The sequence below is a fragment of the Stigmatopora nigra genome, chromosome 5 (genome assembly GCF_051989575.1).
Source record: "Stigmatopora nigra isolate UIUO_SnigA chromosome 5, RoL_Snig_1.1, whole genome shotgun sequence".
NCBI lineage: Eukaryota > Metazoa > Chordata > Actinopteri > Syngnathiformes > Syngnathidae > Stigmatopora > Stigmatopora nigra.
Genome location: NC_135512.1, coordinates 13,242,508 through 13,367,733, shown reverse-complemented (window position 1 = coordinate 13,367,733; position 125,226 = coordinate 13,242,508). Strand labels below are relative to the sequence as shown.

Genomic DNA, 125,226 nt, shown 5'->3' with positions numbered 1-125,226 from the left:
AAAAACATCAAGTTCTAATACTCGTATTTTAGTAACCAGAATTTTCTATTGGAATGTGTTCATTCAGTCATTGTCAACACTGTAACCTTGACAGGGTTCCTAGAGATGGAAGAGGTGAAGTACATCAGGGGTACCCAACTCCAGTCCTCCAGGGCCCCTATCTAATCTGTTTTTCATACCTCCCAACTCCACCCCACCAGATTTAGATGGATTGTGTTTTGGTCTTTTGTTGTTGTCAGAAGACTTTAGCATCCCTCTCGTACAAAATGATCCCTTCTACAATACATAATAAAAAAAGAAAATTCCATAATTGTGTCTTAAATGGCATGTTTTAAGGTTTCACTTTCAATGAATTTAAAAAAAAAAATGCCATATTTATTCTCTTGGAAAACTAACTTCGTTGCAGCAATGTATGTAAATCTAAATGATTGAAATAATGTTACAATTTTTTGTGTTCATTCGATGAATCATTTTTTTCAGTGCAGTAATATCTGTGCACAGTGTTAGGTGGTAATTGTGAGGTGTGCTAAAAATGTGACCGAAAGATGTTTCTGCCCGTAAATGCTCTTGCAAAGACACGATTGTGTAGAAGTGTTGTGTGTGCTAAACAAAGAAGGCATACTTTTAAAATAATCCATCTTATTATACTCAACAACTGAGTAAACTAATACAAAAAATATTTTTATATATTTTTTATCTTATGTTTTTGTGTTTTACGTTTTGGTTTGTTATTTTTAACGTATCAGCAGATTAAATTGACTTCCTAAATAGTAAAAGTTAAAAAAAAAAAAAAAACTTTTTTGGATTGTAGGAAATAAATTGTGCCATAGAGATGACAGAAACACCAGTTAACCATCAATTTAGCTCCAGGAAGTTTATTTAAGACATTTCGAAACAAAGACTCACTCTCACTAGGCTGCCAATTTTGATGAAATAAACATCCTGATTTACTGCCATGGGAAAATCGTAGGTTATTTAATCCATCAATCGCCAGAAGAGTTGGCTGTGTTCCTCATCAACCGAAATTCAATATGAGCCAGATTAGATGAAAATCTCACAGGAAAGAATTTCAACTAGTACCTCTTAGTAAATATTCGTGTAATAATCTGAAAAAGTACCATTTATTGTGAAGTTTCTTCCGTTAGCAACCAGCTCGTAGTTGCCACAAGCTATAAAAGTCAATAAATTATAAATGAATCCAACGTAAATGTCTCAAAATCTATTCCTAATACATCCTACCTGACACCTCTTCTTCTCACACATAATTATCATGCAGACATAATGGGCAGTCTTCTTCCATGTACATGCCTGTGAGGCACCAAAGCATGAAGATGTCTGAAAGAGAAAGATAATTAGAGTCAAGGCTGTAAAGCCTGCTGAAACCTGCATGCATGCTTCCAGTGGTAAGTAGTTAGTCTTGTATAATGCTTGAGAGTCAAAACGACAAATATTTCTTCGTAATCACTCATTTATGTCAGCATCTGCCACAGGTAAAGAGGTTAATAAACATCAGTGATATACACTTAACAATGACTGCAGTGACAGCAGGAATAATGATTATCTAATATAAGAGCACCCACACACACACATGAATAATAAATCATATAATTCATGAGGACATGTCTCTTTTAATAGCTTACCTGTCACTCACACTGCAAATTATTTGACACTCAAGATAATGTCACTATGTTACAACCAGTAGACATTGACATAATGGCATTGACATGAATGAATTCTTCTTAGTTTTGGTTAAAAAATACTTTTTGTTATGTTATTGTGGCTGGAATGGGTTTACATACTGATGATTTCTATGAGCTCACTGACAATGGGAATAAATGTTTGGTTTGGTTTGATTTAGCATTGAAATCTGATTCTGCTCTGCTGATTGTTTAGTATCTCACAATATTGGGGTCTCATAGTATATGTAATTGATCGAATTTTACACTTATCCATGTGTGTGTGTGTGTGTGTGTGTGTGTGTGTGTGTGTGTGTGTGTGTGGGTGAGGGGGGGGGGATCTCGATATATGCATGAAAAAGCAGCTGGCCATTGATTAAATAAACAAAAATGAATTCCATCATTTTTTTTTGTCTTAAGACACTGATGGATTTGCAGCAAATTTCTTCTTTGTATTACATGCATTCCTAACTGGCCTGAATTAACACTGGATGTAATATCTGTGACAGAAATGTACAAATAATAAGAAACAGCAAACATGTTGGGCTCAACGAGAGGCCGTTTATACTTCGGAAATACATGTTTCCTAATATTTCATTGATCAAGGCGGCTCGGCGGATTGATCTTTGCAATAACTAAACTGAGATAATCTGAATTTCATCCTGAATTCACCTTAGTTACTAAAGTGGGGGACAGTTTACTTTCTCAAGGTTACTGTCATAAAATTTCCTGAATACTGGATGAATAAAGTTATCCAATCCAATCCAATTTAGGGCTGCCACTTGGTTATTTCTGTAATACGCACTTCAAAAATTCCCCTTTTTTCACTCTGTAGGCACATGTTCAATCCTGTCAACAGATTACAATACTTTATTGTTGAAATAAAGTATCTGTATCAGCCGATGATGCCACACTGGGTGTCGAAATGGGTATTCGGTGCCAAAAAAAAATATTGCTGCAAACATTGATAATTTCCCACTTTCTAGGTAAAATCATAAGGGAACAAAAGTTTCCTCTCTCACCAAGGCTCCATCGATGTCACCTTGTTTTTGTCTTTTTGCCATCAAGCATTCTAATCTGTGACATGTTGTCTTTTCTTTATTCCTTTGCATGGAAGGTATATAGTACATGTTCAAAGTACACACTTAAAACATTCATTTTGAGCGCAGAATTTGAACACAATTATCAATATACCATCTGACCTACTCTGCTCTGAGATATCCCAAAAATACCTAAATCAATGACAAAAGTGAAAGTGTGATATTTATTAAAAGTATTTCTATATGCCAGCAATCACCATTACACGTCTTTGACATATGTTAAAGACTGAATTGGCATAAATACTGTTTACTCACCTCTACTTATCTGAGTTTATTTTTTTTGGAGTAAATGACACAAGGCTCCAATGTTATCTGTAGATTGTTTGCGATTCATCCATTTCAAATGTGTCTGTCAGACTTCAGAGTTGCCAACAGTGACCTTTCCGGGTTCTGCCACAGAAAGGATGTTGGATGTGGCAAACTGCCGGGTATCAGACACCTCATCCATCAAGTTCACCAGTGCTCAGAGAGAGAGAGCATGAGAACATACTACCCCCTCTCCCCATCAATGACAAATTCCTTCACTGAGATGCATTCTGGGCTAGAAGTGAAGATCATTTTGTGATACATACATAACAAAAAAAATCTAAGTCAGAAGGATTTGATATTTTCACCACTTACTGATTTGTGCAAAGATTACTGTTGCCAATTGTTGATGGAAGTTCTCCAATTAATTGGTGCCACAATGAAGATGGACCTTATGTTGGAGATTAGGAAAACTGTATGGACATTTGTTCAATCTCATGGTTATCGATTTTTTGGTTGTATGACTTTGACAGATGTAGCAGTAGCAGGGGGAAAAATGTTAGTAAAACATGTGTAGTTTACTAATGCAATCCATAGACATTCTATTGTAATCATTCATTCATTCATTCATCTTCCATACCGCCCATCTTCAAAAGGGTTGCGGGGGTTGCTGGAGCCCAAACCAGCTGTTTTCGGGCGAACGGCGGACTACACCCTATACTGTTCGACAGTCTGTCAAAAGGAAATCAGTGACACATGGCCGTTTTGCCCTCCCAATCATACCGCCACCAGCAGGAATTGAGGCCGCACCTGCCCACACCGAAGTCAGGTGAGTGAATCTCTACAGGAACCTCTCTTGTTAAGGAGCTTTTAATTTGACATTCTGCTGGTGGCCAATGGGAAAGCAACTGTACCAAGAAAATAAAGTAAAAAATGGTCACAGAAGTTGGATTTCTTTTGTATCTTTTTCTCAACTATATATATATATATATATATATATATATATATATATATATATATATATATATATATATATATATATATATATATATATATATATATATATATATATATATATATATATATATATATATATATATATATATATATATATATATATATATATATATATATATATATATATATATATATATATATATATATATATATATATATATATATATATATATATATATATATATATATATATATATATATATATATATATATATATATATATATATATATATATATATATATATATATATATATATATATATATATATATATATATATATATAGGGTGTATATACCCTAATGAAGATAAAGCTTTACAGAAAATGAGATGAGATATATAACCTGCAGGTAGCGCTGTTCGACCGTGTGAGTGAGCGATGAGAGAATCCTTTGGAGGTACACACTTATATTCTAAAAACGTACCTGTAGTACTACTATCCCCTATTAGTCGATGTTGTCTGCACAAGTAACGCATTACATTTCATCCAGAAACCAGCAGTTTTCATATTACTCCTACTTTACCAGAACACCTGCGCTCTCTCTGTCGCTCTCTCCCTCCCATCCCGTCTCTTTCTTTCTCTCTCTCTCTTTGTCTCCGGCATCCCTCGAGCAGAGGAGGGGAAAGAGGTAAGGGGTGGAACCGACACCTACAGTTTCCCGTTCCCTTTCTACCATTCTTATCCTTCCAATATTCCCACTATGGGAGGACAACCCGGCTGAACGACCGCCCCGCTCCCGTGACAAGGACTCGTTGTAGAACTCCGATTTTTTATTGATTTATTTTCCCAGACATATTTTCTTTGGAATACACTTGAGAAGATGCGACTTTTTCTCATTTCTCTGCTGCTGGGTCTGACCGGAGCAGCGGGGCAGGCACCGGACAGGAGCTGCGCCGACCTGCGCCAGTTCTACACCGGGAAAGGCTTCACGCTGGTCGGTGTACCTCAAACAGAGACTTCTGGTGAGTTGATATCCCAAAACACCGTGCGGGTTAATTGTTAATTGTTTATTCACGTTTTTTTTTTTTTTTTTTTTTTTAAAGAATTTGTCCCTACTTACTGAATTTGTGTGATACAAATTGATTCATGGCAGCCAATTCCTGCCAATAAGAAAAAAGTATATACTATACCTATGTTCATTAATGTTTTTTACGTACCTTAATTCAACACCAGTAATAAATAAAAAATCGTTAATTTCTGAAACTCTCACCAGGCTCGCGAGGGGTGCTGGTGCCTAACCCAGCTGACTTCAGGCCAGAGGCAGGGGCACCCTGAATCGGTGGCCAGCCAATCGCACGGCACAAGGAGACAGACAGCCATTAACGCCCATACTCATACCTAGGGGCAATTTAGAGTGCTCAACCAGCCTACCCTAAGATGTAAACTCCACACAGTTCGGACCCACCTGGGATCTTACCCTACACCTCACAGTGGGGCACCCGAGTTCAAATCCAGGTCGATCCACCTGTGTAGAGTTTGCATGTTCTCCCCGGGCCTGCGTAGGTTTTCTCTGGGTACTGTGGTTTTCTCCCACATTCCCAAAACATGCATGCTAGGCTAATTGGACACGCTAAATTGCCCCTAGGTATGAATATATATGTAAATGGTTGTTTGTCTCCTAATGCCCTGCGATTGGCTAGCAACCAATTCAAGGTGTCCCCCGACTCTGGCCCGAAGTCAGCTGGGTTAGGCTCCAACATCCCCCCACAACCATCGAGAAGATAAAGCTATTCAGAAAACTAGATGAGACATGAAACTAGAGTATGTAATTTAACTCACTAACAAAGGAATGAAGATAAGTATAAAACTTTCTAATGATTATAATTGGATTTAGAGGAACCAAGAGATTAGGGGTTTCCTTATTTGTCAAACTAATGACAAAACAGACTTAGGAAATGCTCCAAAAATTGCAGTGAAGCAGTATATCAACTACGCAGCAGCTAAATCCGTTATTTTCATATTAATAGTGCAACTTCCCACCTAGTACTAATAGTACAACATCTATTTTCTTTTCCTTTGGCCCGATAATTGTTTTCTTTTTTTTTCTTGCTGCTGCTTGTACATAATGTTTGTAAGTTACTTGTAGGCTACAATAGATCTTGAGATCTTGCTACTCACAGCCGGAATCTAATTTGTGTTTATGGTATGATATTTTATGGTATTTAAGGTAGGATGTCAATTCCTATCCTTTCCCCAACTTGTGGCTTTGGTGCTGATAGCCACGATTCAATAATTTCACTTAGCATCAATGCCAGAGTTGTAAAAGGGGTAAAAGGACATCATATCTTTATATGGCCATGCTTTATTCGACCCTTTCACCCAACCTTTTCCATTACAAACAACTGACTTGATGGTCTTGATGGTAGTGACACATAGTCCTCAACTCCATCAATATATTAGGTACATCTCTAAGTTTTAACTTCTAAGCACCACATTTATTACTTACTGATTGTTTGTGTCTCCTTTATTAGCTTATGCTGGTGCATAAAAGTAACCTGAAAAATTTTGTAAATGTTGCTTGGCTTGTGTGCGTAAAAGTGGACTGAGTTTTATTTTTATTTGCCCTGGCGGAAATGGGCAGCGCCAGTGGCTAGTAAAAAGCCTAGTCTGCTTTTTAGCAGAAACAGGCTGTGCAATTAAAACAAAATATTTTTTCCTCAGGCAGAAATAGGCTTCATGCTCTGGTTAAAAAATAATTTTTATTGTGGCAGGAATGGGTTTTCAAACTAATTTCTCCAATGGGAAAAATGTTTGGTTGGGTTTGATTTAGCATTACAACTGTGATTCTGCTTTGTTGATCATTAATTGGCTGTCCATTGATTCAGAATATCACCTGCTTGCTGCCTGTAGTTCGCTGGGATTGGCTCCGGCACACCCTGTGACCCTTGTGAGAATCAGAACATGAGGGAATGAAAGGTCGGAATGAATTCGTTAATCAACCAGTCAATTATTACTGAATGTCAGCTAATCATACCGATACCTGGTCAGTCCATCTATCTGTCAAACAGACATCACAGTTGAGCCATATTTGGATTTTACTAGTTTAACTGTGAAGGCTGAACAGCAAGGTCTTTGGCTATTTCCTTGAATGCGTCTCTTCAATCATTTAGGGGTGGACAGTGGCAGGAGCCCGGAAAGATGGAGACAAAAGAATACAATGTGTCTGTGTGCAAGCTGTGTATCATGCAGAAGGTCATGCACATATGTCTTGTGTGGTGGGATATGAAGCAGTTTTGTGTGGGTGGTTGATGCCAAATGTGATACCAACACAGAGACAACAGAAAGACAGATAAATGCAACTTGAATGAGTAAGTCGTGGACAGACGCAGGAAGGAGGCAAAGACACCAGAGGATCAGCAGAGGGATGGAGAGAGGGGGAGGGGTGTTCAGATACATTTTCAGGAGAGAGAAAGAAGTGAGTCACTCAAGGTCTCAGTGGGTGCTTCAGGGATAGCCAAGGAGGAGTCCAACATAGCTCACTCCTCCCTCTCCATTAAAAACTCATATTTTATTGACTGATGAAAAAAAATAATGCCTTTGTCACTTGGACCAAAATCTGCTGTAGTTATTTGAGCAAGAGTTTTGCTTCCTTCTGAAATAATTGAAACTGGCAAGTAGATATGCACAGAAAGATTGGGACAGGGAGTAGAATTCCCATAGAGAGCAACTATTCATTATTGTAAGGGTACAGTAGCTGTTGTCCTCAGGGAAAAATACTCATCTCGCTTGCCGACTGTACTTGAAACGATTTGTTACCCACGGGCTCCTGAAAAAAAACATTAATTGGAAACAACTGCCTACAAAGGGTTAGCAAATTTGCCTTGTAGTTCGGAGGTTCAGGATTCCCCCAATGGCTTTCCTTCATGAGTTTTGTCTAGATAATTCAGCTTCTTCATACATGTGACTGGACGGTGACCTATTATGCGTGTAGCCTGTCATTCGCCCAGTCCACTGTGATTGGCTCCATGCACATTTCCTAGCCCAGCAAAGATGTGCGGTACAGAGAATGGATGGCAGTCATGGCTGTGGGAAATGTAAGGTTTGGCCTCTCTCTCAAAGGAGCTCAAGGGTTTTCAACCATCCTACCTATCGTGTTTTTGGGAACATGAAAACTCCACACAGTGAGGACCGACCTGGAAACGAATCCACAACTCCAGAAATGTAAGGTTGATATGCTAACTACTCAGCCCCCGGGACTTTGCATGTTCCCCTGGCTTGTGTGGGTTTTTTCCAGGTATTCCAGTTTCCTCCCACATCCCAAAAACATACTATTTACATTGCACCTAGGTATGAGTGTGAGTGTGGATGGTTGTCCGTATTCTTGTGACCTGTGATGGGCTGTCCACCAATTCAGGGTGTCCCCCGCCTGTAGCCCATAGTGGGCTCGGATAGGCTCCAGCAACCCCCACGACCCTTGTGAGGATTAACAGTTCAGAAAATGAATGAAATAATGAAATTAAAGAAGAGGATGAATTTTAAGTCAATGGATTAAAGTGCTTCTCAAGTCAGACTCAGGTAATTTCAACCAGCTTTTGTCTTTTCGTCTCACTGCATAATTCTGTGAAAATGGTCCAATAAAGTTTAAGAAATGTACAGTTTGTATTATTTATAATAATTCACTGAACTGTAGTCCACTGTAGTATGCATGCCCTACATTCTTGCCTTATGAGTTAGTCACTCTTATTCTGTTTTCTCCCTACTCACATATCTTATTGTGCCACAAGTTCAATGCTATGTGAATAGAAGTCATCCTTTTTCTTGCTATCTGCCAGTTGTCTTTTTGCCCGTAAGCCCTTTCTACTCTCACACATGGCCAGAGGTTAAGATGTATTCAATTTTAGTGTTCGGGTGTGGTGCATGTCTTAAAGTCAGTGAAAACCAACACCTCCAAAGAGGTGTCCATCACAAATGCATTATTTTGCAAAGAAGCACACACCCATGTGATCAAATGACCTGCAGGGACAGAACAAGACCATTTTGTTCGACATTTGGTCTGAGGTTTCCACCAAATAGTGTTTATTTGTTGAATATTGCTTTTGTAAAGAAACCCTAAATAGGACATCATGAAATACTGTATGTTCAAGCTGCACTGAACACAAGCCCTGCCCCCTTTATGTCCCTCCGATTGGACGTTTGTAGCATAGATTTCCATTTGAAGACCAGGGGGCCAGCAGTCACATCATTTTGTGTGGCATGCAACAGAAAAATATGTTAATGGGATTCATTTTTCTTGTTTGAATACCAAAATTCCAGTTTGAGTAATCAGATCTACAGGAAGCAGTAGAAAATTCAGTCATAACAAAAAAACAAACAAGTAGAATGCATGACTCTCTCTCTCTCTCTCTCTCTCTCTCTCTCTCTCTCTCTCTCTCTCTCTCTCTCCACCCATTTCATTTTTGGAGTAAAAATGTTCAATTATTGCTGAACCTTTGTCTTGGGAGACATTTCAATTAATAATGCCAGAATTAAACAAGCTTAAACAGTTATCAAAGAAACAAACTTCAGTTTAGGGAAATGCACTGTTATGATCTGTCTGGGATTTGTATTTTAAATTACTCTCTTCTATTTTTTTTATGTCCCCAGAGACCTTTTTATTTAATCATTAAAATTGCATATCAAGCGATCCTCACATACATGTAAACTGAATAATGCATTAGGACTCCACACTGTGCTCGACTGTCAGTGATTTTAAAGCTTAAATCATTGTAATAATACAAAATATTTTCCTAGATGTCTTTATTTGTTTTTATCCATCAACTATTTAAAATAAATAACATGTTTTTGTCATGTCCATATAGAATCTTGAGATTTGTAGTTTTAATTATTTCAAGGCATACTATAAAAAATATTTTTCAGCTCATAATAATTTTTAGGCACAGTGGAATGTGTATTATAACCTGTTAATGTATAACAAGGTTGCCAAATACTGTAAATCATCACTTTGTCATACTCAGTCTATTTCATCAATTGATAATTTAAAGGCAAAGACCTAAAAATAAATGTGAAAATTCCATTTTATTCATCCATTCATTTGTCTGAACCACTTTTCCTTGAATTCCATTGTATCACAGAAAAATGTACCATTTCAAAAAATGTACGTATGCGACCCAGTAGAAAAGTGGTCAGTATGTCTGACTGCCTTGATTGCAAACCATTCAGTGCACAAGTGTAACGAGGAAGTTGTTATACATCGAAGCAAAATGTTCTTTTCGACCTGAATATGTTTGCCCTCACCCTTTGAACTAATGTTCCTTTCATCCAGGGCATTTGATACATCACAACTTTGAAAGTACAACAATGACTAATCTGCCCCTAATATGCGCCCATTAATGGCTTTACTACATCTCATGAGAATTATCAGCAACCAAATATCAAACTATTGAAATAATAACCATATAAATATTTTGAACAGTTCAGTGATATACATATACACCTCTATTCTCATGCTGTATGCCACCTTCCCATCACAAGGACCATCATTACTGTTGGATTAAAGGCTGATGTCTAATCTCCTGCTAAACCCGATCACTTAATCTCTTTTAGCAGTTTCTAGTTCAAAACATGGCATCAAAACATGCTGGCATTGCCATATAATATACATGCCTACTTTTGTTTTTCTTGCGTTTGTGTTCTGAAGTTTGTTTCCACACAGTATTTCTTTGTATCGGAGTACTATTATCCATGCAGGAACACAAATCGCTGGTTCCACCCCACTGATAATACTTAATACTGAATCTAGTTGTCCAAGAGAGTCGCTTGAGCTTTGTCAAAGTGTGACTCATTCACCCTTGAATGCAGAAATTTGCACAGTCAAGACAGTTTCTCAGTGATGCAAAGAGTTGTATCTCTAAAACAGTTTTGGAAAATGCATTTGGCTACTAACAATATTTGATTTTGGTTGCTGCACATACACATGTGCCAACAAATGCTCATGCTGGGAAACAGGAATGGCTGGTCTGTGGTAGAGTGGGGTATTTTTAGTTTGGTAATTCATTCATTCATTCATGCTCATAAGGTTTGCGGGAGTTGCCCATGCCTCTCCCTGATTTAAGGCCAAAGGCAGATTACAACCTAGACTGGTCGTCAGTCAGCCGTTGGGCACACAGAGCGACAGACAACCACTAATGCTCACAATCATACTGCCACCATCTGGAATCGAGCCCACGCCTACCCACACAGAAGCAAGCGAACCTTTTCATCATCAGGTGGAAATTATATTAGTGTCTTAAAGGATACTCTGCAATAATTTCCAAATCCTCTACAAATAAAAAAACATATTGGATAGTGAAGACACTGTCATAATCCTTGAATATTAATGAAGTGAGGTTTTGCAGACTGAAGTCCTCCATACTGTTGTTGAGCTGTCTAGTACTGACATTTTAATTTTATTCTCATTTCCCTTAATGTCTCATCATTACACTTTCATGCCCCTTTTTGCTCTGTTCCATTTTAATTCAGTGTTAAAGCAAAGTTAGCAGTAAGGTTACATAGGATAATGGATACACACAGGTTCTTATAAAGGGTGCAGAACGGAACATGCCAAAGTCGTCAGTCTCTCCATTAGGTGATACATTGCCAGGTTAGTAATTAGGTTTTTGTAAAATGCTCATTAGGAAAGGGAAGCCACAAATAAAATAAGGGGAATAATTCAAACCAGTGCTCCCCTTTTAACTTTACTGCAAGATAATGAGTCACCTTGATCTTTGTTGATTGAACCAATGCAGACCATGTCAGAGTAACTGTTAGAATGTGGAGGTGCTTCTTATTCTTTGTGGCTTATTCTTTTTATGGATTTTTTCCCACAATTTGTCATACTTCAGGTCTTTATTTTTTCATTGCTCTTGCTGATTTATTACTTGTTGGGAATTGGGTGTGAGGCACAAGGCTTATTTAAGAGAGACATTAGTTCATAATGAAACTGATTTTTAATAGTGCAGAGGTCACTTCCTTTCTGAGATGGGTTTTATCGCAGCAGGCGATTAAAAGTTGAAACTGTTTGAATCATTCATTCATCTTCGGTACCAGTCCCAGGGGGTGTCGGAGCCTTTCAGCCAATTGCAGGTTACAATGAAACATACAACCACTCAGGCTCACAATCTCACCACCAATTAAGGAGAATCAAACCCATACTGCCTGACCCCTACACCATCAAGTGGCCATTTTTAATCATAAAAATATTTTCAGCAGGATGCAAAATTATATAGTAGTGAAACAGAATTAACTGTCAATAATATTTAGTTCTTGGTTAAACTATTGATATCATTAAAGCTATTGAATGAATGAATGATGTCCTGCAATTGTTAGTTTAAACATTTCTTCAAAATTCGGTTCTGAATGACCTTATACTTTTGAGATAGACTGACAAATATGGACTATGCGATACACTAATTTACAATTCGATTGAACAGGTAGTTACAATGTGTATATATATATATATATATATATATATATATATATATATATATATATATATATATATATATATATATATATATATATATATATATATATATATATATATATATATATATATATATATATATATATATATATATATATATATATATATATATATATATATATATATATATATATATGTAAAGTGTTGTTATCAAAACAGTTTAATAAAAAGCTTCACCAATTTATTTTGTGATTTTTTACTCTGGTTATGATACAGTTGGTTCAGTTTCCTTGTTCTGATTTACCAAGAAATGTAAACAGGGTGGATTCTTTTCCAACAAATTAGAACAATTGGTTTTAGTAGCAGTGGTCACAATATTTTTACCAATTTTGAGGCCATTTGGTGACCATTTACTTTAAAAATACAAAGTTCTTCTGCCCTAACATGCACCACTACAGCAAGTATGATTCATACTTTTGGAATGAAGCCAGCCAAACCAATTCCAGTGAATTCTAGTTTAAAATAAATAATGAATCATGAAATTCTCTGTAAGGGTGACTAAACTGAATAATATATAACTGTGTCAACAATATTCAGCTCTTCAGGTGGTTCATTGTGATTATTATTACAATTGTATGAAAAACTTCGATTTAGAGTTACAACACGCACTGTAGCAATAGTTGCAAAATGCCTGAGCACACCACCATGTGCCTTTGTTCATTTATGTGTATAGTACATTCTATTCGGATTAAAAGACACATTTTTAAGCCTTTTTGGTGTTATAATTGAACGGGAATAAAGCTTCCATATACATTTTGGTGAAATTGCATCACAATTACAGGGACCTGAGATCCTAAATTACATGTCTACTGATTGACCTTGATCCAGTCAAATAAGGTCACAAATGGAAGCATGCAGGATTAATTGTAAATCTGTTTTTAGTTTCGTAGCGGTGTGCCCCAGTTTGATCAAATATATGAGCCGCTGTAACTGTGATTGGCTCCAGCACCTCCTGCGACCTTTAGAGGATAAGCGGTATGGAAAAGAGTATTATGGAATAATATGCTTCATATCTTTCAGAGAAAAAAATCTGCCAGTGGTGGCATACACAACATTCTGTCCATTTTTTTTGATTTGGCAATCTCTAAATGTGTTGTACGTATGTATTGTTAAACTTATGGAAAAGAGTATTATGGAATAATATGCTTCATATCTTGCAGAGAAAAAAAATCTGCCAGTGGTGGCATACACAACATTCTGTAAATTTTTTTGATTTGGCAATCTCTAAATGTGTTGTTCGTATGTATTGTTAAACTTAACTAGACATGGTTCAACATGAAAAAGAATGTAGCATGCTTCTCTAGAGATTTTGCTAATCAGTTTTGGTTTTCTCCCTTCACTGCCATTCATATTCTCGAGTTCACAGCCGAGGTAGACACCTGAATATTAATATGAATATTGATATGCTATAGTATGTACATCTTTAACCAATTTAAACATACAATTTTAAGCATACATGAATTTCCAAGCTTTTTTAAACACTGGCTATTTTAGATGGTTTGACGTACACAGCATAGCATTATCTCATCTCACTTTCTGAACCGCTTTATCCCCATCAGGGTCGCGGGGGGTGATGGAGCCTATCCCAGCTGACTCTGGGCCAGTAGTGGGGGGACATGGTGTAGACTGTAGAGGGTCAATCGCCTGACTTCGTTGCGGGCAGACATGGGCTCGAATCCTGCTGGTGGCAGTCTGATTGTGGGTGTGTATTGTTGTTTGTCGCTCAGTTTGTCTTACGACTAAATGGCAACCAGTCGAGACTGTAGTCACAAACTAAGACAATGTGCCAGAAATCAGCTGTGAAAGGCTCCAGCACCCTCCGCAGCCCTTGTGACGATAAGCGGTTCAAAAATCTGTATATTTTTACTGAATTATTGGATATATTCTTACTGACATTTTATACAGTACCACTTATATTCAATCACCAAACATGATACATTATAAGCATTTTGACAACCGAATAACTCATTCTCCCGATGTACTGCCAATCCTCAGAAAGTATGCTGGAGCCTATCCCGGGTATCCCTGGGCAAGAGGCAGGTTACACCCATAATTTGTCGCCAGCCTATCAGAGGTGACAAGCTATGATGAGTGCAAATACCGTTGAAACAATACAGAAACTAAATTTTAATTTCCCAGTATATCAAACGATGCACATGCTTTGAACGTATTCTCTAAAAATTCTTGTGTAAGTGGCAGGGTTTGAAAAAGACAATTATATAATCAATGTTTTTAACCATTACCTGTAAACAAAAGATTAGGCATAACACTTTTGAACAGCATGGTGGAATTTATGGAAAAGTTGGTAAATAAGTTGCCTTCGGATCATGTGTTGTTTATGACCTTCATTCTGTTATAGAACGGCTTTAAGAAAGTTAGCAATATACATCTTCCTTTCTTGTGTACTGTCCGTAACTGAGCTATTATGGTATTGAGTGGATCTACATTTGATGACTCAATAATGCCCCCTGAATCATGTGATGAATATAAATAGATGGGCTTGTTTGAGCTGCTGCCAGATGAATTTGTGTCAGTGTTTTGTGGAGTTGAGATTACAAATGTACTTTGAGAAACGGCCATGTAGATATGACTAGCCAATGTTGTGTGCTTGATGTTGCATTCTACAATGTGCAGTATTTAAATACAATCAGTTTTATTGACATTTCAGTTTTACTAACATTAAGCAAAAGAGATCACTGTGAGGCTGCAATCTGATTGTTTAGTTGACTTTATATTGTGCAAGTATACCATTTATACAGAAAAAATGTACATATAATTTGGTTCAGCGTCAACTATACATTTTTATAATTTAAAATTCTTATTATAAGGCAAAAAAATAAAAGAAATAGTTTAGAACCTACAAAAATTATAATTAAAGGTTATTATTTTGAACATTGAAGTGCTCACAAATTGTTGCTTATAATGAAATCAATTGGGTACTCACCCAAAAATAAAGTACCTAATCAAGATTGCATCATGTGCTTCTTGCTTTTAAGAGAGTTTAGTATATCGTAGAACTGCAAAACTAATTAATACAAGAAAAATATGAGGATTACATGAAGTCATCAGAGCACCAAGTGAAGCCTTTGTGGAAATGTTTCTTTTGTCATTGGTTCAGTTGACTGCTCGTCTTTTAAACCTTTTTTTTTAACCATACTAGACAAGGCAGAGAAGATTACACTGGTAAAATCATCATGCATTATACAATAGCAACAACCCAAATGTATTACAGTATGAAATACTACATTCCTAAATTATGAAAACCACTAGTCTCCTTGACAAAAACAGCCATGTTAAATTTTCAGGCCATTCAGGGACCATTAATGTACGTATTAACTATATTGTGTAAGCATATATTTGGTTGTGTCATCTCTGTTCTCAGTTCTTTCCTTTTAGGGAATCGATATATCATTCCATTTCACTATTTCTTTCTATTACATGGTAAACCAAAAATCCAATCTCGGTTTCGGGGAAACGCCCTTTCTTCAGGGGATTCATTCAAATCAAACTAAAGAAATAAAATAAAAATGCTGACCTTTGACTCATAAAAGCAACCAACAACAAAATCTGATAGAGAGACACACGTCAACACTGTTGGTGTCTTGGTGACATTTTAAACCTCTTCCCTCTGCCAAAACCAAATTGAAAAAATGAACCCAATATAGTTGACAGTGATGACGATTGGTAAGAGATACCTAAGATATGTTACAAAACATCTTCCACTTACAAATGGTTTAACTTAGAATTCCTGTCAAATTCTATGAGATTAGGAGGAGATTATAGTTGCAGTCCTTATTTGAGTTTTTGATCTGAACTACATTTCACAATCTACAAAATAATAGTGACAAGGGTGGCTACTGCTTTGATGTAGGCAATGTAGTATGTATGTCATGGTTGCTTTGTTCATTGGTAGTATTCATTTCACCTCTGAGCACAAAATACATTCCTAAGTGTTGCTGTATTTTAAAGAAACATAAAACACCCTGACCAAATAAAATCCAATAAGATACTCTATGCACTATGTAATGATTCACATTCCAAGTGATTCTTGGCATTCAGTGACAAAGATTCTATGAAAGATTTATGGAGCCACAATGATGATGACATCTTCTCTTCTGCTCTACTTCTCTTCTTGGACAATTACTCCCTGCCCCCTTCAAAGCCCCAGGCTCCTGTAGCCCCTTAACATTCACTTAAATGTCTAAAGAAATTTGGACTTTGTGAACCTTGAGCATCATGACCAGGACGAAAGACCTGATAAACAAAGTATTGGGTGCCTGTCTCAGCCTCCAGTTTAGCGTGTTAAACTTATTTTGGTTCTTGGGCCACATTGCCAGCAATTTGATCTCAAGTGGGCTGGACTAGTATTTTTTTTGGCTAACTGATGGGTTACAAATAACAACTCACATCTCCCTCCTAGTTTGAGGGAAAAAAAACACAATCATTAAAAAAGATACTTTACTTCATTCATTCATTTTCAACACTGCAAATCCTGGTCAGGGTTGGAGTTGCTGGAGCCTATGCTAGGTGACATTGGGGCGAAAGATGGAGTACACCTGAAACTGGTCACCAATCAGTCATACGGCAGACACAGACACAGACAACCATTGGCACTCACAATCACACCACCACTGAGCAGGAATCCATCCGATGTCAACACTGCATGCACCAAAGTCAGACTGAGTAGACCAGGGGCCACATTGACTTTAAAAATTTGACAGATGGGCCGGGTCAGCACAAGATACGATACATATAAAAAACTGCATCCGTTAACAGTACATATGAAACGTAAACAGAAAAAAAGGACTAAAGTATTAACATACTCATCACTCATCAATAAAGTAAAAAGTCTAAAGTACAAAGTAAAGTAAAAAGGAATGTATTAAGAAATATTAAAAGGTAATTTAAAAAAAGATAGAGAAACACGAAAAACAAATAAGAGTGGACATAGCTACTGCCACTGGCTTCCACACGACGGCGCCATCTTGGGAAAAAAAAACATTATTTGGACAATGTTGGCGTGCCGGATTAAAAAGCCTAATGGGCCGAATGTGGCTCGCGGGCCATAGTTTGCCCATGTCTGGAGTAGACCATCAGGTGGCAATACATCATTCACTATTTATAATCTTCGTTGGTCATGTTGCAAATATTTTTTTAAATCACCAAGACAAACCACAAAATGAATAAGAATGTCTAGAGATGTATCGATAGGTACCTTTTCCGATACCATGCAGAAGTCCATGTTTTTAGGTCAATGATAATAATGCAAAATATAATGTACTTACCAGTAAATAATAAATCACATTGTTGTATTGTATACAAGTCAATAACTGCTTTGATTACAAATATTACATGATGCTCAGTTACATACATTCGTTACTAAATAGAAGTAAACACAGACAGATATATTTGACTTACAGCCGATACTGAGTATCAGATCGGGACATCACAAAAAAAAATACTGGAAGTATAATTTAAATTTATTTTCCATGGACGCATTCTTTCCACCCTGCAAGCCATGTATGTTTTTGTTATATGCTATAATGCAAATTATGATTACAAAAACAACAACAAAAATGGAATTAGGCAACATGACCTGCGGTGTTGGACATAATTCTAAATTAATGCCCATGTGGAAGTCTTTTTCTCTCTCCAAGTGCACATATCAATGAGTTGTTCTTTTGGTTATTAACTTATTTATTACCTATTTATTTACATCAAAAATGCATTTTTCTGTCTGTATTCTTACCCTCTAGCTACTGTGATTCCCCGAATACGGGAAAAATAAAGTTATCTAATCTAATACAGGATAAAATATGCTTAAAATAAAGCTTCCTTGACTGTATGTCATTGATTTTTTTCCTCTTATTTTTTATTCTAATTTAGCAAATCAGTTTCAATCACCAAACCTACTGTTGAACACAAAATGATAAACATGACATCTGCTCAATTGTTGTGCCAAGAACAAAAAAAGAAAAAGAAACAGCTAGACAAATAGAACCACCGGATGTGAGTCAGTATACTACAATTAATGCAAGTAAAGTATGAAAAAGTCAATAAATGAAAAATATTCCCAGGCATGATCCACCTCGTAGTGTCGAGGTTCACTCGCCTAGCTTCAGTGCGGGCTGGCGTGGGATGGATTCCCGCGGGTGGCAGTATGATTGCGAGTACATATGCTCATTTGTCTTTCTGTGTGCCCTAAAGCTAACTAGCAACCAGTCTAGGTTGTAGTCTGCCTTTTGCCCAAAGTCAGCTGGGGTAGTCTCTAGCAAACCCTTTAAACCTTTTGAGGGTATGCGCTATGGAAGATGAATGAATGACTGAAATAATTCTAGGCATATTTAGGATGTTTTAGCTTAAATTAAAAATAAATGTAACATAGTAAGCATAATCGACCGGAGGCGGTCGATCAGGTATTTTATTTTATTGTTGTGACTATTTTCATCGAATGCTTTTTTTTGTGTGGAATTACGTAGACTAATATATTTGTAACTATTTTTTGTAAATCTGCTATACTAGCAATATATGTTTGTACTCCCGTGATTGAGTAAGATTCCAAATTCCAAATTCTTAAAAAGAACCATAAACCACTAAAAATGAACCAATTGAAAGAACCATTCATGAATTTTACGACACAGACGGGGAGCAGACACATACAGAATCCTAGCAATGTAAACGTACTGTTGATCGTCGATGCGATACCGTAGTGACGCAGCAGGGGATGCGTACAATCTCGCGACATTCGTCATCCAGTGTCCAGCCTATCATAAATTTTAACATGCGCAGACGGGGCACAGCCACTTACAGAATCCTGCCTATCAACGACCTCCGGTCAAAAAATTTTGCCAAATAAATGTAAATGAATGTATTATTTATAAGGCCCCTGGTGTAGTTGTTCACTCAATCTGCGTTTGGTGAGTGCAGGCACGGGCTCGGCGACCAGCCTAGGATATAGGATGGAGGGTCCAGCTACCCCCACAACTCTTAAGAGGATGTGCGGCATGAATGAATGAATGTATTATTTATTCTTCCATTCCAGGTGAACATCTGACGACCTGTCCCCAGGGCCCAACCTGTTGTACGAACAGCATGGAAGAAAACCTTGAGGTTCTAAGCGGAAAAGAGACGGAAGGCTTGATCAGGGAGGCCGGCAGATCACTACAAGCCGCTTTCAACGCTCTCTATAGAAGTTTTGACAGTAAGTTGGATGTGGTTTTATGTGAGTGTGTGTTTTCACAATAAAATTATTATTGGGTGAGCTTTGTGTGTGTAACAAGCTCTGGATGTGTGCTGCACCCAACCATGGCTTCAGACATAATTGTGTATGCGCGCGGGGGTTGTGTATGTCAAGTTCGTCATGGGGACCCCTGACTGGCTGTTATAATGAGGCAGAGTGAGGTAGACACGAAGAAAGATCATAAGCCGATCCACTGATCTTAAAGGGTGCATACACACAAACACCCACACAGCAACGATCGGTCCCCTCAGGCAGGGGCTGGTTCAGCTAATGAGCAGTTGACCCACTGAGGAGACTGCTTTGCCGAGTTGAGAAATAAAGGATTAAAGAGAGAAAAGTGAAATGATGAGAAACATAGACAAATGTCTACAGCTAGACAAATGCTTACAGGTATGATTTGTGTCATAATGACAGTCAAGATTATTCATTCATTAAATTTCCATACGGCTTTTCCTCACAAAGGGTGCTAGAGCAAAACCAGGCAACTATGGGCACCAGGCAGGGGACATCCTGAATTGGTTTCCAGCCAAATCGCAGGGCAAAAGGAGAAGAAAAATCATTCACACTCACGCCTAGGGCCAAATTAGAGTGTTCAACCCAGCTGACTTCAGGCACTAGGCGCACCCAATCGCGGCGCACAAGGAAACAGACAGACATTCATGCTGACACTCATACCTAAGGGCAATTTAGAGTGTTCAACAAGCCTTCCATGCATGTTTTGGGGATGTGTTAGTAAACTGGAGTACCCAGAAAAATATCACACAAGCCCAGGAAGAATATGCACACTGCACATAGAAAGGTCAAACCTGGGATTGCACTATCGAGCTTAGAACGGTCCACCAGGCCACCTAGTAAAAATAATAATAATAATAATTTTGAGCGGCCCAGTCGATGAGTGGTTAGCACGTTGGCCTCACATTTCTGGGGTTGAGGGTGTGATCCCAGGTGGGTCCTCACGGTGTCACGTTTACATGCTCTCCCTAGGCTTGTGTGGGTTTTCTCCAGTGCCCTAACATTTCATAAACATGCAGAGTAGGCTGAATGGACACTCAGATTCGCCCCTTGGTATGAGTGTAGGTGTGAATGGCTGTCCGTTTCCTGGTGCCTTACGATTGGATGTCCCCCGCCTGGTGCCTGTAGTCAGCTTGGATAGGCTCCAGCACCCCCATGACCCTTGTGAGGAAGTAATTTAGAAAATGAATGAATGAATAAATGGAAAAAAGCTGTTTTCATCAATTTTGTCTTTAAATGTGCTTCTTCCTCTTTTTTTCCTCTTACCAGACTATTTCACTGAACTTCACAGTCGCTCTGAACGTTCCCTCCATGAGGTGCTTTCTCCGCTTGGTGCCTCATACTCCCAGAATACAAGACTTTATGGTGATTTGTACTCCGACCTGAAACAGTACTACAGAGGCTCTGCCCTCAACTTGGATGAGACGTTAACTGAATTCTGGTCACACCTACTGGAGCGCACCTTTAAAAGCTCCACCCCCAGAGATGTGCGTAATGACTCCATCATCAATATGATTTAATGTGGACAAATTAATCTATATGAAATATAAATGCAAACACCAATGCCAGTGATGTTTGAGCATTGTTTATAAAAGAGTAAAATAGAGTGCGAATTATTTTACCCCTAAATTCAATATGAGAAATTTAACAGATTCTATCAATTGGAGTCATCCAATTCTTTAAACATAGTAAATTTGTAAAGATAAGTAATAAGATAAATAGAATATCATTAGTGCCCAAAAAATCAACATGATGAAATCCTAATGAGTTTCAAAGAAGCAAATTTAATTATTTATTTATCAACTTATTTATTACCTATTTATTTATGACTCAAATGTCTTTTTCTGTGTCTGTATTCTCACCCTCTTGCTACCGTGACAGTGAAATTTTGCAAATACGAGTTGAATAAAGTTTTCGAATATAATCTAATCTAAACAAAAGGATGAAACGGCCTATTTTTTATCTTGGATTCTCTTGATAACGATAATTCCATTATGTGCATTACTATTGGATAAAGTGAACCTTAAGCATAGTGAATGTGTTTTCACAACCTCCAAACTTCTTCAATTTCATGCCAAACTAAGTAAAATGAATTAAAAATAATTATTGAATTCTAATTTTGTGCCTTGTCATCACCCTTGCAGATCATTCTTTCTGAAGACTACTTAGAGTGTGTTGCTAAGCAACAGCAGACCTTGCGACCATTCGGAGATGTCCCACGGGATATGAAAGCAAAGGTTATACGAGCTTTTGTCACAGCCAGGTCATTTGTCCAAGGCCTGATCATCAGTGGGGAGGTTGTCAGAAAGGTCTCCCAGGTGAGTAAGATAGTTTTCTATTGTCGAAACACCAGCTTAGAACAGTTCACAGTTTGGGAAAAATGCAGAATGAATGTTTTTCTTTACTACTTATTTGAGAGTTATAGCGATATTAGTAAATATTTATATTATTATTAATTTATATATGATGGGGAAACTACATTTTAAGTGTTATCCTAATTTTAAAGGTTCATTTTGAATAATTAGTTACTCTCTTATGCCCTGAGGAAAGATTGTGGCTATCACAAAATCGGAAATGTATAATCCCAATTGATTGAATAATTTCTTACTTACTTTCCTTACCAAGTGATGCAATTTTGCCATTTTATTCAGATTGTTATAGTCTATACCGTTTTTTCACGACTATAAGGTGCACCGCATTATAAAGCGCACCCTCAATGAATGACATTTTTTCCATATATAAAGCGCACTGTATTATAAGGGGCACTGTATTATAAGGCGCACTGTATTATAAGGCGCACTGTCTATTTTGGAGAAAATTTAAGACTTTTAAGTGCGCCTTATAGTCGTGAAAATACGGTAATTGCTATTGACTTCCAGGTATGAAGCACTCACTACACAGTCACCTCTAGAGCCAGCCATTGTTGATGTTTTGGATTTTTTTGTATAAAATCTTGCAGTGGGGGGGGGGGGGGGGGAATATGATGTAAGATTTTGAAAACTAAGATGGAATCTGCATTTTTAACAGTATTGTTTCAGTTCAGGCGTTTGTGTTTTTCTAATATCCGACAGTGGTGGTTTTTCGTTTTTGGTTTTCTGTTTTTTTCCATGTACAAGGCGCACTGGATTATAAGGCACACTGACCATTTTGGAGAAAATTTAAGACTTTTAAGTGTGCCTTATAGTTGTGAAAATGCGGTACTTGTTTTTGTAAAGAGTGTAACAGTCAGCACGTATTGTATGTGAATATATCCCTCCTCACCAGGTTCCTCTGAGTCCAGAATGTATTAAGGCCTTGCTGAAGCTGGTTTACTGCCCACACTGTCATGGTCTGGCCTCTGTCAAACCCTGTGCCAACTACTGTGCCAATGTTATGAAGGGCTGCCTCGCCAACCAAGCTGATTTAAACCCGGAGTGGCAAAATCTTATAGGTAAAAAACATACAAACACATATGGAGAGAAAAAAAAGACATACTCTTAATGAATTAAAATCATATCTTCAGATACTATGATCCAGGTGGCATCTAGTTTTAGCACAGAGCCCAACCTCGATTTGGTTCTGTCATCCATCCCCTCTCAGATCTTTGAAGCTGTCTACCTGCTCAAGGAAAACATTGACACCTTCTCAGCCAAGGTAACATAGTCTTATTATATACCACTATAAAAGTAAAACATACTACTTACACCCCACTTGAAGGTGTAGTGGTTCACTGTTCTGACTTCAGTGGGGGCAGGTGTGGGATTGATTCCCGCTCGGAGGCAGTATGATTGTGAGTCTGAATGTTTTTTTTCTCTTTATGCCTTACTGATGACTAACATCCAGTTTAGGGTATCGTCTGCCTTTTGCCCAAAGTCAGCTTGGATAGGCTCTGGCAAACACTGCAATATGTGGTACGGATCATGAATAAATGAATAGTTATAGCACCTAGAACACCATGCCTGTAAATAATCCATCAGAGTTAGTTTTCATTTCAATATTTTTTATATTGATGGAAAATTTTAATCCAACAAAGTCTTAATCAGTGTTTTTTTCTTATTATTTTTCAAACCTTTTTAATTCTTAATATTAGCAAAGATAATTAGCATTGTGATTATACACATGCAGGAAAAAAAATGTTGGTAACTCTCTTTTCTGAACATCATCTTTGGCTTTTCCCCTCAAAAATCACCACTGTGAACAGTTGATTCACCTAACAGATTGGTACCGGTTAGTTCTAAACCTCCAAAAGTAATAACAAATACCAAATTCTTGAATCTGTCAAAATCATCAATTATTTTTGAATTATTGTTTAACAGAAATCATTACAATCAAAATCTAACATAATGAAACAGGCCTAGATAAAACTAATGAGCCCTGATAATTTCATTGCCGTAATATTTTTTAGGCAGTCACTAAAATTAATTATTGTGGCAAGAAGTCTTCTGCCACCAGCTACAGCTATTTTGGCTATTCCTCATGAGCAAACAAATCCCATTGCCTCAGGCTTGAAGGGTGCAGAACTCCAGGCAGAATGTCAATGCTCCACACTGAGATGGGATTCAGTGGGATTTAGAGCTGGGCTTGTAGATGTCACAACAAGGAGGTTAACACACAGCGGGACTCAAAAGCACGAGGCTGGGCAAGAGGCAGTTTGAGGTTCAAGATTTATTGACCTGGAGAAGAACTCAGGTCAGCTCAAAGAAGCAATCCAAAATTACGGAAACATAAAGCCAGAAGTTTATCATGGTTCAGCGTCATGACAAAGTGACATACTGGCAACGAACACTAACAGAGGGGGATATATAAGGGTCAGGCTAACCACACATGTGTTTAAGACACTTAGAATGACTACAAGAAAAGCCTGCCATGGTGAGCACTGCAGACAGGAACCCAACTAAATAAAACAGGAAATTACATTAATTAACCCTGCCGACTGCAATGTGTAACAGTAGGCCACTTCAGACTAGTCCAATCTTTTTCTTTTAGTCATTTTTGTCTTTTTTGTTACCATTTTTTTGTATCTATTTGGAAAACCCATGAACTATGACTGTGACCAAGATTTCTGACACTAGGCAGCACATTTTCCTTCAAGATGTCGTGATTGTTTTTATCTCCCACGAAAAGGCTGGTGTTCAAGTGTTTAGCATGTCTGCCCTACAGTTCTGAGATCGGGGGTTCGACCCAAGTCCTGACCTTACTTTGTGATGTTTGCACATAATCTCTAGACTTGCATGGATTTATCCTCCATCCCAAAAATATGCATGCCAGGCTTACTGAACACTCTAAATTCTCCCTCAGTGTGAGTCTGAAGGTTTTTCCGTCTCTTTGTGCTTTGTGATTGGCTGCCCACCAAGGTGTGCTCTGCCTGGTGCCATTAGTTAGCTGGGATAGGCTCCAGCACCCCCAGTGAGCCTTTTGAGGATAAGCGGTACAGAATGAATGAATAAAACGTCAAGAAACTCTGTTCCAAAGCAGTGCTGCAGACCATAATCAAGCCTCCTCCATGTTCCACAGTAGGGAAAGTGTTCGCCATATGGTAAAGACACCTTTTGTTGACAAATGGAGTAGTTTACTCATGAAGAGTGAGCCAAAATAATTGTTGACAGTTGTTGAAGCCTCAGTGACAGCAACAGTTTGTGATTGCCTCAAAAGAGTAATCAATTAATGAGTGATGTGAGACAGCCCGGGTGATCGAGTGGTTTGCGCATCAGCCTCACAGTTCTGAGGGTTTAATCTCAGGTTTGGACATTCATTTGTTTCCATGTTCTCCCAAGGCTTGCATGGGTATTTTCCACTTACCCCAGTTTCCGCCCACATCCTTCAAAATGCCTGATAGGCAGGTTGAACAGTCTAAATTGCCCCAAGGTATGAGTGTGAGCATGAATGGTTGTCTACTAGTGCCTTGTAATTGGCTAGCCACCAATTCAGGGTGTCACCCAGCTTAGGTGGGATATGCTCCAGCACCACACACGGCAATTGAGAGGATCTATTGTATATTTCTGTGAATTGTTATATCGTTGTCGTTTTATTGCAAATCCATCTGGACAGTGTATTAATAACCAATTATAGTATAATCATTTAATATGAAATCTCAGGCTCTATTAACCTAAATGCATTCTCCAAACCTAATCCATTACTTCATGTGGTCAGTTTAAGAATAAAAAACATACTTGGAAAAAGTGAAAAATATCATTTTAAACGTGTGTAGAGTGACATCTAGTGTCGAATTTTTGCTAATGTTTTATACTCCATAAAGTCTGCTGAGTGACCTTGATCCATTTATTAAGATCACCATGGTAAGCGTGCAAATTGTAAAACTGTTTTGGCTTTTACAGCAATGTACCCCAGTCACAGTAATTGTGAATGAAGTATATACTCAAGATTAATTTGGGACTACAATCTTGTGGTTTTTGGTCAAATAAGTAATCCATATTACTGTGTTTTAAAGAAGGGGTGAAGTCAAATGATAATTTGCACACAAATGTTAACCTGTACATACCTACTTATCCATTTCTAGGTGTATCAAGCATGTGGCCCTCCAGTCGAAACAGAGACAGGAAGTCCTATCGTACGCGTGCCCAAGAAAAAGAAGAGCGGCTCTCTGGCTGCTTTGGAGTACAAACCCTCTCCCACTGTGAGCCTCAGACTCGAAATGCAGGTGTGTTTTCAAATGAGTCTATTCATTTAGAAAAATTTTGACTCAGAAGGATTATTATTCATATAAATATAGTTGGGGAGAGCCGGCGAATGAGTGGTTAGTGCTTCGGCCTCGCAGTAGGAGACCTGGGTTAAGTTCCAGGTCGGTCCACCTGTGTGGAGTTTCCATGTTCTCCCAGGGCCTGGGTTGGTTTTCTCTGGGTATTCGGGTTTCCTCCCACATTTCAAAAACATGCCTGGTATGCTGATTGGACACTCTAAATTGCCCCTGGGTATGAGTGTGAGAGTGAATGAATGGTTGCCGGTCACCGATTCAGGCTGCCTGGACCTGAGTCAGCTGGGATAGGCTCCAGCACCCCCGTGTCCCTAGCGGTTCAGAAAGTGAGATGAGAGAATGAGACATGAAACTAGTGGAAGAATTATTATGAGGGCAGAGGGTTGACTGTCTCTGAGTGTGCCTAACAACTACCTGGCGATCAGTAAAAGGCAGGGGTAGGGAACCTATGGCTCAGGAGCCACATGTGGCTCCTTTAATGGGTGCATATGGCTCTTAGCTAAAATATGGAATCCAGTGGTGAGAGTCCCAAACGCACTAATAGGAACGTCACGTCGGAACTGTCATTGATTTCATTGATACACATTGATATTCATTGATTAGCAACAGCGTGACCATGTTGTGAAAGGAATTCTTTTTGTACTTTAAAAGTGATAAAATGACTGCAAAATTTCATGTATTTTGACTTTTAAATGGTGAGGATGGCTTGTAAGTGACTTTTAAATAGTGAGTATGGCTTGGAAGTGACTTTTAAATGGTGAGTATGGCTTGTAAGGAATAACATTTGAAAATAGGAATCGTTTATGGCTCTCTCTTTCAAAAAGGTTCCCGACAACTGGTTTAAGGTGTGGTCCATCATTCGCTCCAGCACCCTGCGACTTTGACAAGGATATGCGGTGTTGAAAATGGATGTATGGATATTTAGTAGGGGAAGCATAATTTGTTTAAGTCAATATTATTGGATTTCTGTAGGATGTTAAGTTATTTCCTTGCTTGAGTTCTTTACCACAGTTGGTAAACATACCTACCTACTTAACTATGTTAGATTACTTAGAAACTACTATTTCCCATTGGTGTGACTGTCAACATGAATGATTGACTGTAGTCTGCCTTTGAACCAACTCTATCTAGGTCAGCTTGGCTAGACTTGCGGTTCCCATAAGATGTGAAAATGGATAGAAGCAAAGATTGAAGCACAACTGTACTCATTTGGATTCTCATGTTTGCATTCACTTATTGTCATCCTCAGGTTTCAGATCTTTCCAGTAAATTAAGGGAAATGAGGCAGTATTGGCTCCAGCTCCCTATGGCACTTTGCAGTAAATTGGCAGCAGGCGGCGCTAACAAAGATAAATGCTGGAATGGCATTACAAAAGCGAGGTGGGAAAGAAACATGCATTGCAGTCAAAGATCTTCAACTTTGATTGAATGTTTTTTGTTCAACCTCAACATTTTCTTACAATTGCATATTTCTATCCAGTGTAAAAGGATAATATATATTTCATTTTGGGTCTTAGTTTTTGGACTATGTAATAATTAAGTGCCATATTACAGATATTTTTCACAGTGTTGACAATGCTTAATGTAATTCATAAAAAGTATTTGACCTGATGAAATGTATTTACACTTTTCAACAAATATTTGCACTATTCTGAACAGCGCCTTTGCTGAGAAAAGTATGTGATTTCAAAACATACTGTTAATTGTTTTTGGTATTTCAAGCATTTTTATTTTTACTTCAAGAGTGTATTTCAAACACTTAACAGACTTTTTCAAGTATTGACTTATGCATACAAACACTAGCACAAATGCATACACACCCTAAAGCACTAAGGATTTTATTTTATTTTTTTTGGAATTCAATTTAAATAGCTCTAAAGATCATTTTTATTCCTATTATTTTTACTTCCTGAAGATACCTTCCTGAAGTGATGGGAGATGGCTTGGCTAACCAGATCAACAATCCAGAAGTGGAGCTTGACATCACTAAGCCAGATATAACCATTCGACAGCAAATCATGCAGCTAAAAATCATGAGCAACAGGTTAAAAAATGCCATGGATGGAAATGATGTAGATTTCCAGGATGCAAGTAAGTCAAGTAGTCATAATATTATTCAAGTTTTTGTGGCGGCGCTCATATTTAGATTATTTGACACATTTGTGACGTTTTACATGTTTTAAACAAAATTTAAAAACATGAGATGACGCTAAAAACGGTTTTAGCGGTTTACAAATAATTAATTGACTCTGGCATTTAGAGTAATGCTTATTCTTATTTTAATCTAGTCATTTTTAATCTTATAGAGGTGATAAATCCATAAGCAGTTGGAATAAGTTGCAGGTTTGCTGAATACACAAAAATGGATAAAGCATTGTTAAAATCAAGCTGCTACTGTAGTTAATTCATACATTTTGTTTACTTTTAGGATCAAAACATATACCATGTATAAATCCATGCATCCATTTTCAACACTCTTTATTTTGTCAGGGTCGTGGGGTGCTAGAGCCTATCTTATTGTACTTTGGGGAAAAAGGCAGACTACACCATGAACTAGGGCACACAGAGTACTTCATACTTTTTACTTTAATGATGAGTGATGAGTTTGTTAATACTTTAGTCCTTTTTTTCTGTTTATGTTTCATATGTACTGTTAACGGATGCACTTTTTTATATGCATCTTATCTTATGCTGACCCAGCCCATCTGTCAAATCTTTAAAGTCAATGTGGCCCCCGGGCCCAAAGGTTTGCCCACCCCTGCTCTATGGCCTATCCCATGAGGCTGTTCATATTGCTATATACAATTTAAATGTTTTTTTTTTGTGTGTCCATTCTGAAATTTTGAATGCAGAAGCGTTGAACCCCAAAACGTCCGAATACCATAGCACAGATTTATAATATTCTTTAACAAACTATTCTGTGCTTCTTTCTCCTAGGTGATGATATCAGTGGTTCAGGAAGTGGAATGTGTCTAAGTGGTGTGTGTACTCGAAGCAGACCTGGACTGTATGCATACCCGCCAGACAATGAGCAAGTCACAGGGAAAGCTACATGCCAAAGCCATCTGTGTAGCCTTTTACCGCTCCTTCTACTGGTTGTCCTGCTACTTTTGCGGTGATGTTATTCTGCCTTCTGCCAGTCTTTTTAGTGCAGTCAAAGACTTGCCTCGGTGGCTGAAGTTCAGAGGGAGAGACAGTGGACTAACATTGCCAAAATTGAAAATGAAGAGGAACCTAAACTGGCAGTAACAGCTGTTATTGTTTGGTTTTACTATATTGTACTGTTGATTGCTTTTGTTGAGCTGGTTTCAATGAATTCCAAGGAAAAAGATGAGTTAAACTAGATGTTCCAAAAGATGTCTGATGGTGCATAATCACACAAATCTATAATGATGCCTTTGGATGTCCTAAAAGTTCGATTGTGCTCTAATCATAATGGATAAGGCTCAAATGATAGGGTGGATTTAAGGTTACTTTGTTTCTTTTTATTATTTTTTTTCTGTTTTCATGGGTGTGCAATTACAACACAATAATATTGTATAAGTTGTAAATGCATGTATAGCCGATGTGTGCATTATATAATTGCATACAGTGGAAACAAAAAAAAAAGCACCATATTGAGCCATGTATGTCCATTTACAAGTTAATACTTGATTGGGAATGAATCATGTATAAAATGTGATGTAAATGTTAAGATTTTGTGGTGAGTATTGCTCAACAAATAGGTGATGGGGTTCCTGAAGAATGGCAGCCCTCCTTAATGTATGAAATGTTGTGATTGAATTGAATCGATGTTATTGTTCACATCAGCTTGGAAATGAGCAACTATCATCAAAACATCCATAAAAAAGCACAGAGAACAAATATCTGAGCATTATTTTATTTTTCTGTTATTTAAAAAAATGTCACATCATTCTATCATTTTTTCCATTTTCCAACTGATCATTTCCTACCAGAAAAATCAAAAGGTTTCTTTTTATTTAATGTGCACTTGCATTAATCAACTGAACCATATTTTAGAAGCAACATAGTATCAGGATTACATGTGGATAAAATAGCACAGATAAGCACCTATTTCCTTTCTTTATTCATAATTATCATTGGAGGGCAACAAACACAAGGACTTTTCGATTGTCAGGTGTCATACTTGTTTTTGGCCACATGATGTCGCTCCGCACTCAACCACGACCATGCGGGACCAGTCCATTGGGCTTTGAGTGTAGGTCAGGTGCCAAGACAAAGGTGATTGGTTAATGAGCTGCCATCCTATTCTCTGATTGGCCAGAAAGGTGTTGGAGAGGCGGTAAGTACAGCCGGGGAGAGCAAAGACGCTTCTCACTATCCGTGAGGCGTGTGTTTACTTCAGTTGACGTTCCCTTCCATCTATTTCAATGGAGACGTGATTCTAGCAGCGGAATTCTGACTCGTGCATCTTGAGCATCTTTGGAATTTGGTTCATGCTAGCTGGATAATGGGAGAGGACAGTCGGATGCTTAGCGGGGCCGTGGTGGCCACTTTTACAGCGGTTCTTCTATGTGTGAGCACTTCAGTGTGGGCAGTAGAAGGTAGGTCTGTCTGTGTTTCTACATTTCCTCTGAGTTGCAATCAATTTCTTGTTTAAAAAGAACAATTTGACCGTCATGCAAGTCACCATATGAAGTTTTCTTTTATACTAATAATTATAATATTATTATTAATAATAATCACCATCATTATTTGTATTATTATTGTCATTATTATTAATTATTATTGCTTTTATTATTATTGCTGATATTATCATTATTATTATTATTGCTGTTATTAAGATTATTATGGATATTATTATGATTATTTTTGGTGAAGATCACCGGTAATTGCATTTAGCAAACAAATTCATGTCTCATAAAATTTCAATTTCTATTTATTGTTAACATCTGTTTTAAACAAATTTAGAATTAATTGGAAATTTGTTGTTACTTCTATTTAATGATTCAGAACTAATGGCTCCAATTTTACATCAGTTCATAAAAAAATACTAATTTTAAAAAATCATAATAACTGACTAGTAGGGGTTTGTCTTTTTAATTTTTTAAAAAAATATTTTAAATATATTTTTGAATGAAGCAAAATAAAATAATTCCTTTGAGCAAACATTTAGAAATCTGTCAATCTGTATATGACGTAACATTTAAAGCATTTTGCAAGTTTATCTAAACATGTTTTAATTAAATTCCTTAATTAATAGCAGTTCCAGTTAATTATACATTTTTGGCAGCTGCAGTCTGTTCATATGATCCCTAGCATGAGGGCTGGTACCAATTTAAGTAATTGATCATGAATTCTAACTCTTGCTTATGATTGTTCATTTATTTCTCTGCTCCAGCACCCTCACAACCCCTATGAGGATAAGCAGTGCTGAAAAGGAGTTTTCATTAATTACTAGTGTTTTATGTATTTATGTACTGGCTGATGTGGATTGTGCTAAAATTACTTGAGTTTAATAAGGTCTTGAACTAATTATAGTATAATAGAGTTTGCAACTTGATTAGGGGTCATCAAATGTACTTTGGAGTCAAATTAAGCACAACATGACTTCAGGTGTAGGAATGTCGCCCAATTATTAATCAGACCGCAATGCTCTTCACAGCTCTTAATCTTAAAGCTGCATTCACACTGGCTGTGTTCAATTCTTGTTGGGTGTCGAAGGGCAACTAGCGGCCTGCTGACCAGTGTTTCGCATCAGGTGTGACAGAATTTTGCCAGTTGAACCAGTTCGGCAGTATCCTGCAGGGTTCTTAGTTGGGTTGGTTTTACAACGACACATAACAGACGATGAGGAAGAAGCTACCATATTTTCACGACTATAAGGCGCACTTAAAAGTCTTAAATTTTCTCCAAAATAGACATTGCACCTTATAAACCAGTGCACCTTATATATGGAAAACACAGAAAACCAAAAACGAAAAACCACCACTGTCGGATATTAAAAAAACACAAACGCCTGAACTGAAACAAAACTGTTAAATATGCAGATGCCATCTTAGTTCACAAAATCTTCCATCATATAGCTCCTCCCCCACTGCAAGATTTTATACAAAAAAATCCAAAACATCAACAATGGCTGGCTCTAGAGGTGACTGTGTAGTGAGTGCTTCATACCTGGAAGTCAATAGCAATTACCGTATTTTCACGAATATAATGCGCACTTAAAAGTCTTAAATTTTCTCCAAAATGGACAGTGCGCCTTATAATACAGTGCACCTTATAATACAGTGCAGTGCGCCTTATATATGGAAAAAATGTCATTCATTGAGTGTGCGCCTTATAATGCGGTGCAGTGCGCCTTATAGTCGTGAAAATACGGTACTCAAAAATGTTTTCTTATTCAAGTACCTTCACCTCCCAAGTCGAATCCTTCCTCAACATCTGGTCAAAATATGACCAAACAAAGAGAACAAAATAGGACTACAAGAATAGTCATGATGTAGCATGATTAAAATGGTGGTAGTCCCTGAGAAAAGTTGTCCATTATAAGATTAAAGTCTTTTCATGGCTTATTTTTATGTTACCTTTAGCGGAAGTTGTTATGTTTCACAGGCTTTGACTTTTGGGAACGTAAGGTTGACATGACCATGAAACTTTTAGCGTATCATTAGGATATTTTGTAATATTCATTCATTCATCTTCCTCGTAAGGGTACCGGGGGCTGCTGGAGCTTATCCGAGCAGACTTGAGGTGAAAGGGAGACACTCTAGACCGGTCACCAGTCAGCTGTAGGGCACACTGAGAGACAGACGACCAAACACGTTTGTAATCATACCCCCACTAGCGGGAATCGAGACCGCACCTGCCCATACCAAACTCGGGCGCGTGAACCTATACACCATTAAGCAGCTTCATTATGGAATTTTATATATTACGTTAAAAATTGCTGACATTTTTTTAGGTCGGTCCATGTGTGGAGTTTGGTCATCCCGGGCCTGCGTGGGTTTTCTCTGGGTACTCCGGTTTCCTCCCACTTTCCAAAGACATGCATGGTTGACTGATTGGACACTCTAAATTGCCCCCAGGTATGAATCTGAGCTTGGATGGTTGTTTGTCTCCTTGTGCTCTGTGATTGGCTGGCCACTAATTCAGGGTGTCCCTAGCCTGGTGCCCGAAGTCGGCTGGAATAGGCTCCAGCACCCCACGCGACCCTAGTGAGGATAAGCGGTTCGGAGAATGAATGAATGACTGATACTTTTTCACAATTATTCAGATGAATGCAGCATTAGTCAACAGTATTGTAATTGGTCAGTCAAATGATATTTAAGTGGGTATTAAAGGTCCAAACAATATTAAATAATTTACTGACTTTACTTTTGTCTCATGATGAACACAATTAAACAAAAATAAATGCTACGGTACCAAATATCCCGAATGCCTTAAAAATATCCAAAAATGGATATCAATAATGTTTTATTAAACACATTTTTTAGCAGAGTGGGCCTCTGGCCCAAAGTCAGCTGGGATAGGCTCCAGCACCCCCATGACCCCAGTGAGGATTAAGAGTTTCAGAAATGAGAAGAAATGAGATGAATATAATGCAAGCGACATTGCTTCCCGCATGTATGAAATTCGTCGGGCATGGGGGTCTCAATAATTATTACCCCATTCCCATACTTACCAACAGTATACTGGTAATAATTTCTCATTATTCATTGCATCTGGGGGAAGTTAACTATTCTAATCAGCTGTACAAAAAAAGTGAACATTGTTTTAAAAATACAATAATAATGTTTTCTTTTCAATTCCTCCTGATACTTGATCTTCTTTCACATAACCTGCATTTCTTTCTCCTCCTTTTCCTATTGCTGTCTTAAATAATTGTGAGCCAGATAAGTACTCTGTGGTGTTCTAACAGCATGTATAATGACAGGCCCTGGTGAGGTGCCCCCATTAGGGGGACATGTTAATGCATTGCAGCGCTGCTGTATTTTTTTTTACGGAACACAACGCTGTGATTGTGTGTAGGAGGATTAGATGAAATGGAGCAGTGTAGATGATGACTTTGGCCATTCCATGGTAGGCAGTTGCCTCTTAAATGTGTAAAAGCTCTACTGGCAGTTATTATGGATGTAGACCATTTATAACAGGTGCTCTTATTTAAAACGTTTTTAAAAAACATTACGGAAATGTCGATAAATAAGGTGACATGAGCTATTCCTCTGCTTTAATTGCTAGGATATACTTCTCTACTTCAACATATGACAAAGTAACAAATGATGATTCAGTCAGTGATACTGCAGTGCACAAAAGAGGATGTCTGCCTGCACATTGTTGAGATTTCAATGAATTTTTTCAATCTGTTTTTAACAAAGCTATTTTTTGAGCAGTATGATGGTTTTCAGAGGTGCTTGTTAAAAATGATTTGTCTGGATTTGAAATTAGTTTTGGCCTGCTTTGTTTCCAGTAATTGATTACTTTTCTCAGATGTGCCAATGTGTTTCTCAAACTACATTTACTAATTATTATGTGCTCTATGATGCAATATACTTTTATCACACCTTTACCTGTGATTTGTATTTTAAGAATGTGAAATTGAACAAACACTGGGTACTTTCTTGTGGTTCAAAAGGAATAACAGGTGTCCTCTCACACCTCCTGAGATTCCGGAATTGTTGGCTGAGTTTAAAAGACAACATATTAATTATGTGCTTTCTCGTGGAAAGAGTATTTGGTAAAAACTAACCAAGCAGAGGATTTCAGATGTGTCTAAGAGGAGAAAAAAAGATAATATTTTTCGCCAAATTAGAAAATAAAAAGCCATTGATAGACATTTTTAGACACGATTGTTGTTTTTGCTAATCAAGTTTGAGTATCCCAGTCATGGTCAAAAGAGAATGACACAAATGTTACATTTTCCCAAAGTCTGTTGCCTCAGGGTTTGTAGTTGTTTGCCAGATGTTTCTATGGGCTGATGACATACAATTCGTAGCATTTCACAAGTATAACAAGCTTTTATTGAGAAATACAATTCTCTCGGGCATGCTGTCGATCAACTTCTGAACCAAATGCTTTCTGATGGCCGTCCATTCTTGCATAATCAATGCTTGGAGTTTGTCGGAATTTGTGGGTTTCTGATTTTCCGCCCGCCTCTTGAGGATAGACCACAAGTTCACCGGTCAAGGTCTGGAGAGTTTGCTGACCAAGGGCCCAAAATCTTAATGTTATGTTCCCTAAATCATTTTGTTATGAACTCTGCTTTATGGCAAGGTGCTCCATCAAATTTGTATCAATTTATATATACATTCATTACTAATATATTATTTAACGAATACAGCAATAATTGATATCAGAAATAGTGACATACTTCTCATCAGATCTCATTTTCTGAACCACTTTATCCTCATTATGGGGGGTGCTGGAGCCAATCCCAGCTGTCTCTGGGCCAGAGGCAGGGGACACCCTGAATCGGATGTCTAGCCAATCGCAGGGCACAAGGAGACAAACAACCTGTTACAATCTGGGTGCGGACCCCAAAGCAGGCGAGGGTTGAACGTAGTACTTTTCCAAAAAAACTTTATTTGGCTAGTCACGTGGCCGGCAAGCACTGGCGGGTTCCGGGTCGGTAGCGTTGTCTTGGTTCTGTAATCTTGGTCCGTTGTCCTTTCCGTAATCTTGATCCGTTGTCCATTCTGTAATCTTGGTCTCATTAATCCTAATTCCGTTCCTTGGTCTGTGGGGGGCCTGGCATGGTCGTATTCAGTAAACTGATAAGACAATCCAGCAGCATGGTCAGGTTCCTGGTGGCCTTATATACCGCTTAATGGCTGATGGCTTCTACCTGGCGTTACGCCGCTTGTTAGGGGCTGGGCCTGTGATTAGGTGACAGGCACACCCAGCCACCAGTCTGGTCAGAGGCCTGACACAACCATTGATGCTCACACTCATACCTAGGGGCAATTTAGAGTGTCCAATCAGCCTACCATGCATGTTTTTGGAATGTGGGAGGAACCTGGAGTACCCAGAGGAAACCCACGCAGGCCCAGCGAGAACATGCAAACTCCACACAGATGGACATGACCTGGATTTGAACCCAGGACCCCAGAGCTGTGAGGTTGAGGCGCTTTCCACTTGCACTGGGGCCGCCAGTAACATACTTATATAATAATACTATTGTTATTTTTTTAACCAAAAAATAGGAACTTTCTCTTTCTAAGTACAGATCCGGATATCTAACGACTTGCGTTGTTACTAACACAACACATACAGATATGATTTTGATCATATCAAAGTAATACTGTGATAAATACGTCACCGTCATGAAAAAAAAGGAGCACAAAAAAAAACAAGCCCCTTTATTTCAAGCAACTTATTTGGCACACTGCATATTGTACATGCTGCTCTCATACATTGTGCAGCATGCTCTGCCAGCTCATGTTTTAAAGATGTTGTTTCTATATTCATGTAGTGACACGTTATCACTGTGACAGACAGATAGTTGAACTGGGTAAAAGTGGGAGCTTGGAGGGTCCTTCACACGATCCCTGAAGCTTTTCTACTATTGGGTCCTCTGCAGTCAGTTTTATATAAGCCCTTCAGATTTTAAATACGTATTTACTTTCAGAATTTTTAGTAGGTGCATTTGCTGTCCTTCATCAGGTAGTTAAAAACTTGAGCAGGAATAGTTACTTTTTTAATAAAATACTTGTATTAAGCTGAGATAGGATTAAAAAGCTGACTTGTATTAAACACAGAAATCATTTATAAACAGTTATTTGATTCCAACAAGACACCTCCATAACTGTGATGTGATTAATGAGTTCTAATTGTGTGAAAATATTTCCTTAACTCTGAATCTTCACATCTTTGCTGTGAATATTCACACAACTGAACAACTTTTTCTTGCACAACCAATGATTCATATCAGTTACGGCACATTTATGAAAACTCACAATATCATATTATTTTGTTTATGTTAAACATTTCTGATACCTGTCTTAAAGTGTATAGTATATGTTTTAGCTGGTGATGCGTAGTCTGTTTACAGTCTCCTGCAAGCGCTTATCAAGGATGATCACAAATTAATATGTGACGGCTCGTCAGTTGAACATTGTTTTAAATTAATTTACAAATGACGACTACGATTGCCTGGCAACTATTTCTGGGTGTACAGAAGCTACTACGCGTTGTTGGTTGGTTGTGCTCCAGCACCGCCGCGACCTTTGAGGATAAGCAGCTTGGAAAATAAATGCATTACAAATGACGATGCCCTTTTAGTGATAAATCCACATAAAAGATGGAAAAGTAGGTTAGGTATTCATTGATTTATCTATACAGAACTCCACAGTCTAGAGCTGAGAGGTTTAGAGACTTGATCAATGAAAAGTCATTTTACTTTAATATAAATTAAAAATATCTACGTAGCTTGAATATGAGGAGTTGAGATTTGTGAATTTTTGTGTCAAAATGAGAAAATATGATTGAATTTTTACCTACTATAATTATTTTGAGGGCAGTATGAGGTATTATTTGTATTTTGGCTTGATGCTATTGTTTGAATAATAACTATAGCAGCATATGAGGTAAGAAGTTGTGTTCTTGTCACGTTGTGAATCTGTCCATCCATTCATAAACTGGGATGATCCCTAAATATCAATAACTCAATTTCCAGCACTACATTCACATCAACTAGGAACTTGCACATTGTGAATTGAATTTATTTTCACAAGATGTAGTCAGTGGTCACCCGATGGTCCAGTAGCTCTTTCATCTGACTTTGGTGTGGGCAGCATGGGATCAATTCCCACTCAAGTGGCAGTGTAATTGTGAGTGCAAATGGTTCTCAGTATCTATGTGTGCCCTAGGACTGACTGAAGACTGGTCCATGGTGTAATCTGCCTTTTGCCCAAAGTTAGCAGGGATAGGCTCCCTCACTACCTACTCTGAGAATCATAAGTGGTTTTAAAAATGATTTGACTGGCAACCAATTGAGGGTGTCCCTTGTCTATTGCCCATTTTTTTTTGGCTGGGATAGGCTCCAGAACCCCTTCCACCCTTGTGAGGATAAGCGGAATGGAAAATGAATAAATGTAGACTAAGTCAGTACGGTCCAGCATCTATTTCTATTTAAGAAAAGTAGCTTACATGTGTAAAGACGCTGAAATTTAGCTCATCGGATAATAGTAATAATTTTATTTTTTATTTAATCAGAAAGCATAAACTGAAGACATGTAAAATTTGCAATTGTATTTTCCTGAATATAGAGGTACATCCAAATACTAGCTTAATTCGTTCCGGGCTTGAGCTCGTATGTTGAATTTCTTGTAACTCAAATGAACGTTTCCCATTGAAATGAACTAAAAACAAATTCATTTGCATGGCAACACAGTCGTTACATAACAAAAACAAATTTTAATTAACTTGCAGACACTAAAAAATAAGTTTAATCGCACTAAACATTGACTTAATTCCAATTTTGTTTGACATTTTGATACCTTTCTTCTTTCAGTCAATATCGAGGGTTGTTGGAGTTTGTATTTCCTTCAAAATATTCCCAAAATTATGCACACAAATAAGATAACGCGTGACCTCTTGCCAACAAGAAGTACTATATACGCCATTTGTACTGACTAACGAGGAAAAAAAACACTGAAAAAAGGCAACGCTCCGCCCAGTGCTCGAAGAGACATTACAAAGAGGGAGTTGCGACCAGAGACATTACACGAGGGAGTTGCATGGAGAGAGACAGTGCCCATGATGTTCTCATAAGCAGCATGTTGTGTCCGCTGTCTGCTTGTTTATCAAAATTTGTCTCGTATCTCAAGATAAATATTTGCCCAAAATTTTACTCATATCTCGAATTGCTCGTATATCGGGGCACTCGTATGTCGAGGTACCACTGCATTTTTGTATTTTACACTTCCCACTGCTGTAAACTCAAAGTCAAAATTAATACATACAGATTGGACGATATTAAAAACTGTTGTTAACAACCCTGACATTTTTTGAATAAACCAATATAATAATGACACCATTTTTTTTATATATCGTCTTACATTTTACAAACAAATAAATGGCACCTTACGCCAGTTGTAGTCAACATGTCACCGCTGACTGGGGAGGTGGTGTTGTGGTGAGAGAGGCGATACTGTCCCGTTGACCGTCAAACACACTAAACAAGACTCTCTTTTGCCATGCCTCGCATTTCAACATTTATTCTCCCAACGTAGTTTTTCTTTTGAAATTACTGGCAGCAGGCCCACAAGATGTCATTGTGCATTAAGCTGGGGTTCATGCATAAATTGTAGTAAATTTTGCTTAATTTCCCTTTGAGTGCATGGAACAAAAAGAAGTTGATGCTTCCTTTGTGTTTTAGAAATTCAATCAATATGGGTGACAGAATATATTAATAAATGAAACATTTAGGCAAAAACCTCCTGCTGAGTACTGGTTTCCTCTGTTCTCAATTTAAATTTCTTATTTTTTGAAAAACAATCTGTTTTTACTTGTTCATATCGCAAATAACATAGTTTGAACATTGTTTCAATTTTATTTAATTCAAGAACATAATACAATAAACCATGTTTATTATGAATTATGTGTAATAGAAATAATGTAATTTATCTTCATTCAGTTTTAGTTATTTTTTCCATTTACTGAACAAAAGAATAAACCTAATAAAGTACACATTATTACTATGCAGTGTGTAGAATTGGTCATAATTATTCAAGTGTGGTTACCATTAAAGTAGTGGTGAGTATAATCCATAGATGGAGAGAAAAAAACAAGTTTGTTTGTAGGGCATCATACTAGGAAAAAAAACCTTTAATGTCTAAAGAGTCTTAACAACCCCAAGTCTCTAACTATGCACAGTGTTATTAAAAAAACAATGGATGGATAAATGTTGCTGGAAGGAAATATTTAGCCAAAAACAGGATGAATTATGGATTTCATATTAAATCTAACAGTAGCAACTAAATTGCTCGTTTGGTAAAAACTTAACGTTGAGGCAAAATCAATGGAACTTCATTAAGATTGCAAGTACACTAAGTGGTGGTGCTTGAGGTCTTTATGAGTAATTAAAGGATTTACAACAATGGCCATATATTTATGTGCTACTTGTGAGTAGGCCCACTGCCAGCCTCTTTAGGACTTCTGTTGTGGGCATATGGTCATACAGAGAGCCATGCTGGAGGACGCCTTCGTCATCAAAACGAAAGGAAATGTGAAATGAGGACAAAATTAGTATTGAATGTCATTGGATGAACAGTAAATGATGCAGTATGTGGATGATACGTTTGGATAAAATAAGAAAAAATCCAGTGACCGATTAATGTTTTATATTTTTAAAAGAAAGTTAATCAATATTGGATTATTATATATATTAAGCAGTTGCATTTTGAAGATAATGCCAGAAATTCATGTATCCTCACCTCAGGGAATAATTTACTGAATTCAATAGAATGCCACAGACTGTATTCTTTTTATTTGTAAAATAAATTTAAAAAGTTTGAATTCCATTTTGCCAGAGTCATTTACTGCAAGTTATTTAGTTGTTTGTTATCAAAAGTTCAATATTTTTGGAGGATCAATTATGAATTAGGACCTTGCTCCCAAATGATTTGATTTACGTGATTTAAATAGATACAAAATACTTTGCTAATAAGAATAATGTATATATTTATTTACAATTTGTAGACTAAACAGTCTTAAAGTGACATGTTTTCAGCTTTGAGAATGTTGTAATATGCACTATCGTTAAGGAATTTGATACCAAAATGTACTATGTAATAGACCTTATGACAAATTAGCAAGGATTTCTCAAATGCATTTGCTCACTGTTATTTATTCATCAAAATCTTGTTCCTTAAGATTTCTGTTATTAATCCATATTATGAAATCTTTAACTAATATGATATTGACCTGTAAGCTCACCTAATAAGCTATTGAAGAGTGGTATTGCATATATACACATTTTTATTTCAAGTATTTAACAATGATTCATTGACTAACCACAAACAATACTTCTGTTCTCTAAAATATCTTTCTAAAATCCAAGAAAAAAATCTCAGTTGAAAAATACTTATCTATGTTGACTATGACTTATTCATTATGTTGACTACAACCCATTTATTATGCGGACTATTTGTTTATTTATTACTAATTGATCAAGTATTTATTTATTATAATATTTATACATGTATCTGTTTTTTGTAAATGTGTTGACTTTCCATATTTTGATTATTTAATATTATTTATTGATTATTTATTTGTCTTTTAGTTTGTTGTTATTTTTGCACATAGTTTTGAAGCTCTAAATGTCATCATACTTGTAAAATGATCATAAAAGCATTCAATTGAAGAGCATATTCATGCAGTATGCGTTTAAAATTTCGAATTTTAAATTTTTACGTGTGTGGTCTTTTCTCCCTTTGAAACTTAGTACTGGTAGCTCTTCCAATAATACTGTCACCCTTCTGTATATCCTCACTCTTCACGTTGGCATGCCGAAGCTTCATACTGTGCAAGCATGTGTCTCCCTGTCTCTCCTGTTGCCCTTTTTGAGATAGCGCAGTGTCTCATTGAGATACCGGATGCCTCTGGGACGGGTTTCAGTGGAACATCTGTCAACAGACTGACCCTCATATTCATAGAAACAAGCTATCAGTGAAGATTCAGAAGATGCATGGTGGCATCTTTCTCATTTTCCCATTATTCAAGTCTATTCTTCTCGAAATGGCTCCAGGGACATTGAATGAATCACATGCTGACATATGATTACCAGATCCAAACTAGTGTTTGACCTAATATAATGGAGGGAATTATTATTCGGCATATACTTAATTAAAGATCAAATATGTTTTCTACTTTAGTTTTCCTCATCTTGAATGCCATTTTAAAGAATTTGGTTAGAAAATGCCCATTGGCAACATTTTGTTAATATATAGCAGACCCAGTTATTTTTCTTCTTTTTGTCAGGATTGTGAATGACTTTGAGTGAAAGGTAGACAACAAACGAAATTGGCTGTCCCTCAGTCGTGGGGCACACACTGAGACATATATCCATTCGCTCCTCTGATCATACCATCACTGAGTGGGAATCGATCCCAAACTGTCCACACTGAAGACGGGTGAAAGAACCAATACTGTAGTAGTCTCACAGTTGTAACGTTCGTTGCATGAAAAACCCATTTCATTTTATTCTTTAATCAGCACGTTTCATATTTGAAAGGCAACACTGCTGCCATGAGAGAACACCTGCTCTCACATTCTCTAATTTAATTGGTGTTGACGCCACAGACAGCAAGTGGGAAGTGATAAGTGAACAAGGAGGCTTTTTTTTAACACAGCGTCCTCATTCCTGTAGTTTCATTGTTGTGGCGGCCAGTGTTTTAGTCTCCCCCCCCCCCCCCCCCAACGTCTCAATGGATTAAGAAATTAAGATGAATGAGGATGAAGTTGAATGGACCAGGGAAGTACTCTGTTGCTTGATCAGAATAATTTTTAAGACAGTTTAGACCAAATGACAAACAAGTGTTTCCAAAGAAGACATTTTGACAATGACTTTGCGTCAAAATCAACAAGGGATTTGCCAGCGTTGCTTGCCTGTCACCAAAAGTGACAGTAATAAAAAAAGTATTAAAAAAATGTCCAAAAAAAATATTGGATTCGGTGAAATATCACATTATTACGTTACACGATTATTACTAAATCCATCTGGATGATGTTGATTCTTACTCAGGTTTGGAAATGGACGGTAGAATGTCTCCAGAAACATGTTTTACAGGACTTTCTTCTTTGACCCACTTTCGATTTTATATTCTCATGGGTCGCACAAAAAAGTCTGTGGGTCTTGACTGTTTTCACTGTTATAATCCTCTTCTGAGGCCACCCGATGGTGCAGTGTTCATCCGCCTGACTGGTGTGGCCAACATGGGTCCAATTCTTCCTCAGTGGCCATATGATTGTGAGCGTGAATGGTTGTCTGTTTCATTGTGCCCTGTGATTTGCTGGCAACCAATTCAAAGCAAGCCTCGCCTGCTGCGTGTGGTTGGCTGGAATAGGAACCAGCATCCCCTGCAGCCTTTGTGAGGATAAGCGGTATGGAAGATGAATGAATGAATGACTGAATCCTCCTGCGAAATCTTTCCCTTTTGATACATCATCTGTAGCTGATTATTAATGAGCTTTTAACAAGGCCGAGGCAAACTTCCCACTTAAAAGACTTTTATTACACAATTCCATTTGTTATGGACCTGCGTGAGTCATTAAAATTGCTTTATTAATACCTTTTGAAAAGATTTATTCATTTATTTATTATGTAAAAACGGTTACAATGGGACCACACAGATTGGTCATTATGTGATTGGTTGATCTCGTTTTAATATTGTCGAGCAGCCTAGATTTAGAAGGTGTGGGGATGGGTGCAACTATAGCCTCCAGTATGTCAAAAATAATTATGCTGATGATAGTCTTCCTTATTCGGCACAAAGATGCGTGTGCTGTTAATTAGAATGATGAGAAGACACTAATACCCTATATACCATGAAACAAGGCTTAATGTTGTCCTCATTAGACTTATCACCATTTAATCATGGAACACACATAATATTTACTTCAGTTCTTCTTAATCCAAGCAAAGTAAAATGGCAATCGAGTTAGAAATGATTCTTTCAATAATCAATATTTAATCATTACATTTCTTCAATGGCCTGACCGTAAAGTGGTTAATGTGCCAGCCTCACAGTCCTAAGATTGAGGGTACAATCCCAGATTGGGATGTTCCTGTATGCAGTTTGAATGCTTCCTGGGTTGGCTTGCATGGGACTTCTCTGGGTGGTGTTTGTGGGTCAGGATAAATTACTGGAGATGTAAGTATTCAAAAACCAGAAGGTGGAGACATTTTCCACACGTACTCGACATATGATAAAGAGGGGTCAGATCAGAAGTTTTTTGTGTTCTGGGAATTTTTTGTCAGATTGTTTTCAGAGCACAAGACAGTTTTCCAACTTCAGCCTTGTAAACTGCCTCAACCCCGTTTTTGATCAGCCCAAGGACCACCATGGTGTCATTTGCAAAATTGATGATGGTGTTTGATAGATGGGATGGAAAAAGATCACATTTACAGTCATATGATTAATTAAATAAGTCAGCATTCTTCTTTTGTTTGTAATTGGATGATCCAATTCTAGAAATGGTAGGTACAACACATTATTATGTAGAAAAAGGCTTTTAGTGCTGTATTAGTTGTAATAGGTGATCAGCCTGTTTTTCACCGGTTGCCTGCAGACATCTGAAAGACTCTAGCTCATCTTTAACTATGAATATGAATGTTATTTTCTATCTGTGGATTGCAGGCCACCCAAAATAACTGATGATAGTCTACTCTTTTGCCTTCATATACATTTGAATGCCTTTATCCAAATCCAAAGCAGTGTTACAGGTTGCGTATCAGCATGAAAAAAATACTTATTCTTATGTTCCCTTCCATGTCATGAATTCTCTTTGAGAATTGCTAATATGTAAGACTTCAGTGGTTTCTCATGTTCAAACGGTACCATAAATATTGCAGCTATGTTCTTTGTTCACCAGCTACTAGGAACTTTAGGTAGGGTGAAGAAAATACCATGAACTTGAATGTTTGTGGACTTAATGCCACTGAAAGCACTGAAGCTACAAATTGGATAGTGACAATTGGCACTGTATGAATAAGCTTGACTGGGTGATTTCCAATAGTGAATACTTTCTGTGTGACAAGCATTCTGCTTCCCAAATGACCTTCACTCTCAAGGGAAAGCTGAAAAAAGTGGTTTCTGCTGTAATTAAGTGAGCTCACTGGCGAAAAAAGACACATCCAAAGTGAAGGGGGTGGATAAAAGACTGAAAAGAGGAGTGAAGGAGAAGATCAGGGTGGGGTGGGATGAAGGGGGGATAATGAGAACCAGGATGACAGCAGGAATCAAGTGGCTTGTTTGCCTGCGGCCACCTCACTGTGTTATGTTGTTTTGTCACCATGTTGCACTACTAAAGGTTCAATGTTGGGGTCTGTCATGTCAGCACAATTAACATTGGGTGTTAATTTTACAAGTTTGCTTAACAGCCAAACAGTTGTTTTTTTTCACTGGATAGCAAAAAGCGTATTGTTGTTTAACTGGAAGTTCTTCTTTTTTTTCGACAAACTACATTTATTTTCTATTAGTTTTGAATTGTTTAATGCAGTGGTTTCCTAACCACCGGTCTGAGGGCTGGTACCTGTCCCCTAAAAAATGTGGCCTTTGAAGGGGTTTGCTGTTTTAAATATTCAACCTGAAATGTTTTGGGGGAGAGGCACATTAGTGGATTAAACTGCAAATGTTTTTTTTATGTTGTTTTAATAAAAACATCATATGTCTCCTCTCTGATATATCTAATAGCTCAACCTGAGCAATCTAATTTATTTGACTGGAGGTTCTGGAAGGGAGGATTCTGTAAGTGTCTGTGCCGTGTAAGTGTCTGCGCCCCGTCTGTGTCGCAAAATTTATGCTTGGCTGGTTGACGTCACTAGGTGACATCACCAGATGACTAATGTCGCGATATTGTCCGCAAACACAGCTGCGTCACTACGGTATAAAATTAAAACCTGATCGACCGCGTCCGGTCGATTATGCTTACTATGTTACCTTTATTAAAGCTCAACGTGTATTAAAAAAAAAGAATTATCGACAGACCTCACATGATTTCATTACTCTGTAATGCTGTCATATGAATTATCAACAAGGAAGAAGGGTTAAATTCATAATTTAAAATGTATTTTTAAATTTGAATATATGTTCGTGCTGCACACATGCTAATTTTCAATTGATGGCAGTGGAGCTTGCTTCATTTGAAGGCCTTGTTCTCCTGGAAGTGAGGTCAATTTGACAACCCAAAAAGCCCTTCTCAATGAAATGTAAAGTCAAAGTGTCTATTCTGGTCGGTAATGCTCCTGGGTTAAAGCTCCTCTATGGTTTATGTATCTAATTGTGGAGGAATTTTCAAGTGGCTGCATACAATTATTAGACTTACGGGCATTCTCAAGTACTGAAAGCTAAGCAGCCAAGCTTGGAAATTGAGATTTGATGCCCATTTCTCCATAATATGCAGAGTTTTGTACAAATGATTACACTGTGTGGGTCTAAAGGATCTTCTTCAAAACATAATTGGTTACAATATTTAGTCACATGCAATGCAAGGGGTTAAAATATGAGGGAAAAGTTCAAAATGTTGACAATTATTGAATCACATCTAGAATTTGAAGGCATAGTAGTGCATTCAACTAAATTTTGCATAAGTGGCATGGCATCAGTTCCCACTTAGTTGTGGTGTGATTGTGGGTGAAAATGCTTGTCTAACTCTGTGTGTGCCTGAAAACTCATTGCGCATAGTTCACTTTTTGCCTGTGGTCGGCTGGAATAGGCCCCAGCCCCGTCCAATAGAATGAATCAGATCATTTAATCATTTCGCTTTCTATCCTCTTTTGTGTGACAGATACAGTGATGGACACAAGAACAGCAACAGCTGAGCTAGGCTGGATCTCATTCCCTGCCAATGGAGTAAGATCTTTTTTGTTAGTTTGTTTTGAGAAAAGATACTGTGTTTTGTGCACCACAAGGAGCAACTAAAAGGCGTACATTTTCTCAATATTGGTTAATCATTGTATGGATTCCTCTTTAGCGAAGCTCCATCTACGCACTCCTAACTATTACTACTATTGCTACTACTACAACTTTATTTGATGGATCTTTAACAATCCCCAACCACTACTACTAGAAAAATGTACCGTATTTTCCGCACTACTATATGGCATATTAATAGACTTTTCTGAAAGTTCACTCGCCTGACTTCGATGCAGGCTCAATTCCCGCTGGTGGTGGTGAAAGGATGGTCGTTTGTCTCTGTGTGCCATGTGGTTGACTGTCAACCAGTCTAGGGTGTAGTCTGCCTTTTGGCCAAAGTCAGCTGGGTTAGGCTCCTGCAACCCTTTCGAGGATGCACGGTATGGAAAATGACTTATGATCTTCCATATTGCGCATCCTCATAAGAGTAGAGGGAGTTGCTAGAGCCTGTCCCAGCTGGCTTCAGGTGGAATGCAGACTACACCCTAGACCTAATCTTTTCATATTAATGTCATAGAGAGTTGGTACACATCTTAATTGATTCTTTCTTAAGTACAACAACCTTTAGCAATCACATTTGGGCCTGCCCGTAAATTAGTTTATACATTAGATACTGAATGTGTATGTGCTAATGATATAACAGCACAAGATCGAGATGAGACAAATAGTGCAACTGAAGCAAGAACTATCTGAGTCAACGATTAAACCCATGAATCATTTAGCTTCTCTTATCTTCTTTTCTTTACACTCATTCCAATCCCCCCTACCCCCATTTACTCTGCACACATTTTTTTTCCCAGTGGGAGGAGGTGAGTGGCTATGATGAGCACCTCAACACCATCAGGACTTATCAAGTGTGCAATGTGTTTGAGCCCAGCCAGAACAATTGGCTCCTCACCACATACGTTGACAGACGTGCAGCGCTGCGCATCTATGTGGAAATTCGCTTCACTGTACGAGACTGTGCCTCCATTCCCAGTGTGCTTGGATCCTGCAAAGAGACATTCAACTTATACTACCTGGAAACAGACATGGCCATGTCAGAGAGCATTCGAGGAATGGAATACTGGACAAATGCCCCCTTCCTTAAGGTAACTACAATATAGAATTCATGGTGAGTGAAAAATACTAATTATGGTGAGGAAAAAAAATATTTGGAGCATTATCACAAAGCATGAGAAATAGTAAAATGCTACCTTCACTTAAGTGGTCCATTATATTTTGGACCCAACCAAAGAAAGCGACTTTTGTAGTGTGAATATGCGTTTTATATAAATTACCTTCGTAGCTGCTCAAAAGTATTCAAGTGACACATATCTATGATGGAGGCAGTCATGTTTAAACACAAAAATTAGTGTTTAGACTAAGTTGAAGCAAATTTCACCTCTTAGGTCCATTAAAATCTGTATAGAAAAGTGAAGTAGAATAGCACTGTATAGCCAATACGCTTTGACCAACCTGAGATTCTTATAGATGTAGCAATAGCATTTAAGAATGTCCAACATTAATGTCAACTAGTAGATCCCATGAGCCAGACCAGTTTATTTTTGGCGATAAAAAGGTAACCCACACTTTTTTGACTACTTAGTGGCCTTTATTTAAGTTTTTGTCAATAATACATATTGGAAAATCTTGGAGGCAAATGCCTCAATTATACATTTTATGTCAACTGAGTGTTATAACAGATTAAATCTGAATTTTTAGTAACAAGGAGTTTCAATTTCATAAACCACTCACCTCACCAACTTTTCCAGTTTTCTAACTTACTCAACTCGCGCTGCTATTAGTATTTTTAGGGAATTTTATATTTGTCCATCAGTCTATATTGAACAGGAAATTTTTGCGTACCTTTTAGTTTTTAAAAATTGCCCATTTTCTTTAAAATACATAGATGAATACACGATTATGAAGGCATTTGGAAATCAATATTTTGTTTTTAATGAAGTCTTGCTGTCTGCCCTACTTTAGCAGTTGTTATAAGAGTAATTCAAACATCAGTACAAGCGAAAAGTCATGGTAATATATTCTTTCAATAGGTGGATACCATTGCGGCGGATGAGAGTTTCTCTCAAGTTGATTTTGGTGGGAGGTTGATGAAGGTCAACACAGAAGTTCGAAGTTTTGGACCACTGTCCAAAGGAAAAGGGTTCCATCTCGCTTTCCAGGACCTTGGAGCCTGTATGTCCCTACTTGCCGTCAGAGTTTTCTACAAAAAATGTCCCAGCATTGTTCAAAACTTTGCTTACTTCCCAGAGGTATGCATGTACCTAATCATTTTTTTTCCAATATTTGTTTGATAACATCGCTATGTGTACCAAAGAGAGATTTATTTTCATAAATATATATCTTTAGACACTTACCGGAGCAGAATCCACTTCACTTGTCATTGCCCGAGGAAATTGTATACCCAATGCTGAGGAAGTGGATGTACCCATAAAGCTGTATTGTAACGGGGATGGCGAATGGATGGTACCCATTGGCAGCTGCAGCTGTAAGGCGGGTTATGAACCAGACAATGATAACCTGTGCCGAGGTATGTATTAATTTATTAAACTTTCATGTCCATAATATGTTCCAAATAAATAATAATAATTAAAAAAAACACATCCAACCAAACTTTCAGATTACGTTAAACATACGTGCTATTACTAGCACATGGAATAAGTATTATTTGACTAGGAAAAAACAGATGCAACACAGCAAATAATAATGATCATGAATACCAGCCAGACAAATTCATGAAAAGGCAAAACGTCATAGAAGGTTCTGTTCCAAAGGCTCTTTAAATCAAAGTCCACCTGCTGTGAGGTAACCACTATACAATCAAAATGCCATATGTTTTTTTTTAATCTTCAACAGTGTTTATTATATTACTTTTCATATTCTTGAATCCCATTTTACCATGTTTGCACAAAAATTACCATTGAAAGTGCCCAGAATGTTCTTTTTAAGACATTTTAGTTGATCCTTTATGGGCTTATCTGTACAATAACACACTATGGGGAGGTAATTTGCTTTTTATCTGCTCTCATTGACCGTCGGTGTAGTAGGTGCATCGGTCGGAGGCTTGTGGGTGTTGGCAACAAAAATGAAATAGTCACTCACTATACATTCCTGACAGGTTTTTATGCGTGCAAGAAATGTGTATTACAAATTTGGAGCTTTTGTATTGCTATCACTTCCTAGTTACAAAGTATGTATTTTTATTTAAATAACACTTTCACTCACTTGACTCCTACAACCTCACACGCTGTGTTAAATTCATTGTCGTTTTCGCAGGTGTTGGGAGGTGACGTGCAGAAGTCAGGGGGGTAAAAGTCGATTAGATAAGAGACTCCCAAACGTGATTGCAATCAAATGAGAATCTATTTAGATAATATGCCTCCACCACCGCACACTTTCATTTCATCATCATATGCTGTTCAAAATATTGAAAAATGAGTGAACGCCTCCCTAAAGTCCTTGTTTAGTCCATTTAATATCAGCAATGATGCATCACTAAGGCTTACTAAGTCATTTTATTTTAAATGGTCTCTCTAAAATTTAGTGTGTCTTCTTATGAATGAAAAATCATAAGCGCTGACAGATTCTCAGATGTATTTTTACTCATGGGAGAAGTCCACAGCAGAATAAAACTACGCTGAAGATGGCACAAAAATACTCATCACGCCTCAATGTTTCTGATTTGCATTCCCTTTTTATCTGCACTCTTTCCCCATTACCTCTCAAAAGTAATTCCCACCATTTATTTTCTCTTGAGACCAATCCATTGTGTGTGTGTCCACCATTTTTGTATGTATGCATTACTTTAGGTGTGTATTTCTGTTATAAGAGTGTACTATGTTTGTGTGATGTTCATGTACATGGTATGGTGTGAAATGATAACTGAGTCTGTTTTATCCCACACTAATTAGGCAAGAGACAATTAGTTCTTCACTATCAGAAATGGAGATATGGCATTGCTGTAGAAAAGGGGAAAGTGATAAAAGAGGCTTATAAAGATAACTTTTCCTCTAAGAGCAGAGAGCAACATAGATAGGTAAATTAAAATGTATTAACAGAAAAACGAAATTTACATTTTACTACCAATGATTCACACTTTGTATATATATATATATATATATATATATATATATATATATATATATATATATATATATATATATATATATATATATATATATATATATATATATATATATATATATATATATATATATATAAGCTCTTTTTGTAAATATGAATGGCATTAAGGATGCAAAAAACAGCAATCAATGTGTCCTTTCATACTATGGCACCAATTTTACATGGATGACTTCATGAGGTTATCTGCTCCAGGCACAGCCCAACCAATGTGAATAACAATGCTTCTCTTCTGCAAGGTCTTTCCTAGGAAAATGGGTTTTTTTTGGGATAGGAAGGTTTAAAGTGACTTTTGGAGACAGAGCATGAACTGAGAGACTGAACTAAAGTCCCCATGAAAGATTAAAAGTCAGTCAAGCTGACATCATTGTGTCAGGGTGGTAGTTTTCCCCCAGAAAGTGGCTTCCTAATGGCTTCAGCTGCTCAGTCGGTGTTGAAAAGATGTCATTGAAAAACAACTAGTGCATTCATTTAGCACAAAATGGTGTGTATGCCATTCCTCTCATGCATTTTCTTCCTAAATATTTTGACTTGCGAAGAGTTGTCAAAAAACATTGATAAAACTTAACTACTGTTAGCTGCTCATTAAAATTAGGTACAGCACCAAGGGGTCATTTGATAAACATCATTATTATATGCAAACGGAATGATCTGTAATGAATTTTACTACACAATCGAGCATTAAACAAGCATAGCTACATGAACATTGTTTGTTTGGAAGCACACCGAGAAGAGGGGGAACAAGGGAGCACTGTGACAGTTATTTATGTCAGACAGTGATCAATAATCATGAATGAAGATGTTTTGATTTAATTTCTTAACAATATAATTCTGGAAACGATATCTGCCAGTATTCTCTGTATCTGCAAAACTTTTTATTTCAATGTAGAATTTTTTTTAAACCACTAAATTAAAGCACTCTATGCTGATAATACAGAAAAAATAAGACACTGTTCCCTTGTAAAAATTAAATGATCACACAAATTCCAAATTTCATTTGTGTATCTACCCTAAATTAAACACAGGAACACAAAAAGATCAAAATTTTCTAACCATTTTATCTGGTAACAATGCATATGAATTCCTAACATGATCCAAAACTTTTACAGTATAATATGGAAGGAAGCATGCCATTTTCATGTTTCTGTTTCTTTACAGCTTGTCCACAGGGCACCTTTAAATCAACCCAGGGACCCGGATTATGCCAACAATGTCCTCTTAATAGCCGGTCCACTGTTGAGGCAGCTTCCCTCTGTGGTTGTCGGAATGGTTATTATCGTGGTGACATGGACAAACCGCAGGACTTGTGCACCAGTGAGTCCCTCTTTGTTACTAAAACAAACAGTAATTACTGGTGAAACACTAGCCTTTATTGATCACAATTCAATATATACTCTAAACTACTCTAGGTTAAATGTTTTGGTGAATTGGGCATTTCACATTAAGATTATGCAAAGGTTTGAGTGACATTGCCGTTGCAGAGTCCTCACAATCTTTTGCTCAGACACATTTCAGTGGCTTTTCATTGAAGTGAATATGTGTTTGGAGTGTTGAAGGGGCTGCATTACCATGCAAGACGAGAAGCAGGGTTAGAAACATGCTGCCTCTCAGCTCCGCCGAGACGTGGTGGAAGTAGGTTGAAACATGAATCATTCCAGACTGCTTCTGCAGCCTGTCAGATTATGTATTTCTGTCTATATTTGTCCATTCTTAAAGGAAGTTACAATTAATTCTCAAGCATCAAACAGTTGTGAGAGTGTACAGTACACGTTGTACAGTAATTGCATATTGTGGGGATGTATCCCTATATCTTTTTGGGGGCATTGATAATGTAAACTAGGAGAATTGGCTTGCTGCGTTTAGACAAAATGTTATGATGGGTGCGTCCTTGCTGACCTAGATAAAACTTTGTGGGTTTTGGGGAATTCAAAAGCTGGTTCATGCACAGTTCACTGACTTGATTTCACTGCTTAAATCAATGGCAATGCTTGATCATGGAAATTAAAACAACAAAAATTACCAGTATGAGACTTACCTGATTTTGAATGGCAATGAGGCGAGATTGAAGTAAAAAACGCTACAATATTACCTTGCTTTTACTTTTCAGCCTGATTTTCAAATAATTTTGATCAGCATATAAATGGCAAATTTGGATGCGAGATTGAAATGACCTTTTTCTCTAGATCTGTGTTTACAAAGAACATTTCTCCACCCAGCTCACCCTTTTGAGTCTTCTCATGCAAAAAGATATTATCTACAACTCATGCATTTCATCTTTCATTTTAAAATTTTGAATAATTGGGTTTCCATGGTGCTCTTGTGGCTCCACCAATCATCTGAGTGGTAATTTCATGGTGATAATTTCAAATTATTGTTTTGCCAAAATCAGAGGTGGGCAATTATTCCACAAAGGGTTGCAGTGGTGGTCTTTATTCCTTTGTTCCTGCACCAACTCCAGTCCTTTGTAGGCTCATTGCCCACCTCTGGCCTAAATGATAGTGAAATAGGTATGCACTAATGTTTTCGAAGAACAGGGAAAGCATCTTAAAACAAAGCAACTCAATACATTTGGTACGTGTTTATATTCTTGCTGTTGTTGTTGTTGTTGTTGTTGTTGTTGTTGTTGTTGTTGTTGTTGTTTTTACAGTTAGACCTCAAGGTCTAAGTTGTCAAGCTACTCTTTGTATACTCTTCAATGAATTGGCATGAGTTTTTTTGATTTTTGACTTTTGTACTATTTGATGAAAGACTCCTATCTAAATGTTGTGATGCTGCAAGGCATAAAAAACTATTTTCTGACGATACTATAGGATTTCTTACAGTTGTGGTCAAAGGTTTCCATACACTTGTGAAGAACACAAAGTCATGGCTCTCTTGCGTTTCCTGTTATTTCTACAACTCTGATTTTTTTCTGAGTGATTGGAACAGATACTTCGTTGTCACAGCAGTTTGGTTCTTTCATCACTTTATTATGGGTCAACAGAAAAAAGTGATCTGTATGTGTTCCAATTACTCTGTCAGAGAAAAATTAGAGTTGTAGAAATAACTGGAAACTCAAGAGAGCTATGGCATTATGTTCTTCACAAGTGTAGGTAAACTTTTGACCACAACTGAATGTGAATAATGAATTGCACCCATATATTTCTTTTTTTAAAAAAAATATCTCAATCTCATGCAGCTCACTTCCCTTTCCAGGTGCCCCCTCCGGTCCTCGCAACTTGGTCTCAGTTGCTAATCAGACATCCGTGCAACTTGAATGGCATTCACCACGTGACATCGGACATCGTGAAGATCTGTCCTATAACGTGTTGTGCCATCAGTGTAACAGCATTGAGCGACGGGTGTGTCAGCCATGTGACGAGAGTGTGACTTACATACCAGGCCGGCGTTTAAAAATAACGAACGTGGAAATTACCAATCTGCGGGCCCACACATCTTACACCTTTGCCATACAGGTTGGTGTCATGACATGCATGTTGACTTGTGTTTAGTTCTTGTTCCCATTACGTCATATAAGCAGACCTAGGGTACGTGACAATTGAGAAGATGAGTCAAGTGGTTGGCCTCTCTCTAGTTTTGCAGGTTTTTTTGGTGACACGCTGGTGAGGATTTAGACCAACAGATTAATGACCGCCTATAAGAGATAGAAAGCATGCTTTTTAAGGCCTGTATTATCATGCTCACTTGAGTTGTGATTAGGTAGATCGGCATAATCTGCTGACATTCAGTACAATATTTTACTTACACGTCAAGTAAAAAGATCAGTAATGAGTGAAACCGTAAAATAATAATAATACTGGACACTAGGTGGAATATACAGGGTGACCCAAAAAGATGCGTACCCATATTTTATTCGATAAAAAAACTGTTTTTTAACGCAATCCACAAACAATTGAGGAACTGAAAACTGCCATCACAGCAAAAATAAGAGCCATCCCGAAAGAGGAGTGTGTAAAAGTGATTGACAACTTTGCCAGACGAGTACAGGTTTGCTTGCAACAGAATGGTGAACATTTGGAACACATCTTGGGTAAGCCATAAATTGACTAAAAATTGACAGAAATAGCTGAAACTCTGGTGAATGGTCTTCCATAAACTGAGTAATGTGTGGTTGTAATTTGAAACAAATAGCTTTTTAATCAAAGTCAAAATAGACATTTTCATGGGTACGCATCTTTTTGGGTCACCCTGTATATATTTATTTTTAACATCGATTATCATGGCTGTTGGAGCCTAACACGGTAAAAGGTGAACTCCACCCTGGACTGGTCACCATTCCGTCAATGGGCACACATAGACACAGACAACCATTCATTCACACTTACAATCACACACCGGGTGAAAATCAATCTCAATATTTATTTATTTTCTACAGTTTGTTTCTAAATCCGAAATACTGATTATGCTTTGATTCTACAGGCAGTCAATGGCGTCTCCAACAAAAGCCCTTATCCCGCCCAGCAGGTGTCAATCAACATTACTACCAACCAAGCTGGTGAGTGAAAAATCATTGTGCGAGTAAACACTAGTGTGTGCGGCCATCTGTGGGTTGTACGTAATCGTACCCAGGGGCAATGTGGATTATTTGAGTGAGGCTTGGCTTGGGGGATAAAGGAAATTGAGCTGGAGCCTTTTAATTCATAAAACATGTTCTCAGCTTGTCATCTCCTTCCCTCTGCCTTCCTTTCTACGTCCCATATTCACTGTTCTGTTCCTGCCGCTTTCATTATTTTAGCCTTTTCGCCTCTGTATTCTTGTTAGTTCGCATTTATACTTTCTTGCCTTGAACCATTGGCTCTGCTTTTCGTTCAGTTTCTGATGGAATACTTTTTAAAGACGAAAAAGTCAGCTAAATTACCGGTCGATCAGTACTCTGGCCGACTCCAGTGAAATTTAACACCCACTTTGTGATTCCAACCTTTCTTTTCTAATGGAAAACACTGTAATCATCTCGTTAACTCTATCCTAGGCTAGTGTTTCTCTTCCAACAAATGATAGATTGCACCTTTTGAATAGAACTAAAATCTACTGCCAAGATGTCACTCAATCCATGACTGTTTTAGTTGTCACAATTGACTTTCTTTTGTACTTCTGGTAAGGTAGTGGCTTTTCTGAGTATTTAAAAGAAATGCAACCCCAGATAAACAATATGACCCAAAATTTCAGTCTAGCTGTCAAGTCATGATGATTCGATAAACTTTTTTCAGAGACTGAGAAACAGTCCTCCTGAATCAGTTATTACGCTGTAGATTAATGGTGTGCACCAAAAACATTTGCTCGTACTCCCTTCTAATATTTTCACCTTAATCAAATGAGCAAATTAATTTTATTAGTGATTTATGTTTTTTTTCTTGCATGCCGAACAGTTAAGATGTGTATTACCATTACTCTTCTCATTCCTTCACTAATCCAAGTAATGATGAGCAATATGAGATGAAAACCAACAAACATTTATGCAGGACAACCATAAATACACAATAGATTCTGGCCAACAGCCACCGGCTTTTAAAAAATGTGTAAAATCCATTACAGCCAGCCATTCTTCTTGCTTTTAGTCATGGTGTGGTAGCACATTTCATCTTTGGTTATGAATAATCCTACATGCCATTACATCATAAAAAGTTTGCATAATTCTCATATGATAGAATGCTTACTCTGTGCACCTGTGTGTGCGTTTTGAACAGCTCCTTCAGTGGTTCCCATAATGCACCAAGTGAGCTCAACAAGCCGCAGTTTCTCATTGTCATGGCCGCCTCCTGAACACCCCAATGGTATAATCCTCGACTATGAGATACGATACTATGATCAGGTATATTTGGATGATTAATGTGTTTGTATGCTTTTCCATACTGTCCATTGCACGCAGTCTGTTAGAATCAGTTATCAAGACAGTGGGAGCCGCAGCGTTATAGCTATTGCTCATCTTCATGCACCGTTTCTGAAACAACTCTTCACTCATCATGTCCAACACATACATTGTACTAAAACATATGTTTTGGTAGATGGATAATGTGATGATAATGGTAGATTAATATTCAGGTTTCCTCCCCCATTCCCAAAAAACATGAAGGTTAGAATGTTTGAAAACTCTGAACTGCACCTAGGTATGATTGTGTGCATGAACTGTTGTGTGACCTTTTGTGAGGTTAAGCGGTTCATAAAATCAGTGAATGAATGAACGAACAAATGAAAGAACGAATGAATGGATACTATGACATCATGCAAGGTGGCAACAAAGCGATCGAGTAGACATTATGTCCGCTTCACAGTTCTGAGATCGAGGGTTCAAGCCATCGTGGGTTTTGACCTTCCTTTATTTCGTTTGCCTATTCTTCTGGTGCCTGTGTGGGTTTTCTACGGGTAGTCTGGTTTCTTCACACATCCCTAAAACATGCATGCTCAGGTTTACATTGATAATGGGATGGTTGTCACTTGAGTAAATTTTTCCAGAACAAGTTCAAATGAACTAAGACTGCCTGGCTTGCTCCGTAAATGTCTAAAAAGCCTAAAGACATGTTGAGCACACACGATGAGTGCAAAACCGACCTCTTCGGGCTAACTCCAAACCTAGAAGCAACACCCAGAGACATGCTAAGAACATGCAGAGTGTGCTAGCCGTCTAGTGGATATCTCAGAGTTACAAGCAAAAAAAGGAATACAATTAATTACTTTAGGTAATTATTCAGCCCTGAGAAAAACATAAAAACGGAATCGATGTGATTGCATCCAAAAATATATCAACCCACTGATTCTGATTCTTAATCCTACCATGAATGATAGAGGAATTGCAATTTTAAGAAGAATCATAGTTGGAGATGATGAAGATAATACATGAATATGTCATTGTACAACTAAATCTACCTGTGTCTGTGCCATATTGCATTATGAAAATCAAACTTTGGTCCAGCTGCATGCATACCGTGTTTTGTAAATTTATATATTTGAAAAAAAGGTTCTTCTTCTGTGCTTATTTCTTATCCCACATGTCTGTCTCACTGCATCAATAACTTATATGCGATCCAAATTACAAACCAGGCTCCAGATTTTAGACTCCCTTTGGTTTCTTTGCAAAGAGTCTCCTTCCTAGCTTTTTGTAGTATTTGGCTATAATTGGGAAATGCTACAAAATGGAAAAAGTGCAAATGTTTAATAATACTGATACGGTTGATTATAAAACAAATGCAATCAATTAATGTGCATTAAATACTCAATTTGTCTCTAAGTAAGTATAGTCCGGTTGTGTTTTAGCCACATCCTGTATTCCACAATAAAGGATCCAATTACAGCTATTAAACGCACAGCTAATATAACCATCTAAATCCTTAGATCAAAACATTAGCAGTTCTTAAGAGCACCAAGGTTCCCCTCTCAAATCTTGCCTGTATTTTCCTAACCTTTTGATGTCTTGATGAGTAATTATGTCTTCTGTTGGAATATTTGAGCATTACAATTTGAAATTGGCTAGGCTGTTTTTCAATCTTGGATTAAAAGGCACGTTTTGCGAAACATAATTGGGACTGTGTGGAAAGATACATTTTTGTTCCTTTTGTGACACCTAGAAATGATGTTTCAACCATGCGACCAATGTTGCTAATCCACTTAAAAAGAAAACATTTCCAGAGGAAGAACTGTTATAAATATACAGGTCACACAAACACTAGACTTTTATAAGAAGTGAGCTCAATTAGTCCAAGGCCTGCATGTTTTTAACTGCACACTATAATGTTTGAAAAAGATATAGACCACATTATAATAGAAAAATCTCTCAGAAATTGTGTTATCTCTCCTTTTGTAGAGCAACAACTTGTTAGTGGTTGGGAAAACATCAGATGAAAAGCTTACACTTTGTCATTTGACTTTGTTTTCCTGTAAGAACAACCCTAAATACATTACTGACAAGGAACTATGTTGCTTTTTTTCCCGCTTCTTCATTTCCACCTCGTCACCCCTCCTGACTTTCTCATCTATTGCCCCCACTCTTGCAGATAACGAGGTTTGAATTCCACAAATTTAATATGGCACAGGGTAGTAGGATTTTTCCTTTTTGCTTATCTCTGACTCACAGACCTTCCCAGATGGGTTGGCCCTCTAACCTCCCCACTGTGGCGGCTGAAAAGCCCCCCAACCCCACACTTTGTTGTCACTTCCAATGTTGTCATTCTTAATTCCTCACAAAAGACACATACATATAAGCAAGCACATACTTTAATTATCAATGTGTTGTGCATTATTATCTTGGCATTTGAGACCCTTCAATATTGGCTATATACCCACATGAATAATTTGGATTATTAGGTCAATTATGTTAACTGTAGAGAGAATACTTAAAGATCAACCTGAGAATAAAATGTCGGGAGCAGTAATATATATATATATATATATATATATATATATATATATATATATATATATATATATACATATATATATATATATATATATATATATATATATATATATATATATATATATATATATATATATATATATATATATATATATATATATATATATATATATATATATATATATATATATATATATATATATATATATATATATATATATATATATATATATATATATATATATATATATATATATATATATATATATATATATATATATATATATATATATATATATATATATATATATATATATATATATATATATATATATATATATATATATATATATATATATATATATATATATATATATATATATATATATATATATATATATATATATATATATATGCAGTTACCGTTCAAAGTTCAAAGTTTCTTCAACTAGTTTCCCCTAACTTTCCCTTATTTACAGTCTTATATTTTATTATTGAGTTTGTCTCCCTCCAGAACATTATTTGTCACCATCTTCAAGGCCTCGTTCATTCTAAACATCAGAATTTTCTCCCCCATTTTTCCTGAAAAATGCTGCCATCATGTTTCTTTCATTCAATTCACCACCTGATTAACCTTTACTAGTAATACAAGATAAGATAACATTGTAGTTCAACCAAGTAACCTTGGAGTTATAAAATAGTGCTGAATGTTGTTGTAAAGAAGACCAACTGAATCAATCACATGACCATCCTCACTGTGTGGAGTTTGCATGTTCTCCCCAGCCTTATGTGGGTTTTCTCCAGGTACGCCTGTGTCCCCTTGCGTCCCAAAAACAAGCATGTTATGCTAGTTCAAAACTAAATTGCCTCTAGTTATGAGTTCGAGTGCAAAAGGTTTTCCATTTCCTTGTGCCCTGCGGTTGGCTTGCCACCAATTCAGAGTTTCCACCACAGGGTGACAATAGTTAGCTGGGATAGGCTCCGGCACACCCCCCAACCCTTGTGAGGATAAGCGTTTTGAAAAATGAATGGATGAATAATGACCCATAAAGATGTGATTCCCTCACTAGAAATAAAACAAGATGCGGAATACACATCAGCATAAAGTCAACGCTTCTACTTTCTCATCTTAATGAATTGTTTTGGCTACCGGTCTGTTTGAAATACTTGTCTTGGAGCCTCGCTTCCAGAAGAATGTAGCAGAAATAATATGTGCAAAGAGAAGGTGCTGTCATTTGAATCCGAGTTATTAACTCCAGCTGTCTGGTGTGCAGGCAAGCGTGGTTCAGGTGTGACTCACAGTTAAGACTCCCATTTCCCAATTTATCTCACTCTGTCTCTGCTCTTTGGAGATATGCCCATACCATAATGTACCTGAAGTGTAACAAAACAAAAAATCACTAGATGCAGGTAATCATAGTTTGTGAATAGAGAAAGATTGTCTGGCGGCCATTAGTTTTTCTCTGACATGTTATCCCTCTGTACTTTCCCCACAGTCTCAACCATCATTGTCAAACAGCTCAGCAGTCCAGAGTGAGACACGCAATGTGATTTTGGAAGGGCTAAAGCCAGGCACTGACTATGTGGTTCAGGTGAGAGCCCGTACTGTGGCAGGCTATGGCACCTACAGCAAACAGATGCTCTTCCAAACCCTCACTAATGGTAAGTGTGTGGATGTGCGGCTGAAGTGATGTTGGGGTGTTTGTAGGAGTAGGGGCTGCATGTACAATCAAACGATAGGAGAGGTGTAGCTAGATTAGAAAATGTTGGAAATATAATTTTAAAAATGTATACCTGACATTAATATAAGCTTTTGAAACAATATCTACCATGCTCTTCATACTAGAGTCGGTTAATCACCCAAAATGTTTTTTTTAGTATTATTTTATGGGTTTAGACAATTCATCTTCCGACCAATTAACTAACAATATTTGTCTTGTATGATTTTACAGATGATTTCAAATCAGAGCTAGGACAACAGCTCTCTCTGATTGCAGGCTCCTTAGTCGGTGTGGTGTGTATCGTCTCTCTGGTCGCCATCGCCATCATTTGTACTAGGTAATAGACCCAGAACAAAAGTGCTTTTAGACACAGGTCGTCAGTGTATTCTGCATCCATAAAATAGTCAGATTCTCCTTATTAAAGATGCTTGCTTACCTAACATACTGAAGAATTATTCACAACTTGTTCAACAATTTTTACATTGTTAGTGTCAATTAAAACCACAGGGACCAATGAATGAACCCCTTACTCCCGTATTTTCATGATAAATCATCTAAACTAGGGGTGGGCAAACCGATCCTCGAGGGCCACTGTGGGTGCAGGTTTTCGTTCCAACCTATCCACCACAGAGAGTTTAACCAGTGCAATTTCTGCAGAAAACAAGAAGCACCTGACTGCAATCCACTGATTGCACTTGTAGTACACCATATTGGTGAAAAAGGTGCCCTCTCTATGGGCTGGAATGAAAACCTGCACCCACTGCGGCTCTTTGTGGAATAGTTTGCCCACCCCTGATCTAAACGGTCATCAAATTTTAACACTGTTGACATCCCATGGGTATGGGCTGAAAAGTTAACAGCTACTCATTTTCTATGTTAGTTTCTTTCTAACTATGGCTAATTTTGTAAATTCTCCAACTTCAATTCAAATTCAGGTTTAGGTGTTAAATACATTTAACAAAATATTATCACAAAACTTTATTTTTGCTTCCCTTTTATATTAGTAGATTCATTTAAAGACATTAAATATTTTCCATATACACAAAAACAACCATTTCTCTCAAATGCCAGTATTGCTTTCAAATCTGTCTACTTCTGTAATAGTGACTGAGCATTTGTCTTTTGCTGATATAATCCATTTTAACATTAACATACGGATTAGAGAGTATAATAATTCCACAGGTATCCCTTAGACTGTCCACAATAAAAGCTGAAATGTTCAGTTATGTCTCATTAAAAAATGCCACAGATGTCGCAAGTTTTGAGCGCAATTGGCATGCGTCAGTGACAGCAGGAATCTCAACCAGAGGGATTGCCTTTGTATTGAATGCGCAAAAGCGTTACAGATAATTTGGCTGTACATTCAACCAGCTGTACAAAAGTAGACCATGTGTAACCACACCAGTCAGGTGCCTGCTCCCCATCCAGGGCACTCACATTGAAAATTGTCTTAGACCAAATACCAGGTAAGCTGCTGAAACAATCTGTTAATATAACCAAAGAATTTCTGCACAAACTGTCAGAAACCATCTTAGGGATGTTCATTTGTATACTTTTCTTAACCTGACTCCAATCCATCATCATAAGTGAATGCTCACATTCAATAGCGTCTTAAAAAGTGGAGAGGCATTGTCTTCATGGATGAATCCAGGGATACACTTTTAAGGACAGATGGCGGACAGACAATTTTAAGTAGCTTTTAAGACATACAATTTCCTAGATACTTTTGATAAGATGACCTTGCAGTCATATTAAGTCGCAAACACTCAGTATGCCAAATATTACAGGGTGTCTGTGTGATGTTCAGTCACTATAATAAACATAATATATAGTATACTGTCCAGTTTGTTTCCTCAGCTGTGCCCTCATTTTCAAATCCACAAAAGCCAAGGGTACCGGTTACGTCACCAAATAATGAATTTCAGATAAATGTTGTACTTTTTCTGTTTTGTCCATTTATTGTAAGATTGCATCAAATTTTGGTTACAAAAGATGACTTTTTACTCTTTGTATTTTTCCATTGTTTTTCCACCTAACCTTGCATTTTCCAAAAATCCTCTTTTTTTCTCCCTTCAGAAACAGGCAATTGAAAGAGAGTGTGTATGGTGACAAGCTCCAGCAATACAATGCAGGGGGAGGTATGATTCTTTGTTTATGTGACAGACAATAATAAAACCAAAAATATTTGTAAAACACTCATTTGATAAAAGTTAGAAATAAAAGTCAGAAGAAATAATCGAGTCTTCCACTATGCCAGGACAACTTAGTTCAATGCTTTACTGATTAAATTGTATTAGATTTTTTTTCACAATTCCATTGACCAAAAGTATTTATTGTTTTGATATCCATGGATAAAATAGGCTAAAATTACACACTAAAGGTTATGTAAAATATTTCATTTTGAATTCAAGATGTAGAAATCAGCAACTCAAAGTGTTTTTTTGACATTAGAAATCATTAAAAGCAAAAAGTATTTTTTTCTCCAAGCTGGGACCCAGAAATTTACTTCCAATGACTGACACTTTAATGATATAGTTAATATGGGACTAATTTATATATTTACTTATTTATTGTCTTTATATTTTATTTCAGTCTAATCAAATAAAAATACAAGACAATTCCCATGGCTCCCATCCTCCCACCCACCTAAAAAATGTTTTAAACAGACTACTCAAATGCTCAAGTCTTAAAGCTGTCTTTATATATATTTGTTTCATCAGAATTAGGTCAGAACTCATACAATACCACTTCAAAAATATGTCATGTTTTGTTCTTATTTGCTGTTATCCATCAGTGGAGATTTTAGCTGTGTTTGGAATCTCCGTCCTTTTTTTAATTTATTGGAAGGGTACAGACACTTTTGCTTCTGGCGTGTGCAATGTACTTCCTGAGAAACAGGAGACACTCTAGTTATTTCTTGGGCTGCTTCTGTTGAATTGGTAAAGCGTAAAATTAAATCTTAAAACAATCCTGCAAATCTGGAGTACTAAATGTGTCCGAAAATCTTGGGTTGCCACTGTAGGCCAAGGCTCTTCCAACAAGATGATGACCCAAAACACAAAGCTAAGACAAAACCATTTAACTATGCTTAAGATTCCTAAAATAGATCTTATCGAATATCATCAGCTGGAAGACAGCGGGTGGATGAAATATTTTTTCAAAGTGCCATTTCTTACTGCAAGTAACAGTAATCATGTGACAGCAATTTATGTCTCAAAATGTTAAGGAAACACATTATGCATCACTTTAACAAAATAGATCCTAGCACTTTTAAGATATATGTGACATAACCTTCAAAACACTCCAAGCAATTCTAGTTTAGTATTTGTCAACACTTACGGTATTTCCTATCGTTTCACGTGTAATGTACTTTCTGATTATGTTAAGTTGTGCTTATGCTTTCTCTTTTATCAGAGGTAACTCTGAGAACAGATATGTTCAGTGGTCCTACCCCAACGGTGACCTTCCCCACTCTTTCTGATGGTCACAGTTCAACAGGAGTCAAGATATACATTGACCCTTTCACCTATGAAGACCCCAATGAGGCTGTCCGAGAATTTGCCAAGGAAATTGACCCATCATGTGTCAAGATGGAAGAGGTACTTGGCTCAGGTAAGCATTTATTAGTAACAAAATTCATTCATTCATTGATCGCTGTGGTGGCGGCCCAACTTTTCTTTAGATTGTGGTTGCTGGGGCATCCACTACTCTTTCTATACTGATGATTGTTCCGATATTATCTTCTTGACTTCTGAAACAATCTGATTTTTCTCAAGATACTTGCCGACACTGGTCCTATTCCCTTATTTTTAGACTAATAAATATAATGCAAAATATTCTGTAATTAGAAAAAGATAAATCAATGTTTGTTTGCTTGGTTTATGATATTACAGGATGCTATGTTACTGTCGTTAGTTTGTAAAAGGAGTACCCCCACTCAGTGGACATATTTGCCTAGTGTTTCGATTTACAGGTGCCGAAAAGCACGATAGTACTGAAAATCTCCACAATACACCGAACCCGATCTTGTGACCAAATCCGATACTTTACGTTCTCCAAAAAGTGCTGCATCGGGTGCAGATACCAAGACTGAATATTGGATCGGTTGTTTCTCCTTTTTTTTGTAGCTTATTTATAATTGGCATTACTGATTACAAAGTCCTTATTTTACAGATTTATTACATTTTCCACACCATTTTCGAAAAAAAAGTTTGTTGCTTTTTCCATGAGACAACTTGTCACTTAAAATAGGAGATTTGAGAACACTAACTTAATTCATTGTGTATATAAGTGTGCGTGAGGCCAAAATAAGGCAATTATTTTGTGTGCTTTGAAGTTGGGAAAGGTTTGTTTTCATTTATGCTGAAACATACACAGAAATATAACAAGTTATGTCAATGCAGCTATTGCAATATAAAAATGTGTTTGATGTGCAGCACAGAATTGTACTTTTAAATTTTAGCTGTCACAAGCACAATGTGAAACTTAATTGAATGAAACTAGCAAGGAGGATAGCAAAATTATATTCCTCTTGTCCTGCTGTGTTAAATTATAAACAATAAGAAATAACGTAATAAAGATTACTGTAAACATGCCAAAACGACCCTAAGGGATATTTTTCATTTGCAGCCCCTATACAAATGCAACTTTATTTGTCTTCCTATAATGAAAACGTTACATTCTTATCACATAAATGGGATGATTTGAATTAAATGATATTATAGTATGTTACATCATTTTAAAAGAGGCACACTTTCACACATTCTGTCATTCTTCATCTACATGTTACATGCGGACAGTGGTGTTGTTCCACCCCACACAGGCAAAACAATCATTGAAACCAAATGTACTTCTTGTTTATGCTGAAAGTGTTGATCCAACCACAGCAGAAAACATCACTATATGATGCCAAGTACCTTCGTGGCCATGACTCATTGACAACTCCTTGTCCTGTCACCCTGCAACCTCAGATGTCAGGTCATGCACTCTGCTGGCTCTGGTCTTTTAATGTGACAAGTAGTCCGTATCAAGAAACTTGGTGACATCTTGACACAATGTTGTGTAATCTGACACAGCGATTGTCAGGAATGGGCAAAACAATTGTGTGTTCTGGGCACAACTATGGACAGTAGGCGGGATACACCTTGAATTGGTTGCCAGCCAATCGCAGGGCACAAGATGAAGAACAACCAGTAACGGATACAGTCATACACAGGGATGATTTGGAGTGTTAATTAACCCAACTTTTTGTGATATGAAGCGGATCCAAACTCAACACAAGCCTAAGATTGATCACAGAACTTTGATTTAGGCACATAAATGTAATGCTTTAAGCCAACTTTATTTAAGTTTTATCATGACAATTTTCCAGCTATATATTTGAGTGAGAAATACAGTGTGTCATAGGGCATATGACCGATTCTAAGTGTGCAAAAGTTACAAATCTCACAATACACACACTGAAGGAAAATGATGCACATGAAGCAAATTATGAACCACAATACAGTGAGGATGTACCAAGGTCAGCTGGGCTATTCTCGAGGCCAATCATTAATTTTGTTGTTTTAATTTCTCTTGGGATGAGGTTTTCGTTACCTCAGCCACATGTCAGTACAACATAAAATGAGATGGTTGTGTTTGTATGATTTGACAGGAGAAATAATTCTCTGTATTTTCTTAATCTCTTTTAACCATTCCTGTATTAAAAGAGCCTTTAAAAACATTCCAAATTATTTTAATATATGTGAGATGCTAAAATAAGAAAATTAGGACAGGAAAAGATGAAGTTATCAGTTATAGGGGAAAGATGGGGGAACATAATACAACCCTGAGGAGATAAAATGACTTTCCTGTTGATAAAACGGTTTCACTTTGACCTAATTATCTCCAATCCATCTATAGCAAACACCTCTGTGTGTTTACTTTCGTCTTTCCAGTGTCCATATCTATTTTCTTTTTAATCCAATATTTCTAGTAAAATATGTCCCCATGTATATCCCTCGTCTTTCCTTCTTCCCATTCTTTTCTCTACACAATTTACAGCAGACTTACAGTGGTGACTGTGCTTTTTAATGAGCATTGAGAGGGGATGCCCAAAACGCATTGTGACAGCTTGTCATCCAATTCACGGAATTCATTCATACATTCTGGAGCCTAGCTCAGCGGACTTTTGGGCATCATACCCTGAATTGGTGGTCAGCCAATCGGAGGAGACTAGGAGATGGAGAACTATTCACGCTCACACTTATACCTAAGGGCAATTTAGAGTATTCAACCAGCCTGCTCTGGATGTTTTTGGAGTGTGGGAGGAAACCGGAGTACCCGGAGAATACCCACGTAAGCCTGGGGAGAACATGCAAACTCCATACAGGACCTGGGATCGAACTCAGAACTGTGAGGCTGACCAGCAACGCTTAAGACAATGCACAGTACGGAAGATGAATGAATGAATAAAAAAAATCTTTATTTCTTTTTCCAGGGGTACAAAAATTAAGTTAATTTTGAATACAATATAACAATGGTTAATTACTTCCTCTTGTTTCAGCTTGCTAATTTGCATTAAACTTGAAAATTCCTATTTGACCTTCACCACTATTGTGGTAAATTTCACATTCATGCTCAAATTGCCACTTTTCGATTCATACCCAATCTTTGTGAGAATAAGCTATACAGAAAATTAAAAAATAAATCAGTTGTAAATTTCTATTCATTTTAAATCATATTTTTGCTTCTAAAATTCACCATGAACCATTCCCCGACCTCAAACGGGAATCATAAGAAAGGTAAAAAACCTGACTTTAAAATAAAATCCTTCCAGAATAGTTAAATCAACAGCAGTGCTGTTGTAAGATGCAGTCCCCTTAGCCTGGAACAGTGTTTCAGCTATGAGTGATTGATTCTTTGAAAATTGACAGCATTGGCATGTTGTCCCCAGATATCAACTCAAGTAAGAGATTATTTTTCCAAAACATTCACAAAAACAATAAACATCTGTGTTTGCCCATGTTCATTCCCATGAGGAATTGCTTCTAGTTTTATTCACACTAGAATAATAATATTTCTTTTGTTTCCTACAATGCGAATCAGAAATAATGCAAAATCTTGTCATTGTGGGCTATGCCAATCAATTTGAATAATGGCTCTTTAGGATCACTTGGACTTGTAACTATGGTCAATTTGATTTGTTTAGTTTTCTGGTCTAGACCAAGATCAGAAAAGTATGCATGGTTCTTCGTCACCTTGCATTCACAATAGTATCTTTACATCTTCCAAAAATTTGCCAGTTAAAGAAACTAGATACTTGTAAAATCATGAAGTAATAGATTTTGCAAAATGCAATCTAAATATTTAAACTAAACTGACCTGAGCCACACCACTGAGCGATTAGATGAGATCTATCTCTTTCAAATGTAATGAGTTCACTTTAAGTGAAACAATCATTTGGCATTAAGTACATATACACTACTAGTACAAAAAGATGACATTATAGTACAACTCCAAACATCCCTTGAGTAGACAGTATGTGATCGACACTCCAGATTTTAGCTACAATCCAAAAACACAGCATAGGAGCCTCATAAATAGAAAGAAACCATCAATGTAAGCTGTATTCCATTGCATGAAAAATGTTAGGATGGTCCAATTGAGCAGATTAATGTTTTCTCTTACAGGTGAGTTTGGGGAAGTGTACAAAGGTCGCCTGAAGCCTTTGGGGAAAAGAGAATTTCCAGTTGCCATTAAGACACTAAAGGTGGGCTACTCTGAGAGGCAGCGGCGGGACTTTCTGTCTGAGGCTTCAATCATGGGCCAATTTGACCAACCAAACATCATTAGACTGGAAGGAGTGGTGACCAAGAGCAGGCCTACAATGATCATCACAGAATTCATGGAGAATGGAGCTCTTGACTCATTTCTCAGGGTAAGTACATTTATATTCTTCTTTAGGTTTTGTTAAAAGCCTATGAAGGTGATAACATAAATACTTTGTAAGTTCACAGGTATGTACTCCCATACATAGGTACATCCACATGTCATTAATGTACCGAATTTTCTTAGCCACCTTCGCGTATAAGCCATACCCTTAAAATTTTACAATTTCTCTCGTATAAGATGCCCCCTGATTTTCAATTGTGACCTCCTTTTCCGTGGTTTTTAATTGGGAGTACAAATGTGTTACTTGGAAAGGAAAAGCTTAAGAAAAATCATTGCACGTGGTATTTCTAAAATACTGTATGAATCAAAAGGGTGTTGCCTGCACTTAGAGTCTTAGACAAATTCCAAAAGGAAGTCATGTGAGCAATACAACCAGGAAGTGTGTCCGTATTGGTCTAGTTTGTCATCTCTAGGTAAGATGGTGGCGCCTTGAGCGTGCGTATGACTGTGAGCGTATATGGTTAGCCAATTATATATATGTATATGTATGTATGTATATGTATATGTCTAGGTGTGTGCCTGAACTCATCCTTGGGTAAAATTTTGGGTAAAATATTGTCGCAAATCAGTGGGTTGGGTTATAAAATATTTTTCTGGATGAAATAATAAAGAGATAGATGAAAGGCACAAGGAAATACACCCCCCTTGACAAGCAGATGGGCACAGGCAACGGCTCAGCAAAGACAAAAAGGGAAAAACACCTCTCTTCCCCTTTCCCCCTTCTACCTTTTGTCTTGTGAAGCTTTCTCTCTTTCCTGCCAGCACGCCATCTGTCTTTTAGACCTTCTGTATGAGCCCCTTTCTATGAACTGCTAAAAACAGTCAAACTTTTTGATGTTCATTGTGACCTGTTTTGACTCTTGCTGTCATGCGCCCAGTCTCGGGTTCAGAGACTCACTCCAACGCATACACACGAAACTACACATGAGATCACTGGTGGTGTAGTCACATGATCATTTACTCATTTACTCAGAGCTGCCATCCTCCATCGACCCCATTTCAGGAGTCCCTTGTCCAATTTCCCGAGTTTTTCTGGACTGAATACGATTCACCCAAAAACAATATGAAATGTAAACAAAACAGCGTAGTACGATTTAAATGTTATCATCATGTTTTTACATTAATTGAAATATTGTGTTTTTGCAAACTATTGAAAAAGTACAGCATAAAGAAAATAAGTTTATCTTTATGTTTGGGTCTTTCCATGTGCGTTTTACAGTCAGTAATTCCACCATGTCTCACGCTGAAGTCGCACATGCATGTTGTGCGGAAGTACGATGCAGAAGCCGTAGTGATGGTGTGAATTTCAAGGCATTTAAGTCCAGTTTGTGATAACAGTTCATAATAGAATACGTCGGAAGAACAAGTGGAGGGATGGCTGGTTAGCCCAATGCCTCACAGTTATGCGATCAAGGGTTCAAACCCAGGCTCCAGCTATCCTTATATAGAGTTGTCATGTTCTACCTGGTTAGGGTTTCTCTGGGTACTCCAGATTGTTATTGTTATATATTTTCGTGAATGGTAGTTTTTCTGGTTATCTTATTTCATCTTATCTTCTCCCCAATTTTTGTCTTATCGCCCAGCTCTAATATAGATCAATATTCGTTATTCACTGTATAACTTCCCCTTAGCATAGCTCCATCGATGTATGAAACAACTCCCAACCACTACTAACTACTAGTATTACTACTACTCCAGCTTCATCTAGTAGATGAATAACACTATGCCTTACGATCACTACTACGGCATCTTATAATCCGGTGCGCTTTATATATGAACCAAATTTTAAGATAGGCCATTCATTAAAAGCGCACTTTCTAATCAGGTGTACCATATAGATAAAATATTGTGTAAAATATCGTATAAAATATGCGAATTAAAGTTTGTTAGGGAGACTGACTTTTTGTGCAGTCTGTATACAATACAGTACATTCAGCTTCTTTGAAACATGGGTACCTTTTCCAACACTGCATATTATTAAAAGTCATTCATTGATTATTTTTGTACCCACAGCGCTCAAATGTATTTGTTAAACATTACACATTTCAAACTGTATAAGCGTTCTTTGAAGGAATCTCTGAAATGTGTCAGAACAAAATATGCATAACTAAAAAATACTCATTTCATGCTTCGTGTTCTTGCAGCAAAATGATGGGCAGTTTCCAGTGATCCAGTTGGTCGGTATGCTAAGAGGCATCGCATCTGGAATGAGGTATACACACAAACACTCAGTTCTGCAGTAGAGAAATCCATACATTATTAACATGGGAAATGCTGTTTTGCTGTTTTAAAATGTTTCTGTTATTTCAAATTAGAGTTCTATGTAATCAAAACATTTATCTTGTTTACATGGTCATTGCAGATTCATTCTTGAGTTTTTTAGTGCTCAGACACATCAACAACCTCTGAGAATCAACACCAAAGTGGTGTGGATTTCCAAAAAAAAAAAAAAATCATCATTTTCACTACACCGTAGATCATTCACATAAACGCACACAATGCCTGCTAGGATAAAAATCCAATATGTACATGTTATCAAGCAATAAACCATATATCAGGAAAAGACAAAGCAGAAACACAAATTTCATAACGAAATAGTTGCACAAGTAGCTGGCATGAGATAATACATGTGTACATCCAGTAACTGATTATGTTTATTGCAGGTACTTGGCAGAGATGAGTTACGTTCATAGAGATCTAGCTGCTCGAAACATCCTTGTTAACAGTAACTTGGTATGTAAGGTGTCGGACTTTGGCTTATCTCGTTACTTGGAAGAGGATACTTCTGATCCCACTTACACTAGTTCACTGGTGAGCACAACAAACACTTACACACAGGATACATTCATGATTGAACAATGAGTTTTTTGTTGTCCGCCATCCTTAAAATGTCACTGAACTTCATGTAGCCAATTTTTTTATATCTGATAATAAGAAACTGTCAAAACAACAATGACTGTGAAAGTGTGATGGCAGTCAGGGGACTATTTTATAGCTGAACGAGGGTTGTCCATTATGATCATTTTTGACATGCTAAATAAATTTGGTTGTGGTTGCTTCAGGTAGCAACCATTATTCAACCATATTGTATTCAAGTATACAATTTTGCCAGTAAGAATATTTTTCTAAAGACCAAGCTTTTAAATCATTAATACATTTATGTTAGCGCAATTATGAAACTATATATGAATAATAACAAAATACCTAGTATTTGATATGCAAATTTAAACGAGATATTTTCGGTTCCTCGTATTTAAGGGACACCAAAATATTGGTGGCCTTTTAGATAGGGAACAGAAGGGACAATAAGATGAACATAAGTGTAATTGTTTTGAATACAGGTAGCACATTTAGTTCCAAAACATGATTAACTTAACTGTTAAAGTCCTGTTATTTATATTTAGTTGATGTTCCAGAACAGAAAATCCCAGAAATACTGATGAAGGAAAATTTTACAAATGAACTAGAATTAAATAAAATATATTTAATAAATTTCCTGCTTTTCCCCCTTTTAAATCAATAATTGTAATTTTTTAAGCATTTTTTCTGTGTTTTTAGGTCAAAAATCATTTTGTTTAATCTAAAAATATATTTAAAAAAAAGCTAAAGTAAACATTGTTTTAGATCTATAAAAAAGAATATTCAGGGCTTTTAATCCAGCTCTTTTAATCCATTTATAAAAAAAATATCTAAATATTATATCTAAAATGGTCCGGCCCCATCAAGTTGACCTTAAAGCAGCCCGCGAACCAACCCGAGTCTGACACCCTTGTTCTAGTCTATCGCCTTATCATCATTGATTTATACTTTTGTCTCTCTGTCAGGGTGGAAAAATCCCAGTACGGTGGACAGCCCCAGAAGCGATCGCCTATAGGAAGTTCACATCAGCCTCAGATGTTTGGAGCTATGGGATTGTCACCTGGGAGGTGATGTCATATGGGGAAAGGCCTTACTGGGATATGAGTAATCAAGATGTAAGTACATAACATACAGGCTTGTAAGCATTAGAAAGAACCATGATTATGTTTTCTCACTTCTAGTTGGTGACTTCACATCACACTTGATCTGCACTCAAGATGTGTGTTGGCTTGTGAGTGTGTGTTTGTGTTTTCCTTTGCGGTCCCTCACAGCACGGCGCCTGCATGTCTGGTAAACACACAAACTAGGACATCAATTTAAATGACACATAACTTTTAACAGAAAGGCACCAGAACATTGCTTTCCAGCTGTGATTGCCATCTAGTGTCTTTTCTTTTCTTATTTCACTGTTTGGATAAATTGTTAAAGTTTGTCAAACTTTTTTGTTTGATAGAGTCACTGAGAGGATAAGCTGAAAGGATAAATAAGAAATCTTACTAATCACCTACAATATTTTAACAATATTTTGATGATGAAAATATATCCCAAAACATGGCACATTACTGCATATATTAGTTGCCCAAGTTACCTCTCACGTGTTATTAAGCCTAGTTGTTATCACATTGGCCTCACAGTTCTGGAGTCATGGGTTTGATCCCAGGTCTGTCCACACTACGCGAAGTTTGCATGTTCTCCCTGGGCTTGCGTGGTTTTTCTCCAAGTAGTCCAATTTCCGCTTACATTCCAAAAACATGCATAGTAGACTGGTTGAACACTCTCAATCGCCCCTATTTATGAGTGTGTGCATGAATGATCGTCCATTTCCTTGTGTGTAATTGGCTGGCAACCAATTTAGGGTGTCTGCTGCCTAGTGCCCATAATTAGCTGGGATGGGCTTCAGTACCCCCCGTGACCCTTGTGAGGATAAGGGGTACAAAAACACAAAAATTGAACGGATGAAAAAATAATGGTAAAAGAAGAAAAACAATGATTGTCTTTGTTCATTGCGGATTCTTCCCCAAAGTAATAGCACTGAGTTTGTTTTCATTTTTCAGTAATTCTTCTTTTAGGCACCATATTTTTGTGTTTTATGATTTTTTATCAAACCACAGTTATGCTGCTATATAGGGCATATTGTTCTTATGCATTATTGCGTATTTTATGTTTTTGATCACTTCAAATTTAAGCCCTATAATAACTTTTTGGCATTTTTTTGTAAAACCAATCTCATTTTACCCATTTTTGGATCTAATGTGGATCGTCTGGTAGCAGAAGAAAACATAATTCCCAACTGCTAATAGTATTGTCATGTTGTAAACATGATACACATTCTCCTTTCACCCGACCACCTTTCCACGATATAAATATAGCGCATCAGAAAGCCGTCCACTTTGTAGAAAATTTTATACCTGTATGTGCGCCATATGTGAGTAATTGTGTGTAAGTTTGTTTATTATTGCTTAATAAGGGGAATTGCTTAATATGGGGAGCTATTTTCCATGGTTCACAGGTATGTTTTTGACTTGAGAAATATAGTCATTTTAGAGTTGAGTATATTGTATTTTTATACTATATCCACATCTATGGTATTTTCAAGACAAAGAATCATTTTGAGATAAACTGTATATCATCTTATCGTCCCCGAATAACAGCAACCAAGCAAACTCACCTCTTCCATCTACCTAGTGGTATTTTAGGCAGTCATCCCAGTCTAGACGTGACAGAGAAAGGATAACGATAGAGGCATTTTATATAATTGCAAAGGCACTGTATAATGATGAGGAAAGGATGTGGTAGCACTGCTGCTAATGAGGGTCTGGTGGGTTATTAAGTATGCATGAAGCTCATGCATAGTTGCACTACTCACACACAGGCACACTCATACGGTATATCCAGCTCACACACTCCAAAGTATTAAAACAAAAAAGAAAGTTTCAAATTGAAATTGTCAGTGGGGATATCGCAGGTATGTGCTATGTTCAACATGAATTAATCATGAATCCGAAGACCTGTGATGTCTCAATACACCTGCACCTAAACCTTGACAGAAATTCTTAGATTTTTATTGTCAGCTCAAAGCATTAAAAAAATCCGTCAGGGTTAAGTAGAGTTTATACCACTCACAAATACCCGCTGCAGCATTTTCAGTAAGAGCAGCGAGTCATTCCCTCAGTGTGCCATGCAGGGTTTTTCCAAGTACATTGACACCAGCTTACAACTTAACATTGAAGTGGAAAGAAAAAAGACATGGAGTATGATTTCAAGCCTTTTGACTTCTGAATTTTAAAGGCATGGATTGTAGCGCTACGCTGAAATGCAAATGCTCTCAAAGAGGCTCAACTGAGAGGCAAAGTAGGCGGAGATGAAACATGGTTTTCCAGGTCAAGGGTGATTCAAAAATGAGAGTACATTCCAAAATCATATATTTTTGCAAAAGCCTAGAATTGTATTCAAAAGCATCTACCTTTAATGAATTCAAAGAGTCATATTTAATGCCAAAGATGGCAGCATGGTGCCATTGCTGTCTATAGATAAATATCCTTATTTCCTTTGGTATTGCAAATTGTGCTGGCATGAAGTTATAGTAAGGAAAATGTATTAATTATATCAAGTCTCTACCCGAATGGATAACAATCCAGTGTGCTCAACTCCTTTCATCCAAACATATCTGTTGCACACTCCAGCTTACCCATGATGACAAACACTATAGAAAATGCCTAATTTATGTTCTAAGCATCATATTGATTACAATTTAGTGACAATTTACTCACACACAACCACAAACTCAAGCAAGAACCCCAGAGAGCAACACGTTTCTTATAACAGGGATCTGCAAAAGTTAAAATTTTTGTTTTATAATTTTTTTCTTGGAGTATTTGTGTTATCGTAATACTTTGTGAGTTGATGCCCCTCCTTTGGATTGCAATGAGTCCTGGTGCTGAGGTTGAGTAAAACGGTCAAGTGTTAAAAATTAGTCGATCAGTATTAAAGTGAATCCAACTTTAACGCAGTCTTTAACTAAAAGCTCCCTCTTTTTCCTCAAATATTTCCATGGTATTTTTTTCACCGAGGGTAGATTTAACATTTAAAGGGAGTCTAAACTTGAAGTAGACATATTGTATATTGTATGTAGACGTATTTTACATTGAATTAGCATTATTTGTTGCTCGATCTTTAATAGTACCCATAAACCCTTTAAAATTTAGAAAAATGTACCGTTTTTTAATGAAATGTGCATGCAAACAGCTTGAAAATATATTCGATCTTTTCAATTATTTGTTAAGAAAATGAAATGAATAAGAAATGCAAAGATATTTTAATTTGCAGACATCTTGGGACATTTTTTCCCAATTGCTGTTTCTTGTAAGAGGAACATTTTGTATGTAGAAGCATTCATAATTGGAGGAACCACAGTATTTTCTTTCCCCCCTTAACCCACACCAACGTGGTAGCCGCAATTTAACTACTTTAAAAGGTACTGCTTTATGCTGCACGTCAAATGAGAAGATGGAAAATCCTGCCTCACAGTTTTGAGAACATGGGCTCCTGGCCTCTGGCCTTGCTATGCAGACTTTGCATGTTCTCTTCTAACCTCTCTGGGTGGTCCTATTTCCTCCTATATTGCCACTGGTGGGCTGATCAAACGCTCCAAAAAATATCCCTTGAGTTTGAGAGTGAACGTATGTTTGTCTCATTGTGCTCTGTGATTGGCTGGCAATCATTTTAGTGTGTACTCTGCTACCTGCCTATTGTTGGCTGGGATAGACTCCAGCGCCTCTAGAATACATGTAAGGATCAACAGTATAATTGACGAATGAATTACACCCCTATTTTCTAGGTGATAAATGCCATTGAGCAGAACTTCCGGCTACCAGCGCCCATGGACTGTCCAACTGTTCTCCATCAACTGATGTTGCACTGCTGGCAAAAAGACAGAAACGCTCGCCCCAAGTTCCCCGATGTTGTCAACATGTTGGACAAAATGATCCGAAATCCTGCATCGCTCAAAGCCGGCACCAACAATGTTGCTCAAGGGTGAGAAGAAATTAAAATGGAAGTATGACATGTTTCCTATTGCTTTCAAATTCTCTTTTATTGTACCTTTTACATTTCTCCCCCACCAGTCCTTCCCATCAGCCTTTGTTAGATCGTGGTGCTCCAGATCTGAGCCGATTGAACTCTGTGGAGGACTGGCTGGCTGCACTTAAAATGACCCAATACAGAGACTCCTTCTTGCGATCAGGCTTTACCTCCTTGCCACTCATCACTCAACTCACTGCAGAGTATGTCGTCTCTCTTCTGGCTTTCTCTGCACACGTCTCCCACTGTTTCTATGCCAAGTGTGCATCTTGTTAGTTAGAGATCTGGCAAGGGGGCTGCTGGCTTGTCCTAGAGTGCATCTGTCTGCCATTCAGAGCTTTCCTCCTGGCTGCTTCCAAGCATCCATCCCTGTTCCCTTCTGTTATCATTCTGCAAACTGCCATAAGACTAGATAAATGGCTCTATTTTCAACATTATTACTTATTTTGTTTACAGTAGTGTTAGAATCATATTTCATTTATTTGGTTCTAATGCTGTTTGCAGTTACTTACAGTGTTGCTGTTAGCATTAAAAGCTGGAATCAGATACAATCTGACTGTTGGATTGATATACTGTTTATCAGTTTTAGACAGTTTTTCTGATCACAACAATTAAAACAGAAAAATATCATCCATTTTTAATGATTTAAGATTACACCCCCTCCCTACCTTGACACTCTCCTAATGTCCATAAATATGTTCTCTTCAACGAACCATTTAAAAGGAAACAAGTTTCCAACAGCATGCAGCTTTAAATTTCATTATGCTTGAATAAATAAAACAATAAAAGCATTCATTTAAATTCAATTGTTATTATTGTCCCTATCAGTAATATAACGTTATTTACAAATATGTTTATCATCTGACAGTACATAGTCTACAACGTAAATGTAAACCAAACTGACAACTCCGATTGCAAATGCTTCACTAATCCCTGCAAATTTTGTTTACCGTGCTTATGATATAATGAATAGCATTATGGTCTATTCACTTACAGTTTCTTCTCTTTGGAAGAAAATCGACTACTGCTGCAGTACATTTTGCTTTGATACTGTGGAGCTGATTCAGTGGTTGGACTAATGACGGGTGATGGGCAATAGAACTGGGAATGAATGATGTGTGTAGTCTGCACCTGCAGGCCTAAAATTAATAAATAACAGAAGAAATATAGAAAAAGGATTTGGCATGTGCCAAACCACATGTGAAAAGGAGAAAAATTACCTGTCATCAAATTAATATATACTACATACATATAAATATATATTAAATACTCTGATATTATGACATAAGTCTTACATGTGTTTAATTCTGTATTTTGTCAGAGACCTCCAGAGGATCGGCGTGTCTCTAGCTGGACACCAGAAGAAAATCCTTACAAGTGTTCAATCAATGGGGCATCACATCGATGATCAGTCTCCAACTGAATCTGTATAATCATCACATTTACATTGGTTGGTTTTTAAAGTGTTGAGACAAATACAAATGTGCTCAAATCTTTCACATGTGGATACACCCCATCCTTCTTACTATTCACTGTTCCTACTTAAGGCCTCAGAAGTGATTAAATGCACATTTGCAATAGCCAATGCAAGGTCAGCATGCTCTTTAAGGGCTAGAAAATGCCAGGTATCTGCTTTTCACAGGACCTGATCTACTCTGACCTAATGGACTTTGTTCATGTAAGCCTATTTTTATCCATCCGTCAAGAAGGCAGTCTTTACCAACTTGAGGGTTTGATTCAAGGACATTTTGGCTGAAGGTCAATCTTGGGCGCTCAACATATGGACATATTGAATTGGACAAGAAACATTTTTGACACTATAATGTCTCATCTCCCCTCATCTCATTTTCTGAACCGCTTCATCCTCATTTGGGTCACGGGGGGTGCTGGAGCCTATCCCAGCTGTCTCTGGGCCAGAGGCAGGAGACACCCTGATTCAGTGGCCAGCCAATCGCACAACCATACACATTCACACCCATACCTGGGGCAATGTAAAGTGTCCAATCATGCATGTTTTTGGAATGTGGGAGTTAACCGGAGTGCCCGGAGGAAACCCACACTAGCCCAGGGGGAACATGTAAACTCCACACAGGTGGACGTGACCTGAATTGGAACCCGGGACCCCAAAGCTGTGTGGCTGATGCACTAACCACTTGCCGTACTGGGCCGCAACGCTATAATGCATCAACAAAAACTGTCCTAAAACCAATCAAGTCATTCTTGTGAAAAAAAAGAAAGAAAGAAAAGATAGTTCAAAACACTGTCATTGTCTGTATGACAACTCAGAGAATCCATGGTTAAGTAAGACTGTGATAATATTATCTTCATATTGAAGAGACTGTACATATTATAAGGTGTTTATTTCCTATCTGCTAATTTGTTTAATGACTGTGATTGTGATAGCTGTTGTTCAAAAATTGTTTCTTATACATTTTGAGGAAACTAATTTCCAAAGTACAGTGCATTAACAAACATTTTTCATATGTTCTTGGTATATCCAGTGACCCAATGAGAAGATCATCTCTTCCACCTAAATCATTTGAAATGATACTTAGGTAATGAATATAAAATACTAGCACCAATGGAGCATTATGGATTCCTTATGATGATCGTGATGAACGATAATATGAGGCAATCCGCACTGTTTATTTCAGAAAGGAATATTTGTGTTTAAATTCAGCCACAAGATGTCGTATATTTTTTACATACAGGTTTTTGTGTTGGGTTATGTGAGCATAAAGAGTTGCAATTAACTGGGATACTCCTGTACAAATTGTGATTCGTAGACATAATCTTCACGCATAGAGAAGGTCATTAAATCGCCTAATTTTCTTATTCCCCATATGCCGCATCTCGTAACTTTTTGCTGGCTCTCTTGTAAATCTTACTGTTCTGGTATGTCGAATGCCAATAAAAGTGATCATTTCAGACTTCACTACAATAATGAAACCACAAGTTTCCTCCAAGCACATTTTTCTGGGACTTATGCAGCCAAAACTATTTCCACTCGGGGGCAAATCCTTATGGAATTCGATAGATTGTCATTTGCTGAGCCACAAAACAAACATTTTATAGTAAAATAAACCAAAAAAAATCTACAAAAAACAGTATCATCAAACTTTATATATGCTGAGAAAAATACTACAGTACTACTTTGCAGAGTGAATGAATGCACGAGTCTTCAGACATTGTGTCCTCTTCAGTTTAGTTTACTTACTGTGTTGGCTAGTTATTGTTTCTTTAATTCAATTGTTTTTTGGGAAAATGGTTCAGACATTTTTTATAGAAAATTGGACCTACCCAATCATAAAAGCACTTTTTTTTCCATCCGACTGCTGTTTTTTTATTCTAAAAAAAATTCCCCAATACTACTTTGACCAAGTGACAAAAAACATCTAACCAGTGAGAACGGTAGTTTTTTTGGGGCTAAATTGAAGTCGTTTAATAATTTGCATACAGGCTGGCTGCCCTAGCCAATGGGATGTGAACCAAACCAACGAAGCTTTAGCCTAAAGGGTACCAGTAAAAAATCCAGAGTTTAAATTATGCTTAGATTTTTAATCACCAAGTTTGCTAGTAGAGTCGAGGGACATAAACAATATTCCCTCTAATTTTTCATATGCATGGGCATACAGACAACCTCCCTGAGCACACTTAGGACCACTGAGCAACATCAGAAGTGCTCCCTATGCCCATACACCAGTATCACATCTGCCATCAAATTGCATTTAATACATTTGATGTTTTGGATTTGTATTTATATCACTCAAACCAAAAGAGTCTACTTTCATAAACTTAAGATGCCAAAACGTAAAGTTTTATATAACAATCAGACATAGGCTTTGTCATCATCATTGACTCGACAAAAGCCAAATTGTAATCATACCCAGAAACTGCATATGTGATATGATTAAGTTGTAATGCGTGTTTTTCTTGGAATTTCTGCAGTTTGAGATTTGAAATTGGAAGTTCTTGTTACTGTTAGAACAAAAAGGAACTCAAAAACACCCTTTTAAAACAGGTGTACATGTAAAACTGATATAGCCAATAGGCATATAAGCACTCATACTAATTAGTTACGATTCAGAAATCATTGGGTCCGGATACACTCCAAATTAGATTTACCGTATTTTTCTGACTATAAGTCGCACCAGCGTATAAGTTTGCCCAGCCAAATAACGCACAATGAAGAAGAAAAAATATATCAAAGTCACATGGGAGTCTAAGTCACGTTTGGGGGAACTTCTTTTTCTTTGATCAGAATCCAAGAATTGTAAAACAACAGGCTAACAAGGTCAGAGAAAAAAAAAAACATACAAAACGGTCCTGTAGAAGCCATTTAATGAGATAGTCAAATCACAAGGTCAAAGAGTGCTCTGTACCCTCCGACTTATCAAGTAAGTTTGGTGGGAAACACTAGGATCAAGTGCAGGATTGGCCGATGTCCTCATGAGTTCTAGAGGTTTCAGGTTCTTATTGATATGAGAATACAGCTACTAAGACTCAGCATACTCTTGTATGTTAATACCTATTAACGGGCTTCATTTTTTCATGTTTTATTTCACAGTATTTTAACAAAACGACAATATGTATCAACATGCTCACTCGATATGTTCTATTCTTCTCGATTATTTATCCTGTATGTTATTTATTGTAAGCTGTCAATCTATTAAGAATGCACAGACAATGTTGGGTCTATCTAAGCCCCTCTTCATATTAACCCTACAAACCAGTTTTAAGTGTTACCTGTCAGTCAGTCAAAGCATCTGCTGTAATTTATAAAATAATTTATTTTATGAGTTAAAGTGCACGCATGTAAATAAATATTGCTGTGCGGTGTGGATGTGTGTGGTTGTATTATACTTCATATTTGTTATTCAGTGGACTTGAAATATGTTTGGCATGTGTGCAAGTTTCTAGGTGTTAAACTTTGGATTCATAATGTTGAAACACTGCTGATTAATAAAAATAAACAGCTGTCATTTTTAAGAAACTGAGCTATGGTTTTAATTCAATACAGCGTCGATCAGGTTTTTTTTATCTTATTTTTGTGACTATTTTCATCGTATGCTTTTTTTGTGGGAAAATTGCGTAGAATTACGTAGACAAATATTTGTAACTATTTTTTGTATGTCTGCAATACTAAAAATATATGTTTTTTGTACTCCCGTGATGGAGTAAGATTCCAAATTCCTAAAAAGAACCATAAACCACTAAATATGAACCAATTGAAAGAACCATTCATGAATTTTACGACCCAGACGGGGCGCAGACACTTACAGAATCCTGGCAATGTAAGGGTTCTGTTGATCACCGATGTGATACCGTAGTGACGCAGCAGGGGGTGCGGACAATCTCGCGACATTCGTCATCTAGTGACCAGACAATCATTAATTTTACGACGCGCAGACGGGGCGCAGACACTTACGGAGGAATCCTGCCTATCAACGACCTCCGGTCGAATAAACCTACTATTTTTGGGTGGGAGGTGTGAAATGTTAAGCACTTCCTTAATGAAAGGTGAGTGACCAATCCTGGTTCCCATGTAAACATCCTTTTTTTAGCCAGAAACGCCCCAAAATGATGCCCTGTGAGGCTTATTGCCTGGTGCGAATACCCGTGCTGGAGATCTTTTGCAATATTTCAAGGCATTTTGGAGGAATATTCTTTTTGGGACTTTTCCCTCCAGACTCAACCTCTCGTGGTCGCCTAGGTAACCAACCCTATTCTGGGTTTAATCCAACCAAAGAGTCAGTGTAATATCCTGGTCCCAGGGTACTTCAGACCAAACTTGAGATGCTCTTTGATAATTGGAACAATATATGTTGACACTTATTCTTCAGGTCCACAAGAACATGAGAATGGATTGCATACTTGTCAACTTGTAGGTTTTATACGTAGTTTATACGTTTTTTACCGTTTCAAATCATGTACGCCGTACACCGACTTTCGTACGGGGAATTTTATTTTTTTTTAAATCGCCAATATTTATGAAAACCGATCTCAACAAGACCCTTTTGGCTAAAATCCAGATAGTCTCGTAAGCTGGTACCCAACGATGCTACTGTCATCGATCGTTACTATTGTCACGGTATACCAGAAAAAATTATCCTCAATCATTTGTATTGTTTTAGCGGTGCGTACGGCAATATCGATAAAGGATGACATGCGCATGTGTAGATATATATAGAGTAAATATCGTGGAAGCAAGCATGGAGGAGCCACCTAGTAAAAAACGAAGAACTCAAAGATTACCTTTGTTATTTCTATTACACTGTCTGGTTACCGCGAGTAAACATGCGTCTTACAGTGTTTGTACGTTTTTTGGGGGGTTTGTACGGGGAATAATAATCATTTATAAGGGCAGATTTCGGCAGAGGTTGACAGGTATGGGATTGGTAAGGAAAAACAGCACTGCTCTCAGTGGCTGGATTAGCATTCAGTGTGTTCTTGTGGATACACCTGGTGTTTTTCTGGCAATTTAACTCAGCCATTGCCAGACAACTGTGTGAGATGGTCTTGTTTTCTCTGTCAAATATTTAAAGGACGAGCATGCACTTTACTCAAGGTTTAAAAACTGGCAGTGTAAACCAAAGCCCAGTCAGGCGTGCGTGTAAGGGCCAAAACATAGAGTGTGGTGCATGACCTCATCACAGGCAACAAAACTCTGTGAGAGACCCAAGGAAATAAAAATCCATCCTGGAGGAGAAGGAAGCGCCTGCATTTTGTCATAAAAAAAGTAGTCTCAGCCAGACTATAACACTGATCCTCCAGCAACTCCCTAGATAAATAATTAACACCCTCGTTTCTGACCGTGATATACTAGTGTAAAGAATTTTTCTTTCGGGGCATCATTACTGGTGAAGAGGAAGCTTGTTGCAGTCTTTCTTTCTTTCCATGTCTTTGTCGTGTTTGTCCCACACGTCATACTCAGAAGGCAAGAATGAGAAGTGAGGCAAAGGCATGATCAATTATTGAGGAGCAGTCAACAGTGGCTATCTGCTAGGATGGCAAAATAAGAAAGAACTCCAGCTCTAGATATTTACACATTTCAAGAACAATGCACTGTGCAAATTTAGAGTGGCTCAAATCATAAAAGCTCGATTTAACTCCACATTTCGTAACTTTTGGTTATCTTTTCCTGGCAACAGGTAACAAATTACTATGTAATTCCATTGGTCGATTGGATAATCACCTCCTAGTAAACCACACGAATCTAAATTCTAAATTCCTGTCTTATATAACGAGTCCTTTATGGTTTATTTAGTCTAACTTGAACTTGTTAAAGGCTGCAGGGTGGAAAGCGCGTTGACCTCACAGTTCTGGGGTCGAGGGTTTGATCCCAGGTGGATCCTCACTGTATGGAAATTGCATGTTCTTGCGTGAGTTTTCTCCGGGTACTCCGTTTTCTCCCCAACATCCCCTAAACAAGCAGGTTAGGCTAGGTAAACACTCGGAATTGCACATATGAATGAGTGTGAGCTTAAATGGTTGTCCATCTCTATGTGCCCTGCAATTGGCTGGGACATTGTTAGCTGGGATAGGCTCCAGCACCCCTCGTGACCCTTTGTGAGGATAAACGGTTCAGAAAATCAATGAAGGAAAATGTTAATAGGTTAGAAACAATATAACGTACAATGTATCATTAATCAGACTGGCTCCCAAACTATTGAATTACCAGAGGTCAGAAAATCCCAGCACGAGCTTTACTTGATCTGCATTTTCATTGTCTTCCCATGTGGTATTCCTCCCACCTCAATGCCTCTTGTCTTTCCACCCCCAGCTTTCCTGCCTGCTATTGTACATTCTTCCCTCAAGTCTCCTAAGTCTATATTTAGCAGGTGGATCTTCTGAAGTTACCTTTGCTTGTATTGTCTGCCTTTGCTCCCTTCGATGCTGTCAAGGTGTAATAGATTATATATCATTCCTTTACTTTATTTATGTAACACTTTATGCTGTTGCCTAAAGAAATAATGCATTGTGATGTTTTCTTTTGCTTACTTAGGACACAAACAGTGAGGTCTCAAATTTAAATAGAATTACATCACTATTTACAATTCAGGGGTCTCCAAATTTTTCCACAAAAAGCCGTAGTACGAGGAGGTTTTTGTTCCAACTAATCCAGCCTGGATAGGTTTAACTAGTGAGGCTTCTTCTGAAATAAGCAGCACATGACACATGAGGTGTCTTAAAAGTGTAATCAGTTGCTTGGAGCCAGGTGGTGCTTGTTTCAGCATAAACATCATTGGTTGAAGGATATGTGCAGGATTTATTGGAACCAAGACCAGAACCCACCATAGACCCCGAGGACCGGTTTGGGGTCCCCTGATATACATTAGGGATTACTTCTTGTAGTATGTACAGTCGTACCTCTACTTACTAATTTAATTGGTTCCAGAACTTTTTTCGTAAATTGAGAGTTTCTTAAGTCGAGCAGTACTTTATATGAAAATACTTTAATTTGTTCCACCGTCCCCACAAAACTAGCCACTACACCCTTAAAAATTCATCAAAGTGTGAAGAACAACAAAAATGAGAGAGAATGATCAGAAAAATATTGAATAAGCCATTAAAACCACACTCGTGCATGATTGCCACAAACAAAAGTTCTTAGTCACTTCTTTTTGCATTATATATATATATATATATATATATATATATATATATATATATATATATATATATATATATATATATATATATATATATATATATATATATATATATATATATATATATATATATATATATATATATATATATATATATATATATATATATATATATATATATATATATGAGAAATTATTGAGTATATTACATTGGGATTTTAATAGATTTCAGTTGCTAAATTCCACGATTTGTGTTGTATTTGTTTTATTTTATTTTATTTTATTTTAAGCAACAGTATTTTTTAATATTAGTTTGTGTCTTTCTCCTCTTTACAATGTTCTCTCTTTGGTGCTGAGAGAGAAAAAATCATGTCCATGGCTTGACTTGTACATTTCCTGGCCTTGTTAATATTTCAAATGGTTGCAAGCCAGAGCAAATGTCTGAAAAGAAACTCTTCACCTCATTTAACATACTCATTTCAATATCAGTCATTCCTTGAGGGGCAGACATTCCTCTTTGTCTATGTGCTGTATTCGCATATATTAAGACCAAAAAAAACTGGTTTTGAGTGTGCATGCAAAAGCTTTATTTATGTGATGAGCAGTTTCTTTTTTTTTACCATTACACAAAATGTGGCCAGCGCACATTTTATAGTGTACCACAATACACAGGTTAGAAAAAAGTTCTTAAGTTTGTTGTACAGTTTTTTTCCCACACACACCAAAAAAAGACCTTATTAATAGTCTGGCAGAACGAGCTGCTACTGTAGGTTGGAGGCTTTTCACCAAAAATAAGTATATATATCCTTTGAGTATATTTTGGAGTATTTTTTCACCAAAAATAAGTATATATATCCTTTGAGTATATTTTGGAGTATTTTTTTATCAACCCTTTCATAGAGCAATATTTCCCAAAAAGAAATGTTGGTCTTTGGTTTATGAAAACATTGTTATTCTTAATTGCTATACCACCTCTGGTCACTTTGCATAAACCTGGGTAACAGTGGGGGCACTTTTACCCCAGAAAACATGCTTTCGAAGAGCAAATACTAGAGCAGGGGTGGGCAAACTTTTGGGCCGGGGGGCCATATTGACTCTAAAAATTTGACAGAAGGGTCAGCACAAGATAGGATACATATAAAAAAGTGCATCCGTTAATATTACATATGAAACATAAAAAATGGCTAAAGTATTAGCATACTCATCACTCATCATTAAAGTATAAAGTACATAGTAAAGTAAAAAGGAATGTATTAAGAGATATTAAAATGTCATTTAAAACAAGATGGAGGGGCTGTAAAACACGAAAAACAAATAAGAGTGGACAGAGCTACTGCTACTGGCTTCCACGTGACGGCGCCATCTCGGGGAAAATAAAAAAATAAAAAATAAATAAAAACATTATTTGGACAACGTCGGCGGGCCGGACTAAAAAGCCTACAGGGCCGTATGTGGCCCGCGGGCCGTAGTTTGCCCATTCCTGTACTAGAGTGTAGTCAACTAATAAATGTAGTTGTACATCCACTACAGTAAAGGGCAGTGGCATAATCGATGGATCCTCAAGAGACAACATGAAAATCACATTTAAAAGGAACAGAAAATTAGAGACAAATTGTAATAATAAAACAAAAAAGTATCTTGATAGCTATGAACAGGGAAATACGTAGATCTTGCCTTCACTGTTATGACAATGTGAGCTAAGTAAAGACCAGTATGTTTGAAGAAGACCTTGGGGCTGCAGGTAAACTGCAACATGACCTTTAACCCCCCTGGCTGATGGCTTAAGCCCCTGTCTGTCAATAAATATCTTGGTGAAAAAAAAAGAGGCAAAGATAGCCCTAATCGACTTTCCTTTTTCAAAGTTTTATAATTTCCTTTATATGAACAAAAGATGATAGCAAACAATTCTAAATATAAAAATAAGAATTATGAATAAAACATGGAAGAAAGTAGTATATTATATTCAATGAGAAATAAAAACAAGGCCTGCAGCGCTGCCTGAGCCAGCATTTGTGTCAAGCTATTTGGCAAATGAGCGAATTCATCCCAGCATGGAATTCCATACAAGAGAAATGTACTCCATCAGTGAAAAGTATACAATACATTTCTACCTTATTGTCAGTGAAAGAGCTAGAGAAAGGTATATTTTGTTTAAAAAAAAAACAATTGTGCATGAACTTGTAAGATAAAAGAACAGGGAGAAACCAAAATTTACCATATTTGAATACATGTAGATGAATGGAAATATATTTCTACAATTCCAGACCTTATTGTGCGGAGTTTGCATGTTCTCCCTGGGCTTGCCAAGGTTTTTTTTGTATGGGCAGTCCACTTTCCTCCCACAGGCTATCCCCTGCCTGGTGCCCATAGTTAGTTGAGAGTAGCCAGTAGTTGGCTGGGTAAGGCTTCAAACCCCCCACCAACCCTTGTGGGGATATGAGCGTTATGGATAATGAATGAATGCATATTTCAAGAGACCCAAAGAATGTGGCTTTATTTGATTCTTTCACAATGTCACTGTGTGCTTTTTTTGTGAAATTTAGCCATCTTGTGATATACAATTTTGCCTACATCACATAGTTCAGGAGATACAAAAAAGTGAAAATGCAAGAACAAGTAGGTAGATCAAGGGTGTCAGACTCAGGTTTATTTAACGTCAACTTGATTTCACGTGGGCCAGACCATTTTAAATATAATATTTAGAATTTTTTTTATATAAATGGATTAAAAAAGCTGGATTAAAAGCCCTGAATATTCAGTTTTTTATAGATTTAAAACAATATATATTTTAGCTTTTTTTAAAATATATTTTTAGATTTCACAAAATGATTTTTGAACTAAAACCACTGAAAAAAATGATTAAAAATTACAATTATTGATTTAAAAAGGGGAAAGTCAGGAAATTTAATATACATTTATACTCTTCATTTGAATTTGATCCTGAAACAGAAAGTCGGCACTCATGATTTACTTTTCCGGGCCACACAAAATGATGCGCCGGGCCAGCTTTGGCCCCCGGGCCGCCACTTTGACACATGTGAGGTAGATGAACAACACCACATACAGATAACTGGGCACAGATGTCAATAACACCTCTCAAAAAGCAAATAACTCTGGTGTTCCATCTACTTTACATTGCCCACAGTGACAAAAAATGTCTATAACAAATAACATTGAATGTGAGTGGCATTTTTTTATAGACTAATTTCGAGGTAATTCACAAAAAAGCATTCGGTTAATTATTTTTGAAAGAGTAGTTGACGTATTTTGACAGTGCGCATGTAATTCCTCTGTCTTCCTATACCATATTGATTCTCTTAGTTTCATTTTTTTCCGCACCATAGTTTTAAGGTGAGTTCAGCTATCTCTGCTAAAAGAGTGAGGGTTAAAATTAACCATTACACCAGAGTCTGAATTAGTCAGTGAATTATTCTATATTCTCATCTTTCAATGGACTATGTAATGAGGGCACTGGTGAAGTTTGACCTCAGTGGTATAATATGGTTCAAAGGCCACACATGTAATGAAATATGCATTGAAGTCATGCCTGTAAATCGGCGATAGGAAATACCTGTTATCTTTCTTTTTCAGATTTCCCCCTTTTATTCTCGGTTTAGCAGGAGGGTCAAGTAATAAAACGGCAGTCCATGTTTCGCCACGACATGCCTATCGGGCAAAATCTGTCTGAAAACAAAAACTGACATGGTCATTGCGCTCCCAAGGCAGGTTGACAGAAAGGTTTTTTGATCAACATACACCAACTGTCATCTGGAACAGACTGTATATTGATATTGTCAAATAAATTTCATGACATCTCCATTTAATTTTAATGGTGAGATGGCAGAATATTGTTCCGAAAGTAAAAATCAAGCACAGATCAGTGGTTCAAGCTCTAACAATATCAAACAATATTTATTTTAAAAAATGATTTTTGAACTTCAAACACAGAAAAAAATGGGTTCAAAATTACAGTTATTGATTTAAAAAGGGGAAAATCAGGAAATTTAATATGCATCTATACTCTTTACTTTGCCGGGCCACACAAAATGATGCGGCGGGCCAGATTTGGCCCCCGGACCGCCACTTTGAGACCTGTGAAGTAGATGAACAACACCACATACACCACCTGTCATCTAGAACAGACTGTATATTGATATTGTCAAATATATTTCATGACATCTCCATTTAATTTTAATGGTGAGATGGCAGAGCTTTGTTTAGAAGGTAAAAATCAAGCACAGATCAGCGGTTTAAACTCTGATGAACTAAAATTGTATTTAGTCATGCCGCTCATTGAAGAACATAACCAAAAAGGCATTCTTGAGGCGAAAGAACATTAATCGCCCATGTTTAGGCTTGATTTGCTATACCAAAGCCAAAGCCTTGTTAGAATACAGAGCAAGTACAATGACTTTCACTCACTCTTGTTAAGATTTTGTCTTGGACTCTTAATAATGTCTCTGTCACTGCTGCCCTCTAATCAAAAATAATTAGCTTGAACAAATACTTCATGCAGTTCACAGAATCTTTTGTTGTTGTGACATCATCATAAAACAATGATGATGAACTTGGGCCAATTATATTCTTTTTACTTTTGCATTTTCATATTTAATGCAGTTTGATGTTACAGTATATCGCAACTCCTGACAAATTCTGTTTGATTTTTGCTTGTGAACTTGCAGTGAAAGGAAAACAGAAAGATGCAGCCACTCAGCAAATCTAAAACATGCTCATGAAACAGTATATTTTCCTCCACACTTATAAAAGGATGTTAGCATTTTGGTAACCAGGCTTCAACCTCCCACTCCGGTCAACCCCAGAATTTAATAACAAAGTCATTGAAACTTCTTATATTTAGCAGACAACAGAGTTGTTAATGATGTTCCCCTTTTCAGAGTATTGCAGACCATGTTTATTAGTGTTATTTTTAGATGCCCATGTTCAGCATTCAAATGATCCACCGGTCATTCACATGTTATGAAATTGGGGATAAATTACTTTTTATCTGTCAATGACTGCACTGTATATCAAATTATCAAAGAACTATCATGTCATCTGTAAAGAAATAGGATCCTTATGTAGCCTGAGGAAGAAAAAAAAACGAATACTTTGCATTTCTGGAGGGAATTATGGGGGGAATTTGGAACAACACACTCATTGCGCTCATTTTTGCATAAATACACACGCATCCTTGCACTTTCTGAGTGTAGAAGCTCATTAATATCAAAGCGTTATTTCTTTTAATTAATCTTTTGCTAAAGCTCAATTCTGCCTTCTCACACAACTAAAAGCTAATTAGTCTCAAGAAGTTATTTTTAAGCCACTCTGTGTTTTTGGGAGTATATTTTGAACATGTTGGCCTACAACCTTAAATCACAGGATTTATTGTTGGTGCAACCGATAATGTTATGTCGTGCGTGAACCAGTTGCTCAAAAGGAACAAATCTTCTCAAAAAAAGATAGGTAGCCTGCTGCTTTCTGTGTGGATCATGTTCACTTGGTGAGTTAATTGGAATTACAGAGATATTGTATATCCCTATTGATCGTGAGTTCCACTCTGCTACCCACTAACCAACAACTACACAAACAACCCGTGCTCACTGGCCACATTCTATCCTTTCTTTTATACTACAAACATCTCAAGATCAATAACTCCGTAGCATTGTTACTCTTGGGTGAAAGTCTATCCAAAGGGGGTGTGAGCCTGTGTTGTCTCTGTACAGCACGCGTGTAGATGCATTAGTGTGTATGCATTGCGTGTGTGCTCATGAATTTATTGGTTGGTGGGACTCCTGTATGTGTGTAAGTAAAGTCACTGAATTTGAGGGTTGAGACATCTATAAACAAAGTCTTGTATCCATCAAGATACTTGTAAGGTAAGACAAAGTATCTTTGCAATTGCTTGTTCATATTGTATCAGTTTTTGTAAGTATAACAGCATCGTAGTCATCCTTATGGCTGACATGTCAGCATAAACACCCAACTGTCTGACTGAATAATCAATCTTAGTCTTGTGATTGGGTTGATATGTCAGCAAAAATTCTCAACTGTCCGACACTGATCAATTACTTTTTTGCCCTGCAAATGACTGAAACTGATCTGTTCAAAGTCCTAGTGACAACTGTCAATTTTGCCTGTATTTAAGACACACTCACTGGTCATTCGAATAGAGTTACAAAAACATTGCGCTGAGCAGGACTCTACTGTTAGAACTCTCACTCTCCACTTTGCAGTTCAGTAACAAACCTATTTCCTATTTAAATTTATCTCACTCTTTCTTAACCTGCTCCTGAAGTTGTATTTTCAGATCTATCAATGCTCATGCAAATACAGTGTTCCCTCGCTACTTCACGGTTCAGCTACCGCGGACTCAGAGCTTCGCAGATTTTTTGGGGAAAAATAAAATACAAATATTACATTGAAACAACATATTTTACAGTTTTTTGTTATAACATGAATTTCACTCTCTCTAGCCGTATTCTATATGGTGTACTGTGTACAGGGGGTAATAAAAATTTTAAAAATAAAAAATTTAAAAAATTTACAAAGATAAATAATTAGAATTAAATTCAAATTAAGCATTTTTGAATGGGAATCCCTACTTTGCGGAAATTCACTTATCGCGGGTGGTCCCGGTCCCCATTAACCGTGATAACCGAGGGAACACTGTAGTAACTCTGAAGTAGCACGTTAGTGATAGTCATGCATGCATACTTTAAAATGACTTGCATGTTTAGCTTTATATCGTTATGAGGAACAGTTATTTCAATGTAAATGAGCTCCACTTTTAGGACTCTGTGAGTGTGCAATGAGTTTTAAGCCTCACCCTCAAAAGAATGTAGCAGGATATTATTAGCTGTTTCATTCATCTCAAAACATTGCGTTTTAATGTACCACTGTTATTCCCTTGGTTCGCAACAGTCGGATTGAGGTTTTTATTCACTCAAGGGAAACAATACAAACAGGTAGAAACCTGAAGAAAAGGGAATGCCAGGGAACACGTTTGTTCACAGCTGCATGCACAAGTGTGTGTGTGTGTGTGTGTGTGTGTGTGTGTGTGTGTGTGTGTGTGTGTGTGTGTGTGTGTGTGTGTCTGTGAGTGTGTAGCTGCTTTAATGTTCTTGTTTTTGTCGTTTTTCAGTATTTGGAGGGATTTTTCTCCCTACATTGAGTTTTCACACTTCCTTCCATGGCTGTGAGCAACAATCAGACAGAGAGTAAAAGGGTGTCAAACCAAGAATCATTCTCAGACAGGGATAAAGTTAAAATTGTGTGGGAGTGGTGGTGAGATCCAGATTTAGAATTTGACAAAACCAGTTACAACAATAAATCAAGATTTGGCCAGCTGTCGACAAATAAAAAATATTCTTTTTTTTAAATTAAAGAACATTTAAGGGTAGATTTAGCTTTTTACTTTTTAAAAGGGGATGGTTTTACATTTTCTGTGTTTTCCAAGTGTTATTGGTTCTTCAAAATGTTACCCACAACAGCCACAAATCTTAATTTTAGGCCAACATCTGGGAAAAGGAGAAATTTGCAACAACAACAACAAAAAAAGATGCCAGGAGCTCCGGAAAAGTACAAAACGTTGACTGCTGAAGACCATAGCGCGTGACTTATGGACACAATTCTGCTTGAGCTTAGGATCCATTTGACATAGGTGGCAGATTAAAGAATGGAGACCCAGTGCCATCAAACATAGGCGCAAGTGTAGATATATTACACATTACACGGTTATATACGTATGTAAATACTGTAATATATTAAAATTTGAATAGAATTTATATGTAACTACCAACTTCGTTGGCTTCATGGCCTTATTTACGGCTAAGTCATGTACATTCTCAAGCATAAATCCCCCATAACAAATTTATCCCGCTCAAAATGATGGTATTTTCCGACATATCGTTAATGGCATGATTCTAATTCGGCTATTTGTTCTTCGACTGCCATTTTTTTTCTTCAATTCTTCTTTGAGTAGGCTACATTTTCTAAATTTCAGCACACATTTTAAATTTTTTATCAGCATTTTTTGGCATTCCAGAAAAATATCATCTGCAGTTAAATTGGAAAATCAAAGGAGCATTTTTAAAGGTCAAAGTAGGGTCAGATTAATATTAACAACTGTACAGCAATCGATTGAAACGTGAAATAAATGTAATCAATCTTTTAAACAATGAACATCTAATGTGCCCAAACTCAAAGCTAGATGCAGTCCTCCACATCGTGACATGTCGTCCACAAAAGCAAACCCAGCTGTGTCAATATGTTATTGCTAAGATACCAACGTTAGAACTTGTAACCATTTTTTGTTTCCAAAATAAATATGATCATTTCTGACCAAAAAAAAATATCTTTTGATTTCAGAGCAAGTATGGGTCAATTTGTTGAGCAAAGGTAGCCGAATAAGCCACCAATTATTTTATATAGCTTTGCAGTCATAATTTCCCACCAAAAGGACCATAAATATGATGTAGCCCGTGAAGCACCCTAATAATTTTATTATACTGCTCCTGCAGACTTTGGCGGACAAGGATTGTTAAGAGGAGAGAGGTTAATGTGATCAGTTAAAAATAGAAATAGCTGAGAGAAAAATGCAGATGGGTACTCTTATTTCTAACTCATACTTACACTTTTATACATATACCAAGATTCAGAGCATGCTTTGTACACTAGGCTATTCCTCCAGGGTGAGTTAGTGGTGCTGACATCAAAGATGCCTAAATGGCTGCATAAATGGATTTTAGGGCCTAAAATGTTTTGATTGGCCTAAGTTTGATACCCTCAGTTTAACAAGTCCATGCATTACCTGAGTGGATCCCTCTCTCTGCAGTCCGGTGGGCAATTATTTAGCACATTGGCTTCAAAGTTCTGAGATTTTCAAGTTCGGATTTCCGTGTGTCGTATTTGCATGTTCTTCCCGGGCTTGCGTGGGTTTTCTCCAAATGCTCCAGTTTCCTCCCACATTCCAGAAACATGCAGGGTAGGCTGGTTAAACACTCAAAATTTTCCCTGAGAATGAGTGTGAGCATGAATGGTTGTTTGCCTCCTTGTGCCCTGCGATTGGCTGGCCACCAATTGAGACTGTCCCTCGCCTGGCGCCTGTAGTTAGCTTGGAGAGGCTCCAGCACCCCCGTGCCCCTTGTGAGGATAAACGGTTCAGAAAATGAATGAATTATCCCTCTCTATGTCTCTTTCTTTAAACCTGGATGCAGGTATATATTCTCTCCCTAAACTATGAGATATACTCCAGTTCTATTTATACCTACTTTTATCCTCTTGATTCTAAGTTATTTACTGGTGAAATTTATACTCAGGTGCGGCTTAATGTCCGAAAAACTACAGTAAACCTATGTATACTGTTTCAGGTGAATCTGCGTTGCTGAAATGATCAAATTGTGTTAAATGCCACAGAATTTCTTAAAGCTTCTTATATGTTGTTTTAATTACAGAGATTTATTTCTTTTGAAGTAACTGAATCGTGATTTCCCATCCTTCCTGACAGAAATAATATATTTATTTATTTTTTTAAATAAGAAATGATTGGTCAACTCCTCATTTAAATTGTGTTTGATTTTCTAAGACAGCTGAAAATTGAGTTGATTCAATTTTCTACCAAATATTCCAGTGCATAGAACGCTGCTTAGAATCTGCCATCTTAATTTACTTCTCTCATATTTAAATTTGTATCTAATCTTAGCACGGCTGCCTCATGCTGTAACAGAATTCAGTGGGAGTAGGCACGGGCTTGATTCCCATTCGTGGCGGTATGATTGTATGTACGTTATGGTCGTCTGTCTCTCTGTGTGCCCTACAGCTGACTGGCGACCATTCACAGGTGTAGCCTGCCTTTCACCCGAAGTGATCTGGGGTTAGACGCCGGCAACCCCCACAAAAATTATGAGAATGAGCCATACAGAAGATGAATGAATGAATATTAGTATAACATTGAGCTTTAGATTAAACAGAAATGCCACACTAATACACATGGATTGCATGACTAATGGAAAGTATTAAGATGATATGCAAATCATCCTTTTGCATCCTATCTATTTTCTCACATACATAGTAAACAGCAGGGGTGCAAACATTTCCATTGTATCAAAAACGGGCATCACTTCAGCCTAGCACCTCGCAATGAAGCAGGGGGGGGGGGGGGGGGTTGCGGGGGGATCTCTGTGCTCACATCAAAGGAGGTTTGTCTAACTTGGGTTTGGCATTATGCTGGTAGAGCAAGTCCGTGAAACAGCCTCAGTCATTCTTATCTTCCCCCCACAGACCTGCGGCAACACAACTGGCGACTGAAAACACAGATGCATGCAAGTGTAGCTGTACATGATTAAAATGTGACCAGTGGTGTACAATAAACACACACACACACACACACAAATTATATCAAACATTACCAGGAGGAGAAAAAATAACATGCATTTGCCTATTATAAGCATTTTCAAACAGGTGGTGGGGAACTGGGCAATTTAAAGGAAGATTTGGCGGGTAAGGAGAACAAATCACTACCACAATTGTCGTTTTTTTTTCATTTGGGGTCACAGGAGAGATGGAGAGCCTTCTGTACAGCCTTTGACTGGATTATTTCTAGGTATCTTAAAGGAAGCCCCTAATCAGCACCTTGGATAGCTCATAGAAAATCCAAGAAAGCTGGAATGCAGATGCAAACGCAGTAGCTCTTGATTGTGAGGCAGACATGCAAACCACAAGTTCGCAATGTTGATTTTTTTCCCCTAGTCATGACTAGTTTCATCTCATCTCATTTTCTGAACCGCTTTATCCTCATTAGGGTCACGGAGGTGCTGTAGCCTATCTCAGCTTACCCCCGGGCCAGAAGCGGGGGACACCCTGAATTGGTGGCCAACCAATCGCAGGGCACAAGGAGACGGACAACCATACACACTCACACCCATACCTAGGGGCAATTTAGAGTGTCCAATCTTGCATGGTTTTGGAATGTGGGAGGAAACCAGAGTACCCAGAGGAAACCCATGGTGGCCCAGGGAGAACATGCAAACTCCGCAAAAGTGGACAAGACCTGGATATGAACCCAGGACCCCAGACCTGTGAGGCCAACCCATTAACCACTCGCCCTACTGGGCCTTATTAGTAGTCTGACAAATAAAAGTATTACATTATGGGGGAAAGGATGGAACAAAACTGACTCACACATTTAAACCTAGCATGGGTTATTTCCATTTCAGGTGCATGGATAGAAGGATTGAAAAAGGTTAAATATACTCCCATCATGAATGAATGACTCATGAGGCAATTTTGCCTGGTGCAATAGCAATTGTTCAGACATACAGTGACCCCTATTGGTTGCAGACATATATTACATATTGAGCAAAATTCTGAGAGAAAAAAAATCAATCCAATTCAAAGTCTTATTTTCAAAATGTGCGTATTGCTGATTAACCAAATGATATAATCTTATTTTTCCAATAACGGCCGCTCAGCTTTAATTCACAATTTATAGCTCTCTTCCCCACAAGTAAATGCAACGTTGCCCTTGGCGTGATTTCAACATCCCTCCCTATTTTGGTCCAAAAGTCAATACGCAGCGGACTAGGCGCAAACAAGAAAGGACAAACTTCACTTTCATCTCGACTTGCTCTCTCTGCTCCGGCAGAACCCGAAGACATGATGCGCAAATCCATTTTTTCAACATTACTGTCATTCAGCCTGTTTTATATTCTGATGCTGCGTTTGAATGTTGAAGGCATAGCACTAGTTCCCATTGAACTCGCTCCAATTCCATGCAATGACAAAGCTGTGGAGAAGTTATCTCGTCTGTCTCTCACTTATATCAATGAGGATCGCTCCGAGGGTTATAAATTTGCCCTCAATCGTGTTGCCAATGTCCATCTACATGCACAGGTGAGTGTTTGATTTTTTTTTTTCCTTTTAAATGTTTTTGTGTGGTTATTTCATATATATATTTGACCTGTTTAATTTGTGGAAAAATGGGATCTATAATGTGTATAAATGTCAATGAAACGATTACAAATCCTCAAAATTACAACATACATTGACATTGTCACGTGGGAAAAGTCGCAAAATACTTTCTGATTCTGGGACTGTATATAAAGATGGCGTGGCTCTCGAGTCGCATGCGGCTCCCGGCCAAAATAAATTTGACTCTTTGCTTCTTATGGTATTTTGTATATATTGTGACTTTTTCTGTGGCTCGTTTCATGTTTTTCTTATTTTTATTCTCTCTTAAAATACACTCAAATTCGTCATGGCCCATTAAAAACAAATAATAATATATATTTAAAAAATAATTTGGCAGATTGGATTTTTTTATGGTGCTTCTGGCGTAAGGTGTGGCTCTTGGACTCTCACACTTTAAATTGTTGGCTCTTTGTGTCTAACTTGTTCGCCAAGAATAAGGGTATCGTTATCTATATTATAAAAGGAGTACCCTTATTTTACAATAAGTCAAAAAACAAGTGGTCACAACCACAGTCACGCAACATACTCCTTAAGCTTTGCATATTTCCCCCGTTAGTCAATGCATAATACTGCATACAAAGTGAACAGAGTTGCAGAGTTGTGTAAAGAAAAGGCGAACATTGACAATAAACATTTAAGCCCGAAATAATTGAAAAATATGAGCTTGGTGTACGTGCCACCGAGCTTGCTTTTCCACCGGCGCAGTGACATGCATGACGAGATGGAGAGACTTCTTTTATTGTGGATAAAAGATAAACAGTGAGACGGAGATAGCGTGACCGAGTCAATTATATGTGAAAAAAGGGTACCCGGATGTTTCGTCGACGGACGTTTGGTCAATGGACACTTGGTCCCCGGACGTTTCGTCGAACGGACATTTACCATATAAAGTATTTCAACACCTTGCTGTACTCTGTCTCTCTCTCTCCCCTTCTCTCTCTCTATCCTTCTCTCTCTCTCTCTCTCTCTCTCTCTCTCTCTCTCTCATGATTATAATTTTGAGAGCGAGTGAATCCGGCGACGTCCGGGGACCAAGTGTCCGTTGGCCAAACGTCCAGTCACGGTGAAAACGCCATCAGAATTTACATGGATTTGATAACAATGAAATGATCTGAAAAGGGGGAGCCATCAACACCTTCAGAAGTTTAAAGCGAGTTGTGTCTGGTTTGAAATTTTTAAAAAAACATCTCGAATACACTCGGTAAACAGACGTGGGGAAGCAGCAAGTTCCAATTCGAAAGCCGCGGTGGAATTTATCAAGACATTTGCCTCGATTATCACCCAGGAAAGTTACAACGAAGTGGCAAGAGTTTTCAGATTTTGTAGAAAAAAGGCACCCTGATAAGCTGGCAAGTGGTCGCGCGTTATCGTATTGTGATGCCCTTTGTGCGCGTCATTTTCAAAACATTTTGAAGGGAAGGCAAAAACAAACAACTCTTGATGCATTCGTTTTGAAGACTCCGGCTGCACGTTTAGGTGGAGTCAACCTGTAGAACAAAGGTAAAAAAAGATTAAAACAAAATTAGAATTCAGTTTTGTGTAAAGTTACATTAGACGTATGTTTGAGTGTGTATGTATATATTAATCCAAGTTAATTTAAATTTGTTTGTTCGGTTACCAGTGCATTGCCGTGAATAGAGACCCCCCGAAGAGCATGCCCCCCCCCCCCCCCCCGACCCCAGCTTTATTACGTGATTAAATGAGAATATTCTAGAAGAACCACAACTTTGCATTCCTTTGAGTTTGAATAGACTGTCATTACAGCCATAGGCACATCCATTCAGTACCACAAAATGTGTATGCTATATAAACATTACCTTGTAAATGTATATTTTAGGCCCTGATTGTAGTGCTTAATTATGGTTGGGCGGCAACTTCACAGCAACCCTTAATATTGCTGCCTTTCCACTCGCAAATGAATTGTTTGTACGCCCTTCTGTTTTGCTCGCATTTATTTGCATTGTACATGTCAGGGTCCAGCGGGCAATATCTATTACCTGGACCTAGATGTTCTGGAAACCAAGTGTCACATCCGTAGTCCAAAACCATGGAAACGTTGTGATGTCAGACCATTCATGGAAACGGTAAGAAACACACACATACAGTAGAAACAATCTGTGCACTTTGCCATGTTTTTGAGGAGCTTTAAAAGTTACCTTCCCGTGGTAATTTCAGTGGAAATCTATTCAAAAGGTATCATTAGCTCAACTATTTTACGACCAATCCAGGTCACAGATTATGTGTTGTGGTAGTTAGTAAAAGAGGGAAATTGATGTTGAAAAAAAAACTAATTGGAAGCAATAGTCTTCCAATCTATTTGCCGCTAAGGGCATCCAAAGAATTACTCTTTAGGGCCGCAAAAGATTTATAAATTAAGACCAAAAGAATTAAATTAATGACATTGCTAGTGACTAATACAGAGTTATTTGAATTCCTGACTATGTTTTTCTTTTATAAATTTTTTAAAATTGGTTTAAGACTTTATTTTAATTAAGATTTTTTTATTATATTACTTTTACAGGCCAAACTAGGTTTTTGAACGTCTAACATATGGAGCAAATTGTAGTTCGAACGAAACATTTTGCGATTTTTTTCGCTGCTAATTTCTAATCGAAAATCCACATTCGTAATGGGAATAGGATAGAAATTTCATTTACTATAATTTTTTTTGTATATGTGGGTGCCAAAATCCATTTTTATTTTGTGGTCGCTTACAACCTGCTGGGAATTTCTTTTAAAGATTGAATAGAGTGTTTTACGGCTGCAAATGTTTCTCCTTATGTGACATGGCGAGTCTAGAACCTATAGTACACACTGTTACCAGCACCGAATATACAATGAAGTTTAATTTCTTCAGCCAAAACAAACTCTAAGTCACGACATTACTACCAGCTGAAGAAAGCAAATATGCATTATATTTCATTATGGAAACTGACAAAGTTCTTGAAGCATGGGGACTCAAATAGAGCTACAAAAAATGGCATCACTGATTACAAAATTAAGCCATAACTATGCCATCTAAGTATATATCAAATGGGAGAATTATACAGATATTGAAAAGTCATTACAGTAGCCTACGATGTTATACCGCACAGTTGTGTTTTATGGAAAATTTCGAGCACAACAGGAATAGCACTCAATAAAGCATGCAGCTCCAGGAACCAAGGCCAAACAACACTAAAAATGTGCATCTGACTTGACTAATTGAAAGTTACCGATGTGCAAAACCATGTTATTTCATCCCAGGCCTGTAATTTCTACTCTGATTCCACTGTCTCGCTATAAAGTAAAAAGGCAAAATGAACTATTTTGTTGTATTTTAATCACCACTGAAATGGTCAAAGTACTTCCTTGGTGCAACAACAAAAAGCCATGTGAAAATATTTATAATAATACTTTGTATTTGTATATGTCTACAAACAATCAAGTACTGTACTGCTGTACTGTACAAGTATGTGCTGTCAATTTGGAAAAATAAGTTAGAAAGTACTAAGTTTTTATACAACAGTATTTATAATGCTGTGAAAATAATATATTATTTACATAAGTCTCAACATTAAACTATTATCAATAAATATATAAAAAGATGATACTCCCTAAAACCCAGACAGAAGTCATTAAGTCATTAAACTTTTTTCTACTTCCACTGATTGGAAGTTAACAGAATTTCTTATTTTAATACTCTTTTTCCTTCTAATTTCTAAATGAAGTTTTCCATTGTGATTCTTTTTTGTCCTTTTCAGCAAATCTCCGGTAACTGTAATGCTACCATCCTCCACACATCGGAAGGTTATACCTACCTGTATAGTTATGAGTGCACACTTGTGCCAGGTAACATAAACTTATTCATGTATTATTTATTTATCTATGTATCTGTATGTCTGTTTTTTGTATGTTTGTTTGTTTTTTATTTATTTATTCATGTGAATATTTATGAATGTATTTGTTTCTTCATTTATACTATTTTTGACATTCAGTCAGATTCTAATCATTTGCACCAGATTCTCAAATTGCACTTCCAGGTTACAAAATATACTTTCAATAGCTGTTTAGGCCTTATAAACTTTAGATACTATTTCAGAGAATGTGTGTGTGTTCGTGTGTTTGGCCATTAATATCAGATAAAATAGAGACAACACCGTACATCTGATTTGAATGCTGTTTTGAACAACAACAAAAATGCAAATGGCTTTAGGATGTTGCCATGCTCGTTTTTTTTTATTTGAGTCCCAATTTAAAAAAAAAAAGATTTTTCTAACTGGGAGTTGCATTTTTAGGGTCAAAAAGTGCAACTTTGGGCTCATTTCTTTGGTACATGTCAAACATTTTGATAAAAATTACTTTGTTTATTTAAAGCATCACGAAAACACATTTTACATAGCATTTTTTTTTTAGTTTGCATTAATGGATGTCCAAAGAAACCAATTGAATCCATCCATCACTTTGTGAATTTAGTTTGGTATTTCAATTCAAACAAACCTACAGGATTTCCGTATTTTCATGCAGACCCTGCAGAGAAGCTGCAGCAGACATGTCCAGCTTGCCCCATTCTACTTCCTGTTGACAGTCAACAAGCTGTACTGGCTGTCCAGGTCTCTCTGGCGTCCTATAAGAGACGGTCCACTGTTGGTGCTAGCCTTGGAGTAAAACGGATCACCAGAGCTGCGGAAAAAGTAGGACATTTATGCTCATGTTAGGTCAGCAGAAAATGTTTTCATAGGAGCACAGAAATAGACCATAATTTTATCTCCCTCTTACATGGTACTTTCTTTTGATGTTTTTAGACATTTTCTCACAGTATGAGTCTTGTTTTTCAGACTGTGCCAGTAAAAGCCAGGTTTGTGGAATATACAGTCCAGGAATGTCTGGAGGGTGTAACAGAAAAAGGCACATGCCAGGGGTTGACACCCACTTCAGACACTGAGGTTTGCAATGATTCAACTTCTAATTCTGTTTCACAGACAGGCACATAAATATTCTGAAAATACATTTGCATAAATAAAAGCCTATCCATTAATAGAAGTTTCCCTTCTGCAGTACGAAGTGGAATGCTAGTTGATCTTGCCATTCTTCTTTACCATGAATTAGTATTGCCATTTTTTAAAAGGAAGTCCTATATTACTTAGATAGAGTGTTTTAGGACCTGCAATCTCCATTATTATAAAAGTCATGTCTGTTTTGCATCAAGACCGCAGGTTTTTGTACGGCTTCTGTACATGGAGATCTGCATGCTCAGCCGGATGTTCAAGTGTCCTGCGAGATCTTCAAAACACAGGTACACAAAAAGACATTTTTTAGGTGTCATTTTGAGGGGATAAGACCAACATAATGTGGAAATGTTCCTAATTTTTACACAGCACATAATGGCACTTTAGACTCTGCCAGGATTGTATGTGTATGTGTGAGCGTGTGTACGGGTTTCCTTCCCACATCCCAAAATACATGCTTGCTAGGATGGCTGAACACTATAAATTGCACCTAGCTGTGAGTGTACCGTATTTTCACGACTATAAGGCGCACCGCAATATAAGGCGCACCCTCAATGAATGACATTTTTTCATATATAAGGCGCACTGCACTGTATTATAAGGCGCACTGTATTATAAGGCGCACTGTATTATAAGGCGCACTGTCTATATTGGAGAAAATTTAAGACTTTTAAGTGTGCCTTCTAGTCGTTAAAATACGGTAATTGCTATTGACTTCCAGGTATGAAGCACTCACCACACAGTCACCTCTAGAGCCAGTGATTGTTGATGTTTTGGATTTTTTTTTGTATAAAATCTTGCAGTGGGGGAGGAGCTATATGATGGAAGATGTTGTAAACTAAGATGGCATCTGCATATTTAACAGTATTGTTTCAGTTGAGGCGTTTGTGTTTTTTTAATATCCGACAGTGGTAGTTTTTCGTTTTTGGTTTTCTGTTTTTTCCATATATAAGTATTATAAGGCGCACTGTCTATTTTGGAGAAAATTTAAGGCTTTTAAGAGCGCCTTATAGTCGTGAAAATACGGTAAGTGTGTACAGTTTTCCGCCTACTGTCCTGTGATTGGCCGGTCATCGATTCAGGTTGTCCCCTGCCTGGTGCCTATAGTTGACTGGGATATGCTCCAGCACCGTGCGCTACCCTTGTGAGGATAAGCGATACCGAAAGTGAATAAATGTACTTTATGTGCAATGTAGGGCTGCCTGACAAGTTGAGTCATACTCTTAATTTTTTTTCATTAAACAAGTCTGAAGCCAACATATCTTGATAGCTATATAAAAATGATTTAGCACTTGCAATTTATTTTAAATGACATTTGATTTTGCAGCAAATGCAAGCTGCACATCTAGCAGTTTCTGGAAAGGTTGCTATTGACAATGGTCATGTAAATATCAAAATGATATAGTTTGTCCCTTCCTCAGAACGTTGATGTCCTACGTCCATTGCAGCCACAAGGTCATGACCGTCCGTTAAAGCCTTACATCCCAACGCCACCTCCATTCGATGACCAAGGGGAAAAAAAGAACTCGGGTCAGATTGACTCCAAACTACTTCCTGATCCTACACCATCACCATTTTATACGACATCACACCCAGATGCTCAGCCTGCAACGCTTGCACCTACACGGATTCCCTCTCGTCCCGTGAACCCTTCACTGAATCCCTCAATCACCTTCTCGTCATCTTCTAGTGAGTCTGATGAAGTCGATGAATCATTTGAATCATCTTCTGAAGAGATGGGAGGTCCTTTGGCTTTACGCCCACCATTTGGGTTTCACTATAAGAGGCACGACCGCAAGAAACGTCAGGCCTTGGCAGAAAGTTCACCATCCCACAAACCAACATTCCTGTCTGATTTTCCAAGTGGACCATCGCCTTTCCGCTCTTGCCCGGGTCCGTCTCGATACACCACAGTTTAAAGAGCCAGTTTGTTTGTGTGCTCTTATTTGGCCTAGGATGGCAGACAGAGTAAATACTGTACTCTGACATTCATTATCTGGACAAACAGTGTATACAAATAAAAGGAGCACTATTTCTATGGACAAATACTTACTCACAGTCATTCTAAAAACCTGGAAAAGCATGTATTGAAATTTGAGTTAGAAATGTATCCTGGGAATTGAATGAAAAATTGATTTTATGAAGTGAATTGAAAAGCAAAAGTCATCATGACAAAGTATTGCGTCTCAAACTTACTATATCCTTACAAAAACAACATATTTAATAGCACTTGTAAAAGTCTAAATATTGTTATATGACTTGTAATTCAACTTGCATAACCACATGCACTGTATTGTTTATTCATAAATATTAAACCCATGCCCACAATGTTTTTACTGTTTCAATACCAATGAGTTAAGGATCCAATTGCTCCAAAATCAGCTTCTTTGCATAAGATAGCAACTGTTTAAGTCAATCCTCACATTTAAGGCCTTTTAACGTAGTAATAGAAGTCTCTTGGCAACACTGAAAGGGAGTAGTTACAAGTAACCATTTATGTTGCAAACGATTGTCAATTTTAGACACTGGCAAGCGGATCGCAAAATATGTAATTATCTTGAATACAGGACATTTCGTGAAGTGCATGAATACGCTGACAGAGCCACCAGTGTCCAACTTCAATGAGTTATGTTTGGATGGCATAAGGTATTAATTATTATCATAAATTTAGTTACATAGTATCCTCTTGAAATATATTCGCATAGTGCTTTGACAGGCAGGAAAGAGCACGGTGCATAAATGTAAAATACTGGGACGCCAAAGCTTAGAATAGAGTACTTATTTATTCGTCCCTCATCGAGGAAATTTACTTACCACCGCAGCATAGACAAAACATATATATATATATATATATATATATATATATATATATATATATATATATATATATATATATATATATATATATATATATATATATATATATATATATATATATATATATATATATATATATATATATATATATATATATATATATATATATATATATATATATATATATATATATATATATATATATATATATATATATATATATATATATATATATATATATATATATACACACACACATATACATATATAGCAATAGAATAAAACATATTCAAATGAAGAATCAAAATAATTACTTTCAGGAACAATAGTGCCATTGTTTTAAGAACAAAAAGCGAAGTTTGATGAGTCCAGTTTGTCCTAAATCAGCCAGTGATAATGGTATTGTGGATTTTTTAAATTTCTTTTTATTGCTGATGGGACGAATGGCCTGCGGTAGTGCTCCTTCTTGCAAGGTGGGAGTATTTTGGTCTGCAGCTGACGGAGCTACTAAAAGCTTCCACAATCTCATGGAGAACAGAAAGAGAGGTGCAGGAATTCAACTAACCTTACTGTAATGAAGGTTGATGTTTGATTCTAAGATAAATAAATACATTGCTAAATACATTTTAAAACACTGAAATAAATTACAATATTATACAAATAATTAAAAGTTGAGGAGTTGCTTCACGCCTTCAACTTTGAGTCTCGTCTTTGGAACAACCTTCGTTGGGGTGGCAAGTGGTGTCATAAATGGTTTAAATTTAGGTCTTATATTGTAGTGTGGAGACAGGCTCATAAGTCTTATAGGAAAGAAGTCAGTCAAATTTTAGAAACAATTCTTAAAGTGTTTGAAACCAATGAGGTGATGCTGAAATTGATGTGATATGAAAAAGCATAGCTGGATGACTTTTATTAGTATGCTAGATTGGTTTGAGCTAATCAAAATTATCTCCTAAACTTCTGTCAATGTGTGAAATATGTATTTGGATCCTCTATTTGCATATTTGTATCTCCCCAGTGGCCCTTCTTTAGAATTAGCCCTCTAGAACATTTTCAGAAACCCATTAACCATTTGAAAAGACACTATTCCTTGGGTGACAGACACGGGTAGGTTCGCGGGCCGCTTTAACGTCAACTTGATTTCACGTGGGCCGGATTTGGCCCCCGGGCCGCCACTTTGACACGTGTACTAGTCTATTTGGGCAAATGGCAGCACAAAAATAGAATTTAAAATTGGGCCTAAAACCAAATCTTGCGGTAAACCAAATCCAATAAAATAGAATGTGGAATAATTCATTCTAAAATATAAAGGAATTAATGGTACCTCCGAACCCAAGAAAATCTACGAAATTTACATTTCCTCCTGCGACCCTAATGAGGATAAAGTGGTTCAGAAAATTGATGAATGAAAAAATATATATATTTGATGAATTATGATACATACATTTTTAGAGAGAGATGGACAACCATGCAGACTCACACACATACCCATACTTAGGGGCAATTTAGAGTGTCCAATCAGCCTACAATGTATGATTTTGGAATGTGGAAAGAAACCAGAGTACCTGGAGGAAACCCACGCAGGCCTGGGGAGAACATGAAAACTCCACTCAGGGGGACCGATGTGGATTTTAACCCAGGATACCAGAGCCGTGAGCCCATCGCGCTAACCACTCACCCGCCGGGCCTCCTGATTCTTTTCTTTCTTTCGTTTTTTGCAATTTTGTGTGTGTTTTCAACTTGATGTAAAATTTAATCTGCTGCAATTTTCTAAAACGTCCACTCAAATCTCATCCATTAGTTTCAATGTCATTTAACCACAGTGAATAGCATAAAAAAACATTCAATCCTTGGGAAGTATTCCAGGAAACCTCCTGGGAATATAATGGATACAATCCTTTCCTGTATGCACTGGCTGATCCATGCAACTACTGTACTGCAGGGGGAGGCAGACGTCTATAACAAAGGTTTAACGACTGTAAACATGTCTTACACTTTCCTCTCACGGCGACATTTAGTCAGAAATTTACTTTATTCATTTTATAAATTTGACACATTTTTAATAATTATTTAAAAAAGATTTTTATTTAGCAGTGATTTCTCTATTTTTAATTATTCTACATAGTATTTAAAAAATTCCAATGGTCCTTGAACGCACCACACGAGTTTCCAAATAAGAAGCAGATTTTTGGGAGTGAGGGGAGTGGCTTTACAAAGTTGTGCTTCCAAAGGCAGCGCTGTCTTCTTCCTCACAGATGGACGGATAAATGTCGCTATAAACATCTGGAAAAATAAAATAAAATTCTTGGGGACTACTTGAAAAGGTATGAATATTTCTTCCAACAGTTTAACAATTTTTGGGGGGTTACGTACGTCCTTTAAAGTTGTGTTCTCAATTCTATCGCCTTGAAGTGAGGCTATTCGGTTCATTGGCTTTTAAGTAAATTGCATCTTTTTAGAGTGTTATACTTGAGGTTAACTGTGGGATTAACAATGTATTTTAACGGGAAACGCGAATACATAGTCATTGTAGTCTGACTCATTCTTAGACGACGTACATTTTCTGTCAGCCTTCGTTAGTAATTAAAGAGTCATCGCGTCCACTCAGACTGCAACCAAATATCCAGAATTGAGTCATTTGTCTATTTCTCATTTGTAAGCAAGAAAAGTATTGATGATCTTATTACTAGAGATTTTCAGCTTTAAGTGATTTTACACTGTTATTCATGTCCATTTTAATAAGGGATTATTACGTACTATTATTATTTTTATAAAAGGGATTGATTAAAAAATGATTTGATCTTTTACTTTTGATTTTAAATCACCTATATGGTGTTTTCTCTATATTAAGGTTTCGAATTATAGGTCTCAACAGCATAACATTAACTCAGTTCAGTGCAGTTCACATTGGCTGGGCGTTTACATGTTGGAATTATATGGTTAAGGATGCCAAATATAGTCTTTTAAAATATACATGTTATGTATTCACTCACATTTCATTTTCCCACCTGCTGGTTTTTAGGACTGTATTGAATTAAACCATATTCATCTGGAAGCAACAGTCTAAATTGTACAGTGGAGTTGTAATAACAGTGGCAAGCCAAATTGTAGGTATTTATTATACACAGTTTTTGTATTCAATGCAATCTAGTCCACTGGCTGCCCGGCGGATTAAGTGGTTAGTACATCAGGCTCACAGCTCTGGGATCTTGGGTTCAAATCCAGGTCGGTTCACCTGTGTGGAGTTAGCATATTCTCCCCATGCTTGCATGGGGTTTCTCCAGGTCTGGTTTCCTCCCACATTCCAAAACATGCACACTTTAAATTGCCCCTTGGTATGAGTGTAAGAGTGAATGGCTGTCTGTCTCTCGTGCCCTGTGATTGGCTGTCCACCGATTCAGGGTGTCTCCCGCCTCTGGCCCAAAGTCAGCTGGAATAGGCTCCAGCACCCCTGCGACCCTAGTCAGGATTAAGCGGTTCAGATGATGAATGAATGAATCTAGGTATTCCAATGGTTAAAAATCATGATTATTAGTAGAGAAATCTGAAGTGCAACAGGAAAGGTGAAAAGATTTACTATGGAATTTTATCAGTTCTTTCATCGATTCTCAATGTTTTTAAATGTTTTTTTTTATTTTGTTTCCGTAAAAAATTCCATCATGTCATTTTCGTGGAATCATGTAAGACACGTCACACTCAGTCATAGTAGTAGTTAGTCGTGGTAGCAGTACATTTTCATTTATAAAAACCTTACATTTACAATGACAACAAAGATCAGCAATCATTTATAGGTCACTGACATTGGAGCTCAGACAAATAGTTTCAATGTTGACCATAATAAAGGTTTATAGCAGCAGTAAAACATAAATAAACAAGAAACGTATAGACCAATACGTGATCAATTTACATATTATATAGTATGCATACATTTGTCACAAGCAAAACATTAATTGCTTAACTGCTAAGAGCAAAACATTGTCCAACTGTTGACAAGCATTATTTTCCTAGACAAAAGTTTTGCTCTTCAATGTAAAATTTGTACAGTAAGCTTTTGGATGATTCAACAAGTATTCAGTCAACAATGGAGAGGAAAATAACAAATCCAGCTGGAATTTTGTCAGAAAGCACATTAATTGTGTGATATTATTTATACAGAACAACTTTCCAAGCCAATAGAATTATTTGCTATTGGTAAATTCACTGAATAAGACCATGTTGAAACCATTCTACATGGAGCATTTCTTAGGGCTTTTTAAAAAAGTATGTTTTGTTACCTAACAATTTGATTGATGCAACCACATGTGAATCTAAATCCTTAACTGTGTAATGGCTAATAATCAGACAGCATGTTACCCTGTTACAGTATTTATACTGTATAAAAGGCCAGACAGTTTTTAAGATGTCCGGCTTTCACTTACTGCATGTCAATGAATGTATTTATTTTGTGTCTTCTTACACTTTTTTCACTAAATCATGTTCATGTACAAATATGGATGTGCCCGTTTCAGTTTTTAACCGCTTGTGATGGAGTTACAATTAATTCTATCTGATGGTGGTAGCTAAACCATATTAAACCAGTTTAAATCAAACGTTATGAATAAGCTTTTCTACGTTTTGGCACTTTTCACTATTCAGTTAGAAAAGTTGAGAGAATGTCTGTAAACTTTTGATCACGGTGTGATTTCAAAATGCTGAGAGATGCTATAAATTAGAAAAATCCTTGCTAAGAACTGGAGGACGTACAGTGTTTGTTTTATTGTCGATGAGGTTCCAGATTTCATGTATACATATAAAAATGAGAGTGGAAATCACTGAGCTCAAATTTTTCATTTCCCTTTTTCCCACAATACCCAAGGGGTTACGTCAAATCCAACCCATCTCATCTCTCAAACAAACCCATCAATCAGTTTTTGTCATTTATGGTGGGACCATACACCACAAAACTTCGAATTTAATTGCACTATAAATGTTACGTTGATTTAAATGGACCATTGATTGCGTTTACAAGTCAGAGTTTTGTTATCCGTTAATTCATTTTCTGAATCACTTAATACTCACTAGGGGGGTGCTGGATCCTATCTCAGCTGACTTCAAGCCAGAGGCAGGGGCACCCTGAATTGGTGGCTGGGTGATTCGTCTGTATATAAAAATAGGGGGGGGGGGGGTCTCATTTGTCTTCACATCCTGGGACACACTTTTTTGGGGCAAACTACAGGTTTTTTGATGGCGGCCCGGTGGAGCGAGTGCTTAGCGTGGTGTCCTGGCAGTTCTGGGGTCCTGGGTTCAATTCCAGGTCATATACTCTGGTTTCCTCCTACAGTCCAAAAACATGCCTCGTAGGCTGATTGGACACTCTAAATGTCCCCTAGGTATGGGTGTGAGTGTGCATGGCTGTCTGTCTCCTTGTGCCCTGCAAGTGGCTAGCCACCCATTCAGGGTGTCCTCTGCCTCTTGCCCGGAGTTAGCTGGGTTAGGCTCCAGCACCACACACGACTCTTATGAGAATAAAGTGGTTCAGAAAATGAGATGAAAGATGAGATGAGATCATCCTGATGATATCATGAGTGGGAATAGCATAACTCCCTATTGAGCAAGAGTTGTTTTTTCGAACACATTTAGAACATTTAAACTTGTCTAACAGATGCTTGAACCACAAGAATTGATTGGATCAGAATGGATAAAGTCCCAAAGAATTAGAAAATACATAAGGTTTGGACCTTTTTGTCAAAATGTATTTTCTGACAGAATTTTGAAGTTGAAACATGGGCCTTGATCAGAGTTAGATTTTTTTAATGAAAATTTTGGATCTCCTGGCTATTAACAACATTTTCCTGCCACTGTAATGCACACTAGCTCATTGTATTATGTATAGTTGGGGTGTAGCAGTTGTTATGGAATTAAATTTACTCTTTTGCTGAATACCTGACAAATTTACATATGGAACATATGGATGTTTCTTATAAACCCCTTCTCAGACATGATGCCAATGATGTCATGAGATGACTCCATTTTATTATGAAATCTTCACTTTTATTACATGTGGTTATTTTTGTGTTACATTATAGTTTACATAATCTGAAATATTTTTGCTCCAAGGTATTGTACACAAGCCAGGGCAAGCCTTAGTTTTTCCGGATGAATTTCATTCTCTGCGTACATTCCCCAAAAAAACCTGTTGGACATGATAGTTGCATGTGGTAGTCTAATTGGTAGATTTGTTTCATTGCAGTAGCAGCAATGTACTAGTTTCATTTTGGCTCACAATCAAACAAAGGTTTGTGCAATACACATGCTGTCATTATGTTTATAATGACGTTTATACTAACTCAATGGGCTGGTTTGTTGTCAGGTTTAGGCCTGACACAAAATAAGCTTTGTGAACCATACTGAAAATGAACCACCACTAAATGGCAGTATGCTGGATTTTGCAAGTATTTTTTTATGCATAGCTTGCCATCCACAAATAAGAAAGTGTATTTTGATAATACGTTTTTTATTGATTCGGCTTTGCAGAAAAATCTAATCTAATATTATGAGCAGGATTTTTTTGATTTATGACAAATTTTAAATTTGGCTAGACAGTATGTAGTGAAGTTGGATGCTGGTTTTGTACAGTGTTTTGTTGTTATGTTACGGATATCCCTATGCTGATTTTATTTTACTTCCAATCGAAACGATTCTCACCCCAGCTAACTAGGGCATCAGTGAAAACCCGGTGGTGGCCAGCCAATCCCATGGCACAAGGAGACAGACAACCATTCACGCTCACACTCATATCTTGGGGTAATTTAGAGTATTCTACCTGCCTACCCTGCAATTTTTTTGGGATGTGGGTGGAAACCGGTGAACCTGGAGAAAACCCTTGCAAGCCAGGGGAGAACCTGCAATCTTCACACAGTGAGGATCGACCTGAGATCGAACCCTTGACCCCAGATTTGTGAGGCTGACGCGCTAACCACTCTTCACCGTGCCACCCAATTCTAATTATTATATTTTAAATGTATCAATGTTTAAAATATTACATCAGTTACAAAATCCAAAGTTTATTTCAACATAACATTTAAGAGATCCATGGTACAGATTTAATTTTGTGCAGCGTGATTGGCTGCCCACCAATTCAGTGTTACTCCCGACTAGTGCCCAGAGTTGGCTGGAATAGGCTCCAGCACCCTATGCGATCCTGGTGAAGATAAGCGGTATAGAAAATGAATGATTTTATTTCTCGCCTGTCCCACTTGACTTCTCAGGTGCTTATCAAGAAGTTGAAATCAGTCTGGCATGTGGTATTGTGACTGTATTATTTTATACAGGGTCTGTAAAACCATATGAAGAACCCCCCCTCGCGCCGTTTGACATCACTTGTTAAATGATTATTTCATGGGGTGTTGAGCAAATAGCCTTAGGGTTGACTGGAGCCACTTAAAGAAGCTATAATTACCACTGAGATCTGACTTAATTGGAAGTGACACAAACCATCATTTGTCTGCCATATGCTGTTCAATGGTTACTAAGTGATTAAGAGCTGTAATCTAGTCATGAGACAATTAGTGATATCTTCCGTTTCTTTATTTCTATTCATTGTAAAAATGGTTTCGTTTTTCTCCCAACATAGCAGCTTTCTGTCGCTGGCAGTGACTGTTCGGGCCAATGTGAACGCTGAGCGGATTAAGTCCTTTTGTTTTGCTGTTACCGCAGGTTAGCGAAGCTCCATTTAGGACAGCAGTAGCTGATTTAGTGGAGCTGTGTCTTTATTCTGTATATGACATTGAGTGACTGCGACTGCGTTATGTGTATGCACATGAAGGAAGTGGAGGCAAACGGTGTTGTCTTGAAAGAGATATATTCGCTTCACAGGCCGAGAAGGGTGAAATGTCTGTCGTGTCAAACTGCCTTAAGTGCATTAGAATGGGAAGGAGCAACAGGTACGTAAATCTTGCTTCCTCTCTTGACTGATTAATGCTTTGGTATGGTAAATGTTTGGAAGATGATTTCACCTGTCCCCTTCTTGATCGATCAATCTTTTCAAAAGGGGTTGGATTAGGCTTCTAGGATTTCTTTGATGAACACAATTCTGATGGCAAATATGTTTAATGATTTTTTTTTAAATTAAATTAAAAATGATTATTTTTTTATTTTCTTTTGAAATAAATGTAGTTATTCATTGTGGTTTATTTAGACATTAGGGATTTAACTGCTTGTATGGTATAGTATGTGACGGAATGAGTGTGTTTTATGCTGGGAGTTTGCATCAATAGTTTAAAAAATTGAATGGAACATAAAATATTTATTTATTTTGACGGACGGAGAGAATGTATCTAGGTTTTTATACGGTCATAATTGTAAGCAGGAAAGTTGTCAGTTGGATGTTTTGCATTGGGACAGACAATTTCTCTGTTCATGCATTGCTGTTGTTATTTTGGGAAAAGTGGGTAGAATTTGGGTGGGAGCAGGAGGAATTGACCTCTTTATGAAACAGGAATGTTATGTTGAACGATGAAATCGCTGTTGGTTTCTTTTATGTATTGATTTGTTGATATACATAATTAGTCAACTATTCATCTTCATTGCTCCTGATCTGAGCACTGCTTATCCTTACGAGGGTCGTTGGGGTGTTGGAGCCTATTCCACTTAATGTAGTTGTGAATTTTCAGGCAATGGCAGGGCACAATGAGACAGACAACCATGTGTAAATTAACTCATACCTACGGACAATTTGGAGAGTTCAATCACTCTACCAGGGCAGCCCGGTGGAGAGTGCTGTCGGCCTCACAGTTCTGGGGTCGAGGTTTCGATCACAGGTTGGTTGATCCTCACTGTGTGGAGTTTGCATGTTCTCTCTGGGCTTGCATGGGTTTTTTCCTCCTACATTCAAAAACATGGCTACCTAAGTATGAGTGTGAGACCAAATTGTTTTCCATCTCCTTATGTCCTGTGATTGCCTGGAAACCAATCCCCCGCCTTGTGCCCAAAGTTAGCAAGGATAGGCTCCAGCACCCCCCACAACCCTTTTGAGGATAAACGGTGCGGAAAATGAATGAATCAATCTCCCATGCATATTATTGGGATGTGGTAGGAAACCAGAGTACCTGGAGTAAATCCTCACAACTACGAGGTGGACATAGTAACCACTCAATGTACTTTGCCATTATTTATTCTGGTATACAATCTATTTACATTTTGCATGAAAAATTTGAACATTATCAAATGCCAAACTATGGCTATGTGACGCTCCGTTGCATGTCCTAAAAAAGTGCACTTGTTACTCGTTAAAGGCCACAAAGTCTGGTTATCAAGTTGTCATCATTATTAAGATTATGCTGTAGATTACTTGTCGGTCAATGAAATAATTTGAATCTCAAGTGAAATCACAGGTTGATCCTAAATAAACCTTGTAGAATGACGGTAAATCACACTTTAATCGGAGTATATTGCCAAGATATTTTCTCAGCATTGGCGTGCCCCTACAAAGATATGAAATGGTTTTTCAGTCGTGTAAAACCAATATTGTAATCACTAAATTATTCTCCCATTCTCTTTTTCATTGACGCTTTAAAACAAAGCGCAATGCGCCGTAAAAAAGAATGCAGCTTTCTCTTTTTAACTTGATGCTGTGATTCTCAGCTATTTTAGTGTGAAAATCTGTATTCTTTTCATATTATTCATTATCATTTGCTGTTCTAATCACTAGTGTACCAATACCGATCCTAGAACTCAAAGGGGCAGAGATACGAAAGTAAAATGCTGGTATCAGTATGGCTTTGTACTAACAAAATAAGCAATGATGTCATTTACTGACACATGAAAAAGTGAACACAGAATCCCTTTGTCTCCTCTCACCCTGTACTCACTGTTGCGATCATGTACTCTTACGAGCAGCTATTATTCCAGACCAATGAGAGCGGGGCGTTAGTTGCGCTGAACTAATGGCAGTACATACAACTTAATCGTTCTCAGGAAAAACTATGTTCCTGGCCTAGACAGAGAAATATCAATTCAATTCATGACTAGATAGAAATATCAGGCGATTTCACCAGATTCTTGTTTCTAAAACAATAAATGGTCCATATTACATATGCGCTATTTTACCAGTGTTTTGCACTGTGGGATAGATGAATTTCTCTGTGTATGAATCAAACATTTGGATTAGTATATGGATTTTGATGGAAGCCTGCATAAACATCAATCATCCCTCTAATCAATGTTATTTGCCCTGTTCCCCTGCAGAATGGACTCTTCATGTTTGGATTTGGCCCTGGAAGGTGAAAGGCTCTGTAAAGCTGGTAATTATCACGCTGGTGTGTCTTTTTTTGAGTCTGCCATCCAAGTTGGAACCGAGGACCTCCAAATCCTCAGCGCCATCTATAGCCAGCTTGGCAATGCTTACTTTCACTTGCAACAGTACAACAAAGCCTTGGAGTACCATCGCCATGATCTTACACTCACAAGGTATGATGTTAGATAATGATAAAACCAAATATTTCTCCATTGACTTTTTCAAAATATAATGAGAAACAGTTTTGATAAAATACATTTTCTGAAACTATTTTAAATGCAACTTCAAATCAAATACATACAGTAATATTTTGAGACACGAGCTTAATGCGTGTGTCAATTCTGAAATCAACGTTTTCCATAGAAATGAACTAAATACAAATATGCTTGTATCTCACGGCAAATATTTGCTCAGAATTTTACTCATATATCAAATTCTTCATATGTTTGGGCACTCGTATGTCAAGGTATTACTGTATACACAACTATATTTTTCTGTTTTATCAACTACTTAGTTGTCATTGTTTTTATCTTTTAGGACAATTGGCGATGAACCTGGGGAGGCCAAAGCCAGTGGCAACCTTGGGAACACATTAAAGCTTCTAGGACGCTATAATGAAGCTGTGGTTTGTTGCCAAAGACATTTAGACATCACCAGGGCTATGTGTGATAAGGTAGGCAATAGTATAGATTAGCTGGGCTTAATTACTTTATTATTTTAAGGGTGATTCTATCGATGAATATATTGAGCTTTTATCAAAAGTCCAGTGTTGAATCTGCAGGCATATTTATAAGTGTTATTTGTAGCTTGGTAAAAATGCAAATTGTTCCAAATTTGCTCCCAGTGTTTTAAGTGTAAAAGAGACGATAAGGTGTGCCTACGGCTGACTGGCGACCAGTCCAGGGTGTAGCCTGCCTTTTGCCCGACAACAGCTGGGTTTGGCTCCAGCAACCCTTGCAAGGATGGGTGGTAAGGAAAATGATTAAACAATGAATGAAAAAAGACGATACGGTGGGGGAATGTTAGCATGTCTGTTTCACAGTTGTGAGATCCAGGCTTTCCTGTGTGGATTTTGCATGTTTTCCCCACACATGTGTTGGTTTTCTCTGGAAACTCTACTTTTTCCCCATGCTGCAAAATTCTCGCATTTTAATGTGTGTGTGTGATTGATTGTCTGTCTCGTTATTCCCTGTGATTGACTAGAAAACCAATATAGGTTATAACGCACTTAATGTCCAAAGGTAGCTGGGATATCCAGAACCCACAAAACCCTCAGGAGGTTAAACAGAATGGAAAATGAATACATAGAAAATAATAGACTAAAATATTGCGAGATCCAGTGATTAATTTAAATGAATTTTTGTGGCTTAAGATTTTCTCTGAATCCTGGACAAAGCGACTTTCGACTCCTGAGTTAGCTCAACGACCTCGACTTTTCAAGGTGCATTTTTGTCAACTGTGTGGACGGTGGTGTCTGTGTTTGAGGCCAAACCACATGGTGTCTATTCAGAAAAAAAAACTATTTCCACATCTGACCACAATACACTTTATCCACTGAGCGTTGATCCATCCCAGATGTGTCCACGCCTACAGACTGCTCCAGCACTTATGAACACTGAGCATGAGGCTTCTTTTGGGTAGTTATGTATTTTAGCTTGCATTTCTATATGTAACTACATATGGGTGTAATTAGCAATTTTTCTATCCTCAAAAAACAAATGATGACTTTTCTTCTTTTTTTCCAAGCTGCGCCCATTTTTCTTTTTATCACTAATACCAGTGTTTGGTATATACTGATTGCATCTTTTTCTCAAATTAAAAAACATATTGACCCACTCCCCTTGAAGGACTGTTAAGTAGGAATTTAGAATTTGTCTTATATATACTATTCTGACCTCTTTCATTACGCTCCTATTATCATATTGATATTATGTCAGTTGATAATAAATATACCTCTGTTGTATTATTGTTAGTATTAATGAATAATAATAAAAATAGTTATGTTAAAAAGAATAATGGTGAATGTTATTGAAATACTTTCTGGTGTGAGCTTATGTATTTTCAGGATTGTATTAAGACCTTTTTTTCATGTCACAGCCAAAAACCAATTGCTTGAGCTTTGTAACAATTTTATCAGGCTCAGTTAGTGCATGCAAGCTGGCCTTCTGTTAGTGTATTTTAAGTATATTATTATAGCAATGCTGGTTACAGTGGCTCCATCACTGAAAATCTGTTGTGCATGTTGTAGGTTGGGCAGGCCCGAGCACTGTATAATTTTGGGAACGTTTACCACGCCAAGGGCAAAAGCATCTGTTGGTCTGGGACAGAGCCAGGAGAATTTCCAGAGGAAGCAAGGATAGCCCTACGTAAAGCTTCTCAGTATTACGAGTGAGTTAGTATCTCAAACTTCAATATTTTGTTTAGTTTTTTTTTTTTTTTTTTTTGGCGTCTAAAACATTTTCTCACTCTAAATGGTCAATCTCTTGTCTATAACCTCAAACGATTTTGATAAAAATATTGAAATTTGGTACTGGCACATCTATGCATTTAGTTTTTAGTCTTAATTTATAAAACATTCCAACTTTCTAATATGAAAAATGATCTTCCTTGGGTTTTGTTATTTTTAGGGCAAACCTGCTTTTGGTAAAGGAGTTGGGGGATCAAGCAGCTCAGGGTCGGACCTATGGGAACCTTGGTAACACCTATTATTTACTGGGTGATTTTCCAAATGCTGTAGCAGCACATGATAAGGTTTGTTTAACACAACACAAGTCAAAGGTACGCAGTATTATCTCAAAATACCATGAATTTATCGGTTGAGAGATTATTTGTGCCTTTTTCTTAACTACTTCAGAATGGTGACCACCACATTTATAATTTAAAGAATAATCAAAGGAATATTAACCCTTTTGTTTGGCAGCGCCTTCTCATTGCCAAAGAGTTTGGGGACAAGTCTGCTGAGAGGAGGGCACACTGTAACCTTGGCAATGCTCACATATTCCTCAGCCAATTTGAAATGGCAGCTAGCCATTATAAGTAAGTTCAAACTTTTTGTAAATTTGTTGTTTTTTTATTTAACTTGCGTGTTCTCTATATTTTATTAAATAGCAGATCTGTGTGCGGCTTGAACTGAGTAAACATCTCAAATACCGGAGCCTGACAAATGCTCACTCATAAAAATTGGATTTGATTCAGAAAGGCGTACACACATAACTAGAAATTAGACTTGTCACCCTCATACTGTGAACCATTTTTTATTATGAAAAGAGAAAATGGAAACTCTTTAAGACAGTAAATCCGGCGCCAACGATTGCTCAATTCAAAGCTAAAACTTGAATTGTTGATGTGACTGCATTAAAGAAAAAGCCTCAAAATAACAAAGGTGGAAAAAAAAAGAAGGGTGGGACTGCCTTTTAATGCATCCAAGAAATCTTTGACATGGTTGACTCCTGGTTTTTCCTTAGGAGGACTCTACAGCTGGCCAGACTTTTAAAGGACAAGGCTGTGGAGGCCCAAGCCTGCTACAGTCTGGGCAACACCTACACACTCCTTCAAGACTATGAAAGAGCCATTGATTATCACCTCAAACATCTGGTAATTGCTCAGGACCTCAGTGACAGGTAAAGACTACAGGGTACATTGGAAAAATTAAACAAGAAATGTGTTGTGTTTAGGTGGCCCGGCAGCTAATATGTTAGCTCGCGGCCTCACAGTTGTTGGGTCCTGGGTTTGAATCCAGGGCGGTCCACCAGTGTGCAGTTTGCATGTTCTCCTCACCGGGCCTGTGTGGGTCTTTCCCTGGGTTCTCTGGTTTCCTTCCACATTCCCAAAAACATGCAAGGTAGGCTGGTTGGACACTCCAAATTGCCCCTAGGTATGAGTGTGGGTGTGAATGGTTGTCCCTCTCCTCGTGCCCTGCGATTGGCTGGTAAGTGATTCAGGGTGTCCCCTGCCTCCAGCCAGTCAGCTGGGATAGGCTCCAGCAGGAAAAGCAGTTAAGAAAAGGAATGAATGTTGTGTTTATAGTTTATAGTGGTTGTAAGTGTAATAGTGGAGTTTGTCTTGGAACGTTTTTTCAATTTAAATTGTTTTCACTGTCATCGAATTTTAATCGTATGACTTTAGTTTGATAGAGGAACAAAAAAAGAAGAATAGAGCAAAACAAATGAGTTTTTAAACTGTTACATTCGCTAGCAATGAATTTGGTTGCAATATCGAGTAAATTGGCCTCTTAATGTACAAGTTAGAAAAGAGAGCTGGCTAATATCCTCTGGCATTAGCGTATGCTTATCTAAAGAGAACATGTCTGTGTGCTTGATTATTTTGGTTACATTTAAGTGGAAGTGACGTCGTACATCCTGATTGGTTACCCTGTTGGATTTCAGTTGTTTTACAGGAAAGGGCAATTGCTGAATGAATAACGGTGAAGGCCTCTCCCTGTCATATGTAATCTCATTGAGCCTGTGCTTTTCTGTATTTTTCTCACAGGATTGGGGAGGGAAGGGCATACTGGAGTCTAGGAAATGCCCACACAGCCCTGGGGAACCACGAGCAAGCTATGCACTTTGCTGAAAAACATCTGGAAATTGCCAAAGAGGTGAATGATTAATGCCAACGACATATTTCTGTTAAGTCTTCATCTAGCAACAACATTCCAATTTCGCGATCTTTGAGTAAAAAGTGCTCAATACAAACCAAGGTCCAAATTCTCTACTTGCAGATACCAGTGTTAAAATTAAATTGACTATAAAGCTAATTCATATACTACAGTATCAATAACAAAGGTTCATTGTGTTCATTTGTGAGCCAAGGCTGAACTGTTAACAAAATGAAGGAATGTGGTTTCCCACACCAAAATTCTCAAGTCTTCATTGGTTTCAAGGACATTTTGAAGTGTTTTGTGTGTGCATGTTTTCTGAGTAAATCCCACTATTCAGTTTAACATAAACTGCCATGAATCATATGAAAATATTTTAGAGCTTTATTTACTTATGCCAAAGATTTTGGTTCATGGGAGCAATACATCCTTGTATTGTTATGAATAAACAAATGTATGAATTTTAAACACGTGGCAACAATACAACCTCTGGTGTCATTGCTTTAGACTGGAGACAAAAGTGGTGAAGCAACTGCACAGATGAACTTGTCAGACCTGCGGTTAGTTGTTGGTTTGAAGTCCAACATTTATTCCAACATCCTCAGCAAAACTAACAACACATCTCTATCAATCAGCCAACAGAGTTACCTCAACATGTCAGGTAAATATGAATTGGTATCTTTCCAAATTGTTCTGTTAAAAGTATTTCAAATCACACAGCGATATCGGAAAAAGTAATTAAACATTTATATTCTAAGGAATTCCTTCAGTTTTAAATACCTTGATTTTAAATTCTTTGCACTTTCTTGTTGCGATGGCCATGTTTAAACTTTAAGGTAATATTTGGCTAAATCTGTGTTTAAGGGACGAAGTCACCATCAAGGAGGCAAGGAAGTGCAGAAAACCTGGATGGGAGTACAAATCAAACTGGCGATTTATCCCTCCATCAGGTTTGTGTCCTATTCTTTGGATGAATATATAAATTCTGGAAGTCTATAATATGACTGTTTTACAATGAAATTTGCAGGACTGGGATGAAGATAAAATCTCAAAGTCATCAAAAAATAACACGATTAAGGCTTCCACTAAGCTCTTCCTCTTTCACCGACTAAAAAGCAAGAAAAATAAAAACAAATCTACAAAAAACCAGCATGAAAGCTTGTCAGACCACTCAGTTCCTAATGTGGACCCGCCAGCGTCTCCTAAGGTATAGTAGGGGTGCACTCTTAGCACAATGTGTCTGAAAGATGTTCTAATAGGTTTTCCCTTATGAGCCAGACAGTCAACCAGACTATCTGCAAAGAAATCTTGTAGTGTTTGTGATTGTTTCAATGTGGGTGCTTTGCACATATGCAAATTAATTGGTTCCTTTTGGCTTTTTTGTATCTTGGATTTTTCGTAAGTAGAGGAGTATTTTATATATAAATTCTGAAATTTGATCCATGGTTCTCAAAAAAAAAAACTAAATCTTTTACAAGTGATTGAATTGTCCCAATTTTGTGTAAAAGATGTGAGAAAGCCTGTTTCATTCGCACCAGTAATCAGTTACAAATCCGTGACGACGAACGGTGGTCAAAAATTGTTGTCGTACGACACCCAATGGGGAGACAGCGGAGTGTAGGGAGATTGTCAAGCAGAAGGCAACGCAACAATTCTGAAAAGAAAATAACAGATGCAGGAAATGTATTAAAATTTTGGAAAATGGGTCTTGTTTTCGTATATTGGAACAGTAATTTCCATATCGAAGGGTTTCATAACCAAAAATGTTGCATGTAGAAGCATTCATAAGTAGAGGTATCGTCAAATAAATTTTGTCTCGGTACAAAGTCCTGAAAATCGGACACAATTTGTACTTTCGTAAACTTTAGACAAGTAGGATAGTGAATTCTGTTGAAATTGTTTTTCTTTTATGATTTTGTTTCCCATAGCCACCATCTCAGGACACAATTGGGGAGGACGGCTTTTTCGACCTTCTCTCGCGATTCCAGGGAAACAGAATGGATGACCAAAGGTGCAGTCTTTTAGATGGGTCAAACCATCGGCCTGACAGTTCCTCTCCCTCGTCTACCCCACCTGTAGCTGAAAGGAAATGTAAGTTTGTCCCTTTTGTCTCGACTTCTGTATTCACACCATACTAAAGTTTAGTTGCCATACTTATTGATTAAAAAAATTGTAATATAGTACCGTATAGGTACCCCACAGACTTTGAACCTGGATGTTTATGGTGTGAATGCAGAATATCCACCCAACTTTCCCTGTAACATATTGAAGAATGTAAATCATTACAGTAACTTAAAGTCCCACGCCAAATCCCTGCTTTTGAGAATTAGACGAGGTTATCTTCTTTGCTCTGATGGCCTACCTTTTAAACTAGTTATCAGGAGATATAATTAAAACTGTGATTTGTGAAACTAAATCAAATTTTTAGTCTGTGTTTTTCCTTGACATTTTAGAATAGCATTAGTAGTCAAAAGTAACGTCTGCAATCCCAATGTGCTGACACTGTATTGCAAAGTGACCGAGTGAACGATCCATTCATCATTTATTACTACTTTATACCATTGCTGATTTTTGTCTCTAGCTATACTGGAGTGCGAGGTACCATTACAGGATCCTGGTCATTTCCTGGAGCTGCTGGCCAGCTCCCAGGCCCGTCGTCTGGACGACCAACGAGTCAGCCTGAACCATTTTCCTGGCTTGAGACTCAGCACCTCCAACCGGCCCAGTACACCCTCCACCTCCAGCGAAAATCAAGAGCCATCGCAAGGTGATGAGAGACAATATCTGAACCCTTCCTCACCACGTACTTTCACAGTTGCTTTTATGCTTTTATTCTCTGCTGCTGTTTCCTGTGCAGACCCAGCTCACACACCCTCCCAGTACAATTGCGTCGAGACCTGCGCTAACCAGCCGGAAGGGGACGAAGTCTTCTTTGATATGCTAGTTAAGTGCCAGGTGGGGAAAAAGTTGCTTTAACAACAACCTCACATTTGAAAAGGGTGTGCTACCCCTCTATCACCCTCCACGTTTAACAAAGTTTACTTGATCTCCTTGATGAGGCTCTAAATAACATCACGATACAAATTGGCCTTGTTTAGCTTTTTTTTCCTTGTTATTTTAAGGGCTCCAGACTGAATGACCAAAGGTGTGCAGCGCCACCATCTGCCACTCATGGACCAACAGTTCCTGATGAGGATTTCTTTAGTCTAATCTTGCGTTCGCAGTCAAACAGGATGGAGGAGCAGCGAGTTGTACCACCGTCTGATATCAGTCAGTCCAAACCAGACTGACACAAATTCCATTTTTTATCATTTTAGGACTCAAATTGAATATTTAAGCTTCTGTGTTGTTTGATTTTTTTTAATGTTCTTAATAATGTGGCAATCATGTGAGAACATCACATGTTTCATGTGACTACTTATATGGACAATATCATATGGAGAGTCAATTTTCACAAATATAAAGCTTCCACACTGAGTTCTTGTTTTGGCTAGGTGGCAAAATCTCGCAAATGCCAGCCAGCATCCTTTGCTAGTGCCTCGAAATCGGTGTTTCCAAACCTTTCTCTCACCCAAAACTGGTTTTGGCGAAAGCCACTTTTCAAGCACATCCTAAAGCTCGGGAAACTTCAATAAAGCACATTTACAGGGTGACCCAAAAAGATGCTTACCCATGAAAATTTCTATTTTGACTTTGATTAAAAAGCTATTCATTTCAAATTACAACCACACATTATTCCGTTTATGGAAGACCATTCACCAGAGTTTCAGCTATTTCTGTCAATTTATGGTCAATTTATGGCTTTCCCAAGATGTGTTCCAAATGTCCACCATTCCGTTGTAAGCAAACCTGTACTCGTCTGACAAAGTTGTCAATCACTTTTACAGACCCCTCTTTCGGGATGGCTCTTATTTTTGCTGTGATGGCAGTTTTCAGTTCCTCAATTGTTTTTGGATTTCCCTGGTATACATTGTATACATTGGAGTTTTTAGCGAATAAAATATGGGTACACGTCTTTTTGGGTCACCCTGTATGAAAAGGTCCTATACCACATTGACAGTCAAATACTTTCCGTGGTGCTCACTACACACTCCCATCGTTTGGCCGAAAAAGCCTTTACACCCAGCGCACATGAGGCACCATTGACGTTGGCCCATCCATTAGGTGTGCCGAAAGTGTATGTCACACACATCACAACAGAATGAAGAGCAAACGAGGTAGCAAGTGTGTGGGTTGGTGCAGCAGTTTTGACAGATTGGACGAGTTCCCGCGTATCTGGGTGGGTTATACTTACGGTGTGATTGGGTTGCTCACTGACATTCTGGTCTGGCAACCTTGAGGTGCAGTGCACCATTGGCTGATCTCTATACTTTAACATCAATGGCGTCTCGTGTGCGTGGAGTTTAGACTAAAATAATTTCTTTCACGGTCTGGTAGTGGTCCACGGACCGGTGGTTGCGGACCACTGCTCTAAATGACAATGATATGTGGAGCAATGAAAGCAAGAAGGGAATTCTGAACTTCCAATATTGTATTCCTATTGGAGCTCACTGGAAAGTCTCTTATGCAAACGCACAAACTTGGACATGTTTTCGGATTGGTGCCGCCTTTGCTTTCAGAATGATGCAAACCTAGTGTTCCTGTTTGGGCATACTATTACTAATATGGATATGAGTGTTGCCACATTATTTTCATCCCCTTTTCAAATTATTTAACAAATGTTTTTGGAACTCTATTGTCCCTGGACTAGAGTGTCTGCAGCAAATGACACAGCCGTAAAACTTGTTATATTTGAAATATTTTAAGCATTTACTGCATATTTAAGTGCCATGACTATTTATCTTCTTCAAGT

At 37.4% G+C, this 125,226-nt stretch overlaps 4 protein-coding genes across 7 annotated transcripts; all 4 read left to right on the top strand.

Annotated features, from left to right (window-relative positions):
* The first annotated feature begins 4,738 nt into the window (after positions 1-4,738).
* Positions 4,739-30,136, top strand: gpc1a (glypican 1a). Its single transcript, XM_077717919.1, has 11 exons — positions 4,739-4,754; positions 4,785-5,000; positions 19,542-19,700; positions 21,021-21,238; positions 21,896-22,069; positions 23,016-23,181; positions 23,254-23,384; positions 26,248-26,388; positions 27,692-27,822; positions 28,358-28,533; positions 29,380-30,136. Exons 1-11 carry the CDS (start codon positions 4,739-4,741, stop codon positions 29,559-29,561), a joined length of 1,710 nt encoding a protein of 569 aa, XP_077574045.1. The 3' UTR covers positions 29,562-30,136.
* A 641-nt stretch (positions 30,137-30,777) lies between these two features.
* On the top strand, positions 30,778-82,090 carry LOC144196440 (ephrin type-B receptor 1-like). The gene is made up of 20 exons (XM_077716620.1): positions 30,778-31,007; positions 46,912-46,976; positions 47,840-48,130; positions 49,076-49,294; positions 49,392-49,572; positions 52,341-52,496; positions 54,378-54,637; positions 55,602-55,677; positions 56,867-56,991; positions 61,026-61,191; positions 61,482-61,587; positions 63,327-63,388; positions 64,665-64,862; positions 68,921-69,168; positions 71,327-71,394; positions 71,846-71,993; positions 73,007-73,156; positions 76,879-77,075; positions 77,165-77,323; positions 78,442-82,090. Exons 1-20 carry the CDS (start codon positions 30,914-30,916, stop codon positions 78,551-78,553), a joined length of 3,081 nt encoding a protein of 1,026 aa, XP_077572746.1. The 5' UTR covers positions 30,778-30,913; the 3' UTR covers positions 78,554-82,090.
* Positions 82,091-97,283: 15,193 nt separating this feature from the next.
* Positions 97,284-105,019, top strand: LOC144196813 (fetuin-B). The gene is made up of 7 exons (XM_077717274.1): positions 97,284-97,621; positions 99,673-99,783; positions 101,443-101,530; positions 102,206-102,372; positions 102,517-102,624; positions 102,888-102,974; positions 104,109-105,019. Exons 1-7 carry the CDS (start codon positions 97,385-97,387, stop codon positions 104,604-104,606), a joined length of 1,296 nt encoding a protein of 431 aa, XP_077573400.1. The 5' UTR covers positions 97,284-97,384; the 3' UTR covers positions 104,607-105,019.
* Positions 105,020-107,693: 2,674 nt separating this feature from the next.
* Positions 107,694-123,851, top strand: LOC144196786 (G-protein-signaling modulator 2-like). Of its 4 annotated transcripts, XM_077717222.1 has the most exons (16): positions 113,183-113,426; positions 115,729-115,950; positions 116,315-116,450; positions 118,026-118,165; positions 118,405-118,528; positions 118,698-118,813; positions 119,242-119,397; positions 120,266-120,374; positions 120,882-120,934; positions 121,010-121,035; positions 121,239-121,324; positions 121,402-121,581; positions 122,303-122,465; positions 122,956-123,141; positions 123,232-123,329; positions 123,497-123,851. In XM_077717222.1, exons 1-16 carry the CDS (start codon positions 113,374-113,376, stop codon positions 123,662-123,664), a joined length of 2,016 nt encoding a protein of 671 aa, XP_077573348.1. In that variant the 5' UTR covers positions 113,183-113,373; the 3' UTR covers positions 123,665-123,851. The 4 variants fall into 4 exon arrangements, with proteins under 4 accessions (XP_077573346.1, XP_077573348.1, XP_077573349.1 ...); XM_077717220.1 differs by lacking the exon at positions 113,183-113,426 and adding an exon at positions 107,694-107,827 and having other exon boundaries at positions 115,727-115,950; positions 120,882-121,035; XM_077717223.1 differs by having other exon boundaries at positions 113,184-113,426; positions 120,882-121,035; positions 122,303-122,385; positions 123,497-123,645.
* The last annotated feature ends 1,375 nt before the right edge of the window (positions 123,852-125,226 follow it).

What these genes read in the sequence shown, in the direction of transcription:
- gpc1a (XM_077717919.1), top strand. An exon ending in TTGTCAGAAAGGTCTCCCAG is followed by an intron (nt 22,070 to 23,015) that starts GTGAGTAAGATA and finishes CCTCCTCACCAG; the next exon opens with GTTCCTCTGAGTCCAGAATG. An exon ending in GCCTCAGACTCGAAATGCAG is followed by an intron (nt 26,389 to 27,691) that starts GTGTGTTTTCAA and finishes TGTCATCCTCAG; the next exon opens with GTTTCAGATCTTTCCAGTAA.
- LOC144196440 (XM_077716620.1), top strand. Translation starts at nt 30,914, where the DNA reads ATGGGAGAGGACAGTCGGATGCTTAGCGGGGCCGTGGTGGCCACTTTT. An exon ending in CATTACTACCAACCAAGCTG is followed by an intron (nt 55,678 to 56,866) that starts GTGAGTGAAAAA and finishes CGTTTTGAACAG; the next exon opens with CTCCTTCAGTGGTTCCCATA. An exon ending in GGGATATGAGTAATCAAGAT is followed by an intron (nt 73,157 to 76,878) that starts GTAAGTACATAA and finishes CCTATTTTCTAG; the next exon opens with GTGATAAATGCCATTGAGCA.
- LOC144196813 (XM_077717274.1), top strand. Translation starts at nt 97,385, where the DNA reads ATGATGCGCAAATCCATTTTTTCAACATTACTGTCATTCAGCCTGTTT. An exon ending in TCAGACCATTCATGGAAACG is followed by an intron (nt 99,784 to 101,442) that starts GTAAGAAACACA and finishes TGTCCTTTTCAG; the next exon opens with CAAATCTCCGGTAACTGTAA. An exon ending in GCGAGATCTTCAAAACACAG is followed by an intron (nt 102,975 to 104,108) that starts GTACACAAAAAG and finishes TCCCTTCCTCAG; the next exon opens with AACGTTGATGTCCTACGTCC.
- LOC144196786 (XM_077717219.1), top strand. Translation starts at nt 113,374, where the DNA reads ATGTCTGTCGTGTCAAACTGCCTTAAGTGCATTAGAATGGGAAGGAGC. An exon ending in ATCTGGAAATTGCCAAAGAG is followed by an intron (nt 120,375 to 120,881) that starts GTGAATGATTAA and finishes TCATTGCTTTAG; the next exon opens with ACTGGAGACAAAAGTGGTGA. An exon ending in ATATGCTAGTTAAGTGCCAG is followed by an intron (nt 123,330 to 123,496) that starts GTGGGGAAAAAG and finishes TGTTATTTTAAG; the next exon opens with GGCTCCAGACTGAATGACCA.